The 112,345-nt window shown below is 43.6% G+C and overlaps 6 protein-coding genes and 1 long non-coding RNA gene across 10 annotated transcripts; 3 read left to right on the plus strand and 4 right to left on the minus strand.

Moving 5' to 3' along the window:
- Nucleotides 1-18,581: 18,581 nt before the first annotated feature.
- rpp30 (ribonuclease P/MRP 30 subunit) lies at nucleotides 18,582-26,640 on the minus strand. The gene is made up of 11 exons (XM_030755927.1): nucleotides 26,508-26,640; nucleotides 23,914-23,972; nucleotides 23,604-23,726; nucleotides 23,038-23,109; nucleotides 21,258-21,347; nucleotides 21,063-21,179; nucleotides 20,002-20,031; nucleotides 19,858-19,895; nucleotides 19,686-19,765; nucleotides 19,525-19,599; nucleotides 18,582-18,768 (listed from the first exon to the last, which is right to left on the minus strand). Exons 1-11 carry the CDS (start codon nucleotides 26,587-26,589, stop codon nucleotides 18,731-18,733), a joined length of 804 nt encoding a protein of 267 aa, XP_030611787.1. The 5' UTR covers nucleotides 26,590-26,640; the 3' UTR covers nucleotides 18,582-18,730.
- A 240-nt stretch (nucleotides 26,641-26,880) lies between these two features.
- On the plus strand, nucleotides 26,881-33,923 carry nudt13 (nudix (nucleoside diphosphate linked moiety X)-type motif 13). Its single transcript, XM_030755924.1, has 10 exons — nucleotides 26,881-27,133; nucleotides 27,216-27,305; nucleotides 29,524-29,638; nucleotides 29,743-29,885; nucleotides 30,944-31,051; nucleotides 31,155-31,261; nucleotides 31,624-31,749; nucleotides 31,822-31,933; nucleotides 32,020-32,174; nucleotides 32,824-33,923. Exons 3-10 carry the CDS (start codon nucleotides 29,550-29,552, stop codon nucleotides 33,004-33,006), a joined length of 1,023 nt encoding a protein of 340 aa, XP_030611784.1. The 5' UTR covers nucleotides 26,881-27,133; nucleotides 27,216-27,305; nucleotides 29,524-29,549; the 3' UTR covers nucleotides 33,007-33,923.
- Nucleotides 33,924-34,410: 487 nt separating this feature from the next.
- LOC115798908 (zinc finger protein OZF) lies at nucleotides 34,411-37,158 on the plus strand. Of its 2 annotated transcripts, XR_004021513.1 has the most exons (6): nucleotides 34,411-34,727; nucleotides 35,079-35,238; nucleotides 35,316-35,374; nucleotides 35,450-35,546; nucleotides 35,625-36,716; nucleotides 36,871-37,158. XR_004021513.1 is itself a non-coding variant. In XM_030755923.1 (5 exons), the coding sequence occupies exons 1-5, from the start codon at nucleotides 34,578-34,580 to the stop codon at nucleotides 36,644-36,646; spliced, it is 1,488 nt and encodes a 495-aa protein (XP_030611783.1). In that variant the 5' UTR covers nucleotides 34,411-34,577; the 3' UTR covers nucleotides 36,647-37,158. The 2 variants fall into 2 exon arrangements, 1 of the variants encoding a protein (XP_030611783.1); XM_030755923.1 differs by having other exon boundaries at nucleotides 35,625-37,158.
- Nucleotides 37,159-39,045: 1,887 nt separating this feature from the next.
- On the plus strand, nucleotides 39,046-50,187 carry noc3l (NOC3-like DNA replication regulator). The gene is made up of 21 exons (XM_030755909.1): nucleotides 39,046-39,182; nucleotides 41,578-41,782; nucleotides 41,935-42,061; nucleotides 42,276-42,430; nucleotides 42,509-42,583; nucleotides 42,743-42,873; nucleotides 42,950-43,111; nucleotides 43,207-43,300; nucleotides 43,384-43,559; nucleotides 43,647-43,775; nucleotides 43,873-44,004; nucleotides 44,588-44,668; nucleotides 44,757-44,857; nucleotides 44,959-45,031; nucleotides 45,122-45,185; nucleotides 48,601-48,672; nucleotides 48,755-48,936; nucleotides 49,023-49,151; nucleotides 49,237-49,334; nucleotides 49,493-49,577; nucleotides 49,714-50,187. The coding sequence occupies exons 1-21, from the start codon at nucleotides 39,174-39,176 to the stop codon at nucleotides 49,861-49,863; spliced, it is 2,430 nt and encodes an 809-aa protein (XP_030611769.1). The 5' UTR covers nucleotides 39,046-39,173; the 3' UTR covers nucleotides 49,864-50,187.
- Nucleotides 50,188-51,142: 955 nt separating this feature from the next.
- LOC115798430 (interferon-induced protein with tetratricopeptide repeats 5-like) lies at nucleotides 51,143-82,600 on the minus strand. Its single transcript, XM_030755282.1, has 10 exons — nucleotides 82,528-82,600; nucleotides 65,733-65,912; nucleotides 60,110-60,299; nucleotides 57,852-58,043; nucleotides 56,192-56,413; nucleotides 55,892-56,033; nucleotides 54,383-54,506; nucleotides 52,855-52,996; nucleotides 52,604-52,651; nucleotides 51,143-52,481 (listed from the first exon to the last, which is right to left on the minus strand). Exons 1-10 carry the CDS (start codon nucleotides 82,530-82,532, stop codon nucleotides 52,218-52,220), a joined length of 1,509 nt encoding a protein of 502 aa, XP_030611142.1. The 5' UTR covers nucleotides 82,533-82,600; the 3' UTR covers nucleotides 51,143-52,217.
- On the minus strand, nucleotides 74,481-80,315 carry LOC115798431 (uncharacterized). Its single transcript, XR_004021482.1, has 3 exons — nucleotides 79,129-80,315; nucleotides 78,943-79,035; nucleotides 74,481-75,246 (listed from the first exon to the last, which is right to left on the minus strand). It is a non-coding gene; the product is annotated as an uncharacterized LOC115798431 (long non-coding RNA).
- A 2,033-nt stretch (nucleotides 82,601-84,633) lies between the features above and the next one.
- LOC115798322 (interferon-induced protein with tetratricopeptide repeats 5-like) lies at nucleotides 84,634-107,886 on the minus strand. 3 transcript variants are annotated; one of them, XM_030755136.1, is made up of 10 exons: nucleotides 107,765-107,886; nucleotides 103,461-103,640; nucleotides 103,176-103,365; nucleotides 95,754-95,945; nucleotides 95,326-95,553; nucleotides 89,939-90,080; nucleotides 89,724-89,850; nucleotides 89,505-89,643; nucleotides 86,680-86,727; nucleotides 84,634-84,994 (listed from the first exon to the last, which is right to left on the minus strand). In XM_030755136.1, exons 1-10 carry the CDS (start codon nucleotides 107,767-107,769, stop codon nucleotides 84,797-84,799), a joined length of 1,449 nt encoding a protein of 482 aa, XP_030610996.1. In that variant the 5' UTR covers nucleotides 107,770-107,886; the 3' UTR covers nucleotides 84,634-84,796. The 3 variants fall into 3 exon arrangements, with proteins under 3 accessions (XP_030610996.1, XP_030610997.1, XP_030610998.1); XM_030755137.1 differs by having other exon boundaries at nucleotides 103,461-103,616; nucleotides 107,765-107,869; XM_030755138.1 differs by having other exon boundaries at nucleotides 103,461-103,635; nucleotides 107,765-107,804.
- Nucleotides 107,887-112,345: the final 4,459 nt, after the last annotated feature.

Below are 112,345 nucleotides of genomic sequence, written 5' to 3' on the forward strand. Positions count from 1 at the left end.
CAGATGTTGAACCTGGCTTTACTGCACCTGTTCATTCACATTTTCATCACTGCTGTTTCAGATAACGCTGATTAAATAGTAATAAAATGTTGGCATTTTTAATTGGTCCACATTTTCATTGCCTGATTCAGCTGTTTATAAAGAGATCAAACTGAGCAAAACTGAGTTCAGCTTCTTGGTGCGGCACAAGAGCCCCAGTTCCTCTTGTGAGCACTTATTCTGCTCTGGTCTGATGAGCGGTAAATTTGGACCTTCAGGAGGTCCAGTGTTGGTGGCATTCAGCAGACCTCATCTTCACCTCATCATAGAGGTTTTTCTATCAAATATATAATAATATAGAAAGAAACGCAAACAATGTCCTTAAATTGATATGAATCATATAAAACAATGAGATGATTCTACGGAGTAAAGAAGAAATATTATAAATGATAAATAAAAGAGAAAGTATCTGATCTATAAAATCAGAGCAGGAGGACGTTTTATCTGCAGATAACTGCAATGTGATCAAAGAGCATCACCTGAATAAAAGATGAAAGCAGGAGGAGGTTAATGATGCCTTCACCATGATTAGAACCACTACAGGGAGTCATGTGATCAGAAACCACCCAAAATGAAGTTTATGATGAGGGATCAATAACTGTCTGATTATTAATCAGCTCCTCATTACTGTAAGCAACTTCAGGGGCAGTATTTGGTGTCTTCAGGGGTCATGTGACTCTTCAACAAGCTGTTAATGTGTGGGAGGAACAGGAAGCAGCTGAGCTGAGCTTGTTAAAGACGTCTAACGAGCGCCTGATTAAACCCTCTTCTTCATCTCTCGCTCTTTAATCTCTCTCTCCTCTAACAGTTTAATGTCCACCACCTGAGGGGGAGGTGCAGGGAGGGAGGGGGGAGAGGAGGTACTAACAGACTTGTTAGCAGCTAATGTTAGCATCACTGCTTCATGATATCTTCATCATCAGAGCTCAGAGAGGAGCGAGACAAACCAGGTGAGATTAAACAGGTGGGAAACCACCACCAACAGGAACAAAGAAACACTGCAGGACTGAAGAGGACAGGTGTGTGTGTGTGTGTGTGTGTGTGTGTGTGTGTGTGTGTGTGTGTGTGTGTGTGTGCGTGCGTGCGTGCGTGTGTGTGTGTGTGTGTGTGTGTGTGTGTGTGCGTGCGTGTGTGCTGGACGTGCTCTGTAGAGACCAGGAACCAGATCTGGACTCTTAAGTGTTTCATTTATCACCTGCACACACCTGAACCTGCCTGTTTCCTGTCAGTGGCTCAGCTACTTCCTGCTCTCGGGTTGGTGTGTGTTGTGTGTGAAAATCTCCTGAAAGCAGCTGCAGCTTCGTTTAATTAAAACCTGATCAACTCTGATGGGACAGCCGCTCTAATGCAGCAGCAGAAGAAGTAACACCTGCCCAAAGCACCACCAGCACCGTAACTTCAAAAGCTTCATCAGAGTTCATATTATAGGAATAAAAATTTTAAAGTGAATATTTAACACAACTGGAAAAAAAAGAAAAGTTCAAATAAAATAAGTTTTCAAATAGTTTTAGTTTAGTTTAGGATCCCCGTTGGCTGCAGCTTTGCAGCAGCTGTTCTTCATAGGATCTTTACGCTTTGACAGTGAACTACAACAATCTACACACAGACAAACAACATCAGAACAAAAACAAAACACACACGAAAACAAACAAAACAGCTGATTCCAATGACAACGAGTTTTTCTCCAAAATAACTGGAGTTTTTGCAGCAATAAAAATTCTCTAATGAAGATGTTAAGCAGAGAGTGGACTTTTTAACCAGACTGTTTAACACAATCTTGGAGAGTGAGAGGATGCCTAAGGAAGTGTACTGGGACTGATTTTTGAGAACAAGGATGATGTGCAGAGCTGCAGGAACTACAGAGGGATGAAGCTGATGAGCCATGCCATGAAGATCTGGGAGAGAGTTGTTGAAGGTAGGGTGAGAAGGGAGGTGACGATCAGTGAGCAGCAGGATGCCTCCATGCAGATAAAGAGCACTGCAGGTGTGATGTTTGCTCTGTGTTGATGGAGAAGTATAGAGAAGGTCAGAAAGAGCTTCGCTGTGTCTTTGTGGATCCAGAGAAAGCAGATGATATACTGCTGAGAGAGGAACTGTGGTACTGCATGAGTATGTGAGGGTGGTGCAGGACATGTAGAGAGACAGTGGTGAGGTGTGCAGTGGGAGTCACAGATGGGTTGAAGGTGGGGGTTGGATTATATCAAGGCTCAGTGTTGAGCTGCTTCTTGTTTGCAGTGGTGATGACGGGCTGACAGATGAGGTCAGACAGGAGTCTCTGCGGACTACTATGTTTGCAGATGACTGGATCTGTAGTGAGAGCAGGAAGCAGGTGGAGGAGAGCCTGGAGAGTTGGAGGTATGCTCTGGAGAGAAGAGGAATGAAAGTCAGCAGAAACAAGACAGAACACGTGCGTGAAAGAAAGGTGAAGCTGCAAGGGGAAGAGGTAGTGTAGGTGGATGAGTTTAAATACCTGGACAGTGCACAAGAGAGGTGAAGAGGATTGCAGGCAGGGTAGAGTGGGTGGAGTGTCAGGGGTGATTTGAAAGTGAAGGTTTATAAGATGGTAGTGAGACCTGCTATGACGTATGGTTTGGAGACAGTGGCAGTGACAAAAACACAGGAGGCCGAGCTGGTGGTGGCAGAGCTGAAGATGTTGATATGTTCATTGGGAGTGAGCAGGATGGACAGGATCAGAAAGTCCATCAGAGGGACAGCTCAGAGTCAGAGAGGCTGAGATGATTTAGACATGTGCAGAGGAGGGAGAGTGGATATGCTGGAGCTGCCAGGCAGGAGAAAAAACGAAAGACCTCAGAGGAGGTTCATGGATGTAGTGAAGGAGGACATGCAGAGGATTGGTGTGACAGAGGAGGATGCTGGGACAGGGTGAGGTGGAGGCAGATGATCCACTGTAGAGACCCCTAAAGGAGCAGCTGGAAGAAGAAGCTAAACACCAGTAAAGAGTGTTTTCCGGTTAACCAGCTCAGACATTTATGCGTGTTTTTTCTGAACTCATAACAGGTTCTCTTGAAAGTAAATTTTAGCTTTTCCGTCTGTCTTTGACTCTTCACCAAATCAGAGGAAGCTTTATGGAGAGCAGCTTCTTACCTGACTCTGAAAACCTTTTGTCATCTCCTCCACAGGCAGAAATTTCTTGATTCTTGTGAGTTTGTTTGTTTTTTTCCCACAGTGACTGAGTTCAGATGCAGTCTGGGATCTTTTTCCACCAGGTGAGTTTCTCACTCAATGTGGGTTTGTGGAAAAGGGGGAAGAGTGTAAATAACTGTAAATAATATCTCATAAACAAACAGTCTACCAACAAATATCAAAGAGTGGCATGTCCAAAGAAGTAAAAGCTAACAACAGCAAATAAGGGAAATAAAATTGAGAACACCAGCAGGTATCTGGTTCACATGCCTCGCACCTTCACACAGGTACACTTTAGGGCTCAGAGTCTTCCTTGAGGACAGGAGGGTCTGGAGATCAAACCGCCAGCCCTGCTGTTAGTGAGCACGCCATCACATGATCCCTGAGAAATAATCAGATCGATCAGATTGATGACTGACATGTGATTGATTCACTGACTGAGCTGCAAGTGCCCACCAGGTGTCTGTGCAGCACTGCATCCACACATCTCTGATCCATCCATCACACTGAGAGTCTCACCTGCTCAGGTGCTGTCCTGTTCAGCAGCCTTCCTCCATTAATCACCTCTTCCTCCTCCTGCTCCTCCTCCTCTTCTTCTTACTCATCTCTCATTAAGTTGTTGTTGTGTGGCCTCAGAGTCTGACTGTGACCCACACTGAGTGCGCACCAGCCCTCCTCTGCTGTTCAGCAGCTTTTATTGATCTGCAGCTGCATGGCGAGGAAGATGAGGGAGGTACTGTCTGATTAGAGAGTCGGCGTGGGCTCATCAGCCAGCAGGAAGCACTTAATTTATGAGTGTGAGGCTGTTTATGAAGGGTGACCTCTGACCTCTCAGGGAGCGGCTTCTCAGCAGGTACAGATCATCAACAGCGGCTCAATACAACTCGTTTAGCCACTGCAGTGAACACAGAGTTCATAAAACATCTTCTCATTAATGGCTGACCTCTGACCTCCAGAGTCTGTTTACAACAGGAGATTCACACCATTACCTCACTGCACCTGCAGACTCTGCAGGAGGCAAACGTTCACCCCAACGAGACCCAAAAGCCTTCAGAGTGGGTCTTATTGGGGGCGTGGCCTCTCTGACTGACAGGTGGATGGTGACACAGGCAGCTGTAGCTGCTGGCTGTCTGCTAGGCTTCACCTCAGCTAACTGGATTTCCTGAACTGGACCGCTGAACCATGTTTGTGCTGGTGGAGCCTTTTCGAGTCTCCATTAATGAAAGCCTGACGCTGAGGGTTCAAATCAAGAGTCCAGAAACTGATGGGTGACACAGTTTAAAATGTTTCATTGACCTCTGACCCTGCACTCACTGCCTGGACCCAAAAACTAGAAAAGTATGATTCGCGTTGTGAGGACTGACTTTTATAATGAAGACACATCTGCAGGTCCCCAGAACAGCAGGAATACCTGAATGCTTCCTCATCCTCCTCTTCCTCTTTATGCTGAAGACTCAGTGTGTGCGTGTGTGTGTGTGTGTGAGAGAGAGAGAGAGAGAGAGAGAGAGAGAGAGAGAGAGAGAGAGAGAGAGAGAGAGTGTGTGTGTGTGTGTGTGTGTGTGAGAGAGAGAGAGAGAGAGAGAGAGAGAGAGAGAGTGTGTGTGTGTGTGTGTGTGTGTGTGTGTGTGTGTGTGTGTGTGTCCCTGGGCTCCTCTTTGTGCTCTGTGATAAACAGACTGGATCAGTTCCAGCCTTGTGCAGCTCTTCTTCCTCCTCCTCTTCCTCCTTTGTTCTGCTCCTCTGGACTCGAGCTTGTCTCGGTCTCTCGGCTCTCCGCGCTTCCAGGACTCTCCAGGATTTCCAGGACTCCTCTGAAGTGTTTTCCAGGTGAAACGGCTGCAGGAGATGCAGCCAGCATGTGTGTGTGTGTGTGTGTGTGTGTGTGTGTGTGTGTGTGTGTGTGTGTGTGTGAGTGAGAGAGAGAGATTTGCATAGTGACTCCCTCACTGGGACGTCCGAGGCCGACATCACATGACCTGAGAGAGACAGAGACGTTTCCTGAGGGACTTGGCCGTGTTTCTGTGTCACCGAGTCTGTTTGATTTCTCGCTCTTCATGTCAGAAACCTCCCCCTCCCCCTCGTCCTCCTCCTCTTCCTCCTCCTCCTCCTCCTGCTCTTCATCTTTCTCCTTCTTTAAATCTGTGATTGTTGAGTCTAACTTCCGTCTTGTCACAGAGACATCCTCTTCTTCACCCTCCTCCTCCTCCGTCTTCTTCTTTGTAAGTAAACTCCTTTCAGTCGTCCAGACTGAGTTGTTGTTTTTCCTCGTGTTGCCTGAGATGACGAGCTCGGATTCACGTGTGAAGGAAAGTTCATTGGTCACAGGTTTTTCTAATCACAGTGTTTGGTTGAAGTCTTAAATCAAACTTTTAATTTTCTGATGAATCGTTGGACTTTCCAGCTTTTCACTTTCTTTAGATTCATGCAGTACTACTGCAGTATTACTGTACAGTTACTGCAGTAAGGCTGATGCAGCTGTAGCTTATTTGTGAAGCCACAGCTCCCCCACCAGGATGCTGAGTGAACTGGACCTGACGGGAAGCCGTCTCTGTCGAACTGCTGAGTTTTTCACTCATTTTCATAAAAGAACGACTTGTCATACAAAACAGTGCTGAGCATTCACGGCACGTAGCTCCAGGATGTTCTTAATAAAGTAAGTTCTTTAATTAACCTGCCTGGGATGGTGTGACAGTGTTGAAAATGATGTATTAGAGTGCGTCAGCAGGTAGTCGGTGCTCCTTTTTCACTGGCTGAAGCTGCTGGTTGCTGTAGCTGGCACATGACCATCAAAGGTCTGCATGGTGCTGCAGGAGACCTTCAGATGTTTCAGAGGCTCCAGCAGCTCTGACTTAACATCAGTGTTCGACTGTCTGTGAAGGAAAATGAGTTCAGTGATCAGCAGTGGGTCCTTTTATTAGGAGCTGCAGCTGTGTGAAGGGTCCACTATTACCCTGTTAATCGGGTACAGATGTAATAAGTGTAATGAAGTACCTTCTACAGACAAAGTAATCCATTACTTTGTGAAAAAGAAAAGAGAATTCTGGCTGGAATTCTTCTGAAGCTGATATCTGCAGGCTTCTGCCCCCTGATTGGCTGTTTATTGATGCTTTGATTGGATATTAAATGTTGTCAGTTGCTGTTTCTGTTATTCTGTCCACCCTGGTGGATGGTGGGTGGTGGGTGGGGCTTTTCCCTGAGGGATAAACAGCCAATCAGAGATCTCCAATTAACTTCAATTGAAACATTTGATTCCCCCTCTGCTGCTCCACTGCGGTGAGATTGTTTGTAACACACAAACACAGACACACACACAGATTAACACACACATGCACACACAGTAACACACACACAGTGTAACACAGACACACACACAGGATAACACACACAGTAACACACAGAGAGTAACACACACACGCACACATACACACACACACGCACACACACACACACACACACACAAACACACACACACACACAGGGCCTGTCAGTCAGACTGAAATCAATAAAAGTTTAAAGGCCATTAAAGTTAATATTTCATCTGAGCAGCTGCTGAGGAACCAATTAATGGAGGGAGTGAACCTCACCGTGTGTGTGTGTGTGTGTGTGTGTGTGTGTGTGTGTGTGTGTGTGTGTGTGTGTGTGTGTGTGTGTGTGTGTAACTATGTGCACAGCTGTGTCTTCTTAAGGAGTTTACAGTTAATCTGACATTAATTTTCCTGAACACACATCTAAGCTTGGTCTGCTTTGTCCAGAGGCTACCTGTCAGGTGGACAGGTGTGTGTCTAGGTGAGGATCTTCAGGATGCAGACTAAATAGTATACACACATGCCTGTTTGTGTGAGTTTAACTGACAGGTCTGACAGCTGGATGATTGATTACCCTCCAACCTGCACTCCCACCACACTGTGAGATCATCAGTTAGAGGGTCAGAGGTCAGATGGCCCACCCACACAGAGGGTCTGCAGCTGATGGTGACACAGAAACATGCGATTCACTCCTGACTTTATTTTTAAATCTGGGGTGGCTGCATATTCAAGAAAGAGAGGGGGGAACCAGCAAAGCTCAGACTGAGCTCACAGCCCTGACCAAACACACACCTTCAGGTCCCAAATCAAACTCTGAGGGTTCCAAATGGTCCAAAACTCTTCAGCTCCAAAAAAGAAAAAAAGGATCAGTGCAGCTGTTCTCCTAGTTGTTACAATAAAGTTTCAAACTGTTACAATTAAGTTAAATGTCTATGAAGAAGCAGGAAGTTAGTTTCACCTGAAGATAATGCACCATGTTCTGACTGAAGGTTTTCTATAAAGTAAAGCATGCAGCTCTGAAAACCTGACACTGAAAACCAACAGTGGCGGCATTTTGAGGGCTGGTGACATCGGGCTCACTGCCAGCATGGGGAGGATGGAGGATGAGGGTTAAGCTGCTCTCAGTCACAGTTCACGTTGAGGGTCCCTGATGGACAGAAACTCCATCATAGAAATTTCAGCCAGGAGAACATCTGAGATCCTCAGCACAGGTCAGTCATTAATGTGCTGTGTGGTTTGGAGTACTCGCTGTGAAAACGTCCTGATCCTCAGTTTCACGTCCTCTATAAATATGTTCTAAATCAGGGCTCTTCAACTCCAGGCCTCGAGAGCCCCTGTCCTGCAGGTTTTAGATGTGTCCCTGATCCAACACACCTGAATCAAATGGCTGAATTACCTCCTCACTATGCAGTCAAGTTCTCCAGAGTCCTGCTAATGACTTCTATATTTGACTCGGGTGTGTTGAAGCAGAGACACATCTAAAACCTGCAGGACAGGGGCTCTCAAGGCCTGGAGTTGAAGCGCCCTGTTCTAGAGATATTTGGTGTCCGGCACTGTGAGAGGACATCAGCTCAACAACCACATAAAAACATGTTTTTATGCTTTTAAATAAGCAAAGATGTCAGATTAGAGGCTCTGTGCCCCCGGCTCAAGCCGTGTACGAGGCCTGTGAACGAAAACTGCAAGCGGCGGCGAGTTTTATAAGAAACTGGGCGGAGCTTCATAAATACCTGCACCAGCTTTCTGAAAGAAACTTTACTCCATGAGAAAAAGAGAAAGGAAAAAACTCCTCAGAGCCAATCAGAGGCTCACACTGTCAGGTGCCGTCATGGAATCCAGGTAACAACTTCCTGTGATTATCAGAGCCTCCGATCAGCAAGTGCGAGAGCAGGAAGAGGAGGAGGAGGAGGGATGAAGGCGTGATTGATTTTCTGTCAGTTTGCAGAAAAAAGAAAAAACTGTTTGACCAAAATGTTTGAATAACATCCAGAGGCGTGTGTGTATCTGTAAAATCTGGAGATCTAGTGTGAGGTTCTCAGGTTGAAGCTGAAGCAAATAAAAGTGAGAAATCATCTATTGTATTCTAATGAAAGCAGTTCATCGTGGTGTGAGGCGCGTGTCTGAGCAGGTACTAATCGAGGGGTCGCGCTATGATGAACTGTTAAATCACGTTAATGTGAACTGCTCCGGTCAGACGCAGTCAGTGATCTATCACAGCAGCAGAGTACACGTAGCTGGGTCTCTGTGTTACACAGCAAACCAGGCAGGGACCAGGAAGTCAGGGTGGAGGTTGCTGGAGTGGTGGAGGAACCATGAACACCGACGGCACTTTCTTTTCTTACTGCTCTCAGATTGAAGTCCATCACTTGGTCTAAAGTCTGCGGAAGGGAGAGGACCACCCCACCCTTAGAGACCCTGAACTAACAGGGACTGGGCGCCCTGCTGCAAACCATGATCATTCAGCTTCATCATTTATGGTTTCAAATAACGCGTTTGACCTTCACAGATCAATCAACAATCATCAGGTCATTCTCAGATTTATGGTTGTTAGTTCTTAATGATGATGCTGCTGATGCTGATGATGATGCTGATGTTGATGATGATGGAGAGGAACAAAGAAAAGGGGGCTCAGGAGGGGAGCAGTGTGTGTGCTTCATGAAGTTTTGAAGAAGACTGAATGTAAAATAAAGTGTGTGAGTGAATCACGTCTCTGTGCTGCTCACATATTCAGGACTGTCGTGTTCTCGCTTTCTCCTCATGAACAATTCATCGGACACCAACGGGAACAAAGCAGCAGAAGAAGAACAGCGTCTCCGCTCGGCAAAATAAAAGCCTCTAAAAGGCCTTTAATCTGACATTTCATGTCTCTTCTTTGATTTTTTTATTTCTGACACAGTTTCTGCCGGGACGTTTCCACGCCGACGGCGACAAGAAGAAACACAAGCGAGGAACGTTTCACGGTTCCTGCTGAGGAAAACCAGCAGCCTCATGAACAGAGACGTAACAAACACACATTTTACATTTAACTGTCAGCAAAGGACCTGCCAGCATCCCCCGGTATGTCTGTCACAGTGGGCGGAGCTTCTCCAGACAGCGAGCTAGAACGCAATCTCTGCGCCAGCTCACCTGTTTATATTAACAATTACACTGTGGAGCATTATTGATGATGAGGTCCTGACCGGTAACAGGAGCTCTCACTGTGTGCGGCCTGGAAGGAAAGACTCCGACTCACAATCGGCTGTGGGCAGCAAAAAGGATCTCAGCAGGTCCACTGAAGTCTCTGTGAAACCCTCCTCAGGTCCTTCAGAGACACCTGAAGGAGTTCAGTCAGACTTCAATCTGACTTCACATCAGATTCTGGCACATTAACAGTCAGAGACGTTCAATACAGAAAAGATACAAATGCTGTGATGTTGGACAGACGAAGACTCAGACAGAGGCCGCTTCGTTCTGGACTGGGACAGACCAGGAGGGCCTCCCAGGCTGCATTCAGGGACTGGACGTGAGCTCAGATACTCAGCTCCTAAAGGGATGGTTAAAATTGGACTCTGACACAGACTGCAGGTCAGTGAAGTGATTTAAAACTGGACCAGGTTCTGCTGAGGTTCTGCTGGTCCAGTGATCTGATCACGATGAATGAAAGAATGAGCCAAGCTGGATGAGAACATGAGCAAATGGCAGGTGAACGTGAACATGAAGGCTCTGCAGGGTGAGGCTGTTTGTTTGGGAGGACATGTGAAGTTTAAAGGAGGCGGAGGAGCAGCCGTGTCGTGTTTCAGGGCCTCGGGGACGAAGATTTTCCGCTCAGAATCCTTCAACATGAAGTTGATGTGAAACAAGCCAGCCGGAGCTGCCGAGGACGGCGGGATGATGGCGGGACGGGGGAGCGGGGAGGGAGATGGGAGGAGGTGAGGAGGAGGTGTGGAGGGCCTGAGGGAGCGCAGCAGACTCTAAAACAGCGTTTAGCACTCGGCTGACCTTCACTCGCTCCTCTCTTTCTCCTTGTTCTTTCGCTCCGTTTGCTCAAAACAGCTTCCACTCGTTTAACTGAGCCTCAGGAGAGGCGGCGTCCCAGCATCTGTACGCCGTCCATCCGTCCTCCATCAGCTGACCTCTGACCAACTGAAATCAGAAAGAGCTTCCTCTAAAGGTCCATTCCACAGATTTCACAGCTGAAAATGGTGCACAGTGAGCTGTGAAGGAAGATGCACCGACTTTCAGTTTCCATCTCTGAGAATACTCTTCACATTCATGCTTTAACACTGACCCGGCTGCAGCTGTCTGCAGCAACTCAACATCTGTCTGCCTGCCTTCACCCGGAAAAATCCACGAACACAGCACTGGTGGTTCTGCTGGTTCTGGTTCAGCCTGAATCTACTGTTTTGCCCTGAGCCCGTCTGCTTCTCTCCCATCATCACGGTCACATCCTCTGGCCTTCCTGTAATGCTGCATTCACGTCCTCTGACAGCGTTTGTCCATCTCATCGTTCCTCTCATCCGCACATCCGTGCTGTTTCCATTCTGTCAGAGCTTTAAACCTGACAAATTTTAGAGCATGTTTTTCATCACTGCCCTGAGGGTTATTACAGGTGATGCGCTTCATCACCAACCTTAAGATTATTTCAGGTGATGCTCTTCATCACTGCCCTCAGGGTGGCACAGGTGAGGTTAACGGTCTTCATTGTTGCAGATGTCGTCTTCTCGTGTCAGTGAAGCTGCTGTTTCACTGATTACTGAGATCTGATGTCAGTTTTTATGCTCTCGCCACCTAAACCTCTGCACATGAACCCATTAGTTCAAGCTGATGTCTCACCTGAGTGTGCAGAGCGGCTTCATATAGGCAGACTCGGGCTCTGCTGCCCCCTGCTGCACACTCACAGGCACCGCAGCATCACACTGAACAGCTTTTTATCAACTCAGGAAAGAAAGTTGTCAGTTCATCAGATATAAGAAAAACTTACAGCTACAACAAATAAAACCAACAAAAGATCGAATAAAATAAAGCAGTTACAATAAAAATAAACCAGTTAAATGAATAAAAGTTAAATAAACTTAAAAAGTTATAATAAATAAAATTAATTCTGTCCTCTGCTCTGTGTCATCATGATGATTCGTTTCATTGCTTGTCTTTAAATCTCGCGAGAGATTCTGCTCACCATAGTTAGATCGTTCCGCTCTGAGGCAGACCTTAATAGGTAAAAACGTAAAACGTCACAAGACCGAAATTACACTTTCGGTCCCTTCTGGGGGGTTTCAAAATAAAAGTAATGTCTCCATTTTTTTTCTCTGCTGAATAAAATCTTTTATTATATTCACCGAGCTTTTTATTTCTATGTTTTCTAACTGAGCCCTGTCTTTTATCTAAACTTGATCTCACCATGTGCTTATTTTATTTCAGGTAAATTTGTCTTTATTAATCCCACAGTGTTACAGCAGCATATAAACCGATGCAGCATAAGCTAACAACAATTCTACTGCACATACAAAAGTACACTACAGCAGTCAGAATGTGTGTTAAACGTGAATCACACAGCTGAGTGGGTTTTGTGTCTTGGCTGCTTTGATGCAGGAACTGCTGGCATTGACAGAGTTTATTATATCTTTATCTTAATCAAATAAAATGAACCGTCATGTGGAAAGACACTAAAAGTTTGTGATTAAAATGAAACATGAAAAATTCTGCTCACAGATATTAATATGATTAATGTAACCACAAGAAAACTAAAGAACAGAAGGAGTAAAGTGCTCCTTCTGTTCTGTTAGTCAATAAATATTAATTGTTGATATTTAGAGTTCATAATGGACCTGATTTGATTTATTTTAAGGCGGATTGAAGCGGAAATGCATAAACTTTTTTTGTGAAGAGCTGCTTCCGTCTGATATCGGAAGCGGTGGGAGCGTTGCTGAGAACTTCACGTTGCCGGTCAGCAGAAGGTCGGCCGACAGCGGCAACAGCACCGTCAGCAGGTAGCTCTCGGTCAGTTAGCAGGACGTTAACCATCGATCGGTTAAGCGGCGCCATTTGTGCTCTCTAGGCGGGAAACCAGCAGCTTCCGGTCTGCGTCTGACCACAACTGGCAGATGCTAACAGGCTAAATTTTAGCATGCAGTGCGTGCACCCGATGAAGAAGAGGAGCCTGGAGGCGGAGCCGCGCAACTGCAAGGCGGTAAGACACCTGAGGAGGGGGCGGGACCGTCTAGGAGCGCCTCACCTCTGAGTCGTGCTCACGCACCTGCTGCAGGTCAGTCAGTGACGTGATCCGGGTCACAGGTGTAAACATTATGAGGTCACACATTCACGTTTCACACACCGGAAGTCCCAAATAACAAAATAACTGCAGTTACATGTGCTGAACAATAAAATACAGACTCAAAACCCACACAGGTACACAATAACCACCAACAACCACCTGTGACCGCAGCGCGTGCATGAAGACAGCTGCACAGCGACCGCCGCGTGTTTCCCTGTTTAACTCTTTGTTTTTTGAACAAACTTTATTAACAATTGACAAGCATATACAGAACATCTTAATGCCAGGGTTACATACAAGTAAAAAAAATATTGTTTTTGTGCTTCGTGTATTGTTTATATATATATATATATATATATATATATATATATATATATATATATATATATATATATATATAAAAACAATACACGAAGTATGTATTCATGTTGTAAATTAATCCAAAACATTCTGATATAACTCACAGAAAGAACATGAATATTTAATGTCAAGCTTAAACGTCTCCAATTTTTTTTAAACTGGATATATATTTTGTAATATTTTAAAATAAATAAATGTTTTTTAAAATAATGGCATTTATTTATAAAAATCAAATAAAACTTTATCTAACATTTAGATATCTTTGGCATTTATAACGATAAAGAAACAAACAGATCTGGAGGTTCCTTCAGCCTTTGACAATAACAGGCTACCATTTAAGGACAGATCTCTCATAAACCACGTAAAAAAATTTTTTGCATATTTGTTCAATTCCAGGAGCAAAATGAGAAAAGTTAAACTTTATTTTCCCTCAGTGATCACTCCCAAATATGTAACTTCATTTTTAACAGTTAAAAATAATTCCTGACAGACTGAAATCTTTGAGAGGGAACAGCACAGATTTATGCAGATTCATTTTCAGCCCTGAAACTAAGGGAAAGTCCTGGATACCAGCAGCTGCCTTACTCACATTATGTCTGTTAGAGATGAAAATTGCAGTGACATCAGCCACTTGTGAAAAGTTGAATTCTTTTTTCTAAAGCTATAATACCCTGAAATTGACATTTTTTTAATATGCACTGCCATAATTTGTGTGACTGGAAGAAACAGGAATGGCCTTAAAGGACAGCCTTGTCTAATTCCACGGCTAACCTCAAATCTCCAAGTTCTACCACAGGCAAGCTTAATTGAGATATTGCAGCCCTTATATAAACTAGTGATGGCTCTTAAAAAGTAGCTAAAGTATTGAATGACCTTAAACATAAATTTATGGCTTATAGAATCAAATGCTTTATAAAAATCAACAAACAGGATAAAGTTATTGTCAAATATATATTAATTAATCAATCATATCCAGAACTAATCTAATGTTATTATAAATGTGTCTTCCATAAATCCAGATTGCTCCTCATTAATAATATCATTTACACCCATTTTTAACCTCTTAGCAAAAACAAGCTCAAAGACTTTAACATCATTATTTAAAGACTGATTGGTCTCCAATCTTCTGAACTTAAGTCCAAAGTCAAAAGAAGGATAAACTAACTTAATCAAGCTTTCACAAAGAGATGGAGGCAGTTCATCTTTGACGATTCAGGGTTCCAGCCAACGGTTGATCGGCCAGCACTGCGCCATGCTGAGGTCATCTTGCTGCATCAAAATATCGGAATATTGGAATCACAATATAAAGAAATGAGGGGTGGCTCAATACTTTTGCACAGTGTGTAAAGCAGCTGATGGAGACGGGTGGGGGTGACTTGATGACCTCTTTATGATTTCTGTGATGGTGTGCTGTATTTCTAATTTAGATCAACCAATCACACATTTAGAAAGAAAACGTTATATCTAAACCACTTAGCCCCACCTTCTCTGTGAGTCACAGTTTCCTCAAGCTGGGGGGAGGGGATTGAATCCAGGTGAGGTCTTCAGGTGTGCTGCTGCTGCTGCTGCTGATGATGATGATGATGATGTCTGGTTTCAGAAGCGGCTGTGTTTGGAGGCAGAGCTCCAGGTGTCTGAGTGTCCAATGGAGATGTCACAGAGTGTTCCTGTGACCAATCAGCAGCAGGATCAGCAGGTGAGCTTGTTAAGTTTCCTCTGAGGAGTCACAGGGCATGAATTCTGATGTCATTATTAAACGTCTGTGAGTGGAGGGAATCGGGTCCAACCTGAAGCTCTGATTTCAAAGCTTAAAACATAGTTTAAGGTCCTGACAGGAGGAGGAAGGTAACATCAGCGCTGCAGGTACGGTGAGGGTGTGCTGACATTTTAGATGATCGGCTGCAGGTTATGGATCATAAATCCAGCACTCAGAGCGGCAGCTGGAGGAGGAGGAGATGAAGGATCTGCTTCACATTCTACGTGTTGGACCTGCAGTCTGACTTTAAAGTTAAATCCAGGTGTGAGCTTCAGCCCTGCAGACATGAGTTCCTCAGGTTTAGTTTGCAGAGGTCAGCTCCTCATCAGCTTTTCTTGATCCCTCACACTCGTCATCCTCTTTCTGTGTTTTCATGTTACACATTCAGACCACCAATCCTGAACCTCTTCAGCTTTAATAACACCTGTGTTACCTGTGTGAGGTCATTGTAACCTCACCTGGAATTTTTTTTTTTTATCAGCTGACTTCTAGGTGTCCAGGTGTGTCTGAATGTTAATCAACTGCTGCTTAATATTCAATAATGTGAACTAATTCAGTGATATGCAGACTCCCGCAGTCAGGTCACAGATGGTCACCTGTGACCTCAGCATCAGCTGCTTGCTGAGCCACATTTGTGGTCACCCCATTGGTCAGTGCGTCATCGCCCCCGTAACCATTTCAGACGTGCTGGAAGAGAAGAGGAGGAAACGGACCGTTGCACTCATCCACTCGCATCTCTGATCCAGTGGTGGAACGGTGACATCATTTCTGTTGACCAGCAGTGTGAGCTGTTTGTCAGCTGACCTGTAACATCACATGTCTGTGAGGTTTTCAGGCTCCTCCTCCAGCAGAGGGTGGCTGGAGCGTCTCCTCCATCCATACAGATGTGAACGTCAACCCTCCACCCTTGTGTGGTGTCATCAGAACTGGTGGGTGCTCCTGGAGCTAATAGAGGCCGAACTTCCTGTTGTTTACATGCTGTTGAACAGAGCGAGCGTTCCTGAGGGCGCGGAGAGAGGAATGGGAACGCTGACCACCGCTTTGTTCTGCTTAACGCTGCATCACAAAGACGCTGCATCACTCTGATGCACCTGTGAGGTCACAGGAACAAGTGACCATGATAGATACCGACAGGAAACCACTGACCCTCAGATGCTCCGACAGCATGAAAACACAGGTCTGCTCCTGATGGAGCGCCTGAACGACGCTCTGCCCCATTTTTCTCAAAGTATGGAAGGAACTGGATTAAATGAGATGTCACGGAGGTGAGCGTGATGCACCAGCTGATCTTTAAGGAGGCCAGACATTCCACCTTAAAAGCTGCAGGTTTATACATTAATGAGGGAAATATAACTTTGTTCACTGCTTTAAACAGTGATTCTGATTGGTTCACTCCCATGGATGCGATGCTGCTGTTTCTATGGTAACATAACGCGCGCGCGTGTGTGTGTGTAGGTCCGGTCCAGACCTGCTCCGCTCTGCTGTCCCAGGTGTCTCGGAGGAGAGCCGGTAAGACCCTCACCTCAAAACAGACAGGGTTCCCATCAGTGGGCGGGGCTTAGAGTTTTCTTTCTGACTCTGTGATTGGCTGAGAGCCTGAACAGCATTTTCCTGTCGTTTCAGGGTCACTTCAACCACATCATGGGCCTCTGATGAGCTGCAGGGGAAGAAGCTCCGATCACTCTCCCTCAGCTAGCCGTCCAATCACTTTTCTGCTTCAGGTGCTTTGTTGAAATGTTGCTGCTGGATGATGTCATCAAAGCGCCTTCCACTCAGTATCCCGTCCTTCACTCTGCTGCCATGGAGATGGTTTAAGGTTTCCCTCTAGTGGTGTGTTCAGTGACACTCCGGACACACAGCCAGTACTCCTCATACTGAACCCCAAGCACTGAAATTTCAAATGTCCCTCAATACACTACTGAGTCACAGCTGTTTACCTGAGCTTTAAGCCCCTCCCCCCTCCTACCAGATATACCATTGAGTGTCTGTGCTCTCCAACTTGCAGCAAAGCTCATTATTGATAATATTCTAAGTAATAATCAATAACTGATTATTTGACTGACCTCTGACCCTTATGGTGCGTTCACTGTGATTGTTTAAAGGGCTTTTGCACAGTGAAGACTTGTGATGTGTTTACAGGAATAAAAGCCAGTAGGATTTTTTTAGCTCCAGTTTAAAAGGGACAGTGTTAACAAGGTGTTAATGAATTTACTCTAATTTAACAGGAAAGAAAATTAATGTGGTTTTTCAAAATAAGAGTGTTCCGATTTTTACATTTCTATTTTTCAGAGACAGATTTTTATATTTTTACTCTTAATCTGTCTGAATGTTAAAACAGCTTCCTGCTATTTTTTTGATGACATCACTTCCTCTCTGTGGGTTGACCAATCAGAGGGCAGCATTTGTACTGATTTCAGAATAAAAGCTCTGACTGTGAACTGGTCTGGCACCTGTTTTCTTTTGACTTAACCCAGGGTGTCGTCTGACAGGCTGAAGCGAGGAGCAGCAAGGCATAGCTTCTGCTTTTAACCTGATAACTCTTTAACATCAGTGTACTCCTTACCGATAAGGGCAGATGTTTGAGATCACAAAAAAAACAATCATTTTTCAAGATGACCATAATGATGATGATGATCCCACCTTAGTTCAAAGGATTTTGTGACTATATGAAATTAATTTTTGGGTAATTCTTTAGAATTTTTTTCTCCAGTCTCCAGTGTTGCGGTTGGATGTGTCAGGAAGGGCAGAGCTATCTGTTGCGAAGTCTGGCTTTGGAAGACTTGATGGAAGAGCGGACAGCCGGACAGGTCGCTGATCTCGTGGTCGTGAGCGCATTTCCCTTACTGCTTCAGGTCCGACTTGTACTGCAGACGGTGAGCTATGGCTCTCTGGCTGCTTGTGTTGAACTTGAGCTCACTGACACTTCTTTTGTATAGAAGCCTCTCAGAGGCTGAAGGATCCCTGTGTCCCCAGAAGACTACATTAGTCTTTCCCCAGTGGTACATTACACAAAAAAGCACCTTGAGGTGTCTGTTATGAAGCTGAAGTTTTGGCAGTTTGCTGGTCTGAAGCATTCCAGTGTGTTAACATAACCCCACAGTCTTCTCAGGAGTGGATGTTCCAGCAAATTTACCCCAAGCTCAGACTGCAAAAAACCCAAGAGCTCCATCTCAGATTCTTTAGGCCTCAGTCTGCATGTTAAAGGTTATGACAGCACAACTTGAAAAAGTATGGCTGGTTTGAAAGGGCTGCAGATGAAAGAACACGGCAGCACGGCTGCATCTGAAGAAAGAATTTTTGTTCAGATGTCCTTTACACAGACGAGACTAAAGTGGAGATGTTTGTCCATAATGCACAGCAGCACATTTGGAGGAAACCAAACACCTCAGACCAGCTGTCAGCACGTTGGTGGAGGGCTGAGTGGACCATGATCTCCTGTATACCAAAGTATCCTAGAGTCACGTGAGGCCGTCTGTCCCACAGCTAAAGCTTAGACCAAACTGGGTCATCAGCAGGACAATGATCCCAAGCACAGCAGCAAGAATCAAGATGCTGCCACAGACCAAAGTCCAGATCTCAGCCTGACTGAGCTGCTGTGGTGGGACTGTGCATAAATGAATGCTGCAAACCTCAATAAGCTGAAGCCACACAGTGAAGAGGAGTGGCATTTAAAAAAACTGCAGAAAGTTAAGAGTCAGAGAGCAGAATATAAACCAGAGAAAAGAGATGAATTCTTCAAACTGTTTATTAAACTCAGAAATCACATCAGACCATCAGTGCTGCTTCAAGAAGAAAAAAAAAAACAACAGAAAAAAATGAGCCAGAAGAAAAAAATCAGTGGGTCCCACCCTCCTCAGCTGTCAGTCATTCTCTCAGTCAGGTGGGTTTGGCTCTCTTGGCTGCAGGAGCTTCACCTGTTCAGGTAGAAACAGACAGTTTCTGATCAGTTTCTCATCTGGAGGAAATATTATCTTCAGTACTGATCCGACAACCTGCAATGAGTACTCTCAACCCACGTGATGGTATATGTAACCCTTACCACCCTGCTGCGTTTGATGGTAAAACCTGAACTGTAGATGTACAGACGCTCATAAGGTTAAGAGGTCCAGTCTCTTATAAAGCAAAAACCATCCAGACGCATGTGTCTTTGTGCTTTTCAATTCAGTTTATTTCTTCTTTTAATCAATGACATCTGATCGGCGACTGATTCGGTCACCAAATGGTTGTGAACAGACGGCTACACAATGTCCATGTGTTACCAGAGCCTCAACGTTAAATATAAAAAAAAACACTTTTAAACCATTAGATTTATCTTCATGTAAACTGTCTCACTTGTTGCATGCATAGATTTAACCCTTCACCCACTGGCTTGTGAAGTCCTGTTAGGAAGCCTTGAGTACCTTCGTATTCGCCATGTTGGAGTTTTAAACCCAATGTGATGGCTGAGGGGTGGAGCTGACCATGAAATTGCACAATCATTGGCTAACAGCATGTCAATCACGACTCATTCTTTCTGACCAAAATTTAGAAAACAGATTTTGTTCAGTGTGACCTGAAATGACCGACTGACCCCATGTTCTCCAAGTGATCCAGCAGCGAGCGGTGAGTTTCAGGTAACATCTGTAATGTTCACAGTCAACTGTCGCTGCCACCGACTGACTTAAACCTACCATCTGCTGAGTCCTGCAGCGCCTCCTGCTGGCTCCTCGTGGTGTAGATGATCCCGCTGGCCGTCTTCCTGGTTTCTGATCCAAAAAAAAAAAAAAAAAAAAGTGTTTTCTGTGACGTTCATGCTCGATCACAGCTACAGAGTTCAGCATGTAGTACTCACCTGCATGCAGCAGAACTGATCTGCAGGTGGAGGAAACGGCTTCTTTGGCATCGCCGTCTGACAGACCGAACAACAAACCTCTGAGACGGAACATCAGGAACACAACACTCACACAATACTACTGCAGTATTTTATGCCAGGTGTATTTATTAACTGAAGCATTGAAGGATACAGGTTAGTGATATCATATGGTCCTCTGAGCTCCAGAGCCTGAAAACACAAAAAAAAAATCAATTTACAGAACTTGGTTGGCCACCAATCACTCACTGATCAATATATTCATCACTGACTCTGATCACAGTGATCAATCACTGACCTTCTCAGCTGCGCTGGACAGAATCACATTCTGGAAAAGAAAAAATACAAAACAGACTTCAGTCATGTGACCACACATCAGTTTCATTTTACAACACCTTAATGTTCACATTTTGGCAGCTGTCATGTTGTTTTCTCGTTCCAGGAAGTGACCATATTTGGACGAGAAGGTGGCGCCCGACGTTAACAGCTAATGCTGGCTAGCTTGGTTGTCAGGCCTCATCCACAGATTGTACTGGAGCATCACACAGAAACTTGCTAATCAGTAACATCAACATAAAATCCCAAAATTTCACTCAGCAAACTGGAGCTCAGCCTTGTTGGATGGACTGAAGCACACAGCAGCCACATTATTGTTCAGATAATTGCATTAAAAATGCTCCAAAAGGCTCAAACAGCACAAACATGGTCCAGAGGTCCAGTTCAGGGACTCCAGTTAGCTGAGCTGAAGCCTAGCAGACAGCTAGTAACTGCAGTCGCCTGTGTCACCATCCACCTGTCAGTCTGAGAGACCACGCCCCTAATAATGCAAACTTTATTTAAATAAGTGAGTTATCGAACCCCTCCCTCCTAAGCTGTTATAGAGGGAGAAATTATCCACAGAGACCAAAGCAGTTTCTGTATCAGGCTGTAAACATGTTTCTGCTGGAAAGGTTTAACATGGGAGTCTATGGACTGACTCACTGCTGGCACCTCTGTCAGCAGCACATCAGAGGAGCTGCGAGTTTGGTGCTTCAGCATTTTTCAGCTTTGAACTGAAGAACTTTGATCTAATAACTAATTTAATGGCAATCTCCCTGTCTCTGTACTCCCTGTTCCATAGGGGGGGCGCTTGAGCTGCACCAGAATGAATGGCCTTCAGCCACCACAGCCAGCCTCAGCTGTGCTTTAACGACACTTCTAATGTCTGCTCAAGGTACTGTTTGGAAACAGGCGCCATCGAAAGAGGACATCTCATCCTGATGCTGGATTTGTGAAAACCGCAACCAATTCCTGTCCAATGAGATTAACAGGAAGTGTGATCTTTGGTACAGGAAGTCAGCGGAGACAAACTGCATTTACCTTTCCTTTGCAGCTCTCCACCAGACTGACAGCGTTGGCGATGGTGTAGCGCCTCATGGTGGAATCTCTGATGGCTGCAGAGTATGACACCTCGAACACCACACCTCTGTCTATGGCCTGAACACACACACATTAATAAACACCAGCAATGACATTAACGGTAAGAATTTGGGTAACAGTGCTCTGTCTGGTCACCCCATTGATCGGCGCTCTCTTGAAGAAGAAGGGAAGTTTCTCTGTCACCGGCACACAGATGATGTCGATGTCATATACCATGCAGGCTGCCTGAACACACACACAGACACACACACGGTTAAATTACATAAACATCAGAGGCTCTGAAACAGGCTGAGGATCCAAAGAGGCCTCATGTGGTGCTGGTTTCAAAAATGATGATGTTGGTGTGCACGTGTGTGTGTGTGTGTGAGTGCGCGCGTGTGTGTGTGTATTTGAGCAGCATAGCATAAGATGGTGATGAAGGGTTGGCCCAGCTCAGTTCAATTTTATTTATATAGAGCCAAATCACAACAAACAGTCACCTCAAGGTGCTTTGTATTGTCGGTAAAGACCCTACAATAATACAGAGAAAACCCAACAGTCAAACCAACCCCCTCTGAGCAGCACTTGGTGACAGTGGAAAGGAAAAACTCCCTTTTAACAGGAAGAAACCTCCAGCAGAACCAGGCTCAGGGAGGGGCAGTCATCTGCTGTGACCAGTTGGGGCCGAGGGGAGAGAGACAGGACAAAAGACACACTGTGGGAGAGAGACAGAGATTAATAATAGCTAATGATTACATGCAAAGTGGGGTATAAACAGAGTAAAAAGAGGTGAATGAAGAAGAAATACTCAGGGCATTACGGGAACCCCCCAGCAGCCTAGGCGTATAGCAGCATAACTAAGGGAGGGTTCAGGGTCACCTGATCCAGTCCTAACTATAAGCTTTATCAAAAAGGAAAGTTTTAAGCCTAATCTTAAAAGTAGAGAAGGTGTCTGTCTCCCGAATCCAAACTAGGAACTGGCTCTACAGAACCAGGATGTGGCCCTCACCTCCAGTTTTCTCTAGACCACACTGGCCGACTTCCATCTCAGCCTCAGGTCCAGTTTTATCAATCAGATTTCAGGTGTGACCTTTGGGCCACATCGGCCATGAACTGGGCCTGATGTGGCGTCTGTTTGGCACAGGAGGCCCAGTTGTGTCTGGGCCTCCTGTGTCTGCTCAAATGTGCAACATGGATTCAGAGGAATATTTATGTTGCTCCTTTACATACACACTCAAACTGCTGATGTCCCATCAGATCTGCTCACTTTAGTGTGAACAGGACGGTCAGGAATCTGAGGCTGAAGTAGACTTCAGACTGACCTCTCTGGAGCTTCCCGTTGCACGGCACTGAAGAGGAGTGGCCCCCCAATCTCATTGTACATCCTGTATTATGACAATAAAGGCATTCTATTCTATTCTGTTCTATTTTATTCTGTTCCTGCTGTCCATAGTCTTTAAAAATCTAAAAATTCAGGACTTATGAACTTACAAATGAGTTGTTTGATTTTATTTGTGCTGCTGTAAGACACAAAACCACACACACACGTTTCTTGAGTGTTGTTCGAGCCCGCTGGTGAGAGCTCAGAGTCAGAAACGTGACGAGGACTTCGACCTGTCTGACGGTTCAGATGACAATGAGAAGATGTTCTCGCTCTCTGAGGATCAGTCTGTGTCAAAGGTGAGCTCAGAGTGAAAGTCTTCTGACAGCGTCCTCGTTTCAAAGATGATTCGAGTGATTTTAGCTGTCTGAACCCTGAAGTAACCGGCAGCGACTAACGGTCACCACACACCTGCGCCACTGTTACTGATGCATTCAGGTGCAGCAGGAACAGCCAGTTTTGTTTTAAAAGTCTGCAGCTAAACGTGAGGAGGCAGAAAGTCCTGCAGTTAGTGAATGCAGCGCTGCATTTGTACTGAGTGTGAGTGAAGCTCACGTGGAAAAGTTTCTCTGTGGTCGGCTGGACAGCGAGCAGGTCGAAGCGGCGGTTCTCTGGAGCGTTGGGCCTCTGAACAAACACACAGACATGAACATGTTACCCACTGATCCCTTAAAACAGCTTTCCACCTTCCGACTATCACCATTTTGTGACCATGGGGTCACAAAGTTATGTTTTAGTTTATCCTGTCATAATTTAGTGATATTTCAGAGTTGAATTCAACGGTGCCGGCAGCTGTAATCTGCTAACTGATGTAACCATCATTGGAGAAGCAGCCCTGCATCATCTACATTTCTGCTGTTTCACTTTTTTGTGTGTTAACATGCACTGAAAAGCATTGCAGTGACTCAGACTGAGCTACGATGACATTAACGTGCAGCTGCAGTGTCAGGAAAATACAAATAAACTAAATATACTTCATTTTACAGCTGGGATAGGCTCCGCCCCCTCTCAACACTGAACTGGATAAGCTGTTAAGAAGACGTCTAGAAAACCTTTGACCTCACAGATGGTTGCACTGATTATGGAGACGTGGTGAGCAAGTTGGAGTTAGCTGAACTTACAAAGTGACTCGAGTCCGTTATCACCACCGTCAGTCTGTTCAGCACTCTGACTGGACGGGAGCGACCCTGCACCACAGGCAGCCCATCCATCAGCTCGCTGATCGGCGTCGGGGTGGGGATCTCCTGCAGGAAAGAAGGAACATGGGGATTTACAAAATAAAAGTCTCAGTTTATAGTTTGTGCATTTACAGCCACAGCTACAGATGATTTATATTAATACTTAGTCTACTGATTATTGCCAGGATCCACTTGAATATTAATTCCATGGTTTCTGTGCTGCTCCTAAATGCAGCACAGCCAGTGGACTCACCTGTTTCTTCTTGGCTGTGGGTTCGAAGACGTAGTTGATGGCAATGGTGGAGAAACCAACTGCAGGAGGAGAGAAACACATCCGTAAGGTTCAGGCTGGTTTGATTGTGAAGGTGAAACATTCCAGTCATGTGACTGATTATTTTCACGTGTTTTCCTGTAACAGAGACAACAGAGCAGGAGGCACTGATGACCACTCACAGGTGAATACAGGTGCTGTCATAAAATTAGAAAATGATGAAAAAGTTGATTTATTTCAGTAATTCCATTCAAAAAGTGAAACTTGTATATTATATTCATTCATTACACACAGACTGATATATTTCAAATGTTTGTTTCTTTTAATTTTGATGATTATAACTGATAACTAATGTAAACCCCAAATTTAGTATCTCAGAAAATTAGAATATTGTGAAAAGGTTCAATATTGAAGACACCTGGTGCCACACTCTAATCAGCTAATGAACTCAAAACACCTGCAAAGGCCTTTAAATGGTCTCTCAGTTCTGGAGGCTACACAATCATGGGGAAGACTGCTGACTTGACAGTTGTCCAAAAGACGACCTTTGACACTTTGCACAAGGAGGGCAAGACACAAAGGTCATTGCTAAAGAGGCTGACTGTTCACAGAGCTCTGTGTCCAAGCACATTAATAGAGAGGCGAGGGGAAGGAAAAGATGCAGTATAAAAAAGTGTCCAAGCAATAGTGATAACTGCACCCTGGAGAGGATTGTGAAACAAAAGCCATTCAAAAATGTGGGGGAGATTCACAAAGAGTGGACTGCAGCTGGAGTCAGTGCTTCAAGAACCACCAGCACAGATGTATGCAGACATGGGTTTCAGCTGTCACAGTCCTTGCATCGAGCAGCTCTTGAACAAGAGACGGCGTCAGAAGCGTCTCGCCTGGACTAAAGACAAAAAGGACTGGACTGCTGCTAAGTGCTCCAAAGTTATGTTCTCTGATCAAAGTCAATTTTGCATTTCCTTTGGAAATCAAGGTCCCAGAGTCTGGAGGAAGAGAGGAGAGGCACAGAATCCATGTTGCTTGAGGTCCAGTGTAAAGTTTCCACAGTCAGTGATGGTTTGGGGTGCCATGTCATCTGCTGGTGTTGGTCCACTGTGTTTCCTGAGGTCCAAGGTCAACGCAGCCGTCTACCAGGAAGTTTTAGAGCACTTCATGCTTCCTGCTGCTGACCAACTTTATGGAGATGCAGATTTCATTTTCCAACAGGACTTGGCACCTGCACACAGTGCCAAAGCTACTAGTACCTGCTTTAAGGACCATGGTATCCCTGTTCTTAATTGGCCAGCAAACTCACCTGACCTTAACCCCATAGAAAATCTATGGGCTATTGTGAAGAGGAAGATGTGATACGCCAGACCCAACAATTCAGAAGAGCTAAAGGCCACTATCAGAGCAACCTGGGCTCTCATAACACCTGAGCAGTGCCACAGACTGATAGACTCCATGCCACGCCGCATTGCTGCAGTAATCCAGGCAAAAGGAGCCCCAACTAAATACTGAGTGTTGTACATGCTCATAATTTTCATGTTCATACTTTTCAGTTAGCCAACATTTCTAAAATTCCTTTTTTTGTATTGGTCTTAAGTAATATTCTAATTTTCTGAGATACTGAATTTGGGGATTTCATTAGTTGTCAGTTATAATCATCAAAATTAAAATAAACATTTGAAATATATCAGTCTGTGTGTAATGAATGAATATAATATACAAGTTTCACTTTTTGAATGGAATTACTGAAATAAATCAACTTTTTCATGATATTCTAATTTTATGACCAGCACCTGTAAATCTGACTCGTGATGAGTAGAAACTTTAAAACGGCCTGTTTTCTGGTCAGTCTGGTGTGACGTTTGCTGTAAATCTGTAAAAAACAAAAAAAAACAAAAACGGGGCGTCCAGCAAAGTAAACACATAATCTCCAAACATTTCAGTTTAACGGCAGCAGTTTGGAGGAATTATTTCAGCTTTATTAAATTTATTTGTACTTTATTAGTTTAGTTGATTTTTATACTGATTTTGATTGTTTAACAAAGGAAAACTTTAAAAATGTCTGATTTCTGAGCAGGTTGTTGTGTTAAATAATACAGAATCTAATAACATTATTACAGACACATAAACTTATTAGACAGTCTGAAGATTTAGAAAAACCAAAAGCTTTAAAATGACTGCTTTTTGGTGTGAAGTTTGCTCACAGATGTTGACTGATGATGTCTTTGATTTCGTTCCGTTTGAACTCATTACAACTGAACTCAATGAAACCGTTAAAAAAAACTGCAAAAACTTAATCAGCCAATAATTATGCATGAATTATAATTTTGCTGTCGGGCTTCGCTGGTCTGCAGATTTCCACAAACTGCACAGAAACCTTAAAATGGCTGCTTTATGACTGAAGCCTGGTGTAAAACGTTCTGTATGTTCTCTGAGCTCCTGATGCAACCAGAACTAAACTGAGTCCGGAGTTGAACCGCCAGACTTGCTGGTCCCGTCCCGAAGCTAGCAGCGCTCTCTCCCCGAGCCAAGCAAGCGGCAGGCCGGCTGAGAGAGCGCTGTCTTCGGCAGCGGACACTCACGGTGAGCCGCCGTCTCTATGATGCTCCCTAGGTGACTCCTGTCCGAGGAAAACGGCAAGTTTAGATCCATAAACACCGCCATGACGCTCCTGCTCTCCGCTCCAACACGTGTGCGCAGCCGCAAGGCCTGCTGGGAACTGAAGTCCAGAAACAGGAGAAATTATATTAAAATAGTTTTTTTCTGTTACTGCATTTTTAATAGAGACATTTATTATTTCAGTTATATCATAACATCTACTCATGTTATATTATAAATGATGTAAATTCACGATATAATCATAGCCAAATAAATCACGCAAAGCACAATAAACAAAGAGTACTGTGGTGGTTTTCCTGCAGGGGGCAGTGTGTGCGGCAGCAGCAACATAGCAGCAGAAGAAAGGTCGAAGGCTTTATGTGAGGCAGTGCAGGTAGAAACTGAGCCCAAACTCAAAAAGGGACTGATCTAAGTTTTAATACCGGGGATGCGCGTGCACTGACGAAGTTCAGTACAGTTTCATGTTTAGGGCTGCGCAACGCGAGCGCGCACACAGACCCCTGTGTGTCCTGTGTGTGAGACAGAGTGCATAGTGTTACCCACAGTGCTGACGGTGGAGCTGCTGTGGGGTCAGAGAGGCAGGACGCAGGTGGGTGTTGGGTGGATTGGGCAGCGGTGCTGTGTGGTGTGCACACAGATCTGAGCTGCAGCTGATTGTTCTTTGTGTTCAGGCTGGGATCAGCTGACCTGCTGCTGCTCAGATATCAGCAGCTGCACACGACCGTTTCCGACCCCAGACAGGGACAAAGTCGGTGGTGAAGGTAGGATCATCTCCAGCTTGAATTTAAATGGATGTCTGTGACCTCTGATGTAACCTCACACTGACCGTGAACACCACGGCTCCCCTGCACCATCACTGGAAACTCCAGTCCTGTAGTCTGACCAGTGTTCCCCACATTAAACACCGTCACACTGTTTCATACATGCAACCTCTGAATAACTCTAAATGAATATACTTCAGCTTGATTTTGAATAAAATCACATGATGAAACATCTGATCCTAGAAGCCTTCCTCCATTCAGGCTTGCACCTGTAACCTTAGCTACATGCTGAAGCTCTGCAGCCACATCTTCACCATGAACACGGGGGGGGGGGGGGGGGGGGGGGGGGGGGGGTTAGCTCATGGTACAGCCTGGGTTTGTGTTTGGAGATGCAGCACTGCTCACAGCAGCACACTCAGTCTGTAGGAAGTCCTCAAATCTGAACCATCTGCCCAGGTAAAGCTAGAGCTGTGCAGTTCATCTAATTTTGAATTTGATTTTGGCTCCAAACATCACAAAAACACTGTAATCGACAAAAACAATTATTAAAATGATTTTGTCACATCACATTCTGCAGGTATACTCTTGACCCTGTTATATTCTGCTGCGTTGAGTCTTTGCGGGGCCTACAGTAACCTAGTTGCGCTTAGGCTTGTTCATGTTTGTGTTAATTACCTTTAATTATCGAACAGGAAATCTACGCTGTAACCTACATCGTAACCTGACCTGCACCTCCCGAGAAATTTGACTACATATTGGGGCAATGCAGCCCGCAACGATTGTGGTTGGCCTGTTCAGCACCATCGGTTCTTCCCGTTCATTTCCCGCTACTATTATGGCGCAGTATTTTAGTTTGTCAGTGAGAGAATACCAATCATTGTCTCAATATAAGGAATAATAATCAATATAAGGACTCACAAATGTCAACAAATTCCTGTAGGGAGATCACTGAAACTATCAGAATGGCCGTGAATGAATAAACAAAGAAGCAGAAAAACTAGAAGGACAATTATGTTCACACCTGAAAAAAAACTGACCCAGGAGAGAGAAGAGTCCCGGCCTTTTATTTGTTTCTGTCGGCTGCACCACATGTAAAACACTGGGATGTGACCACAAGGTCATTAACACAGATTTGCTGCACGGTAGGATCTGCACCATCCGCAGCACAAACACTGCAGCGCTCCCAGTATAACCAGAATCTGCTGTGTTGGCCTGAATTATTCTGACACGTCCCTAAAATATCAAATAAGGTCCATCATGTTCCTACCAATCAGAGGGCATGATTAGCAAGGGAAGATAGGGAGATACCCCTACCAATATTAACGGACCCTGACTTGTCACTGAAAACCAACTGGACTCCCGTTCCTTCCAATGTTAATACCAAAGATTTTGAATACATGCACAGGATCTGTCAGTATGTTGTGGCGTCACTAAAATGTGAGCAAATTTATTTGGTCTAAATAACTATTTCCTCCTAGTGTTATTATTTGTGATAACTGGCATTACCTTTCTGTTTATTTACCTATTTATTTATTATTTGTTTAATTTATAATGTATTTATTTATATTGCAATTTATTTATATATATTTTTATATTTTATTTCTATTTTTGTATTTTTATTTTCAATTTAGTATTTATTTTAAAGATTGTAGAAGTGCACTAGATTTCAAGGTGCTGTCAATGTCAAGTTTATTTATATAGCACATTTAAACATGAGTGGACCAAAGTGCTTCACAGGCAACCAAAAAGAAATGCCACACATAAAAGATAAAACAACAAACAAAATCCAGACAAAATATAATAACTTAATCAATACAAAATGTCAAGATTAGCTCGAATTAAAAGCCAGAGAGAAGAAACGGGTCCTGAGCAAAGACTTGAATGCAGAAACAGTCGGAGCAGTTCTAATATGAAATGGTAAGGCATTCCAGATAACGCATAACGTACTGATCTTTAAGTGAAGTACATGCAGTGTGTTTACAAAGTCAACGAGTAATCGTGTTAAAAAAATCGTGATTTAAATATTGACCAAAATAATCGTGATTATGATTTCTTTTCCATAATCGAGCAGCCCCAGGTAAAGCTCAGGTACATGTCTCAGGTAAGAGCTGCAGACCCGGTTTCAGTCAGACCTTCATTAGAACAGAGACACCGTCCACTGCATGTTTATCCTCCAGAAAACAAGGTGTGGCTGTTACCTGCTGGTACCTGTCTGCAGGTAGGAACCCAGCCCAGGTCAGAGTGATGGTCATGTTGAGACCTCTGAGGATCCTTCTGTCTGTCCTGAAAACCCATCCGAGCCGCTGCTGTTCAGGCTTCGTTTCCAGGATGAGGTAACTCCCAAGAAGCCAAATTTTTGATTGATTGATTGATTGATTGATTGATTGCTTGATTGATTGATTGATTGATTGATTGGCTGATTGAGCTGTCCTTTCAGATATGTGAACAGGCTGAAGGAGGATGATGAGGCGTGCGCCGCAGCGCTGAAGGACGGTCGAATTTTTCTCTTCCACCATTTGTCTCCTCTGCTGCAACGCACTGACACAGGAACCTTCAGACCAGCACTTCTCACCTCCTCAGGTACAGAACCTCAGATAGAACCAGAATCTCAGAACCAAGACAAGTAGCGAGTACCTACATACAGTACCAGTCACAAGTTTGGACGCGTAACTACTCGTCTGTACTTGGCAAGTTCACTGAGGAGTCCAGATGTAGGACGCAGCGTTCATGCGACGTTTACAGAATATGCCGAATCACCGGAGTTCTTTTAAAAAAATTTGTCATTTAAAAAAAAAAGAAACTGCCATAAATACTATGAACAGACCTGGATCAGTAACATACGTGTGCTGTACACACTGTAAAGTTTTAAATCTAGAGGTTAGTCTACTGCGTGACTCTTACCTGTGGATCTAAAGGACACCTGCCGCCTTTAGTCCTCTTCGTGACCTTTCTTAGTTGTCTTCTCACATCCAGAGATTGATATGATCTGCTTCAGAGAGTTGAACAAGCCTCATGTGGTTAAACAGCACACTGTAGAAACTCAGATTTATGTTTCCCTCGTTCCACCTCAGGTCAGTTTCAGTCCTCTGTACGTCCTGCACACGCATCAACAGCAAAGAGACTTTGATTAAAGTTGGATAAAATGATCAATGAATGAAGCGTCACTTTAGTCCCTCCTAAGTTTAACCTCTTAGATGTAACCTGAGTGAATTACAGCACTGTGCAAGTCTTGAGCCAGGTGCAGGTTGTTCTCATGGGTGTTGTGAGCTCTGATTCTGATCCTGAGTCTGTTTTCTGATGGAGTTTGGACGCGCTCCTCTTGTGAGTTGGGTTTGAAATGCATTCCCCACACGGTCACGACCCGATCCTTCCTCGATAGGACAGAGCAGGAGCACATCTGGACATTTTGAACGTATATGGAACGCACTTTGAATGTGAACCGTTCTCAGACAGCAGCTGATGATAAGAGCACAAGAGCACAAATTGAGACACGCCTCAGCACCTCAGTAGAACCTGACAGCAGAACCTCAGAATCAAGACCAGCACCTTGTGAGGATTGACTCACGAGGGTACTTTACTGGCCGCCCAACACACAGCTTGTCCTCATGCTGAGACAGTCCTGCTGTTTTACGTTCCAGATGTGCAGTCGATCCTGCAGCAGCTCGGTTCAGATGGTTCCCTGCTGAAGGAGTCGGTTCTGATTGGCTGTTCGGAACAGAACCAGGCTCAGTTCTGTCTGGATGTCGGTAAGAATGTATGAAATCCAGATTCCTGTTTGGTGTTTTGTGAACTCGTATGGTGTGAAGTACTGACTCTGGGTTCTGGTCTCATGTTCTGCTTTGTGTTTAGGAGAACTGGACCAGGCAGCACTAGAAGAAAACTTTAAGGGGAACTTTATAGACCTGAGGAAAGCCTTTTTTCTCCTGGATGGTCCTGAGGCCCCTCTAGTGGCCAAGGTGAGTGATGACAGCTGACCTCTGATACCACTTTTCCACCAGTGCAGTACTGGTACCAAATCTAGAACATTCCAACACATTCCCACCAAATAGATACTGGTACCAGTGCCAAAAACCTGCCAGCAGCACAACAAACCAGGAATCAACATCCATATCCAGCTCTGTGGGAGGGGCCACGGCAAGAACCAGTGATGCTGTCCTCAAATGTCCCACCACGTACTGTTCAGTTCTAAAATGATGACACAGAGGCAGAAGTGGTGCGGCATTGTGGAAAAGAGGCGTGGGAGGTTCTGATCATCCAAACGTCTGAGCTCTGAGTCCAGTTTTAGTCCATGTGTTCTGATCCATGTTCTGTCGTGCAGAGTCAGGCCCTACTGCGCTGGCATCAAACCAGCAGGTTCTGCAGTGCTACGGGCCAGCCGACCCAGCGCAACCAGGCCGGCAGCCAGAGGGTCTGCAGCAGCAGCTCCACCATCTACTACCCCAAGGTAACCTCCACAGTCCAGAACTGAACCAGACCCAAGTCTGGGTGTGACTGCTTTCTGCTGCTTGTCCTGCAGATGTCTACGGTGGCGGTCGTCCTGGTGTCTGATGGGAAACGGTGTTTGCTGGGACGACAGTCGTCCTTCCCTCGAGGGCTGTACAGCGTTCTGGCCGGCTTCTGTGACATGGGTCAGTGTCACCTGTCTGTGCGCAGACACACCTGTGCATCGCTTGCTTCCTGTGAAGGTAACTCTGCATCTGTGTGGTCGTTCCAGGTGAGACTCTGGAGGAAGCGCTCTGCAGAGAAGTGGCAGAGGAGGTGGGTCTAGAGATTCAGAGCATCTCCTACAGCTCCTCACAGCACTGGCCGTTCCCTCACAGCTCTTTCATGTTGGGCTGCCACGCCTCGGTTAGCCCTGCCCACACTCAGGTGAGCTCACAGGTGTTTTTAAATGATTGATTTTACAACCGAGCTGTAAGTTAGTGGATCTGGAGATGATTAGTTTATGACAGCGGTCTCAAACTCGCGGCTCGCGGGCCGCATCCGGCCCCGCCCCCTACTTCCGGTCTGCGATTTGGTGTCAAAAATATAAGAGAATTTGGCCCTTTAAGTTACTCCTCTTAATTGGAGGGGAAAGCGAAATGTAAAAAAAGTAACTTAAAGGGCCAAATTCTCTTATATTTTTGACATCAAATCGCAGACCGGAAGTAGGGGGCGGGGCCGGATGCGGCCCGCGAGCCGCGAGTTTGACACCCCTGGTTTATGACATCAGCTGATAAAGAGAAGCTCAGTAAAGCCGGCACAGAGGCATCAATGCACAGGTCTCAGTCCCCACCTCCTCTGCCACATTGAAATCTTTTCCGGTGTTGGCGATAAAACAAGTTTAAATACATGAAATAATGCATGATAATTATAAATGATGTGTAGACTGAGGGAATTCCTAATTAGGTCATGTCTAAGATGCACTTTGGTATAATCTGGATAAGCAGACACCTAGCACGGAGCCTTGAGGAGCTCCTCTTCTGAAGGTTCTCTGTGTGATGCTGTGTCACGTGACCTGCTCTCGTTTCCTGTGCAGCTGAGCGTGGACAACTCAGAGCTGGAGGATGCCCGGTGGTTCACTGTGGAGGAAATCACCGACGCCCTGCAGGTTAAGACTCCACCCAGGAGAGGCGATCCCCCCAGCCTCTGGTTGCCGCCTAAACCCGCCCTCGCAAACCGCCTCATCAGGGAGTGGGTGGAGCGACAGGACAGAACATGATGTCAGACTTTACATCAACAGTGATGCGACCCACAGAGATTCTTCATCTGCAGAACCAGGACCAGCCAGAGGTGGAGCCAAATGACCGAGCTGCACTCCGAGTCTTGCCCTGATTCATCAGGTCACATATCACTTCATGTCAGATGCAGAGCCAAACCTGACCCTCGTCCTCTGTCTCGTTTCGGAAGTTTTTCTCTGTGAAACAAATGAGCCCCCAAATGTTCAGTTTAACAAACCGAGCTGCCTGAGCGCATTTGAGGCCACGGTGTCTCACCTGTCCAGGTTTACATAAGGAGCTGTTTTCACTGCTCTGCTTCTCTTCGCGCCACATTTTCTCATCCTCCTTTTTGAACCCCAGTTTTACGTCTTGTGTAGATCTTATTTTGCGTTATTTTCTGTGAAACTGAAGTAACAAACAAATATCACTCGCTCGCTCTTCGTCTGTGGTATTTTTCCTCTAGACTCAGTCATGATTAAGCAGTTTGTAATGAAGGTTTGATGTGAGATTATTGTCTGATTTCAGACTTGGTGCATGAATCTGGTGTGTCTGCCTTGTTGTCAGGATTACTGCCAATAAATGACTTCTCCAATCTGATGTGTGTGCAGGTTATGATCCAGCGTCACTTTACAGCAGGAGTGGGCAAACTTTTTGGATCTGGGGCAACATTGACTTTTTGAAATTTGACAGACAGGCCAGGCCAGCACCAGATACATACATATGAAACATAAACATAAAAAAGGCATTACAGTGTTAATATTTACATTTACTTTTAGTGGGAATAGTGTTGTTTTTGCCAATGCATCGAAGTCTGGTGTTAGTTTTGTTGTAGCAATTCTCAGAATCCTCGATTATAATTATGATTTGATTTGGGCAATTCTGTACCAATCTTCGGCGGGCTGGATTAAAAAGACCAACGGACGGGGTGTGGCCCACGAACCATAGTTTGCCCACCCTTGCGTTACACATTCAATAAAGGCAGAAAAAGCTCGTGAGTCCGCAGCATTTATTTCCCCCTTTTTATTGACTTTTTACATTAAGTATAGGGTTTAAATGTTCTTCAGTCTAAACAGGAGATTCATGTTTTTCCATTGTGTTTTTGTGGAAGATTCATTATTCCAGCCCCACCTGAAAGCACGCCTGTGGATTACCCGCCTCTGATTGGACGACTGTAAATATTGACGCCGCCTAACCAATTTTTTTTGTTTGTTTGTTTGTTTGTTTTCGCCTTCAGAGGGGAAAATGAATTTTTGGGGGCGCAGAGTTTGCTGTGTGTCCATTTGAGGAACAAAAAAAGTAATCTGTATTCAGAAACTGACGCAACCCCGAAACAAGCGGAACTATCGTCAATCATCATTGTGTCCTGTCCGGAGCACAATTACAAACGGAAGCTCATTCTTGTTTGAACCGGAAGCCGGGGCGGGTTTGTAGCGGAACGTCGGTGTAGTTCTCTGGTTCGGACCGAACTGGACTCCCGGTCCTTCATCCGGAGCTCCGGGCCTCCGATTACTGGTGAAAGCGGCGGAAGTCCCGCTGATGGTCGGCGGGCCACCGGGGCCCGTCAGCCCGCAGGATGAGCTTCTCCGCCGGCCTGCACACACGGCTGGCCGCCGTGATGGAGGCGCTGGTCCACGCGGCGGTGGCGGAGCTGAAGAAGCTGCTGGAGGCCGGGCAGGAGTCGACTCTGCCGGCCAGAGAGAGGACGCAGAGCCGGGAGAGGACGGTGAGGAACAGGGCAGGGTTCACTTGCGGTGCTGGTTTAACTGAAGATGCTGGTTTAGTTTTTAATTAACATCCATAAAATAAAAATAAAAATTCAGCAGCTGAAATATCTGGACTCGAGATGACGTCAGACTGGGTCAGAGTGGAGCTGTGAGGGTCACTGTTTAAACTGGGTCACCAGTTAAACCAGTGACCCTGTTAAAGCCGCTCTTTCAGGGTTCAGTTCAGGTGCAGCTTGAAGGGAAGAGGAGGTGTCAGGTGATGAAGTTGAGTAGTCACCTGTTCAGATTTCTGTAATGGATGATCTGTTCCTTTGTTGTCCTGCTGGTGACAGTATGACCTCTAACCTCAGATGCTGTTCGCCTCCATCATGGAAACTCTGGGGAACGAGGCTTTGGGGAAGATCCTGAACCTGGTGGATGACGCTGGGCTGCTGGCGGAGCTGCAGGTTGGCCGCGGCACCCGGCGGCCACAGACCAGCGTGCTCAACGTGCTCAGCAATGCCCACATCGGTATGTACCGGGCCCGGCCCACAGACTATGACCTGCCTGCCGCTGATGTCGTCCTCACTGTTTTGTGTTTGTCATAGAACTGGAGCACTCGTATGGACTCCGGCAGCAGAGCGCAGACTCAGTCCCACCCCCACAGGTAAGCTTCAGCCTCTGACTTACCTGTGCTGCATTCACCGACCTGACGGTGACACGGCTGTGTTTGTGTCCGCAGACCAAGTCAAAGGAGGAGGAGGAGGAGACGCCATTGGTGTTAGCTGTCACCATTAAAGACGAACACGGGAACATTGATCTTGGCGCCATCGCCGAGAGTAAGGACCCGACCGTGGCAGGATATGCTGTGAACATTCCAAACAATGGTCTGATCAGGTGTGTGTGTTTTCTTTCAGGAGCGGAAGTGGAGGCGGCCCCACCGGAGGAGTCGGAGCAGTCGCTGGTGCTTGAGGAGGTGGGCCCTCCAGGCTTCATGCTGCAGAGCGTCACCTGGAAGTACTTCACGTGCAAAGCGTGCGGGAAGTCCTTCTCATCTCAGAGCAACCTGAAGACACACCTGCGCGTCCACACGGGTGAGAAGCCGTTCTCCTGTGGCGTGTGCGGCCGCTCCTTCCGCCAGCGGCAGGGCGTGCAGAGCCACATGCGCACGCACACTGGAGAGCGGCCCTTTGAGTGCCCACAGTGCGGCAAACGCTTCTCCAAGCAGGGTCAGCTGAAGACGCACGCCGTCATCCACCCGGGCGAGAAGCCGCATGCCTGCGACCAGTGCGGCCGCCGCTTCAACCTGCTGCAGAACCTGCAGCGCCACAAGCATACTCACACAGGTGCCAAGATCTTTGTGTGCAAGGTGTGTGGGAAAGGCTTCACGCGTGCCGTCACTCTACGAACGCACGAGCTCATCCACAGTGGCCAGAAGCCATTAAGGTGCGAGCAGTGCCACAAAGCTTTCCGGCATGCCGTCAACCTCAGGAACCACCAGCGCACGCACAGCGGCGCCCGCCCCTTCACCTGCGACCTCTGCGGGAAGAGCTTCCGGCAGTCGGTGAACCTTAAGATCCACCGCCGCACGCACACCGGCGAGCGGCCCTTCAGCTGTCGGCAGTGCGGCAAGACGTTCACCCAGCAGAGCAGCCTGATTTCGCACGGTCGCACGCACTCTGGCGAGAAGCCGTTTTCGTGCGGCGCATGCGACAAGAAGTTCAACAATAGGAACAGCCTGAAGCTGCACACACGCGTCCACACAGGTGAGAAGCCGTACGCCTGCGACATCTGTGGGAAGAACTTCAGCCAGGGCAGTCACCTGCGCACGCACAAGAGGCACCTGCACGCTGGCGGCAAGCAGTACATCTGCGACAGGTGCGGCAAGCGCTACGCCGACCAGCGCAACCTCAAACTGCACAAGTGCGGCTACGCCTGAAGAAACGCCAACGCTGAAACACTCGACCCGTCAGAGCTCAGGTGTGAAGTGGGCGGGGTCACTGATTCAGGTAACAAATTCTCACTACATTTCCCAAGAGCCCCGCCCACTCACAGACATGCTGCATTCTGATTGGTTGGAATCTGGGTTGATACATTTTTGTTAAACATTGAATTTTATAATTTTGTAGATTTTTTTTTTTTTTTTTTTTTTTTATGTTTCAGGAACTCGAATAAACTAACACCTGTGAAGGAGCGCACCTGTCCACCTGCTGCCTTAAAGGGACGGTGCGCCGCTTTAACCCCGACACACAAACCACCAGGAGAAACTTTATTTGCACGTGTCGGGACAGCAAAATGAAAACCTCATTTCATAAATGATGTCATATCTCAAGAGTCACTGGGAAGCAATGAAAACAATGAAAATACTGAAATGAACTTTAATTTGGAAAAATAAAAGCAGAAATGAGTTCTGCTCTGTTTGATTAAATGAGTTGAATGTTAATAATAATAAAAGAGGAAAAGTTGATTTTTGTGATGTTTGAATGAATGATGTGAGCTGCCTGTTCTGCACTGGGCTGAATGAAGATGATACATCTGAAGATGGGGACGCTCAGCGAAAGTGGAAAATGACACAAAGATCTGAATTCAGCAGTTAAAGCCAGTCTCAGCTGGTTATGGTTATGGGCACAGGCATAAAATGATTCCTCCCAAACGCAAAGAAGCATTTCAGCCCTGATTTGTCCCATGGATGGTTTCACTCTGATGAAAATCTGAGATCTATTCTCAGAGCAAACAGATCCAGCTGAATCAGCACATCTCCATACAAACCCTTCAGGTCTGAAAAACTGCACCCAGATCAGATTTACACCCAGTCCATCTGAATGACCTGCAGCAGTCTGTGATGCAGAGCAGCAGGATTCAGCACTGTTACCTGGATGTTTGAACTGTATGTTTCTTTTTAAAAAAAAAAAAAAAAAAAACAATTGATATTAATAAGTGCAACAGTGTATGCACTGCAAATAACAGCTGTTCCTCAGATTAAACAGTGCAGGGAACAAAGCATCAATGTCATGCACATAAAACTGGCTCCATCAAGTGACCTGAAATCTGTCCAGAAGAGAAAATAATTTAAATGAATTACTGAAGAGTTTATTCTCATTCTTCCAGTTTTAGTTTTAAGGCCCTTACATTCACGAATGAGAAACTTCACCAATAACATATTATTTAAAACAGAATCCACCATGAAGATACCAAAACTTAATGTTCTGCACAGGTGACAGATGATCTGCAGATCATCCAAAGCTAAAGTTCAATCTCAAAACTTCTTTTGTTGTCATTTAAAATTTTTAAGTTTTTTTTTTTATTTTTTAACCTTGGAGGGGGGGGGGGGGGGGGGTGGGTGCATTTAGTGAGATGTTGCTAATGACTAATCACAGTGATCCATTAATGCAGAGGAGAGACCGCCGACTGCCCCACCTCCTCTCTGCCCACTGATGTCAGAGCGTCTGTTCAGCTTTTATCGCTCTGTTAGAACATTTTACCAAACACTGAAGTTGATATTTGTCTCTAAATTCTCTGTGTTGCAGCACATTTCCATTTTTCATCCATAAAATGATTAACAGCCCAAATTCCTTCAGCATGCACAGAGTTTTTCTGCAGCATGGATATATCTGTTATTCCACACTGGGCTGTTATCTGGTGTAAAGTTATGACTATAAATTAACTTCCAGCAGAAACAGACCTGCTGGTGGAAATTAAAAATGAGTTACGCTCAACATCACAAACACAAATCCTGTTCCAGCCAGTGTTTGAAAAAGACACAATTAAGGACAATAAACCAAAAATAATTCCTATTATTAATAACAAATTTTTAACAGCTTCATAAAAAAAAAAAATCTGTCACATTAACGCCGCCCTGCTCATAGTTTTTAACTGTCAGCTTTCCTTATATACTCACATTTATTCCTCCATATAAATTTTAAATTGACTTTAATGTTTGTATCATTTTTGTGGATATGGGCAAAGAGGAGGCTGCATAAATAAGCCTGGACAGTAACACTCTCCAAATATTATAACGTCTCTGCAGCTGTTTGTTTAAAATCAGTTTAGATTTTTCTGATATTTGTGATATTTTTGGGGTCAGTTATTGTTTGACCTAAAAAACTTTTACCTCAGAAACCCCACACAGCCTGCCTGCAAACTCATCCAACAGGCCCAGCAAGGAGAATCTTTAAGCTTAACACCAGAAAACCTCCCGGACATGGTGAACATGTCCAGAAGGTGGCGCTTTTAAGTCTCCATTGAACCCAGAGGTTCTGTCCCAGTGTTGTCCTCCCGCCACTGGGGGGCGTTGTGCTCTCCTCGAAGCAGGATGCTGTTACTATTTCCGGGTCTTTGGAGAACAACGTGTGGAGGCACCCTACCGCTTCGCACCAAAACACACCGACACTCCTGACCAACGTGAACGGGCAGTAGAGCCCACAGTCCGGCCTGACACAGCGGAGACACCGGGACCTGCTGCCGCCATGGGCCCGGTGAGTGAGAGGCTTAATCGCCGTTTAATGAACTGAGTCTGGTCTGAGAGGAAAATGCGCGGAGCTGCGATCTCCTCACAGTCTGCCGCCAGGTCCAGAGAAAAACTCAGGTCAAGGGTCAGATTTAAAGAAGCTAGTCTGAGAAAGTTCAGGAACATCAGACCCGCTGTTAAACAAAACCGAGTGTTTATAGAGGATCACCTCTCACAGGGTCGCCACTGCCGTCCAAACGATCTGAGTTACTTCAGACTCCTCCATGAGAGCTTCCTCCTTCATGCTTCATGGTATGATCAGATATTACAGCTGATCGTGTGGAGGGGTTAGAAAGCTCTGGATAAATTACAACGCAGACATTTAGCTCGCTGGCCTCTTCCGCCTGAGTCTGTCCACCAAACTGGTCAGAACAAAATCACGCCTGAAAATTCAGATCAGTTTTATTTGTATAGCATCAAATCACAACAAACAGTCGCTTCAAGGTGCTTCATATTGTAAAGCAGGGGAATTCAACTCCAGGCCTCGACGGACGGTGTCCTGCAGGTTTTAGATGTGTCTCTGCTTCAAGACACCTGAGTCACATGTAGAAGTCATTAGCAGGACTCTGGAGAACTTGACTGCATACCGAGGAGTTAATTCAGCCATTTGACTCCGGTGTGCTGGATCAGGGACACATCTAAAACCTGCAGGACACCGGACCTCGAGGATCCCTGATCTAAGAGGAATTTGGTTGGGATCCATATTTGTTTTGAAAGTAGGGCTGGGCGATATGGACCAAAAATAATATTCAAGAGTGATTTATCATCATGTGCACAGTAAACAGTCAGTTACAGTGAACAATGAAATTCTTACTCTGCACTTCTTCTGCTCCAGCTCAATAATATTGAAATATATAAATATGGCATATTTAAATATCTCTGTTTTTTTTTTTTTAGCTGAGTGGCGATGTACAATATATATCTCAATATTTTTTCTTCCCAAAGGTATTAAAAAAAAGGCAGTTCTGAGCCAAAGCTACATGTCCCAAAGGTCACACGGGCACTTTTATTAACATTCAGCTGTAGATGTTCCTCAGATAAATAAATTTTTTTTTTCCTCCATAACAGAAGACTCACAGCTGCGCTATTAAAATGTAAACCGAAAAGATACAGAGCAAAAATGCTGACTTATTCTTTAAAAAGCCAGACACCGACGTCAACGCAAAAAGTCTCTAAATTTCGCTTTTTGGAAAAAAGTCACTAGGGGGGTCTGAAAAGCCGCTAAATCTAGCAACAAAGTTGCTAAGTTGGCAACACTGCCGTGCTGTTGCTTCCTGCAGGATTTACGGGTGAAGCGGTGAGGGAGAGAGGCGGGGCAGTGTGAAGTTGTGCAGAGACAGAGAAAGGTGAACTGATGGATCTACAAGTATGATTGTAACATGACATAGACTATACCGATGTAAACGATATTGGCTCATCTTATGTTCCAGCATGTGCAAAAATGCTGTAAGAGACTCACAAGGCTGGAGACACATTACAGACAACGAGGCAAATTTTTACAGTCTGCAAAGTTCATGAAGAAAGCACTAGGTGTATATTTTGTTTTTCATTCATACAGTTTTGCTTATTATTACTTCTCACGTTTATTATGAGTGCTGGAACTTGTTTGATTGAAGTCAAGAATAACTGTTGGATGGTGGTGACCTGTTGGGGTGTTTTGGGGGAGTGATGCTCATTTTGTTAAAAAAAAAAACAACAAAAAAACAAATGTTAAGCAATAATCAGTCTGCCACCAGAGGCCATGAAGAAAACTCTGAATTTAAGGTTAACATTAACTTACAGTGATATACTCGAGTGTTCAGAGAGAAAGGACTGACCTTTATGTCCACATCGAGTCCTGTAAAACTAGCAGCAGCTTCTCCTCGATCAGTGAGAAGAAGCTGCTCTTTGAATTGGATTGAAAGACCCCCAAAATCTTTCCTTCACACAGCATGGGTGCAGCAGCTTGTTGCTGAGGGAGCTGTATGGGATTCAGTTTTATTTATATAGCACCAAATCACAACAACAGTTGCCTCAAGGCACTTTATATTGTAAGAAGGTAAAGACCCTGCAATGATACAGAGAAAGCCCAACAGTCAAAACAACCCCCTATGAGCAAGCACTTGGTGACAGTGGGAAGGAAAAACCTCCAGCAGAACCAGGCTCAGGGAGGGGCAGTCATCTGCTGTGAGGGGGCTGAGGGGGGAGAGAGACAGGACAAAGTAAAAGTGTCTCAGTGCGATCAAAAGTCAAATAAACACATTTTTATCTTAAAAACTGGAGAAATTTAGTATTTCTGTTTGCTGTTAAACCTATGACAGACTTTCAAAATAAAAGGTTTCACACGAAGTGATGATGATGTCATCTTATCTGACTCCCCGCAGCCTCGCTCGAAGAAGCGGCGGCCGACCTTTCGCCGTCTGCTGAAGACGAGCGGCGTGAAGCTGGAGAACAAGCTGAAGAACCGACAGCTGAAGCAGCAGAACGTCGCCAAGAAGCAGCGCAAGGAGCAGAAGAGGCTGAGGCAGGCAGTGAAGGGCGCTGCCGGCGCCGTGCCCCGCCCCCTCGAGACGTACAGGAAGAGACCCGGTGAGAAGCGATCGATCGTGTAATCACTAATGACTGCTGCGGGCCTCGGCTCTCGACTCATTCAGAGCCAAAGAAATGTTTCTCAGCTGGTTGATAAGAAGCTGTAGGTCCCACAGTCAGGTGTGTTTAAACCCCTGAATGTGTTCTGACAGAGGAGGAGGAGGACGAGGAAGAGTTTCTGGAGAGCCTGCCCACAGACATGTTGGAGGAGGACAACCTGCAGCAGATGACCGTCATGGCTCGCCAGGCCTCCTTCATCACCAGAGACCTGTCGTCATGGTAACTCCAAACACTGTTGTGATTTTGTGCTATTAAATCAAATTTAATTGAATTGGGCTGAACCTCAATCACTGTCTTAAGCTGCATGCTGCCCAAATACAGACTTACACACACACACACACACACACACACACACACATTATATTTAGATAAAGAAGCAGGTATGATGCTTAGTGACTGGGGTGCATTTGTTTGGTGTGGGGGGGCATCTTAGCGGGCCGGTGCACGGTGGAAAGAAACGGAAATCAGACGTAGTTCGCAGCTACGAGAAAGTTCCCAGGAAAATGGCGAGGACGGAGGAGAAGGAAGTGATCCACCTGCTGCCGATCAAAGACAAGACCGGAGTGATCCCACAGAGCATAGAGAGGGGTATGTTCTGAGCCGCTGAGCAATCTCATTGGTTCTCTGTGACTGTGGAGGAAACGTTCCGTCTCTCTGTTTTTTAAGTTGTTGAAAAGCAGCAAGAGGAGGAGGAGGAGGAAGAGGAAGATGCTGCGGTCGAGCTTGACAGCGTCGAAAAAGGTATGAAATAAAACTCAAAGCTTGTCTCGAATCATGTTTTTAATGCCCCTCTAACGGGGCTGCGGGTGTCTGAGTGCTCCCCAGGTGACTGAATGTGTCCTTCGTGCGTCCGTCTTGTTTTCCTGTGTCCTCGTGGCTATAATGTGTCTTCTTGTGCAGAGGCGGAGCTGGCGAGCTGTGTGGAGATGACGCCGGCACAGAGAGAGCGGCTCAGGGATCAAAAGCTAAATGAAAGGAAGCTGACCATCGCCAGCCTGGCGTCAGCCATCGTGTCAGACCCCTTCAGTAGTGTAAGGCTGGGCGCTGTCTGGGATCAGTCTCAGAGCCGTGTTTTCAGTGTGTTTAACGTGACGTGATGTGTGACAGATAAAGCGCGTGAAGGAGCTGCGGGCGATGCTGATGGAGGCCGACCCCAGTGTGGCGGTGACAGTCAGGAAGCTGGCGATGATTTCTTTGATGGAGGTCTTCAAAGACATCGCCCCCACCTACAGAATCCGACCTCTGACCTCAGCAGAAAAGGCCACCAAGGTGTGTTTTATGAGTAAAGTTGTTTGTACAGGAAGAGCCTCCCAGCAGGTCGTGATGGTGGGTAAAAGGTTAAAACGTTGCTCGCCGTGTTTCAGGTGAAGAAGGAGACGCAGGTGCTCAGAGAGTTCGAGGAAGGTTTGGTGAGTCAGTACAAGTTCTACCTGGAGGACCTGGAGCAGACTATCAAAGGTACGCCACCATCAACATAGCAACAGCAACACTTTAACAACTTCACACCTCACAACGGTCTGACCGCTCACCTTTGCCTCCAGACTGGAAGCAGAAGAAGAAGAAGCGCAGTCAGGCGGTGGCGTTCCAGTCGTACGGCGGCCTGGCCGAGGTCGCCGTTCGCTGCCTGTGTGAGCTGCTGGTCGCTCTGCCTCACTTCAACTTCCACAACAACATCATCGTCATCCTCGTGCCGCTGATGAACGACCCCGTCAAGAAGGTGAGTCACACGGGAGTTGTGGACCTGATCAGGTGATCGTGTGGGTCAGCATCATGGGATGCCTTCACGCGTCTCTTTGTGTTCCAGGTGTCAGTTATGTGCTGTGACGCATTAGGGAAGCTCTTCCAGCAGGACAAAGAGGGTGGGGCCTCGCTGGCTACGGTGCGAGTCATCTCCGGCCTCGTGAAGAGCCTGAACTACAATGTGCGGCCCGAGGTAATGAATCAAACGCACCCAAACCACACCCACTCTGATAAGAGTCTGTGAAAACAAAACATTTACCATGACGGCATGTTAACTCCGCCCCCTTCAGCTGCTGCGGACGCTGCTGAGTCTGAGGATTAAAGAAGTGGAAGTGAAGAAGGACATTGAGGCCATGGCACCAAAACAGAAATTCATGACCAACAAGGAGAAGAAGAAGAACCTGTCGAGGATGCAGAGGAAGGTACGCGCTTTTCATCACATCCGAGTCTCTATTGGTTGGTTCAGTGGTCGTCCTCTCCTCTTCCTCCTCCCAACAGGAACGTTAACGAGGCCTTTTTAAGCTTAACGATGTCACAAAGCGCAGACAATAAAATATGTTTTAATGTTTGGTAATGTAAAATGTCAGGAAATAAATATAAATATAGGAATATCTGAAATATTATTTATGAAGCAATTTAAATACCATAAAAGTATTCTTTCTGAGAAACAAAACATCAAAATGTGAGAAAAATATTAGTATAAGGTTTTAGAGATGACAGAAAAAATAAATAGAAGAAGAAAGTCTGCACATTTCTTAGCGGCATCAAAACATTAGAAAATTTTAGCAAAAATAACAAAGAAATCATAAAAATGGTTACACATGTGTGAATTAAAGATGAGAAAGAATGAAATTTACAGTAAAGAAAATGCTACTAATGTTAAGTGTGTGTGTGTGTGTGTGTGTGTGTGTGTGTGTGTGTGTGTTTGTGTGTGTGTGTGTGTGTGTGTGTGTGTGTGTGTGTGTGTGTGTGTGTGTGTGTGTGTGTGTGTCTGCGCGTGTGCAGTGGAAGAAGGCCGAGGAGAAGCTAGAGAAGGAGCTGCTGGAGACCGAAGCCTCAGAGAGCAAAGACAAGAAGATCAAGCTGGTGAGTTGAAAGGTCAGGGTGCGTTTACAGTGAGTCAGTGAGAGGAAAGAAGCTCCTCCTCCTCCTCACCTGTCCTCTCCCTCCACAGCACACTGAGATGCTGAATATCGTCTTCCTCATTTACTTCAGGATTTTGAAGAAGGCTCAGAAATCGGTTCTTCTTCCTGCAGTTCTGGAGGGGCTGGCCAAGTACAAAACACACACGCGCACACACACACACACACACACACACACACACACACACTGTGGAGTACTACTATAGCACTGAATATGATGTCACTTCCTTGCAGTTTTGCTCACCTCATCAACCTGGAGTTCTTTGATGACCTTCTCAACGTGCTTCAAGGCCTCATCCAATCAGGAGTGAGTCTTCATATTTGACCCCGCCCCTGAAGAATCAGCCACTAGTTTGGTGTCACAAACAAATGTATTTATTTTTGTTTATTTTTGCAGGATTTGTCCACCAAGGAGACTCTCCACTGCATCCAGACCGTCTTTACCATCCTGTCAGGACAAGGTCAGACTCTGCGTTTACTCGTATAACTTCTTTGTGAAGACCTTTGTCTGCTTCAGACCTTATGAGGACGTTGTAAAGTGGGGACGTTTTTGTCATTCAGTGGGGACACTGGACACCAAGTGGAACACTTATATACTGTCTTTTCTTTGCGGCAACTTTGTCCTCATCAGGTCAGCTTTAGACCTGATGAGGACATTAGATAATCACAAGAACTCAAAACTTTGATTTGGAGAAATTTGTTGATAATTTTTCAAGTAAGCTGGGACATTTAGTATTTTGAGACAGACCAAAAGTTGATTTTGGTGTCCAGAGTTGGTTTCAGGACCAGATTTTAGATTTGGATTGAATTCCTGGGAATACAGAATGTACGACTCCTCATACAGTAAGAAAGGCAAATGTATGTGTGCTCATTTCACGCTCACAGAGCTGCACTATATTGCCCAAAGTATTTGTTAGTCTGCCTTCAAACACATATGAATTGGAGTGACAGCCCATTCTTAATCCATAGGGTTTAATACGATGTCAGCCCACCCTCTGCAGCTAGAACAGCTTCAGCTCATCTGGGAAGGCTTTCCATAAGGATTAGGAGTGTTTATGGGAATTTTTGACCATTCTTCCAGAAGCATCTTTGCGAGGTTAGAAGCAAAGGCCTGGCTCATAGTTTCCGCTCTTATTTATCCCAAAGGTGTTCTGTCGGGTTGAGGTCAGGTTCTTCCACACCAAACTCGCTCATCCATGTCTTTATGGTCCTACTTTGTGTACTGGTGTCATTTAGGAACACGAAGCTGTCATCCCAAAACTGTTCCCACAATGTTGGGAGCATGAAAGTGTCCAAAATGTCTTGCTATGCTGAAGCATTAAGAGTTCCTTTCACTGGAACAAAGGGGCTGAGCCCAACTCCTAAGAAAACACCCCCACACCATAACCCCCCCCACCAAACTTTACACTTGGCACAGTGCAGTCAGACAAGTACCATTCTCCTGGGAACCACCAAACCCAGACTAGTCCATCAGATTGCCAGATGGAGAATCGTGATTCGTCACTTCAGAGTAGGGCTGGGCAATATGGACCAAAAACAATATCTCAATATTTTTTTCCCCAAAATGTATAAACAAAAAGGCACTTCTGAGTCAAAGCTACATGCCCCAAATGTCACACAGACACTTTTATTAACATTTAGCTGTAGATGTACATGAGAAATTGCTCAAAAATCAACTGTTGGCACATTTTATTTAAATAGATTCATGCTTTTAGACTGAGAGCTGTCCTATTAAAATGTAAACAAAAAGATGCAGAGCAAAAAACAGCAAAAGGCTGACTTATTCTTTAAAAAGCCAGTCTGCAGTGAAGTAGAATTCAAACAGTGTGCACTCCTGTACATCTAGTACTCTGTGCAAATAACAAGATGCTCCTTAAAATGTTTATTCTGGAGCCAGAGCTCTTGTCCTGTCTGTTGGCTGAGGATCAACTGCTGGACTGCAGTTCCACAACCTTCTTCCATGGTCTGCCAAAGAAGGGCAGCTCTCATCCAGAGATTGTTGGCTCCAGAAGAATTTGTGTTTATATAATTGGTGTTATAAAATCTATTTCAATTGGTATTCTAAATTTTAAGATGTAGTTTTTATAGAACAGCAATTGCCCCAAGTATATTAACCCAACCAGTCGCGACAGATGACTGCCCCTCCCTGAGCCTGGTTCTGTCGAAGGTTTCTTCCTTTCAAAAGGGAGTTTTTCCTTCCCACTGTGGCCGAGTGCTCGCTCATAGGGGATCCTTGGATTGTTGGGCTCCTCTGTAATACTGCTGGGACTGCAGTATTATAGAGGCTTGGGGAAACTGCTGTTTTAAACTGAACTTCCATAAATAAAAAAACAATTTGGCCACTCTAAGAAAATGTGAAGTTTCTTTATATGTACATATTTATGGTGCAGCAGAACAAATGAAAGTGCACAGGGAACATGTTTCTGAAGGCAAAAAGAGGAAGAGGAAAAAACCCACTAGTTTTGCCATGGTAACCAGAAAGAGGAGGATGGAGCATGGAGCGCTGTTGCTTCTGCTTCTTCAGGATGGAGCTTCAGAGTACCAAAACATCCTCAGACTTTTAAATATTCCCACAGCCATGTTTCACTGTGGGTTCATTCTCTCTCTGCTGTTGGTTTCCTTACCTACATTCATTGTGCTTCAGCAGTAAAAGAACCGTCCACTGTGAAATGCTGGCAGGTCTGAAGCTGCTTATCTATGTTACAAAAACACAGGTGGGTCTGCAGAGCTCCACTTTTGGAGCCGCCTGCCATAAAACTTCCTAAAATACAACATGAGGTTACAAAGTCATATGAACCGACTAGGGGTGTGCGATATTGACAAAAAATAATATCTCTATATTTTCTGTAATTTTTTCGTTAACGATAATAAACTATATTTTGCATTATTTAAAAATCAGTGTTTTTGACATGTTAACCTCTTATTTTATTTAACCAGGAAAAACACACTGAGATTAAAATCTCTTTGTCGGGAGTGTTCTGGGGATGACAAATGTAAACAGAAAAACTTGGGCGAGTTTTTCAAAAGCAATCGCTCAATACGGAAGACTTGACAGAAGGGGGGAAAAAATTAAAAAGAGGCTGTCCAGGGGGATTCCCACTACATTATACCAAAATAAATCACAGAAACTACACACCTTCATCTGATCAGAAACCTGCTTTTGGCAGACGCTAGGTTATGACGCAGCGATTGTAACATGCCTACTTTAACTTAAAGGATGTTAACATCCATCCATCATTTTCCTCTTTATTCCACTAGTCGTGGTCACGGGGGGGAGGCACTAAAGTTTGCTGAGTGTGTTTTGCCAGACATCTTAACTGATCTAGGTTTGGCTTGGACGGCGAGTTCCCAAAACCTTTCATAGTCCTCATACTCCCTGATGATGGAACAGGTTCGAGCTATCTGCTTTCTTACAAAGTCTGCAAACTGCAAACCACCTCCTCGCCTAGGAATTAAGGCGGTAGACTGCGAGGCTGGCGATGTCTGAATTTCTTCCCCTGGCACAGTGTGCTCACTCATTTCCAGCTTTAGGTGTGTTGTTTAGGCAGCTATGCTAGCGCGCAGTATGGCCACTCTCAGTGCGCACGTGCAGCAGCCTATACTAAAGCATAAAGTAGTGAACACGTGGAGCCGAGGCGTTTGATTGTTGTTTTTTCTTTCCTCATTAGCATATTCAATAATGTCAGCTTGCACATCGTTAACACAGCAATTACAATATTATCGTAGACAGTATATATCGCACACCGTTACTCCACAGAACTTGGTGATGTAAGGCTTGGATGCAGATGAAAATTCCGGTGTATATCCTGCATCTGATGTTATTTGTCACTGTTAACTGGCCTAGATCAATAAAGTTTGTTTCTGTTTGTGTATCAGGTGATGTCCTAAACATCGACCCGCTCAACTTTTACTCTCAGTTCTACAAACTGCTACTGAGGCTTCACGCAGGTCAGTTAGCCTCACTTTGAACCAGCAGGATGACATCACACATCACATGACTATTTTAAAAACAATGCCGTGAATCCCTCAGGGGCGTCCAGTGATGACACCGTCATTGTTCTGCGGTGTCTGGATGCAATGCTGACCCGCCGCAGGAAGCAGGTGACCCTGCAGAGAGCAATGGCATTTGTCAAAAGACTGAGCACGATCAGTCTGCACATGATGCCCAACGCCAGCGTGGGAATTCTCGCCGCCAACCGAGCCACCATGCATGTGAGTCCGAGTGTGTGGTTTATCTGACAGCTGTTCAGTTCTACAAGTAGATGTAGACGTTTAATGTGTGTGTGTGTGTGTCTCAGGCCTTCTCTAAGTGCGACTTCCTGCTGGACAACGAGATTCAGGGCAGTGGATTCTACCTGCCAGAGCTGGATGAACCTGAATACTGCAATGCTCAAAACACCGCACTGTGGGAGCTACACACTCTGCAGGTACACACACGCACAAACTGCAGGTATATACACACACAACTTCAAAGGTATTTTTGACACCTCTAGCGCTCGCATGTGTTTACAGAGACATTACCACCCGGTGGTGCGGCGCTTTGCAGTCCACCTGAGTCAGGGCGCACCCTCTGAAGGCTCATCAGCACTCAGTGTGGAGTTGAGTCGCAGGTACGCACACACACACGCACGCACACACACACACTCACCTTAAAGGAGCTGTGTTTAAACAGAATGAAAGCTCCGCCTGAATCAGGAGCTGTGAAAACTGTGTACCGCTCCCTTGAAAGTTATTTTTCTGAAGTGGGTTCCAACGTTGCCCTCTGCAGGTCACCTGTGGAGCTGTTTGATGACTACAGCATCAAACAAATGACCTTTAACCCCCCTGTAGCATCACCCAGCTCCAAGAAGAAGGTATGAAAATCAAACACACCCCTTCATTTTTAATAAATTTAATATTTTAAAAAGTATTAATTTTCTGACGTCACACTGTGGAGTCATGTGACTTATTGGTTACTGACTATTGGATGTTTTATCGTCTGTGTATCAGGATCATTTTGCGGTTGGAGCAGCGCTGCTGGACGCCGAGTTGCAGAGGCAAATCGAGAGCGCCCTGACCGCTGCCGAGGATGCAAAGCTGGACTTTACTGCAGCACACACACAACCACCCAGCGCTGGCACACACACACACACAAAATAAAATAAATAATTTATGGGCCATGAGGAGAGGAAGTGCAGCTGCAGCCCGCAGCGTCTTCAGAGGAGTCGTCGAATTCTCTTCATCATGTTGATGTGAAAGAGTCGTGTTGTAGGGCGACGTTTGGGGTGTAACACCAGCACCCTGAACAGAGTCACCGGTTTGATTCCCAGGGCCTCTCTGTTTCTTTGTCAGATATTAAAAATAAATGCCAGAAACTCTTATTTTTAACTTTTCAGCTGAATGTTAATTTTTTAAAAGTATCCTTTCAGTTTTTCATGTGTTTCATTGTCACCTTTGACATTCAGCAAAATAAACCTGAAAGCAAACCCCTCATGATTGGTGTCATTTTTAAAGTGGCTTATTAAAGGAGCAGTTCAGCAGTTTATCTCTTATGCTGTATTTGTTTATGCATCCATGTGATATACAGAAAGTGGATATTTAAGCTGTTTTCACACATGCCAGTCTGAACATCACCAGACTGAGCTGTTACTGAGAGCTCCTCAGTACCAATACTGTGATGTCTGATTTAGCCCATGTACGAATGGAGCAGCTAACGGTTGCGGAGTTTACCTCCCATGTGCTCTTGCAACAGGCTGCTTTCTCCCGGTTTTCTGAAGTGGACTATTTCCTGCCACCAAATGTCTCTCAGCAGTATCCTCAGATTGAGTTATTGCATCTAAATCATGAGTTACTTCAGAGACCGGCAGCAGTGTGGCTGTTGGAATTGTTAAGGTATGGAAAAAGTTTCCATCAGAGTTCAGCCCCTTTCTGTTTGTTCTTTATTTAGATGATCGCATTCGTTTTGTAACTGGCTGTAATGTGTTGCTGGAGTCCAAATTTTGAGCTTCAGTGTTTGGCTGCTGCCACGTTGGGTTTTTTACTCACCGGAAATGGAGCTCAGACTTGTTGGTTGTTAGTAAATTTAGTGAAGTCCATAACCATGCCGCAAATAATGCAAACATTAAGCCTTAATCCTGTTTAAACAGGTGAGTCATAGAAACATCCTCCACCCGTACAGCTGTTATGAAGGAGGAAATTAGCTACAGAGACCAGAGCAGTTTCTGTATCAGGATAGAAACATGTTTATTTCTGCTGTAAAGTTTTAAGATGGGCGTCTTTGTGGACTGACTGCTGCTCCTCTGCTGGGCTCCAGCAGCTGTTGGTGCTTCAGCTTCATTTTCAGGTCTGGAGGTTGATGGTCAAAATAAATGAGACACAGTTGCAGTTGCATACAGGTGTTTTTTAATTTTAGATGTACAAGTTCAGACCAAGTAGTTAAATCATTAATATTTTTTTAATAATAATAATAGTATTGTGGGATTTAACAAGACGCTATGAGAGCAGAGTATGAAAATGATTTGACAGATGCTACCTGTCAAACATCTTGTTATCCCTCAGACATTTGTAGAGAGCCTTTGAGGAGTCCACACCAGAAACCCTCATTGTGAAATATTGTTGAAACAAAATAAAAGCAATTATGAAATGTTCAGCACATTGACATTCAGCAGGCAGAGCACAAGGAAATATAAGCTTCCAGTTTATCATTTCTACTAAAGACTTAAGTTGAAGTGTGGCAGCCTCTGTAAATGTGATGATGCACAGCCATGTGTTTATAAGCAGGATCAGTCTGACGTAGCTGATCATTTCTCTGATCTTGTCTGAACGGTGTTTCTGGTACCTCTTTTATCTGGTGGCTTTTGTAGTTCATGAGGGTGAAAATTGTAGTTTCATTGTGTGGTTGAAGAAATCCTTCGCCGACAGTCTTAATGTATAACATAGAGTTTATTTACAAAAAAGACAATGTCAAAACAGATGCTTCTCATAGACATCTGGGGACAGGGAATTCCAATCGCCCTAACTCCACTGAACAAAAGGGGAGACAGACATTATATAGTGTTAGCAACCCCCACATCCTAACTTCCATACATGGTTAAGAAAACAAACTTCAGCCTCCTAACCTACAGCTAAACATATGGTCATTCCTTATATGGCATGCCAGAGAGCTACAAGGACATTCTATGCATTCCTTCTGGCTTGAGGCCAGACCTTAAAGCTCAGGTTACCCTTCTGCACAAACAATAAGGCCTAAAAGAAAGAGACCGTATATGCATACACATAGAAAGTTTAACAGAACAATACAGACACTACATAAAGTATTTTCTGAATAACCAGGTATAGCTTGTTTCCTGCATGTATGTGAGGTCATTCCTTTTTTAGAGAGAGCAACAAAAGGTTACACTCTCTCATACCATTCACTCCTAAAGCAGCCCTGACTCAAGGCCTTAATCCTAAAGGAGAAAACCTATACATAGATGCAGTTTAACACACAATTTAACACACAGATCGATCAGACACTACACGGTCCTGGTAGGAACTGTTTCACATGTGGCCTCAGGATGGTCTTGGTCTTCCTTCTGAGGGGACAGCTCCAGGCGCAGCTCGCACAGGGCCGACAGATACTCGTCGTTGTCTGCATCTTCTTCCAGAGCCCTCTCAAAATAACTCACCGCACAACTCCGATTGCCCTCAGCTCTGGCCACCGCTCCCAGGATGCCGTAGGCAAAAGCGACACCTCTGGAATTACCCTTGAGGCGTTGCTCGGCTATTCTCTTCAGTTTCTGTGGGAAAATGTTACTTCCTGTTTACTAACTGAGAGATCAGGTTCAGTTTGGTTCAAATGAGTGTCTATGTATTACAGAAGAATAAAGCAGGCATGAAGCACAGTCAGAAGCTGACAGACCTTTACACAGTGTCTCCCCTCTGATGTGATGATGCCAAACTCCAGAGCCTGACGGACAGCACAAGAGATATTAGGAGAAGGTTAAATGTCCACACCTGTCATGTTCAGTATTGTGTGTCGCTGTGTTGTGGTTGTTCAATTGACTTTCAAAATGTCTGTCCCTTCAGACAGAGGCTCAGAGGCCAGTTCAGTAATGATGGATACATCTTGTGTCTGAATGCAGCTTTGGACACAGAGTGTGTGGTCTGTACCTTTTTGTAGTAGGTGATGCCTAGATCTGGCTTTTTGGCGCTATAGTAGCAGAACTCAGCGTATAACCTGTAGATGTACTGACGGATGCTTGGACTTTCATCCTCTAACTTCTTCAGCACATCATCGAACATCTCCTGAGCTCTGAAGGCACAAAGAAGCACACAGCTCTGAGGGTTAAAGCCTGGACCCCCGCCCTTTTCTCCAGCTCTGAACCATACTCTTTACTTTAGCCTTTCTGCAAAGGTATTTTCTCTCTTTAATTAGCAAAAAAATATCAAGCGTCATGTCATCAACAGTCCATCTGATGACTGAGTGCAGAAAATCTGTATAGTCTGCTAACTCTGTATGTATAAACTGGGAAAACTCCAGCCATGTTTTCTAAAGCCCAGTCTGACATCATCAGATGTGTCAGTTTGCCCACAGCAGTCAAAACCAAATCGGATTCAATTTATTGTCCCAAAATAGAAAATATGCATCTGAAATATTTCCACTGAAGTGTATTTACTTTAAGTAGACTTGTTCTTCTCATTTCCAGCTCCATATTTATATTTTTTTTTTACTGTATGAGAGCAGTTCTACACGTTTCATAGGTCAAAATGATCCTTCTTCATTTTTTTCTGGGCCGTGGTGCAGGCCCTCCATTCATCTTCTGTCTGAAACATGTTTTGGCTCCTTCTACTTTAAAGTTACATCTTCTTTGGCTGCCCTACAGATAAACAAAAGCAGGTCAGTGGGACTTTATACCTCTCAGAGCTCATCCAGATCCAAGAGTAGAAAAAAAACTGTGATAAACTGATGTTTAGAGCAGACTGCAGCTCAAAGGGATTACAATACATAGACTAAGCTCATTATTAGAAACTTTGACCATGTTTAATATACGACAGGAAATAAGAAGGTCCACTTTAGCAACCAAATACATATATCAATATTTATGCTGCTGATGTGGTGTTTTATATTGTAGTATGTAGCTTCAATTCTCAGGTCTCAGAAATGAAAATAGTATTTGATCATTTTATTTATATTTCTTGTTTCCAGGTTCATTATTGAGATATTGCACAGTTTTTTTTTTATTTTATTCCTTCAGAAGTAGTTTTAGTCATTTTTAGCTTGCCTGTTTCAAAGAAAAAGTAGACATATTGTCATAGTAACGTCTGCTCCACGAAAACTTTAATGTTGGGCGTAACTCGAGAATGATGTGACCTAGGATATTCAAATTCACACCATAGATGCATCTACTAGAAATCTCAGACAAGTTTGAATATCAGGAACCTCTGATCACAAGTTAAAGGTCAGAGGTCAAGTTTACTGAAAATCTAGTGAACACCTTAACTCGAGAAAAAGCTCACCTGGGATGTTCAAATTCACACCATTCACACCACACTGTTCGATTTAGACCATCAAACTTCACACACTTTTTCACTGACTTTACTATAACAGCACTGACCCGACCTAAAGAATGAAAATATGTACTCATGTAAAAAACAAAGTCTCATAAAACTCAGAAAAAAACCTGACAGATAAACAGACCTCATTATTTTAGACTCCTGTGCGTAGTGCAGAGCTAGGAGAGCTCTGGCAGGGTGGAAACCCATCTTGATCGCGACAGCTTTCTCCAGATGCTCAATACAAAGACGTCTCCAATGCTGTATCTCTAGTGAATAAAAACAGGTGTTATTTCAATTTCAATTTGATTTGATTTATATAGTGCCAAATCAAAACAACAGTTGCCTTTATATTGTAAGAATAATACAGAAAAAAAAAATCAAAATGAGTATCCAATAAACAAATAAATAACAGTATCCAATAAAAATATTTTTTGGTATCCCGATCAGCCTTTCATTTGAAATGGTAGAAACAATGCTCAGAGAATTCCCAAAATTATTCTCCCGAATAATACACCCGAATTAGGTAGCCCACGCACACGCATATCGCTACATGGTGTCCTGGATGCAATGTACATGATTTATCAGACAATTTCTCTTTTGTGTCCCAAAAATTACATCCTTGTAACATCTGCACCGGCAACTCCAGCTGACATTTTATTTTGCTGCCAATATGTTGAGGTCACAGGCTGAACTCAGAGTTGATTGAACCTGCTTTCTGGACCAGGGTTCTGATTACTGAGAATACTTGCACCAGTCATTTGATAGTGGAAGTTCTTGGAAGTTGTAGACTTTTGAAACTGTATAAATAACTTATAAATACTTAAAAAATATGCACACCTTCTAAGGTGAAAGGGTGAAAGAGTTAAAGAGTGAAAGAGCTAAATAAATTAGTTTATAGTTCATACAGTTCATTAGGGTTGCAACTAACAATTATTTTTTATTATCAGTTATTGTTTTGATAATTTCTTTGATTCATTTAGTTTAAAAGCTTTTTATTCAATTTTTAAGCCTTGTAGATTTTTAAAAAAAAATAAAACTCTTTAGTAATTCCTATCAGTACTGCATATGTGACACGGGCCCTGGACCTTTAACTGCTGTAATACACAAAATGTAAAACTGAAAGATTGCTGCACATTAAATCTTTGTATTTTAAATGTTACCTGTTGACAAGGTAAGAGACAGATGCTACTGGGATGCTTTTCCAGAATCTATAGAATATGATGTGACATAAAACATGAATTTAAGATTTCTAATCAAGCATTTCATAATGCTGTAAATGACAAATATCTACTGTGTGCATATTTCATGCTATCAAATACTCAGTGTGCAAAATGCTCTCTGTCAAATATCTAGTTTTGGTGCATTAATATACAATAACTTGAAACTGGATACATATAAGATCGACCACATGTTAGTTAATATGCAAAAAGATATAATATCTTCATCTTAAATATCTTCACCAGATTAAATATTGGGATCTTACACAGATATTTAATTGATGAGTATCCTGAGTTGGGATTTTTTTTAGGGTACAATCTTGTCTGTTTAGTGAAGAAGAAATACTCAGTGCATCATGATTATTTGTAGGAATTTGAACTTTAAACCAGCTCCTGCAACCTGATCAGAGTAAACATGGAGTACAGTGCAGTACCTGTCACTGGTTGGGGTCTTTTGCTGACCAGGTTATTCTTCTTTCTCTCATAACACAGAGCAAGCTGGTGATGAATGAAAGATGATTGGCTTGTCTTCCTCAGCATGTTCTTCAGAACACTAATAGACTCATCCAGCTGATTCTGGAACAGGGACAAGTTTTAACGGTAACTTAACAGAGACCAGAAGTCACAAAATCGTTTTTGTGTTTCTATCTAGGGTCACCCTGATTCACCCACGAGGACCAGATTTAATGAAGACCAGTATGGTTTCCATATAAGCTGCAGATGTTTTAAGTTACCTGGAGGCGGAAGTATTTGCCTATGTAGCGCATGACTTGAGTGTTGTCCTGTCCAACCTCCAGGGCTTTCTTCACCAAATCTTTGGCCTCTTCATGTTTCGCGTAGTTGACCAGCTTCAGAGCCAGTAGGGACAGCAGGACACCATCATCAGCATTTTTTTCCAGAGCTCGACGAAGCTGCTTAGTGGCTGGCGATTCTTCAGGATACCATTCTTTAATGTTCTGTAGATGAGACGTAATAAGTTTACTAGATGTCATTTATTTACGTATTACCGCTCAACTAAACCAAAACATGATGGCTACAGTCAGCTACAGAACCATCCACTGACTGATCTGCTTCAGTGCGGTAACTGCTTATATAGAATAGAATAGAATAGAATAGAATAGAATAGAATAGAATAGAATAACTTTATTGTACACACTAGTGGTAAATAGTCTTCGGTTCATTCACTGATGATAATCATTAACACACATTCATACATATACACACACAAAACTTAAAAAAAAACATTAAAACACATCACTTGTTCTTATTGAGTATAATAATTGCATTTGGCACAATGATCCATTATACACCTTTTTACTAGCTAAGCGCATCTTTTAAAGTGGCTTGAGGCGACTGTTTGTTGGGATTTGGTGCTATATAAATAAAATTGAACTGAATTGAATTGAACTGAACTTTAATATTGTCCTGGGGCATTAATTCAAAATAAGAATGAAGAGAGTGTTCTCGGTTAGCAACAATAGCTCGGGCTTTCTTTAACACAGCACAATGATACAAGATATCCAATTAAATTTGTTATTGACCCATGATTTTTTTTAAGCAGTTCTCACAATCCTGTCCAATTTGTTCCTATTTGACAGTCAGGGTACCATACCAGACTGAGATATTGAATGTAAGCATGCTTTCAGTCAAACTGACTCCACAGCCTCTCTCCTAAAGAGAAATGATCTCTCACATTCTCCAAAAAATTAATCTCATCATCTATATATGTTCCCAAATACTTAAAACAATTAACAACTTCCACAGACTAACCAGAAAGTGAGAGGACTGTTATCGGAACAGTGTCGTTCAAAACAAGCTCTTTCATCTTGTTGACATTAATCAACAAATAGCGAGATTTACGCCACTCCTTTAATCTGCATACCTGAGCAAAATAATTAGGGTTAACACTCCTATAAAATGGTGTCCAGCTATGTTGACTAAAGACAGTGTTTCATCTTCCGGGCCCCTTCGTGCCTAGGCAAACTGCATAAGCACAAGGTGATCCAGTATAGCTTAAGTAAGATGTTAACTAACCACTCTCTCCATAAATTTAGCCAGTACAATGGTCAAAGTAACAGGACGAAAGTCGTTAAAGGCTTTGAAACCTTCCCTTTTGGCAAGTGATTTAACCACAGAAGTTTTCCAAATATTTGGAACTATACATGTATTTAATAAAATTTGAAACAGTCTGGTCAGGACACCCTTCAACTGTACTGAACACATTTTCAAAATTCATCCATGTAAATAATCCAACCCAGGTACTTTATATGGCTTAATCCTTAATCCTCTACAAACAATTACCAACCACTTCACCCTGAGCTACATCAGCCATTATGATACTAGTCTTTTCCTTAAGGTCTATACTGAACCAAAAGACTGATAGATGGATTGTACCTCTTCTGTGCGATAGAGGGTGATAGCGTAGCCACTGTTCCACTCCCAGTTATCAGGCTGCAGCTCCAAGGCTTTGGAGAAACATTCTTTGGCTTTGGTATAGTAGGACTTTGAGAACTTAAGATAGGTCCAGCCCTTCTCTCCATATACTTCTGGATGGAGGTCACTGAAAGAATCAGCTGGATGCTTCACCTGCAGGGTCAGAGGATATTTAAGAGGTATTTATAAGAAAAATACAGTGAAATCTCTGGTTGTGAAACTAAAATGGTCCTAGTACTTCTCATCATCTTCTCACTTCTTAAGTATGCTTCTTAATGTGCCAAAAAGTACTGGGTGCTAACTAAAGTGTAAATATGCCTAGACATCTAATACTAAAACAAAAATACAAATTACTGTGAACAAGTAACGAAACACCTCTTTGTTACAGGGGCCCAGAAAGGAATTGGCAGAAACACCAGAGGAGCAAAACACCAGCTACTCATAGATAGAGCAGTCACTTGAGACTGTAAGACTGACCAACCAGTGCATCTCCTGGATTGATTGCAAGAAAGCTTATGACTCGAAGCCCCACATATGGGGTGGCTGTAGCTCAGGAGGTAGTGCCGGTCACCTACTAAATGGACGGTTGGTGCATCAATTCCTGGCTGCTCCAGTCTGCATGCCAAAGATTCCTTGGGTGAGATACTGAACCTAGTACTCTCCTATGCAACTGTCAGAATATGAATGTTTGTGAAACCACAAGCACGTTTTGTGTGAATGAGTGCTTTGACTACTCAAAGTTGAGGTGATCTGGCAAAATAAGTTGCAGGGGCTTATTCTTAGGCAAAATAACATATAAATCAGTAAATCACAGTACACTGCAGTACAGCGTAAATCAGTGCTGTACTGCGAGTCATTTCTGGGTTCACTGGATGTTCTTAGCAACAAGGAAGAGATCTCTTACATGTTTTGAGCGCTATTACAGCGCCAGATCATCAGCCAGATCATCAACAAGACTGGCCACGGATACTGACTATGGAATGGAGCAAACATCAGCCACCTCCTCTACATGGATAACATCACCCTGTATGTGAGGAGTGAACGAAACATTGATTCACTGATACACACCACTACGATCTACAGCAATCATTCAGCAGTCATTCAGACTGGAGAAGTGTACTCTGATAGTGACAAAGAGAGGGAAGGTAGTCAGAACCTTAGGGGATTACACTACCAGAAGGCAACACTGCAGACACTGAGGACTGCTAGGAAAGCTATAACCACCAAAATACCTGGAGAGAGGAAGGCAAGTCCTGAGGAGTCACCTGAATGGGAAGAACAAGATCCGGGCGATCAACACCTACGCCCAGCCGGTTGTCAGATATCCTGTGGGGATAATAAGCTGGCCAAAGGAGGCGATAGAAGCCACTGACATCAAGACAAGAAAGCTCCTTACCATGCATGGAGGCTTTCATCCCAAATCCAGCACCCTGACACTGTACGCTAAGCAGAAGGAAGAAGGCAGAGGACTAGTGAGTGTCAGAACCACTGTCCTGGATGAAACAACAAAGAGTACATCAAGAAGATGGCCACAAATGATCACGTCTCAGGTAGCATAAACCCAAGAAAGAAGAGGAACAAGAACAGGAACCATCATGGAAGGGCAGGCTTCTGCACGGCATGTACCACTGGCAGATAGAAGAAGTGGCTGATATAAAAAAATCCTACCAATGGCTGAACAAAGCTGGACTGAAACATAGCACTGAGGCACTGAGCACACCAGGCAAGACTCCAGGTGCAGCTTCATCTTTTCTTGAGACTATCATGATCTGAAAGATTGAAATCCATTTCAGGCATTTAGTTCCAGACAGCATAAACATTTGGATCATTTTACCACACGAACATGCTCTTCTACCATGACAAGAAGATAAATAAGGGCCATTAGACAGGAATAATGCAGCATTTTGAGGAGTTCTGTTATGTGGCAGTGAGATGAGAAAATCCACCCTTCTTTCAATTCTGTGCAGCTGTTTCATTTCTCCAGCTGTAACGGGGTCTTCATGTGTAGTCAATGGTCTCCGGCTTAGTCCCTGTAATAACACCTCACAGATAACGTAAGGATCCCTGCACATGCAAAATTAGTTCCAGTATGGAACTGTTACATTTCTCTTTGCATTAAAATAACATGGAGGTTTAGCTGTTTGTCAGCTTTCTCCTGATTTCCAATGTTCATGCAAAGCTAGGTTAGATTAATTGTGCTCTTGAGGGTGTGTACATACCAGTATGTCACTGACTCTTTGACAATAAGTTTGAGACTGTGTATAATCTTTGGTGTGGTATTTCAACCAAGCCAGGTCTCCATAAGTCACAATGAGCCGTCGCTCGCTCTCCTGTCTATAACACTCCTTGGTCTTCTCCTCTGATTCAGTGAGAAGTGACAGTGCCTCCTCTGGTTTACCCTGAAGATACCTGAGGATGAACAACAAACATCAAACAGGAATAACTCACTGTGCATCAACATCTTCAGTTTCTACATGCCTTCATAATATATCTTGTCCCCCCTAAAGCCATTGTGGCTAAGGGCACACATATGTGTAGCCATAAACAGAAGCCCCTGATACACCATAAACCCATTCATGTTTCAAATAATTTTATACCCAATCAGTGACACACCTGCCAAGAAAAGCACTCTGGTTACTGGCGACTCTGTTTTGAGAAACATGAAGCTAGCAACACCAGTAAACATAGCTGATATTCTTCCAATACCAGAGCAGGTGGCATTTATTAAACTGCCCAAAACGTGACTACCCAGGGTTGAGACTAGGAAGCAGAGTTGCAGTCTTACATGCCTCTCTGCAGCTTCTCTCTTTCTGCGCCCCCCCCCCCCCCCCCCCCCCCCCCCCCCCAAAAACCCCATCCCCATTGAGACCCAGTTAGTAAATTTAATAATTGATAAGCATATTGATTTATTCTGCCTTACAGAAACCTGGTTATAGCAGGATGAATGTTAGTTTAAACGAATCAACACCCCTGAGTCACACTAATGGTCAGAATCCTAGAAGCAGGAGGAGGAAGAGAAGCAGCAATCTTCTGCTCCAGCTTATTACTTAACCTTCGACCTAAAAAGAGTTTAAATTCATTGGAAAGCCTGATTCTTAGCCTTGTACACCCTAACTGGTAAAATCAATTGCTGTAGATTACACAGTAGGAGGGAATATGTTTTATAACAGTAGAAGTCTTTCTGAAAGTGCTGTAACTAAGTTTAAGGATAAAATTCCTCCATTATTATCTTCTTCAATACCATGTGCTAACACAGTGCAGAGCAGCTAACTAACTCTGCTCCCACAGAGGTTGATCATCTAGTTATTAGCATTATATCCTCACTGTGTACAACTCTGGATACTGTGACTCCTTTGAAAAGGAGCCTCAGCTCAGAAGTGCCTGACTCCCTGGTATAACTTACACATGGTATAACTTAAAAACCTACTATTTATAGTACGTGATTTTAACATCCATGTAGATGCTGAAAATGACAGCTTCAACACTGCATTTAATCTATTATTAGATTCAACTGGCTTCTCTCAAAATGTAAAGGAGCCCACCGACCACTTTAATCATACTCTGGATCTTGTCCTGACATATGTCCTTCATTATTATGCTCTTCAGTGCCATGTGCCAACACAGCGCAGAGCAGCTACCTAAACTCTGCTCCCAGTGAGGTACAGTGGCTTACAAAAGTATTCATACCCCTTGAACTTTTCCATATTTTGTCACATTACAAACACAAACATAAATATATTTCACAAAGTGGTAAACCTCTGAGGCCATCACGGAGCAGCTGTATTTGTACTGAGATTAGATTACACACAGGTGGACTCTTTTTAGTCATTAGCAGTCATCGGGCAACTTCTGAATGCAATTGGTTGCACTCAGAGAAAAGGGGGCTGAATACTTTTGCACACCGCACTTTTCAGTTTTTTATTTGTAAAAAATGTTTTGAATCATGTATAATTTTCTTTCCACTTCACAATTGTATACCACTTTGTGTTGGTCTTTCACATTAAATTCCAGTGAAATATATTTATGTTTGTGGTTGTAATGTGACAAAATATGGAAAAGTTCAAGGGGTATGAATACTTTTGCAAGCCACTGTACAGCCCAGGACCATGACAGATATACAGGGGTTGGACAATGAAACTGAAACACCTGTCATTTTAGTGTGGGAGGTTTCATGGCCAAATTGGACCAGCCTGGTGGCCAGTCTTCATTAATTGCACATTGCACCAGTAAGAGCAGAGTGTGAAGGTTCAATTAGCAGGGTAAGAGCAGTTTTGCTCAAAATATTGCAATGCACACAACATTATGGGTGACATAGTTCAAAAGAGGACAAATTGTTGGTGCATGTCTTGCTGGCACATCTGTGATCAAGACAGCAAGTCTTTGTGATGTATCAAGAGCCACGGTATCCAGGGTAATGTCAGCATACCACCAAGAAGGACGAACCACATCCAACAGGATTAACTGTGGACGCAAGAGGAAGCTGTCTGAAAGGGATGTTCGGGTGCTAACCCGGATTGTATCCAAAAAACATAAAACATAAAACCACGGCTGCCCATATCACGGCAGAATTAAATGTGCACCTCAACTCTCCACCAAAACTGTCCGTCGGGAGCTCCACAGGGTCAATATACACAGCCAGGCTGCTACAGCCAAACCTTTGGTCTCTCGTGCCAATGCCAAACGTCGGTTTCAATGGTGCAAGGAGCGCAAATCTTGGGCTGTGGACAATGTGAAACATGTATTGTTCTCTGATGAGTCCACCTTTACTGTTTTCCCCACATCCGGGAGAGTTACGGTGTGGAGAAGCCCCAAAGAAGCGTACCACCCAGACTGTTGCATGCCCAGAGTGAAGCATGGGGGTGGATCAGTGATGGTTTGGGCTGCCATATCATGGCATTCCCTTGGCCCAATACTTGTGCTAGATGGGCGCGTCACTGCCAAGGACTACCGAACCATTCTGGAGGACCATGTACATCCAATGGTTCAAACATTGTATCCTGAAGGCGGTGCCGTGTATCAGGATGACAATGCACCAATACACACAGCAAGAGTGGTGAAAGATTGGTTTGATGAACATGAAAGTGAAGCTGAACATCTCCCATGGCCTGCACAGTCACCAGATCTAAATATTATTGAGCCACTTTGGGGTGTTTTGGAGGAGCGAGTCAGGAAACGTTTTCCTCCACCAGCATCACGTCGTGACCTGGCCACTATCCTGCAAGAAGAATGGCTTAAAATCCCTCTGACCACTGTGCAGGACTTGTATATGTCATTCCCAAGACGAATTGACGCTGTATTGGCTGCAAAAGTAGGCCCTACACCATACTAATAAATTATTGTGGTCTAAAACCAGGTGTTTCAGCTTCATTGTCCAACCCGTGTATCTTTCAGTACTACTGATATTTATTTAGACTCTTTCTCTCCAATCTCTCTGAGTTTTTCCGGTATTCCTGAAAACACAAGGTTTTGCCTCATGCTGCGGGCCTGGAGCTTAATAATAATTTCTTTAATTTTTTCAAAGCCAGGTCATTCCGTTGGTGAGGGATTTCACCAACTTCCTGAGGACGGCGTTTACTGCAGCAAGTGTTTCCACCTGCTGCAGGCTGAACTCCACCGATTGCTGCAGAGCCTCAAGAGATGCTGCATCCAGAGGAGTCTTGAGGGCGGCTATTCTTGGTGACAGTGTTCCTTAGGAGGGAGTCAGCATCTTGTCTGGTTTCCGTGGCAACTCGCTGACAACATTTGTCAACATAAAGCTGTAAACAGTCCAGATCCTCTTTGCCATGCTCCAGAGTGTTGAAAGTATTACAAATCTACCAAGAAATATTTTTATTACCTTTAAGACTTTCTGTAAATGAATTGGTGGAGAATCTAATGACCAAAATGTTCCTAATCAGTGGTGCACCATCATGTTCAATGCTGCCAAGATTCTTGAAGTCAAAGTCTCACGTCACTACAGCATAGCCTCATCCCCCATCTTATCTTAAAGACCTCATAGTCCCATATCACCCCAACAGAGCACTTCGCTCTCAGACTGCTGGCTTACTTGTGGTTCCTAGGATACTTAAGAGCAGAATGGGAGGCAGAGCCTTCAGCTTTCAGGCCCCTCTTCTGTGGAACCAGCTTCCAGCTTGGATTCGGGAGACAGACACCCTCTCTATTTTTAAGATTAGGCTTAAAACTTTCCTTTTTGATAAAGCTTATAGTTAGGGCTGGATCAGTTGACCTTACACTGCAATAGGCCTAGGCTGCTGAGTGTTTCTTCTTAATTCACCTCTTTTCACTCTGTTTACACACCACTCTGCAGTTAATCATTATTCATTATTAATCTCTGTCTCTCTTCCACAGTTTGTCTTATGTCCTGTCTCTCACCCCCAACCAGTCGCGGCAGAGGATTGCCCCTTCCAGAGCCTGGAGTTTCTTTCTGTTAAAAGGGACTTTTTTTTTCTTCCTACTGTCACCAATTGTTTACTCTTAGGGCAGGAGTGTCAAATCACAGAACGGGCCAAAATTGAAAACACAGTCTAAGTCGTGGTGCAAACAGGATTAACCTTTATTGAACAGTCTAAAACTGAAAATATTTTAATCAGCAATATGAATTTTAATGGCCATAATACATCAACTTTTTCCTCAACATATTAAATAAAATATATTTTTCTTCAAAAATAACATCCGGGAAAATGAGAATATTTCAAGCTGATGAAAATTTCTTTTTTGATGTAATATCAGAAAAAGTCCAGAAAGAAAAAACAAGAAGATATTTAGTTTTCTCTCTTATTCCATTTCTTTCTTACTTTCCATGAAGTACCTGTGTGACAAAACACGTCAGAGGTTTACCTCCAATATCAATAAGCTGGTCCTCTGCTTCCCACCTGTTTTCAAAGTCCACTTTCTTTTGGCCATTTTTGGGGGTCAGGCTATGGAATAAGATAACTGTCAAAAAGATGTGTGCATAATTCTAACATTCATATTTGTATTTGAGAAATTGAGTGTATTAGGAGTTTTTCTGTGAGTATGAATCTAAAAGCTGTGAGTGCAAAGTCTTGTGAATCCAACTCTAATTTCTTCGACTACGAACTCTTCCCTTCTGTGTGGACACGAATTCACGTTTGTGGGTACGAGTGTTGAAATGACGTAACAGGGTGTAGTAATCGATCCAAACACAGCACGCTCCAAATGAGCTACCATCACAGGAAAGCTCAATAACATGTGTATCCAGTATATATATACATATATATATATAAAGAAAAAATTTAAATCTATTTAGAGTAATATCCAGCCATCTTTGAATTTGGAGCAAATTATCTCACAGGCCAAATATAATTATCTTGCAGGCTAGATCTGGCTGTCTGGCCTTGAGTTTGACACACATGTCTTAGGGTGGTTGTCTGATTGTTGGGTTTTCTCTGTATTACTGTAGGGTCTTTTACCTTACAATATAAAGTACCTTGAAGCAATTGTTGTCTGCAGCACTATATAAATTAATATGAATTGAACTGAATATTCACACTCACAGGTGTGAGTGTACCTTGCCTCTCACCCTATGTCAGCTGGGATAGGCTCCAGCTTCCCCAGGATAAGCAGAAGAGAATGGATGGATGGATGAATGGATGGATGGATGGATCGAAACCCAACTTCACAAAAGCAACATGTACTTGCACACGTGCATCTCCTTGTGGTTGTTTTCCATCTATTTTGTTCATTTCTGCCCCTTAATGATCATTTTATCTTCAAACATAAAACATTAACAAGTCATACAAACAACAACTTTAGCTGAGGATTCAGAGGACCCTGGAACCCTGTTCAATGCTTTTTGTCTCCACATATTAAAGCACTGTTTACCTCACATAAGACTGGAACCTGTAAGAGTGGGCCAGGGCACCCCACTGCCCCAGCTGCAGGTCTATATCATGCTGCAGCTGCTTGCTGAGATCGTCCAGTTCCAAGTCTTCTTTCCTTATGTCCCAAGTATAGCGACTCTGGAGCTGCTGCAACTTGCAGTGCAGATCCTCTCCTGGCTCACTGTACCAGACAAAACATACTCTCAGTATATTACTGTTCACAAACATGATTAATTCAGCCATTTATTTTGGGCATTTTATGATTTTATTGTTGCAAAACTAAAGAAACTGAAGAATCAAATGTGGAACGCATGGAAACAGAATATTGAGAATGTGTTCATCTCATTTATTTTATTTATTTACTTTTTTACTTTTCGGCATGTTTAAAGTTTATTCAGAAAAGTCTGATAGACAGTGCAATTCAGTACAGCAAAAAACATGATTTATTGTACATCAATTCAAATTGAGAGATACTTGTTTTCAATATTTGTACCATTCCTAGTAGAGATGATCATAATCAGTATCTTTGATTTGCTTTAAGAACAAATTTATGTTGCTGAGGGCAACTTATACTGAAGGGATGTGACAAACAGTTTCTGTTAGGAAAATGTAAGGTATGAGTTTTAATAGTCATGTTTATTCAAATTACTTTTATGAATCACTTATGAACAGAGAGATTCCTACATGAGGAGGAAGAAAACTTTGTATGTATCTAAACCTTATGTGTGAAGACAAACGTTAACAACAGTCCTAATGTCACTCTCTGACCTTTATTTGAGTTTCTTATTTGTGTAAGTTGTTATTGAGAACTGAGGCAGAATGTTGTGGGGTAAACTGTGCCACCCTGTGGTGGCTTGGGGGTATTTGGAAAAGACGTACCTAAGAAAGTACAGCCCCGTTGTTGTATGGGTTTTTGCCGTGTTGCAGCGTTCATTAAAACAGCTATGCCAATGCTCACTTTCTGGTTCTCTGTGCTTAGCATTACGCACACAACACAGAACCTTACAGACATCAAAGTCTTTCACTTACTTCCTCTTACGTCTACACTCTTTCTGCTTACCATGTGCTTTTTATTCAGATTTAATATTTGCAACAGCCATATCCTGCTGTCTGCTTCTGAAGTAACTCTAAAGCTACTTTTGGCTGCTCTCCTGCCACAAGGGATTGCCACAGTGGGTAGTTATGCATTTATCATATTCAGACTTTTATGTTGGGTACCGTTCGTAATGCAACCCCAATTCTGAAACCATCAATCTAAAAATGTCCTATAAACCGCAATCTACTATCATCATCTGTTCAGTGTACACCACTGAAAGATCTGCAAACGATTTATCCAGACATCATGCCTTTGGAGATTTTCCTTTTATCTTTGATGTGGGCTTTATAGATGACTGGGAAATTTTCTATGGAAAACCTGGTCTTATTAGGAGAGACGGCATCCATTCCCACTTTGGATGGAGCAGCTTTCATTTCTAGAAATCTGGCTGAAGCTGAAGCCCAGAACAGAACAGACAAAATAAAGCAAAACAAAACACACAGGGTCAAAAGGACCCCAGACCATGACAAATATAGCACCAAAGAGTAAAACATTTAAACATGGATTATTAAACAAAAGGTTTCTTTATTCTAGGTCTCTTTATTAAATGATTTAATAATTGATCAGAATATTGATTTAGTCAGATATTATTAGGAGTAAAAGTCAGTACACAGACCATCTGGAAATTAACAGTTTCAAGAAAAGAAAGCCATCACAGCCCTGAGTTAGGATCAAAACATCACCACACTACCAGCCGACAAAGGGAGGTGCACCGTTGTTCTGAATTCAACTGATTACCACACCAAAATTACTCAGTGACAAAAAATAATTATGAGGTCTTAAGACAAGACCCCACAAGCAACTACATGAAAAAAATCATCTGTTGCCTTCAACAACTCAAGAAGGAAAAAGCCACTGACCACCCCACTTATTACCATCTGTACCCTGGAGAAACTGCTCCATGCATTTATGGACTCTTGAAGATCAACACAGAAGGAGTTCCGCTCAGACCCATTATCAGCAGTATAAACTCGGCCACCTACAACATTTCCAAGCACCTCGCCACCATCCATCACAATGAAAACTCCACAGATTTTACCAACAAGGTAAATCTTGTACTGAATCCAGATGAAACCATGGTGTCCTTTGATGTGGTTTCACTTTTCACTTGCATACCCACAACTGAGGCAGTGGAGACTGTCAGAAAACAACTACAGGAAGACGACTCCTTACAACACAGAACCAGATTTACCCCAGATCAGATCAGCACACTTTGAGACCTCTGCCTTACCGCAACATATTTCAAATACAATGATGGATTCTACAGACAGAAACATGAATGTGTCATGGGCTCCCCAGTGTCACCCATTGTAGCCAACCTTTACATGGAGGAAGTGGAAAGTAAAGCTCTTGGTTCTTTCAAAGTGATGGCACCTAGCCACTGGTACAGATATGTGGATGACATCTGGGTCAAAATCAAAACCCAAGAAGTAGAAGCCTTCACTTGCCACATCAACTCAGTGCATAAAGGGAGGACACCAGGGATAACAGATTAGCGTTCCTGGACTATGTGGTGCTTATTGAGGAAGATGGAAGCCTCAACATTGAAGTTTATTGGAAGCCCACACACACGGACCGGTCCCTACTCTTGACTCCCACCACCCACTGGAACACACACTTGGGGTGATTAGGACCCTACAACACTGGGCAGAAAGTTTTCCCTCTAAGGCAGAAGGGAAACAAAAGGAACACACACACATGTAAAGAAAGCCCTCAAAACATATGGTTATCCCAACTGGGCTTTCATCAAATCAGCCAAGATGCACAGGAAAAAAGGTCAAACACTAACTAGGGAGAATAAGAGTGACACGCAGAACAACATTGTCATCCCTTATGTGGCAGACTTGTCAGAAAAACTCAGAAGAATTTTCTCCAAGCATGACATCCCAGTATACTTCAAACAAAGTCACACTCTAAGGCAAAAACTGGTTCATCCCAATGACAAAACTCCCAAACACAAGATAAGCACCACGGTGTATGCTGTCCAGTGCGTGAAGAGTGCAGGACAAGACTCAGCTGTACATCTGCATCTGAAGGAGAAAGGGCATCTTTTGAGGATACCAATGTTCACGTTTTGGACCAGGAAGACAGATGGTTTGAAAGAGGAGTAAAAGCAGCATCTATATCCACTGTGAACAACCATCATTGAATAGAGGAGGTGGAATATGTCACCCAACTTTCCCCCGTTCACAATGCTGTCCTGAGCTCCACCCCCGGGTGTCTCAACCCTCATTCACACCTTTGTTCCAGTGACCTCAATAGGTCACTTGATACAATGAAGCAAAGTCCCAAATTGGTTTTACCTGAAACAACTGATTGTAATGACTCACACCTCCTTTCACACCTTGGCGCATGTGATTATGCACATGAACAATAGAAGGTCACAACCACCTCCAGGGGTCTACGCCCACTGGGGTTTAAATACCTGGGTCTCTCCACCTTTTGCTTTGAGAACTGAAGAAGCCTTTCGGATAAGTGGTAAAACATGTTCAAGAAACAAAAAGAACTTCCGTCGCCCTTTTTTGAAGCTCCAGAGATTTCTTATAGCGTTTACATTTACTTTAGTGGATTACAGAGAAGTGGAAAATACATTTTTTACAGTAGAAGTCTTTCTGAAAGTGCTGTAACTAAGTTTAAGTTTTTTTCTGGAAGGACACTTAAGGTCTGTGCCAGCCAGCTAGCAGAGGTTTTTACAAACATATTTAACCTATCGCTAAAACAAGCTGCTGTCCCGACGTGCTTTAAAACCTCCACAGTTATACCAGTACCCAAAAAATCTACAGTGAAATGCCTTAATGACTACCGACCAGTAGCACTAACACCGGTAGTCATGAAGTGCTTTGAGAGACTGGTTCTTTCGTACATCAGAGACATCATACCCCCAGATCTGGACCAACATCAGTTTGCATACAGAACAAACAGATCCACTGAGGATGCTGTCTCAACGGCACTTCACACCACACTGTCACATCTGGAACAATCTAACACATATATGAGGATGTTATTTGTGGACTTTATCTCAGCTTTTAACACTGTAATTCCTCACAAACTGGTCAGAAAATTGGGGTGCTTGGGTCTGGAGAGTTCCATCTGCTCCTGGGTTTTGGACTTTCTGACAGACAGACCACAACGTGTCAGGATAGGACATCACACCTCCTCCACTCTGATCCTGAACACCGGTACCCCCCAGGGCTGCGTGCTGAGCCCCATGCTCTTCACCTTGTTCACGCACGACTGCACCCCAATCCACACCACCAACACAATAATTAAATTTGCTGACGATACCACCCTTGTTGGCCTAATTACAGATGGTGATGAATGTGCCTACAGGGACGAGGTGAAATGTCTGGGCGAATGATGCAAAGTCAATGACCTAGTACTGAACACCTCCAAGACAAAAGAGATCATTGTGGATTCAGGAGAACAAAGAGGTCAGAACATCACCCCCTTCACATCTCCGGAGAACTAGTGGAACGTGTGGAGAGTGTGAAATTCCTTGGGGTCCACATATCCAACAATCTAAAATGGACACAGAACACCTCGTACCTGATCATGAGAGCACATCAAAGACTGTATTTTCTGAGGAAGTTAAAACAAGCTCAGCTTCCTCAAAAACTCCTGGTGAACTTTTACCGCAGCACCATCGAGAGCGTCCTCACCAACTGCATGACTGTGTGGTACTCCAGCTGCACAGCCTCAGAGAGGAAGGACCTACGTAGGGTGGTCAGAGCGGCGGAACGTATCATCGGGACTGAACTCCCCAACTGGACAGTGTATATACCAGCCATCTACAGAACAAGGCTGACAGCATCAGGAAGGATGCAACACACCCTGGGAACTATCTGTTTTTACTGTTACCATCTGGGAGGCACTATAGAGCTATTCGTGCTCACACAAACAGACTGAGAAACAGCTTCTTCCCTAGAGCTGTGGCCTCCATCACCCCTCTCAACACCTAATAGACTGTAAACTTGAACATTGCGTATTTGCACATCTTCATACAACCATTTTACCCATAATTTATTTTATTATTTATCTTGCAATCCATACTTTTAAAATTGTACTGGTTTTATTGTGTAAATATCCATATGCTTATGTACATATGTTTGCTTCTTCTTAAATATCCATATGCTTATGTAAATAATTTGCTTATTTTTATTTTTCTATCTTTTGGAAAGTGTCAAACTAAATTTCGTTGTTTGCAAGTATAATGACAATAAAGGTTCTTCTTGTTCTTCTTAACTTAGTTACAGCACTTTCCTCCATTATTATTCTCTTCAATGCCATGTGCCAAAATAGTGCAGTTAACTCTACACCCACAGTGATACACTTCCAAAACAAAACAAAACAAAGAAAAAAGAGTAGTTGTTAAACAGCTGATCATCTGCAGAGGAACGGTTTATTTGAAGAGTTTCAGTCAGGTTTCAGAATTCATCACAGTACAGAAACAGCATTAGTGAAGGTTACAAATGATCTTCTTACAGCCTCTGACAGTGGACTCATCTCTGTTATTGTCCTGTTGGACCTCAGTGCAGCTTTTGATACTGTTGACCATAACATTTCATTACAGAGATTAGAGCTTGCTATAGGTATTAAAGTTAATGCACTGCAGTGGTTTGAATCATATTTATCTCATAGACTCCAATTTGTTCATGTAAATGGGGAGTCTTCTTCACACACTAAGGTTAATTATGGAGTTCCACGGGGTTCTGTGCTAGGACCAATTTTATTAACATTATACATGCTTCCCTTAGGCAGTATTATTAGAAAGCATTGCATCAGTTTTCATTGTTATGCAGATGATACTCAGCTTTATCTATCAATGAAGCCAGATGACACACATCAATTAGTTAAACTGCAGGAATGTCTTAAAGACATTAAGGCCTGGATGACCTCTAATTTCCTGCTTCTAAATTCAAATAAAACTGAAATTCTTGTTCTCAGCCCCACAAATCTTAGAAACATGGTGTCTAACCAGATACTTACTCTGGATGGCATTACTTTGGCCTCCAGTAACACTGTGAGAAATCTTGGAGTCATTTTTGACCAGGATATGTCCTTCAATGCACATATTAAACAAATATGTAGGACCGCTTTTTTGCATTTGCGCAATATTTCTAAAATTAGAAACATCCTTTCTCAGAGTGATGCTGAAAAGCTAATTCATGCATTTATTACTTCTAGGCTGGATTATTGTAATTCATTATTATCAGGCTGTCCTAAAAGCTTTCTGAAAAGCCTTCAGCTGATCCAAAATGCTGCAGCTAGAGTACTGACAGGGACTAGAAAGAGAGAGCAGATTTCTCCCATATTGGCTTCTCTTCATTGGCTCCCTGTTAAATCTAGAATAGAATTTAAAATACTTCTCCTCACATACAAGGTCTTGAATAATCAGGCCCCATCTTATCTCAAAGACCTCATAGTCCCATATCACCCCAATAGAGCACTTCACTCTCAGACTGCTGGCTTACTTGTGGTTTCTCGGATACTTAAGAGTAGAATGGGAGGCAGAGCCTTCAGCTTTCAGGCGCCTCTTCTGTGGAACCAGCTTCCAGCTTGGATTCGGGAGACAGACACCCTCTCTATTGTTAAGATTAGGCTTAAAACTTTCCTTTTTGATCAAGCCTATAGTTAGGGCTGGATCAGGTGACCCTGAACCATCCCTTAGTTATGCTGCTATAGGCCTAGGCTGCTGGGGGTTTCCCACAATAGAGTGTTTCTTTTCATTCACCTTATTTACTTTGTTTATACTCCACTCTGCATTTAATCATTAATTGATATTAATCTCTGGCTCTCTTCCACAGCATGTCTTTCTCTCCCCTCAGCCCAACCAGTCAGAGCAGATGACTGCTCCTCCCTGAGCCTGGTTCTGCTGGAGGTTTCTTCCTGTTAAAAGGGAGTTTTTCCTTTCCACTGTCGCCAAGTGCTGCTCATAGGGGGTCGTTTTTGACTGTTGGGTTTTCTCTGTATTATTGTAGGGTCTTTACCCACAATACAAAGCGCCTTGAGGCGACTGTTTGTTGTGATTTGGCACTGTATAAATAAAATTGAATTGAATTGAACTGAATTGAAAGTCATGGGTCAGAAAAAGATGAGAGAAAAAAAAGATGTCATTAAAGTGGTGGGTAAGCTCATTCTGAAAGAAGCCAATTGAGTCTAATATAGACTCAGTTGAGTCATAGTTTAAATGGTGTGTTGAGGCTGTCATTTTCAGCATTTGTATGGATGTTAAAATCACCCACTATAATTATTTTTTTCTGAACTGAGCACTAAATCAGATAAAATGTCTGAGAAATCAGACAGAAGCTCTGAGTAAGGACCAGGTGAACCATAGATAACAAATAAAACCGGTTTTTGAATTTTCCAATCAGGGTGGACAAGGCTCAGAGTCAGGCTTTCAAATGAATTAAAACTCCGTCTGGGTCTTTGATTAAACAGTAAGCTAAAATGGAAGATTGCTGCTAATTCTCCTCTCAGCCATGCTTTGAGGATTTTGACAGTTGGTATCCTGATATCAAAATTTCCTGATTTCTGAGCCAAGCAAGCTGAAACAGTCTGAGCATACCCGGGCATGCCCGCCACACCCGCACCAATCACAGAGACCTGAGAACTTCTCTCATTTAATGATACCTGCACAACCTGTTTGTCATTTAAATTCATTATCCGTTTGTTTTGCAGGATGTTTCACAATATGAAAACCATAACTTCAAATCATATACAGAGACAAGATCTGATTTCAAAATGTAAGCTTTAATTCAATTCAGTTCAATTTTATTTACATAGCACCAAAATCACAAAAAACAGAAACATGGCATTTACCTGCAACACGATCCTCCCTTTATTCTTGCTCCATTTCTGTAGCGCTAGTTAGATGCTGAAGTACTGCGACCACAAACTACTGTAACCCGTGAGTACAGCACTATAACTTACACAGAAATTATATTATATGCCTATTTGTATGTGATAAGCCCTGGAGATGGATACGCCAGTACGATTGTCCCTTAAATGTAATCTTCCTCCATTTAGTCAGTACAGATATTTGCACTGTAAAAATTATTAGGCTGGTTTAACTTAAAAACTTAAGTTCAATTGCTGCCTTAAAAACATAAGTGAACTCAACTAAAGAAGCAGCTTTCTTTCAACTTTTAAAGGTAAGTTGTAAAAGCTGCCCAACTGATGATAATTTATTGGGGCAACTTGAAACCATGAGTTAATATGACTCATTATAGAACATTATCCATTCCAAAAAATTGATCACCTTTGTTAAGGTAACTCATAACTCACATAATTAAGTTATATCATTTGTATTATTAATGACTACTTGTTGTTTGAACTTGATACCCTGAGTTAGAACAGCTCACAAAGTTACATTATAAATTCAAGAAAACTAGCTTTTGCTTGTCAAAGTAAAATATATTTATATATCCTTTCAACTTATATTTTAAAATTTAACTAACTATATTTATATCACTTGCCTTTTCGAGTAAAGTTAACTCATGTTTTTAAGGCAGCAATTGAACTTAAAATTGCACTTTAAGCTAACACACATTTTCAAATGTAATCCCCTTTCTCCACTCATAACAGCAAGTTCACCAGTTTCCTAAAAAAATACACTTACAACTCATATGTTCAAAAACATTTATTTTCCAAACTTTTTCTCATCAAATACAGTTTTCACAGATTTGACGAGCCTTAAAGCGAGTGTAAATCAGAACATTTATCTCCAAGACAACATATGTGAAAGTTAGACTATATTAAATGAGAACATTCTAACCACACGATCTAAATCCAATATATTCACAAAACACATTTAACAGAAGTTTGCTTAAAGTGCTGTAAACATTAACATTAAACAATTGCAGCGCAAACTCAATAAAATCAGCATCATCACACAAACAGTCCAATATAATAAAGTGCTACAAGATCAATGTCTTAGCAATCTCACAATGACAGTGATGAGAGGGATGTTTTTTTTGTAAAGAACATCATTTCAGCACAATACTGAAAGTTTTTGTTTATAGAAAAAGAACTGAACAAATTTTTACAAGAGCACCTTCTAGAAGTGACAATGAAACTTAAAACATAAATGTTACAGTTTGTACCTCAGGATTCTGTTTCTCAATCCATGTACTCGAGCCAAAGCCTGCTCTGGTCTGATCTTCATCACCACTCTCTGAAGAAAGTCAAAGGAATACTTCATGTCATCTGGGTACTTGGGATTGACACAGTAGATGACACCCATAAGCATGGCAAAGCTCTGGGCCACATCTTTCATGTTGTGAAGCACAATGGTCTCCTCCACCACAACTGCCACATCGAAGGTCTCGTGTGGAATGGGATCCTGTTCACCACCTTCACAGGCTATCAGGAGGCCAAGCTGCATCCCCTTCATGGCATCAACCAAAGTGTCAACATGAGCCTTAAAAAGAAGAAATAATACATGACCATTTTTGTGTGTGTGAGCACAGAATGCCATTACTCAAAGTTATCTTTATATTACAAGTTGTTGGACGCTACTGTGTGGTTTAACAACCTGTAAGCCTTGACATTTTAAAGAATAGTTCAGTTTTTTGAAGTGGGGTCATATGATGCTCTTCTGTTCAGTGAATGTATAACCTGACAAACACACTCCCAGTTTGCAGAATCATAGAGCATAAACGGCCCAGAAACAAAGCAATAAAAACTGGTGTGAATGAGGCCAACAACAAAAGATGTATTAAACATGTAAAAGAAGCTCCACCTGAAAACAAGCTGTTTAAGTGTTCACCATATTTAAAGTTTTTTTCAGTGCTTTACTTTATTGTCAGGCAGCCCTTGTTTTTGACAGGAACCTTTTCATCTACAGAGCTTCTGCTCTCTTGTACATGAGCAAAGGTGTGCCTGCTGTGTATCATATTACACCAAAGATTACCAAGGTGAAGCACTGAAAATATCCTAAATATGTAGGACACATTAACCAATGCTGACTTTTTTTAAGTAGGACTTCTCTTACATGGTTAAATTGTCCTCTGTTATTGGTCCCATCCTTAACAGTTTTTCACTCAGTTTCTGTACTAGCACTGTGCTCCATTACAACTCCCCACTCCTGCTTGCCCCCAACCATACATAGCCATCCATCCATCCATTTTCTTCCGCTTATCCGGGGCCGGGTCGCGGGGGCAGAAGCCTAAGCAGAGAAGCCCAAGCTTCCCTCTCCCCAGCCACCTCCTCCAGCCCATCCGGAGGGACCCCAAGGCGTTCCCAGGCCAGCCGAGATACACAATCTCTCCAGCGTGTCCTGGGTCTACCACGGGGCCTCCTCCCGGTGGGACATGCCCGGAACACCTCACCCAGGAGGCGGCCAGGAGGCATCCTAATCAGATGCCCGAGCCACCTCAACTGGCTCCTTTCGATGTGGAGGAGCAGCGGCTCTACTCCGAGCCCCTCCCGGATGGCCGCACTCCTCACCTTATCTCTAAGGGAGAGGCCAGCCACCCTTCGAAGGAAACTCATTTCTGCCGCTTGTATTCGCGATCTTATTCTTTCGGTCACTACCCAAAGCTCGTGACCATAGGTGAGGGTAGGAACGTAGATCGACCGGTAAATCAGGAGCCTCGCTTTTACGCTAAGCTCCCTCTTCACCACGACGGACCGGTGCAGCGTCCGCATCACTGCAGAAGCAGCCCCGATCCGCCTGTCGATCTCCCGTTCCCTTCTCCCATCACTCGTGAACAAGACCCCGAGATACTTAAACTCCTCCACTTGAGGCAAGAACTCGTTCCTGAGCCGGAGATGGCACTCCACCCTTTTCCGGCTGAGGACCATGGCCTCAGACTTAGAGGTGCTGATTCTCATGCCAGCCGCTTCACACTCGGCTGCGAACCGTTCCACTGCGAGCTGGAGGCCCCCCCCTGATGAAGCCAACAGAACCGCATCATCTGCAAAAAGCAGAGATGTGACTCTGAGGCCACCAAGGAAGAAGCCTTCCGCCACCTGGCTACGCCTAGAAATTCTGTCCATAAAAATTATGAACAGAATCGGTGACAAAGGGCAGCCCTGACGGAGTCCAACACCCACAGGAAACAAATCCGACTTATTACCGGCTATACGGACCAAGCTCTCACTGTGGTTGTACAAGGACTGAATGGCCCGCAACAATGGGCCAGACACCCCATACTCCCGCAGAACCTCCCAAAGAACACCCCGAGGAACACGGTCGAATGCCTTCTCCAAGTCCACAAAGCACATGTAGACTGGTTGGGCAAACTCCCACGCACACTCGAATATCCTTGAGAGGATAAAGAGCTGGTCCAGCGTTCCACGACCAGGACGAAAACCGCATTGTTCCTCCTGAATCCGAGGTTCGACTAACGGACGGACCCTCCTTTCCAGCACCCTGGCATAGACCTTACCGGGGAGGCTGAGGAGTGTGATCCCCCGAAAGTTGGAGCACACCCTCCGGTCTCCCTTCTTAAAGATGGGGACCACCACCCCGGTCTGCCAATCCAATGGCACTGCCCCAGATCTCCACGCGATGTGCAGAGGCGTGTCAACCAAGACAGCCCTACAACATCCAGAGCCTTCAGGAACTCAGGGCGAATCTTGTCCACCCCAGGGGCTCTGCCACCAAGGAGTTGTTTAACTACCTCAGTGACCTCAACCCCAGTGATGGTCAAGTCATCCCCCTCATCCCCAGACTCTGCTTCCACTACAGAAGGCGTGTCAGTGGGATTCAGAAGGTCCTCGAAGTATTCCTTCCACCGTCCGACTATAGCCTCAGTTGAAGTCAGCAGCACCCCCCCCCGCACTATAAACAGTGTGAGTGAAGCACTGCTTTCCCCTCCGGAGTCGCCTGACGGTTTGCCAGAATCGCTTCGATGCCGTCCGAAAGTCTTTTTCCATAGCCTCACCGAACTCCTCCCACACCCGAGTTTTTGCTTTGGCCACTACCCGAGCTGCATTCCGCTTGGCCTGTCGATACCTGTCAGCTGCCTCCGGAGTCCCACAGGCTAACCAAGCCCGATAGGACTCTTTCTTCAGCTTGATGGCTCCCTTCACCTCCGGTGACCACCATCTGGTTCGGGGGTTACCACCACGACAGGCACCAACCACCTTGCAGCCACAGCTCTGAGCAGCCGCCTCAACAATGGAGGTGCGGAACATGGTCCATTCGGACTCAATGTCCTCAGCCTCCCTCGGAATGCTGTCGAAGTTCTGCCGGAGGTGGGAGTTGAAGATCTCCCGGACTGGGGCTTCTGCCAGGCGTTCCCAGCACACCCTCACAATACGTTTAGGTGTGCCAGGTCTGTCCAGCATCTTTCCCCGCCACCTGATCCAACTCACCACCAGGTGGTGATCAGTTGACAGCTCAGCTCCTCTCTTCACCCGAGTGTCCAGAACATACGGCCGCAGATCTGATGATACGATTACAAAATCGATCATCGACCTGCGACCTAGGGTGTCCTGGTGCCATGTGCACTTATGGACATCCTTGTGTTCGAACACGGTGTTTGTTATGGACAAACTGTGGTTTGCACAGGAGTCCAATAACAAAACACCATTCGGGTTCAGATCGGGCAGGCCGTTCCTCCCAATCACGCCCCTCCAGGTCTCACTGTCATTGCCCACGTGAGCGTTGAAGTCTCCCAGCAAGACTATGGAGTCACCAGATGGAGCACTCTCCAGCACCCCACCCAGCAACTCCAAAAAGGGTGGGTACCCTGAACTGTCATTCGGCGCATAAGCGCAAACAACAGTCAGGACCCGTTCCCCAGCCCGAAGGCGCAGGGAAACTACCCTCTCGTCCACCGGTGAAAACTCCGACGTACAGGCAGCAAGCCGGGGGGATACAAGAATACCCACCCCAGCTCGCCGCCTCTCACCGAGGGCAACTCCAGACTGGAACAGAGTCCAGCCCTTCTCCAGGAGACTGGTTCCAGAGCCCAGGCCATGCGTTGAGGTGAGCCCAACTATGTCTAGCTGGTATCTCTCAACCTCACGCACTAGCTCAGGCTCCTTCATACATACATAGCCAAAAACCACAAAAAGGTTTTTAAAAATTTGAAGATACCAAAAAAAAGTAAAAGAGACAAAAATGTAAACATACAGTTGTTGAATTACAAAATTGTTGACTTACATCACACATCCTGATGACAGCTGATGGATCTTCCCCTGATATGTAGAGTGGCAAACCAAGCAGAGCAGCAGCCTGTCTCCTTTCATTTGTGTCCTTCAAGATATGAGACATGCAGTGAGATGAAAATATTTTAACAAACATAAATAGTGCCTAATTTTCCAGCCAGTTCAAGACAGTTCTACTTACATCTTTCACAAGGCAGTCCAAAATGCCTTTGAGAGACTTCTTTCCAGACTTGGTTGCTGCTTTGTCTGCCTCCAGCCATCAAGTTCGTCAAGAAAAGATTTGAGAAGGTCTGTAGTGATGATTCTCCTGAATTCTGCTCTAATCTGAAGTGATAAAACAGAAAATAAAACATTTCTCAATAGGACACAGTCCATACTGTCTTAACATATCATTAAATCTCTCGGTGGAATTAATGCAAAGTCGTGTCTCTCGTTGAACATAGCTGGCCATCGGGAAATGAGCTCTGTGATGTTTGGGTGATCTCTAATAATCTCTTTTCTGTGCTGGGAACACTTAGCAACCATCAGAGGTTCTAGCAGCTGGTCATCAGCGTCCCTCTTCAGCATTTCAACCTCCATCATCTTGTGCTTCTCCTCCTTTTTTTAAGGACGCTGTCCTTCAGATGGATCAGGACAACAACAACTGTTAGGGTTGAAAAAGGATGTGTGAGCATATTAACAGTATTCTTAAATGACTTTAGTTAGTAGTATAACCATATCGGTCTGGCTGACATAAGAGGTCATCTTCGCTGCTGTTATCAATGGGGTGGCTGCTTTCATGATTGTGATTGCCCAAATAAGGACACTTAATGCGCTCAAACAACAACATCAAATATGTTTTATTATGAAGACACAGAGTCCCCTTCTATATCTGAAAATTCAAGCCTAGAAAGATTTAAAAACAACCAACCGACCCCCGAAAAAAGGCTTGGGATCTATGCGAGTCACGTGAATGCCACTTCGTTAAAATAACAGTCAACTCGACTATAAAATGTTATCTTCACCTGTTCGCTTATGCGCTCCACTCTCGGGTTAAAGAAAAGGGACCCGGCTAATTGCTGGCACTATGACACAGAGCCTTTTTCCGGGCGCTAACTCATTTGCAAACAGCACCGGTACCATTCAAAACTTTAACCAAGCGCAACTATTGTGCTTCTGAGAGAGTGAATCCTATAAAACTCGTAGAGCCGCCTGTATTTCCTCATAATAAAAAGTTTTATAAGTGCACCGGAGTACAGTTTAGCTAGGCTCCCCTCCACTAACTGTACTCGGCATTAACAAGCCGTTGTTTCAATGTACTGTGTTTAAACATGTTACAAAGACGGAAAATAATTTTTTATAACATATTTACACATTTGATTGGATTTAAAAAATATCTGATAAGTGCAAGTTACCTTATTTCACTAGATCCTCATCCAGAAAAAATCCGCCAGCTCTCATCCAGATCTTGCTGACAAAAATAATCATCTGCGACTTCGGTTTTTACGTCCTCAATTTGCTCAAGTGGTGTTCATCTTCGCCTGTCAATAGGCAAATGCAACTGGGTGGAGCACCTGCTCAAACGTGACTAAAATATATCATAATTAGTCCCTTATCAGCAGAGGTGGGAAGTAACGAAGTACAAATACTGTACTTAAGTACATTTTTCAGGTATCTGTACTTTACTTGAGTATTTATTTTTCTGAGTACTTTTTACTTTTACTCCCTACATTTGTACACAAGTATCTGTACTTTCTACTTCTTACATTTTCAAACAGACTCGTTACTTTAGGTTTAACACGTCTGAGAAAAGTCTGCATTTCCGTCAAACATCAAACGATCTAAATGGAGGAATAATAACATAAAAGAGACAATCGTACTGGCGTATCCTCCATCACCGGACTTATCACGTACAAAGGGATTAAATACACAAACCCATATAATTAATGTCTCATTTATAGCGCTATAATCAGGAGTCACAGCGGGCCGGACCGAGTCCGTAAGTTGCGCTCGCGGGACATGAACAGCTTAGCTAGCGCTACTGAAGAGGAGCGAGCATGAAGGGAGTAACGTGTGGCAGGTAAATGCAACGTTTCTAAATGCTCAACAAATATCTGCAAACACACAAAGTGTGTGCAGTTTGTCACACAGGGTGTCTGCTAGCTAAAAGAAGAGCGGCTGAAATTCAGGGAGAGAAAAGAGAGAGAAGTTCAGTCAGAGATGGAGAAAGAGGACAGGAGAGGAAGAAGAGAGGTTAGATTTAAATGTAAGGACTGCAAAACAAGTATTCTGACTTTGTGTTATTCAACGATTGTATGAAAATACTGCAGTTTAGTACCTAATACCTTTTATATTATTACAATAATATACAATATAATGAGGTTCAGTTAGCTTACAGAAAAATAGCAGAAACGTTCTCCAATAAGCTACTTTTACTTTCTTACTTTGAGTACATTTCAGAGCCTGTACTTTTTTACTTTTACTTAAGTAAAGAAATTGAACCAGTACTTCAACTTTTACCAAAGTATTGTAGCGATTCTCTTAGTTAGAGAGCGTGTTGATGTTGTGGGATTTCGGACTGTTCGGGAGGTTCGTGAAGGCAGCATGGAGAGAGAGAAAAGACCGAGAGCTTGCCTGTGTGTGTGTTGCTGTTCCGCTGTTGTAGTTGTGGTTGGCGTGGCTGTGGCCTACAGCAGCCGTTTTTCTGTTAATAAAGACGACCTTTGTTGTGAATATCGCCGACTTTGGAAGTGTGTTTACAACGTTACAGTATTTTTTAACACAAGTACTTGTACTTCTACTTAAGTATAGAATGTCAGTACTTTTGCCACCTCTGCTTATCAGAGAAAAACCTAAATTTCTGGCACTATTTGTACCGCGCATTAATATCACCACCACGCCAGTGGTCCTCGTCATTTTTTAAGAGTTCCAGTTACCATTTTAAAACTGTGTGAAAGGGTGTAGGGTGTAAAAGTAAAAAAGAAAAGTAAATACTCAAGTAAAGTACAGATAGTGAAAGATCTACTTAACCCCTTAACTGGCAGCAAAAAAATCACCTGACAAAAACTACATAACGCCTTCTGGTTATTATTGGCTCTGAACAACCCATTTCATAGCCTATTAATCGGCTGCGTCAGGTCCGCGGGCCGAATGAAGTGCATTTATATGGCAGGCTAGACCCGCCCATTTTGACTGACACCTCATTCGGCCAATAATGTTAAGAAATGGGTTTCCCAGAGCCAATAATACTCAGAGGGCGTCACGTAGCTTTGTCAGGTGATTTGGTGCAGCCAGTTACATGATTGGCCGAATGACGTGTCAATAAAAATGGGAGGGTCTAGCCTGCCATATAAAAGGGACTACAAACGGCCCGTCACCGGGCCCTTGCCAGTTAAGGGGTTAATGCACAGTAACGAAGTATTTGTTCTTCGTTACTTCCCACCTCTGTACCTCACTGATTTATTTATTTGGACCACGACAGTTCTGTTTTCTGAGGAGTTTAATTTTCACTGTACTGTATTATTTATTATATGTAGTTACGAAGGAGTAGCCGCACTTAACAAATAAATCCTGAAATAAAGACAAAAACAAAAACACTCACCTCATTTTAATTATTCTGCGTTCAGAATCAGACAAGTTGGAGCAAAGCGTCCTGCACAGCTGTGTGTCGGGAAATGAGCTAAATTAGTGGTGCTTTCACTGTCGCCTCTGACAGCAAAACGTCAGGACGATTCAAAACAGGGAAGCAAACACCAACACAGCAGGATTTTCTTTCTGCTGTGAGTTGTGACGACACACACCAAACAGAAGCAACCATCATCTGCATTTAACCCAGTGTCGCTAGTCGCTGTACAAACGTAAATGCGGTGAATTTCTTTGTTCCCCCATGAATTTTTTTCCCAATGTTAAACATTTGTTCACGTGATTTTTCTCCCAGGCTGTTTGCTCCCCATCTGTTATGGTTCTCCACCGCACCAATGTGCCATGCACGAAAAAAGTGAACATGCACGAATGCACAAAGAGAAAGACAAACGCTGGTTTGCATGCTTTGAAGATTCTTTGTTTTCCTATAACACATGAATGCAGCACCACAGTCTCCACGTCGGTTTCGTTTTCTCCAGTTTGTCTTCAACAAGCTTAAGACAATCTATTATGCAATATCTTCTACTTACTGTACAATATTTGTATACAACTACAATGCAAGACAGCTAGTGGATACACCTCATTCAATGTTTTTTCATTATTTAAAAATTGTCTGCATTGTAGATTAATATTAAAAATCAAACTATGAAGAAATTATGGAATTATTTAGTAAACAACAAAACTGTTAAAAAAAACAAACAGAATATGTTTTAGATTTTAGATTATTCAAAATAGGCATCTTGTTTACATGGCAGCTTTGCACATCTTGATATTTTCTCAGTCAGCTTCATGATGTAGTCACCTGGAATGGCTTTCAGTTAATAGCTGTGCCTTGTCAAGATTTAATTTCTTGCCCTCTTAATGTGTGCGAGACCCTCAGTTGTCTTGTGAAGAGGTAGAGCTGGTCTGCAGTGAATAACCCTATTTGAGTAATGTTCTAATCCAATCCATTCTCTTCCTCTTGTTGCTGTTCCTTAGAAGTGGCTTCTTTGCAGATTTTTGCAGTCTTCTCTGAACAGTTGATGTTGAGATGATAGTGCTGCTTGAACTCTGTGAAGCATTTAGGTGGACTCTTATCTGAGGTGCTGTTAACCTGCACTTTCTGAGGTTGGTAACTCTGGTCAACTTATCTTGTGCAAGAGAGGAAACTTGGCTTTCCAGACGAGAGCCAGTTTCATCATAACGTTTGATGGTCTTTGCAACTGCACTTGAGGATACTTCCAAAGTTCTAGAAATTTTTCAGATTGACTGGCCTTTATTTCTATAAGTAATGGTGGACGGTTATTTTTTTTTTACTTACTTGAGTAGTTTTTGCCATAATATGGACCAAGGAACACAAGGAATGAACATTAGACCAGTGGGAATCTGTCCTGTGGTCTGATGAGTCCAAATTTGAGGTTTTTGGTTCCAAACACCATGTCTTTGTAAGATGCAGAAAAGGTGAGCGGATGGTTCCTACACGTGTAGTGAAGTATGAAGGAGGAAGTGTGATGATATGGGGTGCTTTGCTGGTGACACTGTTGGCAATATATTCAAAATCAAAGGCACATTTAACCAGCATGGCTACCACAGCATTCTGCAGAATAATGCCATCCCATCTGGGTTGCGCTTTGTAGGACCATCATTTGTTTTTCAACAGGAAAATGACTCTAAACACACCTCCAGATGACCTGGCCTCCACAATCACCTGATCTAAACCCAACTGAGATGGTTTGGGATGAGTTGTACCGCAGAGTCAAAGCAAAGCAGCCAATAAGTGCTCAGCACCTGTGGGAACTCCTTCAAGACTGTTGGAAAACCATTTCAGGTGATTACCTCATGAAGCTGACTGAGAGCATGCCAAGAGTGCACAAAGCGTTTAACTCCTTTAAGTTGACTACATGATTCCTTGTCTGTTTCTTCATAGTCTGGATGAGTCTGGATCAGTATTAATTTTTAATGTAGGAAATAAAAGAAGAAAATAAAACCATTGAATGAGAAGGTGTGCTCAAACCTTTGACTGGTACTGCGTATATACGAATCTGAAAGTTACTATAAGAAAGCTGCATTCAAAGACACAGGGACATGAAGGAAAAATCAGTGTTTATTGAACTCATGAAGCAGCCATAGTTTTCCTGACCATGCAGTTAGTGTTCTAGCTCAAAATATGAATATTTTTTCTGATGAAACAGATGTGCAGTAATGAAAATTAAAATGGATCATAAAGGTCTCAGAGGATGCTGTTCTCATCACTGCAGCTCCATGCGCAGCTCACACAGGACAGACAGGTACTCTGCATTGTCCACATCGCAGTCCAGAGCTTTCTCGTAAAACTCAGCAGCTTTCTTCTTGTCACCCTCAGCTTTGGCCACCTGACCCAGCAGAGCATGAGCCTCGCCATCTTCCTGGTTTTTTGACAGACGTCTCTCAGCAATTTGCTTCAGTCTCTGCAGAGACAATATGGAGGAACAGTTGAAGATTAATTTCTGTGCATTTTAACTGACGTCTACTTTTGACAGCTTTTTTCTAGACTCTTCTGACTCTTTGACTCTCTTTGACTAGAACCCTGTGCTCCATGGCCTCCTTAATGCTGAACCCACCCAACTGATCCAAAGGTAGTCCCGGTCACAGCAACCCCAGATCACCAGTGCCTAACCTATGACCTGGTGGTGCAGTACTGGTTGGATTTAAAGTGTAAAGCTCAATTCACATGTTCACTGTAGTTTCGAAGTTTTCTAGATGTCACATTTTTTCTCCCTTCATGCTTGAAAACAGAAATGCCGTAAAGTCTTCTTCAACCTGGGCTTCTTCTTGTCAGCTGGCCAAAAGAATCTTAGAAGTTACCATAAGGCATTGTACCAGTTTTCCCTAAAGTGCAGTGAAGTGACTGATTCTTATCCTTTGCCTCATATTGATTTAATGTTAGGAAAAATCAGGACCTGTAGATGCCATCCAACTAAAGCGAAAATCCAATTTATGCCACTTCGACTTCGACTGTGATTTTTTCTGTATAAAGTGCATGAAAAATACAACTCAATGAATCATTGTGAGCCCTGAGTTTGTTTCTCTGCAACAAATTTTTGCTAGCTTGGCTCTGTTTGGCCTCACTAAGTATCAGCCAACACCAGTACAAGCACTGATTTCACAATGGACAGTGGCTGCAGGTGGAGGGTGTCAGCTTGACTTGGGTCCGCCTCACTGCTATCCCCGGTGTTGCTAAATGTAAATGATAAATGGACTAGTTCTTAAACAGTGCGTTTCTACTGTTGTTGAGCACTCAAATAATTAATTGAGCCTTATGTAGGTCAACCAACCTATTTCGTTAGACAGACACGGGGAACCAGTGAAACTTGTGGGTTTAATCTTAGCAATGACATATCACGTGACAAGCATCTCGACACATCAAGAGGGAGTCATAGACGGCTGTAATGGAGAGAATCCGCCCATTTTTCAAAATAAAACATCGTTCAGACTCGTTCAGACTCAGATAATGAGTAAGTCAGAAATAATGTAAGTTATTTATTCTTTAAGTGCGGCCAAATGACCCACGGACCGATACAGGTCCGAGGCCCAGGGGTGGGGCTGGGGGACCACTGCTATAAAGCAGTCCTCCATAACCTCTCAGACTCTCTTTCTCTTCTTCCGTCTCCTCTTCCTCAGGCTGACGGAGCATTTCACGTGCCTACACCCACTCATACATTTACTCACAATCAGAAAATAGTCATTTATGTAAAGATCTACATTAAAGCTTTGTTAAGGTAGTCATAATTTGTATTGCTGTGGCATAAATTATTTACAACCATAAGTCTTAAAAGGTTCTTGGCATATGAGGTGTGATCAAAAAATTCAGTGAACAACTCCTGATTTTCTTTGGATGATCATCCTTTTATCATTTTTATTTTTAGAGCTCTCTGGAAGTCCCATTCTGGCTGTTTGCATGCTGTGTGCGCTATGAATTTGCCACAGACCTGAAACTGCTCAGAACAGCATTGCTTTTTGGCCTCAATCTTCATTTACACTTGGATATCTCAGCAGCTTTGATCTGGCCTAAACTTTCTGATCACACCTTGTAAGTCCTGGTATCAGCACTACACTTAGAAATCATAACCTTTGCTCTGTCTATAATGCTCACCTTAGCACACTGTCTCCACTCATATTTCTTGGGGTGTAGCAGCAGACCCTGCAGAGACAGAGTAACACCACACAGAGATGAATTAAATCATATTCCTTTGTATTTTTGTTCACTGTGATCATGGCAACATTGTAACGTTAGGAATTCTGCCCAGAATATATTTCAAACATTGATCAAGTGGACCTGCAACTGTTTCTAGATATTAAAGCATAAACAGTATACAAGATGGATGTAATTACTGCTACATCACCCACTGGGTATGAAGTCCCAGTGGGTGATTATGAAGCTGAGAGTTTTTTCTGTTGCCATCTTGGCGCTTTGACACCAGGTGTGATGACATGGATGTAAAATGATGGGCTCACTGGCATTGTGTTGGACGAGCCTTTAGCCAAAGAGCAAACCCCAGCTAATCCTGCCTTCTGACTCTAATAACGACCATCACTTCCACAGTGAACTTCATGTTGTCTTCAACAGAGACCATACACTCAACAGGAAAGTGTTCACTGAAGTCTTAGAGTAAGGGAACTGAGGGATAGAGAAGGGATACCCAGAGACCAGCCATGAGAATCACTGCAGACACTGCATCAGTCCATCTATCAAAACCTGCTCCATGTCCCTCCATCTATTTAAAGCACCCTGATACACTCAAATGCCTTCACTTGAAGCAGAAACTTATTCCACCCTCAAAGTGGACACTCCACACTTTAATACTAGAACTGCCAAGGACCTCAATTTGACCCCATAGAAATGAATGTAAAACAATAATTGCAGCATCCAGGTTGCCTAACAACACTTATTGTTCACCCATATTTTCATATGAAGGCTGCTGTAACATGAGCCAGAGTTAGCTAGATGAGACTGACAGATAAGTAAATGAGGAACCGTAGTTAGATAAATGATGAATAATTACTGCAGGGCTGAATGGGACACAGTTGGGATGCTGAACCAGGGTCAGAGCGGGGTCAGGGTGGGAGTGTGTGATGGAGCATGTGGAGAACCAGGAAAGTCCAGAGTGTGCCGAACTAATCAGAGCAAATAAAGAGTGAAATATGGAGCAGAGCAGCCAAATCAAATGGGTTTTAGGCCTGAGAACAGAGCTAAGGAAAAGCTGTGGAGGACCAGAGGGGGAGCAGAGCTGACGAGGAGCTGGGGGGGAGCAGAGGAGGAGCAGAGTGGATGCTGGATGAGAGGCTGCAGGCCGGTGGACAGAGGCAGATGTGACTGATGTGATAAACTTTCACTGTTGTGCTTTTACAGTAATGAATTCATTAAAATGTGTTTCTTATTTTGTTGCAGCCAGCGGTGAGGGGAGCTTCATTCTGTATTTATTCTTTAACCTGTCATGTTCGGCAGCTTAAGCAAGCAAAATTATTGTCTGCATGCTCTGTTAAGCGAAACACATTTGCTGTGCCAAAAGGAGCTGTATGGACTCTCTGTAGGCTCTTCTTGTTAGCCTCTTTCTTTTCTTTTAACCACGTGCCCAACCCTGAAGGAGGAGGAGGGAGGCCCCACGACCAAAGGGCAAAAGCCCCAGAGAACCAGAGACAACAGACAGCTGACCTCACCAGAGGCCGGTCATCCCAGCACGACCCCAGGGCGGGGCCCCAGGACCCCAGGCATCTGAGAACAGAGAAGTGGCCTGAGCCAACCCGAACAACAAGTAACCAAGGGAGCAGGTCAACAACCACGCCGAAACACCCAGCCATGCACCCCGGACCCACCAAGTGCCCGCTTTCTGGGTGGGCAGCAATGACCAGTGGGGAGCAGAGATGTCCGACAGTGGCACAGCAAGCCCACACACACACACACACACACACACACACACACACACACACACACACACAAAGTTTTACTATCTTTGTGGGGAATTTCCATTGACTTCCATTCATTTCTACAGCCTAAACCTTACCTTTACCCTTTTCCTAACCCTAACCATCACATACCTAACCCTAACCCTAACCTAAACTCAATTCATACCTTAGCCCTAACTCTGACCCCTGACCCAAAAACAGGGTTTCCCCTTGTGGGGACAAGGTTCCAGTCCCCACAAGGAGCAATTGGTAAATGGACTAGTTCTTATATAGCGCTTTTCTACTCAATCAGAGCACTCAAAGCGCTTATACAACCTGTTTGCATTCACCCATGCACTCCCATTCATACAAGCACTTCCATCATTAATTAAGCTAAGTGCTTTTTTAATTTTAATTAACTAGCATTCACACGCATTCATACTCCGACAGAACGGTCAGAGAGCAACTTAGGGTTAAGTATCTTGCCCAAGGATACATTGGCATGTAGCCTGGAGTACCCAGGATTCGAACCGCTGACCTTCCGATCAGTAGGTGACCTGCTCTACCTACTGAGCTACAGCCACCCCATCAATTGGTCCCCACAACGTAGTATATGTCAGGAAAATTGTCCCCACAAGGTATTATAAACATACGCACACACACACACACACACACACACACACAGCTTTTCATGGACTGTTTAAAATCTGTGGCAGTTTTTGGGAGTACGTGTAATCAGGTGTAATACATGTAGTGTTTTATAGCTGAAAACCAAAAGTATGGACTTTGAAGCATGAATTCTTATCCTGACAACTTCTACACTCGTCTGCACTGTTTATGCACATATTATTATTTTTCCTACTTTGATATTATTTTGCGATTGAAATTGATTATTAGAAATGGATGGAACATTACCAGCCTGTGTCCGGCGTTAGCTGGTGTGTTAAAGTGATTAAAGCCAAGTACATATCGCCTTGAGCTTGGTAAGGGGGCATCAACTGATGGAAAAATATGTTTTGAGGGCCTGTAACGTACCTTGGTGTAGTGGACAATGGCTTCAGCCTCATTTTTTTTGTTGTAGTAATGAAAGTCAGCGTAGCGCTGATGGACAGTTTGAAAAAGGCTTTTCTCTGACTCTGCCAACTTCAAGCACTGCTGGAAAATCTCCTCAGCCCTGAGAAACAAAAAGATGATGATGAATTCACACAAGAGAAAAAAGAGGAAGAATCGCTGCAGCTTTGTACAGAGGAGTACCTCCTTAAATCTCTTTCCTCTGCATAGAGCAGTGCCAGATCACTCAATGCAAGGACAAAGGATGGCCTTATCTTTACAGCCTCTTCAAGGTAACGAATACAAAGACGCCTCCAGTACCGCACCTCTCCTGTGGAGCAGCAAAGCAGGATTTAGCTTTAAGTTGTGTTTATTAAAGTGTAACAGTACCTTCAGATATGCAGCATGTCTGTGTGTACTTTGGTTGCTGAAAGGTTTGCGGCTCTGCTCGGCAATTTTCTTCCTCTTGTAGCACAGAGCCAGCTGGTGGTGGATGAAAGGTGACTGATCGGCCCTTTTCAGCGCTCGCTCCAACATATCAATAGACTCATCCAGGCGATACTGTAACACATTCAAATGTAACTTCACAGACACCAGCCAGACACGTGCACTGAGATCAATTTTAGATAAGTGAAAAAGACGCATAGGTTAAACTGGCAGGATCACCTCACCATCCTAAAGACAACCAAAGCCTCCTACTGTGGGATCAAAGGAGAGAATTCAGAAACACTGAATTAAGCCTGATAACTTCTCAGTTCGGTCACATCAAAGACTAATGGGGTAAATATTAGTAAATATTAAGTAAAATTAAACTGAGGGCATGAGTAGAGGTGGCAAAAGTACTGACATTCTGTACTTAAGTAGAAGTACAAGTACTTGTAAAAAATACTGGTTCAACTTCTTTACTCAAGTAAAAGTAAAAAAGTACAGGCTTTGAAATGTACTCAAAATAAGACGTTTCTACCAGCTATTTTTGTGTAAAGCTAACTGAGCCTCATTATATATTATTGTAATAATATAAAATAATACATGAGAATAGAAACGTCATTCCAATCTAAATTTTAATCCTAATGAATGCACTCAGCTTGAATCTGTTATGTAGGACAGAGGTCCCCAACCCCCGGGCCGTGGACCGGTACCGGGCCGTGGGACATTTGGTACCGGGCCGCACATAAAGAATAAATAACTTAAATTATTTCCGTTTTACTTATTATCTGCGCCTAAACTATATTTTATTTTGAAAAATGGGCGGATTCGCTCCGTTACTTCCCTCCATGACTTCCTCTTGACGTGTCAAGACGTTTCTGCTCACATGATACGTCACCGCTAAAATTAAACCCAGAAGCTTCAGGCCTGTCTAACGAAATCGGTTGGTTGACCTACATAACGCTTCTTTAAATTTTTGAGTGCTCAACAAGAGTAGAAAAGCGCTATGTAAGAACTAGTCCATTTACCATTTTTATTTATCAACACCGGGGATAGCAGTGAGGTAGACCCAGCCATCAAACTGACTCTCCAGCGCTTGACACCGCGGCTCTGCAGCCACGCTCCATGTGAAATCGGCCGAACCCAGTCAAACCAGAAGCCAGCAAAAATGAGTATCAGAGAAACAAGCTCAGGGGGCTTACACTGATTCAGTGTTATGGTGAGTTGTATTTTTCATGCGCTTTATACAGTAAAAATCACCTAAGTCGAAGTCGCACAAATCGGGTTTTCGCTCTAGTTGGATGGCATCTGCAGGCCCTGATTTTTCCTAACATTAATTCCAATAAAATCATCACATAAATCCGTCGGATATTCACCTACCTCGAATGAAAAATCTGGTCCCATTGTAATAAATTTCCAGTTAAATGTGATCGCATAAACTGGATGAGTTTAGCGCTAAAACCCTCCTCAGCTCCTGTCCGCCCACTTCCATGCATCGGCTCGTTCATGCACAACTACACACACACTAACAACGCCTGGAAATTGTTTTAGTGTTTATATCAGTTCATTTCACCGGGGACAATCGTGGCAAGTGTAAGCTACAAACTTGCACTTACGAGTAAAATTTCAGATTATAAAATTTGCAGAAGCAAATTCATAGATGAAGCAGAAGCCATTGCAGCGAAATTCGATAATAGACCCCAAACTGGGCCATTTGAATCCGACTGAGGTGATTTCTACTGTATTTGTTTTTGCGGTGTATCTTATTTTGAAGGCATGTTTTACCATGGCTCTAACAGCTGACCAGGGAGCGCTGTGGGCAGAGAGCCTGTTATTCATGTTGAGGCGGGATGTTACGAGAACGCTGCTGATAGAGTTGCATACGAATACAAAGTGGATTCCCGTTTTTTATTATTATACGTAGAAAATATCACACTTGGTTATGGTCGTATCATTTATTTTGACGTATTAAAAGCCGGTCCGTGGAAATATTTTCTAACACTAAACCGGTCCGCGGCTCAAAAAGGTTGGGGACCACTGATGTAGGACACAAACTGTGAAAGGGAATTTAAACATAGCTCTGTTCTCTGTGTCCTCCATAATAGAGGGTGACTGTGTCTCCACCTAAACACAAACATGAGGATACTCAGGGGTTACAGTGGGATTCAGAAGGTGGAGGAACCCTAAGATCAGCTGTAGTGGCTCTGCATGGGGAGAAGAATCACAGCTTTCTATTGTGAGCTGCAGTAAATGATGTTGGTGTGCAGGCTGTGATCAGCTGACCTGCTGCTGCTGCTGCTCTGAGGTTTACTGCTCTGTGTGGATGAACTGAATTCACAAAGATGTAACCCAGTATTTCACAGCTCTCTGAGCTGATCTCCATCCCCTACACTGACAGCATACAGGCTGTAGAAATGTTGGATTCAGTGAATGAATCTCAGCATCAGCAGCTTTGATTCAAACTCATCTCTGCTGCACTGATGTAACCTGTAACTCTGACCATGAACACAGCCTCTGTGCACCAACACAGAGCTTTACTGTAAATACAGTACAACAAGCTAACCTGTTTATCACACACTAAACTGCAATATTTTCATACAGTCTTTGAATAGCACAAAGTCAGCATACATCAGTTTGTTTTGCAGTCCTTATCTTTAAATCTAACCTCTCTTCTTCCTCTCCTGTCCTTTTTCTTACATCTCTGAGTGAACTCTTTGCTCTCCCTGGAAATAAAGCAGCTGTTCTTTTAGCTAGCACTGTTTGACAAACTGCAGATACTTTTTGTATGTTTGCTGATATTTGCTGAGGATTTAGAAATGTTGCAATTAAAATTACCTGCCACATGTTACTCCCTTTATTTTTGCTCCTCTTCAGTAGCGCTAGCGCAAGATGCTGGAAGTACCACAAGCAGAACTTACAGACATCTGCCCTCGGTCCGACCCACTGTAACCCCTGATTATAGTGCTATAAATGATCCATAAATTATATGGTTTTGCCTCTTTAATCTCTTTGTATGCAATAATCCCCAGGGATGGAGGATAAGCCAGAAAGACTCTTATGCTTCATTGTTCCTCCATTTACGCTCAGATCGGTTTGATGCTTGATCGTGCAGTGACTGGAAATGCAAACTTTTCTTAGATGTTTTAAACCTAAAGTAGTGAGTCTGTTTGAAAATGTAAGAAGTAGAAAGTACAGATACAGTAAAAATGTAGGGAATAAAAATAAAAAGTAGTGTTAAATAAATACTCAAGTAAAGTACAGATACTTGAAAAATCTACAAGTGCAGTAACGAAGTATTTGTACTTTGTTACTGCCCACCTCTGGGCATGAGTTATTCATCTGAGCAAGAATGAGTGCAAAGTCCCCACAGAGAAGGATTCAGACATCCTGAGTAGATGTTTGAAATGTCCAGTTTAGGACCTAGGACAGCATATTTAACCCTTTCACTACCACAGGGATCACCAGTGACCCCTGTGGTAGTAGAAGCGTTAAGCTGAAACACTTTGAACAGATGATGATAAAAGAGGCAGCAAAGAGGACAAGACCAAACACAAAAAGGAGAAAAAATAAAAAGAGAAAAACTCTTCTCAGAGTCCCTGAGAACGCCTGAATCAGTAGAAAGGATTCAGGAGGGTAAAGTGCGCGCACAGCAGACAGTCTCGCCTGCGCACTGGCTTCTTGGATACTAAGTTCTACGCGCACGGAAATTCATTGAGTGAATGTGAATGTATTCCTGCGCCCGTGAAATAAAATTATTTGCGCGGATTGTGTTTTTGCTCGCACGTGACTTCTGACCTAAATATAATTCCATACCACACGCACAGAGAAGCAGTGCAAGCTGCTGCAGTTTCACACCCTTGTGAGGAAGCTTTACATGCACAGAGATGAATTCTTTGCCTGTGAAGAAACCATTTGGGCGGAGCCTACGGAGCCTAATGTGATTGGTTACTTTGATCACAGTTCAGTAACTCACCGAGTTACACCGTGCCAGCAACGTGTGGGACCCACAGTATGGTTGGACACATGAATAGACTTAAAGGCTGACTTAAGATACTGCCCCCCCCCCCCCCCCCCCCCCCCCCCCCGTTCATTTTCATTTTATGTTATGGTTATTGCTTATTGTTACTATGTTTATTTATCCTCATGCTGACATATGTTATGCTTGCTGACAATCCAACTGTAGTATTTTAGTAGGGTAAGTACGATTCCAAAGACTGAAACACACAGGCACTGGGTGGGCCAGCTCAGGGGTCCCACAAGTAAGTCGCAGAAGTCTGGTGTCGTTTAGTGCACGAATGGCCTGTAGCTTCTCACAGAACTATCTATAGTGCTTGTAATTCTGTATTCACAGTGCAAATGACCAGTAAAGTGGAACTGTTATAAACTCAAGCATGCCTGGAAGTGTCTTCTGTCCAAGTGTGCAACATTTTGTCCCCTTAGAATTATAAGGTTCTATCTGCATTCTGATCAGTTTTGAGATATTAAAAAATAGAACCTTATAACACCAAGTTAAAGCTTGATTTTGCAGATAGAACCTTTTTTGCTTTGTGAATAAAAAGCCCAAAGTTGGATATAATTGAAAAAATCTCTTACATATTGTTGATTTAGCGGTCAACGAATAAGAATATGACAATAAGTCAGTTTTGTCAAAAATGCCTGATAGAACCTTATAATTCTAAAGGGACGATTTGTCTCACAATCTGGAGAATAAAGTTTCCCAAATTAACTATCAGTAGTTATTTTTTTCTGTCAAGTAACTTCTGGCATAATACAATCTTTTTAATGATATTAAAAAATGTGAAATAATTTTGAGTATATATGTATGTATTTGGATAAATATTTCTCCCAGTGTTAATGAGTTGGAAAATCTTGAAAATTGACTTGGAAAGTGCTTAAAAGGTGCTTGAAATTGACCCTGGAAAAGGAGTATGAACCCTGAAGTCTAAAAACTTTGTAAAAGTAAAGCTGCTATCCTTAACAGCTGGATGCTGTAGGATCATGTTGAGGGTACCATCCAGTGGGTGTTGGTCATTCCTTTTGTGATTTAAGAACATAGACTCCCAGGGGATAAAGGAAGGGTTCAGAGGCATTCCCAGATTATTTTCTTCTAGTCTAGGAATGTTTTGATATTACTCATTAACTTTCCCTTCAACTTTCTGAGATGGCTACCCGCTTGGCTCTGTTCTGTCTTTTTCTCCCCACTGTTGCCAAGTGCTCCCCATTGGGTTTCAAGTCAAGTCAAGTTTCAAATTATAATACTTTAGATGTAATGGACAGAAGGAGTTCTTGACTTTTCTGTTTTGTGTGCTTCTACTGACTCCAAGACCCAGAGCAAATGGATGGATAGTATTAAAAAATAAGAGTCTATATTCAGACCTACCTGATTACGAAAGTATTTTCCTATGTAGCGGCTGACATGAGGGTTGTCAGGATCAGTCTTCAGTGCTTTATTCAACAGATCCTCAGCTTCTTCATATTTCTTATAGCCACCCAGCTTCACAGCCAGCATGGACTGCAGAACTGCGTCATCAGGGCTAATTTCCAAGGCAAAACGAAGCTGTTTCATGGCCAAGGATTCTTTACCTTCCTTTACGCTTTCTAAACCCCTCTGCAGATGAGAAACCCATTAATATCCCATGTTAAAATGGCCTTTCACCTTCTGCTTACAAAATAAATTACTGAACCTTCTTAAAATCACACTGACTTGGAATTAAAGGACTGAGCAGACATTAATGGACCCCTGAATATAGTTTTTTAATTCTGTACTACTTAAGTTCATTCAGTCTTCATACATATTATAAGACTGACCTGTTCTGTGCGAAAGAGGGCGATAGCGTAGCCAGCATTCCACTCACTGTCATGAGTCTGGACCTCAAGTGCTTTACGGAAACAGTCAATGGCTTTTGAGAGAGAAGACCATGAAAACTTGAGGTACGTCCAGGCTTTTTCTCCATACACCTCTGGAAGGAGACTTGTTGAGGAACCAGTGGTATACTTCAACTGTAGAAAGAGAAGGAAGCATCAGAGATTCTGCAGCATGTGGTCATAATGATTGGACTAATTTATACACATACCACTTCAAAAATCTCCACCAAATTATGATGGAGCAGTCTGCGTACCCACATGATCCCAGGATCTATGTTCTGGGGACAATTTGCCCCTGGTAGGGTCTCCTAAGGAAAACTGGTCCTACAGTGCCTTGCGAAAGTATTCGGCCTCCTTGAACTTTTCAACCTTTTGCCACATTTCAGGCTTTAAACATAAAGATAAAAATTTTTAATTTTTTGTGAAAAATCAACAACAAGTGGGACACAATCGAGAAGTGGAATGCAATTTATTGGATGTGTCAAACTTTTTTAACAAATAAAAAACTGAAAAGTGGGGCATGCAATATTATTCGGCCCCTTTCAGTGCAGCAAACTCACTCCAGAAGTTCAGTGAGGATCTCTGAATGATGCAATGTTGTCCCAAATGACTGATGATGATAAATAGAATCCACCTGTGTGTAATCAAGTCTCCGTATAAATGCACCTGCTCTGTGATAGTCTCAGGGTTCTGTTCAAAGCGCAGAGAGCAGCATGAAGACCAAGGAACACACCAGGCAGGTCCGAGATACTGTTGTGGAGAAGTTCAAAGCTGGATTTGGATACAAAATGATTTCCCAAGCTTTAAACATCTCAAGGAGCACTGTGCAAGCAATCATATTGAAATGGAAGGAGTATCAGACTACTGCAAATCCACCAAGACCCAGCCGTCCCTCTAAACTTTCATCTCAACTGCATGAACTGCAGAGATCTAACAAAACAAAAACAAAACAGAACAAAAAAACCCTCTGCTGAGAAGAAAACCGAGGGACATGGCCACCTTGCTGGGGATAGGGTTGCCAGAGCCCCACTCTGGAGCCAGGCCCAGGTGGGGTGCTTGCAGGAGAGCACTTGGTGACTGGGCCTCAGACTATAGGCTCAGCCTGAAAGCACTACATGGGCCTGTCCTTTTGTGGGCCCACCACTCAAAAGAGGGGCCAGAGGGATTTGCAGTTTTGCAGATTGATTGGTGGTCAGGACCAGAGGTCCTGGCTGTCTGATTCCTGGCTCATGCTTCTGACTATAGGAATGCCTCTCTGGTAGGAAGAAGCCCGAGCTAGTGAGAGAGTACCAATTAGATATAGCCAGACTTGCTTCAATGCACATCCTGGGCTTGGTACCCAGTTTCCTGGAGAGGGCCTCGACTCTGTACCACTCTGGAGTTGCCCCCAGTTAGAAGCAGTGGGCAGGGGTTGGTATATTTGCATCCCCTTATTTTGGTGCCTGCACGTTGGGGATTTTCAGATGGATGACAAGGTTGTTTCCCTGCACCTTCAGTTTGGGGAATGAGCCTCAACTGTTGTTTGGGCTTATGTGCCAAATGACAGTTCACTGTACCTCGTGTTTTTGGAGTCCTTGGGCTGGGTCCTTCAAGGTACCCCTGCTGGGGACCAGTGTTAATTTTGACGGCAAATTTTGATTTAGTTTTAGTCATAGTCTTTTGACGAAAATGTAATTTAGTTTTAGTCATAATTTAATCATATGAATAGTTTTAGTTTTAGTCTAGTTTTAGTCGACGAATTATCGTAAGAATATAGTCGACTAAATCTACAGTTGATTTAGTCAACTAAAATATAAAGGATGTAAAATGTAAATGCTTTGTCTTCAGTTCCCTTGAATTAGTCATTATATGCACTTACACATAATTAAATAGTTATTAAAAGTTATGCAATATTATTACTCAGATAATTTAAGCATTTTACAGCAGGACACGCTCTGAAAAGTACAGGGCAGCGTGTCCTGTGTACCACAGTGTGGTGATTTTCTCTAAACACAAATGCTAAACTAGGAAAAACACTTTACCCTGCATGACATTAAAATGCTTACCTTTTCATAGAGATCTGGGGGACTGCTTTGCAGATGTTTAAGATTTGCCATGTTTTTACCTGAGATAGTTGCCCCACATGGTTTACACATCGTTTTGTTTGTCACAACGTCAAAGGACAAATGCATCCATACATCGGCTTTTCTCTTTCTTCCTGCGGACATTGTTTACATAACTTAGTTCTATCGGAAGTAACGACAAATTGCAGGCTAGTTTGGCCTTCATGGGTTTAAAGCTAATTTGTGCAACTGTGCGTTTGACTGGATGTTTTCCTAACTTGTCCTGCCTTGTCACAAAATTAAATCAGTTCTGATTGGATGTTGTCTCCGCCAAGCATTTTCGTCTCATTTTCATTCGTTAAAGAAAGTGTCAATTCATTTCGTTATCATTTTTATCCTTTTAGGTAGTTTTTATTTACTTATAGTCTCATTTTCGTCATGAAAAAAACGGTTGATGATGAAAACTATGACGAATATAGTTCATCAACGAAATTAACACTGGTGGGGACTCAGTTATCCTGCTGGGGAACTTCAACATTCATGTGGGTAACACCAGTGTGACCTGGAGAGATATAACTGGGAGGAATGGCCTAACCAATCTGAATCCAAGCAGTGCTTTATTCTTGGACTTGAAATTGGCACCATGTTGTCCTAGGTTGCAGGTTGATAATCAATTTTGCAATCATCTGACCTGGGGCTATATGTCTTGGGTTTTCATTTGAGTTTTCAACTGATCACCACCTAGTGGTGAGTTGGATCAGTTGGTGGAGGAGGATGCTAGGCTAGCCAGGCCTAGCATACCCAAATGTACACTGAGGTTGCATTAGGAGCATCTGGTAAGGGCCCAGGTCTACAATATTGTCAATTCCCACCTCTAGCATTGGTTTTCTTGTGGGTCTCCAGAGACAGCTGATAGTTCGGTGAGGTTATGAAGCAAGACTTTCAGTTAGCCTTGAGGCAATTCTGGCAAAACATCAGGTGATTAAGGAAGGGGTGCTGCTTATCTGTACCGAGGATATACAGGGTGGGCCATTTATATGGATACACCTTAATAAAATGGGAATGGTTGATGATATTAACTTCCTGTTTGTAGCACATTAGCATATGGGAGGGGGGAAACTTTTCAAGATGGGTGGTGACCATGGCGGCCATTTTGAAGTCGGCCATTGTGGATCCAACTTTTGTTTTTGCATTGGGAAGAGGGTCATGTGACACATCAAACTTATTGGGAATTTCACAAGAAAAACAATGGTGTGCTTGGTTTTAACGTAACTTTATTCTTTCATGAGTTATTTACAAGTTTCTGACCACTTATAAAATGTGTTTACACAGAAGATTTTGTTCAGTGATGAGGCAAACTTTTATGTGAATGGTGATGTTAACAAACAAAACCACCGCTATTGGTCTGACACTAACCCACATTGGATAGATCCCTCCAAGACTGTTGGAACAAAAAATTGATGGTATGGTGTGGTATATGGGGTACAAAGATGGACACATCGTTTTGTTTGTCACAACGTCAAAGGACAAATGTATCCATACATCGGCTCTTCTCTTTCTTCCTGCAGACATTGTTTACATAACTTAGTTCTATCGGAAGTAACGACAAATTGCAGGCTAGTTTGGCCTTCATGGGTTTAGAGCTAATTTGTGCAACTGTGCGTTTGACTGGATGTTTTCCCCAGGACACATCACTGTGAAGGAGCAGCGCTGTACCAAAGACATTGAACTGTTAGCGGTTAGCGTTCGGCCATACCACCTAGCCCGGGAGTTTTCACATGTTATTGTGTTAATTGTTTACATCCCGCCCTCGGGCGACGCTACAGCAGCCTGTTACAGACGGCACATCCGCAGTCCCTGATTATCATCTCTGGGGACTTCAACCATGCCTCACCTTCTTCGCTCTCCCTAACGTCACCCAATATGTTGACTGCCACACAAGGGACAATAAAACTATACACCTGCTGTTTGCCAACACAAGGGAGGCTTACAGCTCATCACCTCTACCCCCGCTTGGCCACTCAGACCACAACCTGGTCATTATTCACCCCACCTACACCCCCATTGTGAAGAGGAAACCCCCCACCAAGAAGACAATAAGACTGTGGTCTGAGGACTGCAGTGAGGCCCTGAGAGACTGTTTTGAATGTACGGACTGGCAGGAACTCTGCAGGCCTCACGGTGAGGACTTCGACACCCTCACCCACTGCATCACAGACTACATGAACTTCTGTGTGGAGAACACTGTTGCTACTTTCCCACCGCCGAGGTTCCGGAGCTGGAGCAAGTTCCCGTGCCAATCCCAAGGAACTGATACAAAGCAGCAAGTTTAGCCTTAGAGCCCAACCTAATTCACAGCTGTGAAAATCGCTTCGCTTTTCTCATGTAACACACATGTAATATGGTAGAAAACTTGATGTTGAGACGGCAGAGTCACGCCCCTCTGCCACTTTCGGCACGCGTTCCTGGTTCCAGACCAGCTAGTTTGCGGGGCCGGAATTGAACCCGTTTTTCGGCCGAGCACCGAGTGCTTCAGCGGTGGAAAACCCGGCAATTTACGGCACGGGCTCCGGAACCCTGTTAGTGGAAAAGAGGCCTGTGCCAACCAAGAAGGTACGGTGCTTCTCCAACAATAAACCGTGGGTGACCCCAGAGCTGAAGGCCCTGCTGAATGAGAAGAAGAGGGCCTTCAGAACTGGAGACAAGGAGGAACTGAGGAGAGTACAAAAGGATGTGAAATACAAGATCCGGAGAGGCAAAGAGAGCTTCAGGAGGAAGATGGAGGAACAGCTCCAACATAACAAAGTCCGAGAAGTCTGGAGAAACATGAAAAAAATCTCTGGCCACTTTGAAGACAATGGAGGAGCCACAGTGTCTGCTGATCGGGGGTGGGCTAACGACCTGAATCTGTTTTTCAATAGATTTGACTCTGGGTCATTGACCTCCTCCCCCACCCCTCAGCTCCCATCTGTCCCCCTCCGTATGCTGACCCCCCTCTCTCCTGGTGTAGTGCTATCATTGCCTTCGCTCTCCTCACCCTCACCCACAGCGGAGCCACCCTCATCACCCACCCCAACCCAGCCTCCCATCCACCTTACAGCTGATCAGGTGAGAAGTCAGCTCAGAAAGACGAAGATCAGGAAGGCAGTGGATCCGGATGGAATCAGCTCCAGACTGCTCAGGGTCTGTGCAGACCAGCTCTGTCAGGTGGTCCTGCACATCTTCAACCTGAGCCTGAATCTAGAGAGGGTTCCTGAACTGTGGAAGACTTCCTGCATAGTTCCAGTGCCAAAGATCGCACATCCCAGGGAGTCCAACCACTACAAACCTGTGGCCCTGACTTCTCACCTGATGAAGACCATGGAGAGGCTCATCCTGCACCACCTCCGCCCACTGGTGAGCTCAGCGCTGGACCCCCTGCAGTTCACCTACCCGCCCGGCATCGGGGTGGAAGATGCCGTCATCTACCTGCTACACAGATCCCTCTCTCACCTAGAGCAGGCGGGGAACACTGTGAGGGTCATGTTCTTTGACTTCTCCAGTGCTTTCAACACCATCCAGCCTGCACTGTTGAGAGGGAAGATGGAGGGAGCCGGAGTGGACAGGCAGCTGACGGCATGGACCATCGACTACCTCACCAAAAGACCACAGTATGTGAGGTGCCATGACTGTGTGTCTGATGTGGTAGTCTGCAGCACGGGGGCACCACAGGGCATGGTCCTCTCACCCTTTCTGTTCAGTCTGTACACCTCAGACTTCAGGTACAACTCAGACCACTCCACCTACAGAAATTCTCAGATGATACGGCCATCATCGGATGTGTATCAGATGGGAACGACGAGGAATACAGGGGTGTCATCAGTGACTTTATCGGCTGGTGTGAGAACAACGCACTCCAAATCAACGCCAGCAAGACAAAGGAGATGGTCATAGACTTCAGGAGGAAGCCACCCCCAACAGCACCAGTGAACATCCAGGGAAAGGACCTTGAGACAGTGGTCTCTTACAAGTACCTGGGTGTTCATCTCAATAACAAGCTGGACTGGACTACTAACACAAACGTCCTGTATAAGAAGGGCCAGAGTCGACTACACCTGCTGAGGAGACTGAGGTCCTTTGGTGTCTGCAGGACTCTGTTAAAGACCTTTTATGACACAGTGGTAGCATCTGCCCTTTTTTATGCAGTGGCCTGCTGGGGGGGGGGGGTGTGGATGCACCGAAAGGGACAGGAGCAGGATCGACAAACAAAAGAGGTCTAGCTCTGTGCTGGAATGTCCTCTGGAGTCTGTGATGGTGGTGGATGAGAGGAGGATGTTGGCAAAGCTGACATCCATCACGAACAACCCCCATCACCCTCTGCATGAGACCTTGGGTGAACTGAGCAGCTCCTTCAGTCAGAGACTGAAACATCCTCGCTGCAGGAAGGAGTGCTTTCGCAGGTCAATCATCCCAACAGCAGTTAGACTGTATAACGCATCATAATGTCTTGAGTCACTTGGACACCTTACCTCCTCTGGCATAACTTTATCCATACAGTCCAGATACATTTTATTTATTACACTCACCCTTATAATGCATACCGTGTATGCTCTGTACCTTACCGGCTACAAATGTATATAATGTTTTGATATCTGTATATAGTGTTTTGATGTGTATGTATATGTGTGTATATGTACATGTGTGTATTGACATTGATATATATATATTATGTATATAGTGCTTATGTATATGTGTATCGTTTTTTCTATTCTATTTGAGTTTATTTTATTCTATTCTATTTTAGTTTATTTGTTTTTTACTCATCCTTTTCATTTTTTTCTGTACTGAGCTGCTGTAATGCGCCAATTTCCCCGTCGTGGGATCATTAAAGTTTTATCTTATCTTATCTTATAACCAAAAAAAAAAACAAAAACAAAAAAAACTCTGCAGTGGTCAGGCCTCTGGGGTGGATGAGCATCACCAACAGTTCCTCAAGGTTCTGGTTGTTGTCTAGGGCTGTCTTGGTTGACATGCCTCTACAGCATCGCTTGGAAGCTGGGAACAGTGCCTTTGGATTGGCAGGCTGGAGTAGTGGACCCCCTTTTCAAGAAGGACCTGAGAGTTTGATCTAGCTTCAGAGGGATCACACTCCTTAGCTTCCCTGAGAAGGTCTATACCAGGGTACTGGAGAGGAGAGTCCATCCACTAGTTCCATCCCCCACCTTGGCTTTAGGAGGAGAATTAGTGTTTTTTTTTCTGGTAGTGGAAGACTGGAGCAGTTCTTTATCATCTAAATTGGATGGATGGATGGATGGATGGATGGATGGATGGATGGTATACATACCAGTAGGTCCTCAACTCTCTGGCAGTAGCTTTGTGACTGTGTGTAGTCTCTGGTGTGGTATTTCAGCCAGGCCATATCTCCATATGTCACAATGAGCCGCCTCTCGCTCTCATCACCATACCACTCAAGAATGGTTTCCTCTGATTGGTTTAGGAGTGACAGTGCTTCCTCTTGTTGATCTTGAAGATACCTGAGGAGAAACAGGTTGCCACATTGGATGTTTTACTAACTTTTGTCAGATCTTGAGTTTCTTTAATCAGACAGCTTACGCTATGGAAACTGTACCTGACATAAGCCAAGTAGCTGTAAGATCGAGTCACTGCCCCATGCTGCCCAAGCTGAAGTTGTATGTGGGCCTGCAGTCGGGTGCTCAGGTTTTCCAAGTCAACGTCATCCTTCTTCAGATCCCAGGTGAAGTGGCACTGCAGCTGCTGCAGCCTGCTGAGCAGAGCACTGCTATCTTCACTTAAGAGAGTCACAAAGAAAAAAGCTGTAAGGACCATCAGTGTGAGAGCAGCCAAACCTGGGCTGGCTCAACATTGGGTGAAATTTACTGAGTGTGACAGGGTGGCTTCCCTCTTCTGGTCTACACATCCTGCCTTTAATTGCCTCCCCAACATGATCAATGCCACTTCAACAACAGATGAGCAGTGACCCTGGTCCTGTTCAAATCTACCTTGAACTTCTGTTACTGTGAGCATGCTCTCTTTGTGTGTTCACAGTGATATGAAGCAGACCTGTGGATTGAATCTTACAGAAAGGAACCAGAAGAGACCTCAGAGGAGGACTGAGATACAAATCAAGGCAGAGAGTTTGACTTCATCACATTTTATTTGTTTTAAACTGTTTTTATTTCTAGTAGTTCCCTGTGCTCACATATGGTCTAAAGATTAGTCATCACAGGTCACAGCAGCTGTCCTAGACACATAACACAGAAGACTGGATCCTCTATTTAAGTAGTTAGTAGTAAAAACAATTGTCTTTCAATTGCTTTTACTCAGGCTAAACCTGGATTTACAGTGACAATCGTGTCTACAGTAAACATTAGCACACCAGATAGACAATACTAGACTTTGTGAAACATGGGAAAAACTTTGGGTTCAGATCTGGAAACTGGCTAGGCAACTCCAGGACCTTGAAATGCTTCTTACGGAGACACTCCTTAGCTGCCCTGGCTGTGTGCTTAAGGTCATTGTCATGCTGGAAGACCCAACCACGACCCATCTTCAATGCTCTTACTGAGGGAAGGAGGTTGTTTTGCCAAAATCTCATGATACATGACCCCATCCATCCTCCTTTCAATACGGTGCAGTCGTCCTGTCCCCTTTGCACAAAAGCACCCCCAAAGTATGTTGTTTCTACCCCCATGCTTCATGGTTGGGACGGTGTTTTTAGGTTTGTACTCATCCTTCTTCTTCGTCCAAACACAGCAAGTGGAGCTGATACCAAAAAGCTCTATTTTGGTCTCATCTGACCACATAACCTTCTCCCATGCCTCCTCTCAATCATCCAGATGGTCACTGGCAAACTTCAAATGTGCCTGAACATTTGCTGGTGAGAGCAGGGGGACTTTGCGTGCCTTGCAGGATTTTAATCCATGACGAATGGCATAGTGTGTTACAAACGGTCATATTTGATACTTCTTCAGGTCATTGCCCAGGTGTAGTTCTGGGTTGATTCCTGACCTTTCTGAGAATCATCCTTACCCCAGGAGGTGAGATCTTGCATGGAGCCCACAGATCGAGGAAGACTGACAGTCATCTTGTGTTTCTTCCATTTTCTAATAATTGCACCAACAGTTGTTGCCTTCTTACCAAGCTTTCCTATTGTCCTGTAGCCCATCCCAGTCTTGTGCAGGTCTACAGACAGGTGTCTTTTATAAAGGTAACAAGATCAAACAGGTGCAATTAATACAGGTAATTAGTGCAGAATAAGAGGCCTTCTTAAAGAAAAACCAATAGGTCTACAAGAGCCATAATTCTTGCTGGTTGGTATGTGATCAAATCCTTATTTCATGCAATAAAATGCAAATTAATTATTTGAAAATCATACAAAGTGATTTTCTGGATTTTTATTTATTTATTTACTTATTTAGATTTTGTCTCTCACAGTTGAAGTTTACCTAAAATAAAAATTACAGACCTCTCCATTCTTTGTAGGTGGGAAAACTTGGAAAACCCGGCAGTGTATCAAATACTTATTTTCCCACTGTATATGTTTTGCATGTTTTAAATCTATTAGCTTGTGTCTGAATATTGACATACAAATACATTTGACTTGACTTTCAGACCAACACCCAGATCAGTCTGCAGGCTGACTGAGTTATTCACCTCCCAGTACATCACATAATTTCTCCACCTCTATCACAACCGTAACTTCTCACTTTAATGACATTACTGATATATCTGCAGAGAACAACTTCAAAGAATTCCAAATATCAGCACAGGGAGGTGGTGAGAGTCTGGAACCAAAATTTTGTTCAAAAAAAAAAAAAGTTAATGATAATATAATTATATGTGTTACTATCTTCTTATTTCAGCTGCTCCCTTTATGGGTCGCCACAGTGGATCATCTGCCTTCATCTCATCCTATCCCAGCATCCTCCTCTATCACACCAACCCTGTCATGTCCACCTTCACCACATCTATGAATCTTCTCTGAGGTCTTCCTCTTTTCCTTCTGCCTGGCAGCTCTTTCTTTTGTAATTTTTTCATTCTTTTGGTCCTGTATAGCCATTCTCCCTCCTTGCACATGTTCAAGTGATCTCAGCCTTGCCTCTCTAACTTTGAGCTGTCCCTCTGATGTCCTCATTTCTTATCCTGTGCATCCTGGTCACTTCCAGTGAAGATCTGAACATCTTCAGCTCTGCCACTTCCAGCTTGGCCTCCTGTCTAGGACCTCCAGCAGCAGGTCCTAACAGGAGGCCAAGCTGGAAAGGGCCAGAAGGTCTTGCAGTCCAGCTCACAGTGGTCTTCACTAAAATATTCAACCTGTCTTATGCACAGATACTGTCCCACCCTGCCTGAAGTCGCTGGGGGAGATGAGTTTGTATACAGCGACGTGGTGGAAAAACTGGCATCATGGTGCAGCACAAACAACCTGGTCCTCAACACCCCCAAAACTAAAGAGATAATAGTGGACTTTGGGAGAAGCAACTCTGACCCTCAGCTCATATATATCAATGGGGACAGTGTGAAGAGAGTCTCTGACTTCAAGTTTCTGGGCCTGTATCTAGAGGATAGCCTGACCTGGAAAACCAGCACCACTGCGCTGAAGAAGGCACAGCAGCAGCTCCACTTCCTGAGGGTCCTGAAACACAACGGCCTAGCCAAGGAACTGCTGGTGTCCTTCTACAGACGCTCTGTTGAGAGTGTACCCAGCACATCACCTGTTCCAGCTGTTCCCCTCAGGGAGGTGGTGCAAACCAATAGAAGCTAAAATATCCCAGTGCAGCTGCAATAATACATGATAAACAATAATGGTGTGCTCCGCTTCACTAACCTGTGCAATCAATAACTCAAGCACACACATTTATTTTTACATATATATTTATTTTTATACTGTATTGATTAGAAATGTATTAGAATTTTTCAATTTTTGTACATAAAATGAAACTTTAAGATAGTTAGATTGCTAATTTTTTTGCACTCAGTAGAACCGCATCTAATTCTGATTTTGGCATAATGGTAATAAAAATTCTGATTCTGACTGTAATATCAATATTTCAGTGTTAAATATCATGGCTATGGTACATGTTTATAGAAACATCTTCAGTGCTGAGATGTGTCCACTCTGGAGGAACATGATCGAGATTAGAAATAAAGAAGTTTGGGATTCAGAAAAATTCAGAGTTTTGTGGTCTAACAGTTGTTGTTGTTTTCAGTTAGTTTGTAACTTCCTGAGGTTTGTGCAGCCACAATCAGAGCTGTGTGGATTCTTGAAATAATCAGATACACTGGAGCATCCTTCGTGAAAGGAAAGGAGATGCTGCGCCACCTCCATCAGAGTGAACTGACTGAGCCGTCTGATCATGCGACCTGCTGACATGTCTGGACTCATTGCTGTAAGCAAATGTGATCAAAAACGTGGATTTCCATTTAAATCAACCTTTAAAAAAATGGGTCACCATAATCCAGAGCACCAGCATCCTTCCTGTCTGATTGACACCTGTGTGGCTTCAAGCTCAGTGAAAGGGTGGAGTTCCTCTCTTCCTCCCTGAGTGTGGAACAGGCGGAGGCTCGACTCACTGGTGCTTCCACAGCCTCACAGCGCACCTTCAAACCCCAGCAGTCCTTCCTCTGAGGATGAGCAGTGCTGCCAAATTAAATGTCAGTCACACACATAAGATGCTCTTTCTTGTGGACGTCTGCGCAGTGAAGCTCATCGCCTGTTTTAATGTGAGCCACCTGCGAACTTCATAATGATGTCATGAAAACCAGATCTTTGTGCAGTGATTGTGGGTCTGCGTGGGGCAGAGTCATTCAGACCGCTCCGGGGTTTAAAGGGCTTCGAACAGGGAGGCACTCAGCTGGGTTCACTTTGCAATAAATGATCGATTATTAGACCGATCAGAAGTTTGAAAGACTCACCTCATGTTACAGCAAACAGAGACCGTCTCCTCTTCCTCCACAGCAGAGGGAACAAACTGGTGATGAAGATGAAGATGACGATGAAGAGGGGTTGATCGGTCTGTGGGTTCCGTCACAAAATCGAAACTTATCGTGAGGCATTCACGGCCATCCCCTGAAATCACGTGAAGCAAAGAACTCAGCTGGGTGGCGCAGATTCCTGTGTGTGCTGTTTCCGCCCTGTCTTCCTCTTCCCTGTTTTTTAGTGAAACACGAAATACAGGTGCTGGTCATAAAATTAGAAAATGATGAAAAAGTTGATTTATTTCAGTAATTTCATTCAAAAAGTGAAACTTGTATATTATATTCCATTCATTACACACAGACTGATATATTTCAAATGTTTATTTTAATTTTGATTATTATAACTGACAACTAATGAAAACCCCAAATTCAGTATCTCAGAAAATTTGAATATTACTTAAGACCAATACAAAAAAGGATTTTTAGAAATGTTGGCCAACTGAAAGTATGAACATGAAAAGTATGAGCATGTACAGCACTCAGTATTTAGTTGGGGCTCCTTTTGCCTGGATTACTGCAGCAATGCGGCGTGGCATGGAGTCTATCAGTCTGTGGCACTGCTCAGGTGTTATGAGAGCCCAGGTTGCTCTGATAGTGGCCTTCAGCTCTTCTGAATTGTTGGGTCTGGCGTATCGCATCTTCCTCTTCACAATAGCCCATAGATTTTCTATGGGGTTAAGGTCAGGTGAGTTTGCTGGCCAATTAAGAACAGGGATACCATGGTCCTTAAACCAGGTACTGGTAGCTTTGACACTGTGTGCAGGTGCCAAGTCCTGTTGGAAAATGAAATCTGCATCTCCATAAAGTTGGTCAGCAGCAGGAAGCATGAAGTGCTCTAAAACTTACTGGTAGACGGCTGCGTTGACCTTGGACCTCAGAAAACACAGTGGACCAACACCAGCAGATGACATGGCACCCCAAACCATCACTGACTGTGGAAACTTTACACTGGACCTCAAGCAACATGGATTCTGTGCCTCTCCTCTCTTCCTCCAGACTCTGGGACCTTGATTTCCAAAGGAAATGCAAAATTGACTTTGATCAGAGAACATAACTTTGGAGCACTCAGCAGCAGTCCAGCCATTTTTGTCTTTAGTCCAGGCGAGACGCTTCTGACGCCGTCTCTTGTTCAAGAGTGGCTCGACACAAGGACTGTGACAGCTGAAATCCATGTCTGCATACATCTGTGCTGGTGGTTCTTGAAGCACTGACTCCAGCTGCAGTCCACTCTTTATGAATCTCCCCCACATTTTTGAATGGGTTTTGTTTCACAATCCTCTCCAGGGTGCAGTTATCACTATTGCTTGGACACTTTTTCCTACCACATCTTTTCCTTCCCTTCGCCTCTCTATTAATGTGCTTGGACACAGAGCTCTGTGAACAGCCAGCCTCTTTAGCAATGACCTTTGTGTCTTGTCCTCCTTGTGCAAAGTGTCAAAGGTCGTCTTTTGGACAACTGTCAAGTCAGCAGTCTTTCCCATGATTGTGTAGCCTCCAGAACTGAGAGACCATTTAAAGGCCTTTGCAGGTGTTTTGAGTTCATTAGCTGATTAGAGTGTGGCACCAGGTGTCTTCAATATTGAACCTTTTCACAATATTCTAATTTTCTGAGATACTAAATTTGGGTGTTTCATTAGTTGTCAGTTATAATCATCAAAATTAAAAGAAATAAACATTTGAAATATATCAGTCTATGTGTAATGAATGAATATAATATGCAAGTTTCACTTTTTGAATGGAATTACTGAAATAAATCAACTTTTTCATCATTTTCTAATTTTATGACGAGCACCTGTATTTCGTGTTTCAGTGAAGAAAAAATTGAGAATAATGATCCAAGTGTCAGAAGCTGTTTTAGGACATTTCCATAACATCTTTAATCTGACAGTAATCTTTACTGACTTCATGCTCAGCCACACTAAATGAAGCAGCGCTTATTTCAGGGAAATAAGCAGTTCTAAATGCTGTGAATGGTGTGAAAACGTGTTTGAAGCTCTGAGGTGACTCACAGGTAAACCTGCATGTGGACCTGCAGAGCCGCACAGGTGTTCACACAGATGAGTTTAAAATACAGTTAGAAGTCATTTAAGGGGAAAACAGGTTTCAGTGATGGAGGAGTCCCTCTCGTTTTAAAAGGTGAAGCTAATTGTTGAAAAAGTGCTTCAAAATAGAAAAAGGTTCTTTCTCTTTGCCTCTTTTTCTTTCCCGGCTTCTTCACCAAACTGCGTATCAAATATAAGTAAAAATGTTATTTCCTGACTTCACTGCCTCTAATAAACCAGTTTATGAAGGTTGTGTCCCGCACATGTGCAGTCATGTTACTAAAACCCATTGAGCCTGAAATGGAAGTGATAAAACTGTGAGAGACACAACAAAGAGGAAGTGACATCATCAATTTGCGCGCTAACACCATGTTTAAACCAAAGATCAGTACTTTGATGTAATTTGTATTTATTTATCTTTTCTGACTGGCCTGAGTGTCATTCTGACACCTGTTACCAAAAACAGATTCATTCATTATACAACAACATCCCATCCCACAGCTGCGTCTGTTTCTGAGGAAACACTGATGCTGTTGTAAACATATGAAACAAACATTCCAAACACCATAAAAACAGAAAAAATTGCAAAACAACATTTCTGTGGCCCTGAGGATTTATTTAAAGTGTAGTCTCAGAGGATGATGTTCTTGTCACTGCAGCTCCATGCGCAGCTCACACAGAGCAGATAGGTACTCTGCATTGTCCACGTCGCAGTCCAGAGCTTTCTCATAAATCCCAGCAGCTTTCTTCTTGTTGCCCTCAGCTTTGGTCAGCCTCACCATCATCCTGGTTCTTTGACAGATGCGTCTCTGTGATCTCTGCAGAGAAAATATGGAGGAACAAATGAAACTTACATCTATTTTTGGTGACTTTTTTAGATCAGACTGTTCTTGCTCTCTTTGACCAGGACCCTGTACTCATGGACTCATTAAAGCTGAACCCACCCAACTGCATCAGTCCCCATCACAGCAACCCCAGATCACCAGTGCCTTACTTTTACCACGAGTGTGCAGTATGAACTGGTGCGGTACTGGTTAGAGTGTGAACCTCACCCAACAGAGTCTCATATTCAGAGGTCTTTAACCTGCCAGCTTCCTGGTACAAAGCCTGTGTTGTGTCTAAATGAGCACATGTGAGAATAAAGCAGGTAAAAGTTCAGTGACTTTACTGTTAGTGAGTTGCTCCTTCCGGGCATGGAGAACTTCCCACACGTGAACATTTCAGAAGAGGACTAATTCCTGCTGTTTGACACGTGTGAGAAAGAACAGCTGTGGGAAATATCCAGATGTGATTCTCTCAGTACTGTCTGGAGATGATGTGTGGAAACAGTTTAAGCTGAGTATCTTTTATCATTAGAGACTGGGTGAGCCTAAACCAGCATGATCAGAACCAGGGTCTACATGAAGGTCCAGGAGAAACATCCCCGGTTTGGCAGGCTGTAAAGGTGTCCAACAATGAAGACTGTTGATTGTTTCAGTACTCAAAACTTGCATATTAGGGATGTTCCTGGCGACTCATTTCTTAGTTGACTAAACAAGGGAAAAAATAGACTAACCGACTAAAACTAAGACACACTTGGATATCAGGTTACATTTTAGGACTGTTTAACAGACAATGTCAAAAACGGTCTAAACGAAGGCATATGAAACCATTAATTGCATTCTTTAATGATGAATTGCACTTTAAATGTTGCCTAACTGTGAGGCACTACACATTATGAACAATATACTCCAAACAGACAATGAAGAAAAACGAATTAAAATCAATTAATGTTAAATGTATTAACATGCGTTACTGCAGACCAGAAGGAGCTAGAGGAAGTTGCGCTTTACACAGGGGCTACACGTGGGAAGGGTGAGGAAAATGAGAAAACGTAGTAAAGTTTGGACAGATTTTAATGTGATAGACAAGTGTAGACTGCAAAGTTAAAATTTCATATCAAGCAGGCTCCACAAACAACCTGAACAGACATATACGAACTGTTCATCCATGAGTGCAATTAGAAGAAAAAAACAGGGCAGGTCATGACAGGTAGGAGAAACAGGATTAATCCCTCAAAGGCCCTTGTTTTTCTGAGTGCCAATCTTTTGTTTTATAATTTGTATTTGGCGCACTCTATTATATGTTGAGTATATAAAGAAACACTTGATATAATCTATGTTTTTACATTAGCAATTCATTTTACAAATTTTTTAAAGTAAAATCTGAGGAGCCACTTGGGAGCCTAAAGAGCCGGCTCTCTGAAAAGAACAGGAATTCCCATCACTATAAGCTGCAAAATGTTCCTCCAGTTGTTTATTTTTAGCACCACCTACTTTTCAAACGTTTTATTGCACCGTCCCAATTTTTTTAGAGATGTTATTTTTTCTGTTCTATTGTGAATAACATATGGAATAAAATATGAATAAAATATGACATCTTGAAATCATTGCATTCTGTGTTTATATTTTACACAGTGTCCCAACTTTTAAGGATT

The sequence above is a fragment of the Archocentrus centrarchus genome, chromosome 19 (genome assembly GCF_007364275.1).
Source record: "Archocentrus centrarchus isolate MPI-CPG fArcCen1 chromosome 19, fArcCen1, whole genome shotgun sequence".
Lineage (NCBI taxonomy): Eukaryota > Metazoa > Chordata > Actinopteri > Cichliformes > Cichlidae > Archocentrus > Archocentrus centrarchus.

Bases quoted from the DNA above. Each gene is read 5' to 3' on its own strand.
- rpp30 (XM_030755927.1), bottom strand. From the start codon at position 26,589: ATGGCGGTGTTTATGGATCTAAACTTGCCGTTTTCCTCGGACAGGAGT. The intron at 21,348-23,037 runs GTGAGCTTCACT...GTGTGTGTTCAG, and splicing joins CCACAGAGAAACTTTTCCAC to GCAGCCTGCATGGTATATGA. The intron at 21,180-21,257 runs GTGACCAGACAG...GTGTGTGTTCAG, and splicing joins AGAGAGCGCCGATCAATGGG to GCCATAGACAGAGGTGTGGT.
- nudt13 (XM_030755924.1), top strand. From the start codon at position 29,550: ATGGTCATGTTGAGACCTCTGAGGATCCTTCTGTCTGTCCTGAAAACC. The intron at 29,886-30,943 runs GTACAGAACCTC...TTTACGTTCCAG, and splicing joins AGCACTTCTCACCTCCTCAG to ATGTGCAGTCGATCCTGCAG. The intron at 31,052-31,154 runs GTAAGAATGTAT...CTTTGTGTTTAG, and splicing joins TCAGTTCTGTCTGGATGTCG to GAGAACTGGACCAGGCAGCA.
- LOC115798908 (XM_030755923.1), top strand. From the start codon at position 34,578: ATGAGCTTCTCCGCCGGCCTGCACACACGGCTGGCCGCCGTGATGGAG. The intron at 35,239-35,315 runs GTATGTACCGGG...TGTTTGTCATAG, and splicing joins GCTCAGCAATGCCCACATCG to AACTGGAGCACTCGTATGGA. The intron at 35,547-35,624 runs GTAAGGACCCGA...GTTTTCTTTCAG, and splicing joins TCTTGGCGCCATCGCCGAGA to GAGCGGAAGTGGAGGCGGCC.
- noc3l (XM_030755909.1), top strand. The intron at 44,669-44,756 runs GTGAGTTGAAAG...CTCCCTCCACAG, and splicing joins AAGACAAGAAGATCAAGCTG to CACACTGAGATGCTGAATAT. The intron at 45,032-45,121 runs GTGAGTCTTCAT...TTATTTTTGCAG, and splicing joins AAGGCCTCATCCAATCAGGA to GATTTGTCCACCAAGGAGAC.
- LOC115798430 (XM_030755282.1), bottom strand. The intron at 60,300-65,732 runs GTAAACAGTGCT...GTTCATCCTCAG, and splicing joins AGGTTCCAGTCTTATGTGAG to GTATCTTCAGGGTAAACCAG. The intron at 52,482-52,603 runs GTCTGTCAGCTT...ATTTTCCCACAG, and splicing joins AGGGGAGACACTGTGTAAAG to AAACTGAAGAGAATAGCCGA.
- LOC115798322 (XM_030755136.1), bottom strand. The intron at 95,946-103,175 runs GTATGTATACCA...CTCTTTCTACAG, and splicing joins AGAGAGTTGAGGACCTACTG to TTGAAGTATACCACTGGTTC. The intron at 89,644-89,723 runs GTACTCCTCTGT...TTTGTTTCTCAG, and splicing joins GAGGAAAGAGATTTAAGGAG to GGCTGAGGAGATTTTCCAGC.